The 144,179-nt window shown below is 46.0% G+C and overlaps 2 protein-coding genes and 1 long non-coding RNA gene across 8 annotated transcripts; all 3 read left to right on the forward strand.

Moving 5' to 3' along the window:
• Nucleotides 1-2,182: 2,182 nt before the first annotated feature.
• On the forward strand, nucleotides 2,183-31,785 carry LOC137429733 (rho guanine nucleotide exchange factor 3). 2 transcript variants are annotated; one of them, XM_078779816.1, is made up of 12 exons: nucleotides 2,349-2,504; nucleotides 10,942-11,163; nucleotides 20,908-21,053; nucleotides 23,635-23,802; nucleotides 24,111-24,173; nucleotides 24,271-24,367; nucleotides 24,510-24,586; nucleotides 24,720-24,977; nucleotides 25,292-25,462; nucleotides 27,165-27,336; nucleotides 28,807-29,090; nucleotides 31,293-31,785. In XM_078779816.1, exons 2-12 carry the CDS (start codon nucleotides 11,148-11,150, stop codon nucleotides 31,461-31,463), a joined length of 1,623 nt encoding a protein of 540 aa, XP_078635942.1. In that variant the 5' UTR covers nucleotides 2,349-2,504; nucleotides 10,942-11,147; the 3' UTR covers nucleotides 31,464-31,785. The 2 variants fall into 2 exon arrangements, with proteins under 2 accessions (XP_067976033.1, XP_078635942.1); XM_068119932.2 differs by lacking the exon at nucleotides 10,942-11,163 and having other exon boundaries at nucleotides 2,183-2,504; nucleotides 20,964-21,053.
• A 10,573-nt stretch (nucleotides 31,786-42,358) lies between these two features.
• On the forward strand, nucleotides 42,359-95,249 carry LOC137429734 (AP-2 complex subunit beta). Of its 5 annotated transcripts, XM_068119935.2 has the most exons (12): nucleotides 42,359-42,538; nucleotides 44,055-44,376; nucleotides 45,008-45,138; nucleotides 45,888-46,035; nucleotides 50,564-50,863; nucleotides 51,006-51,205; nucleotides 51,365-51,448; nucleotides 53,711-53,814; nucleotides 56,000-56,207; nucleotides 75,099-75,395; nucleotides 92,802-94,156; nucleotides 94,269-94,479. In XM_068119935.2, exons 2-12 carry the CDS (start codon nucleotides 44,057-44,059, stop codon nucleotides 94,344-94,346), a joined length of 3,225 nt encoding a protein of 1,074 aa, XP_067976036.2. In that variant the 5' UTR covers nucleotides 42,359-42,538; nucleotides 44,055-44,056; the 3' UTR covers nucleotides 94,347-94,479. The 5 variants fall into 5 exon arrangements, with proteins under 5 accessions (XP_067976036.2, XP_067976034.2, XP_067976035.2 ...); XM_068119933.2 differs by having other exon boundaries at nucleotides 92,802-95,249; XM_068119934.2 differs by having other exon boundaries at nucleotides 45,925-46,035; nucleotides 92,802-95,249.
• Nucleotides 95,250-97,043: 1,794 nt separating this feature from the next.
• LOC144892599 (uncharacterized) lies at nucleotides 97,044-103,005 on the forward strand. The gene is made up of 2 exons (XR_013623794.1): nucleotides 97,044-100,119; nucleotides 100,181-103,005. It is a non-coding gene; the product is annotated as an uncharacterized LOC144892599 (long non-coding RNA).
• The last annotated feature ends 41,174 nt before the right edge of the window (nucleotides 103,006-144,179 follow it).

Here is a 144,179-nt window from a genome sequence, read left to right on the forward strand (position 1 = left end):
GCACCTGAGCTGGTGCACCTGATTCAAATTTTAGGTATTTGAAGTAGTGATAAATGTAGGGGTGTACTTACTTTTTCCACATGCGAAATTTGCATTTATGTTTATTTAAATTATACAATGGACTACAAAATGTGAATGTTTCATGATATTTGTTATATTATATTACCTTTATCTATCAATATTGTTGAAATGAAGATCAAATAGCTGTATGTTGAAATATGTTGAAAAACTCAAAACTTTACGTGGGGTGTACTTACTTTTTCACGTGACTGTACATAAAATAATGAAAGGCCTTATTGCCACGGATGCCGATAACAAGAAAACGCGCCGGTTACTAACTAATGTTCCTAAAATGGAGCACTCCCGCACCAGACGTATAACACACAAGAGGGGAATATAAATGGAAAGGAATGGTGTGGGATTATCGTGCACTTAGCTCAACTGGTGCCTTGGCAGTGATCGTCCAGCCCCGAGCGCGCACTCCGGACGTGGCTCCGGTGTTGGCGGGAAGAAGGCCTCAACGCACCCTTGTTCAATAGGCCTCGATAAGCCCTCCCGCGTGAAGCGAACGAGCGGGCATTTAACCCGCTTCCTCAGCCGTGCAATGTCCTCATGAATTCGGCACGGAACTGCGATGCACCCAACGTCCGTATCAGAAGGGAGAGAGGGGCGTGAGGGCAAGAGGTCGGAGTAGAGGAATCACGATGACAGTAGCGAACGAGGCCCAGGCACGAAGGGATGCAAAAACGAGAGGGGCAATATGCCGGCCAGCCATCGTTTTTGCGTCCTGTGTCCTGACGTCATCGGTCCTCACTTCCAATGCCCACAGGCCACGCAACCCAGGTTCAGCTCTCTCCCAATCAGTGAGTCGCCCGCCTTCGTGACGCAATCCGCCTCTCTCCACCAATCCCCGCAGGCCAACCGCCACAGCCTTAGCTCTCCACCAATGTCCGCGTCGTTCTCCCTCATGCCATCAGTCGGTGGCCAATCAGCGCGTCGCTTCTCCCTCTACCAATCGGCGGCCTTCGTCCTGCCTCGTGTCTTCCTATTGGTCAACTCCCGCCCATTGGGGTCCTCCTGGGCGTGGCTCTCGGCCTGCCTGTGCTATGTGTGTCTGCCAAGTCGGGGTTGTTAGCCCAAGTGCGTCATCTGGGTTCCGGTTAGTTTTCTTGTGAGGGGGGGGGGGGGGGGGGATTTAATTAGTATATGTGGTGCTTTTAATGGTGGGATTCCTCACTAGTGTTCAGGTGCAATGCTATAAGGGACAAAGGATAGATCACAGAGTTTCACAGAGTTTCACAGATCACAGAGATCACAGAGAGCACAACAGGGGAATTAACGTAATCCCTACTCTAGTTAACATGCCCCATTCCTCGTAATCGGGACAAATATACACTTAATCCGACATTCGGGCTAAACAGGTCCCTGACTTATGTACATCGAAATGGTTCTTTCTACCCCTGATCATTGGAACATCTACCTATACAGATCTACCTGAATCTATATATTACTACCCAAAATTCATAATAGTATGTATGTGTGTGTATGTACATGTATGTATGTACATGTATGTATATTAAGGCCTCCCTTGACTGGTGTTGATGGTAATTGGCATACTCGCCACGCTTGCCATGTGCGAGGTAGCTCGAGGGTTTGGGGCAGGAATCTGACCATGGTTGTCATTCTAAACTGAGTGTTGTACTTCTAAACTATCCTTCCAGTCCATAGAATGTCATAAACGTCCTTTCAAACCTTCCTCTCCCACACCTTTGCCCAGTGAAACCTTTTTCAACGGCACATGTGCTTATCTTGAAAAGATTCTGATCGATTGAAAAATTCTGATCCTTTACTGTCGACTTTCTACGAATAATATAACAGGAAAAAGTTATCATTAACCCAAAATGCTTCAAAGAAAAACTTGCAGTAAAGGGAAACTTGTTTGGTCAAACTCCTATTTTGGTGTTTTTTTGAAGACATTGCACTTCTAATGACTGTGAATCACATGTGTAAGTTCTGTAAGAAGTAGTTTTCGAGAGCATAAGCCAATCCCACAGCTCTTTATTTATTTATATATATATATATATATATATATATATATATATATATATATATATATATATATATATATATATATATATATATATATATATATATATATATATATACACATATATATATATATATATTTAAAGTTAAGCACAGGCTACTTGATTCTATCCTTTGCCAATGGTCCAGTTGGTGGTAAAATTATCCTTTGTCCCTTGAAGCCCCTGCGGCTCTTTCACCGTTTGTTCCCTGAACAATACTCTTAGGCAGCGGAACTGGGGTGGAGCTTGGATTGAAGCAGCACAGGAGGCGGAATTTGAGCTACGTGGTGTCGGAGTGACCTACTGGCAAGAATGGTAGCCAAAGACTGCCAGGGCCTTCAGCGGGCGAAGAGAGCCATAGAGGAGCTGCAGGGAGAGCCCGTGAGTGCGCCGCCCGTGTCCATCGTGGAGTGCGAGGTAAGATGATGTATTTACCTGCACGGTGCTTGTACCTTGATATTGATGGCATTTGGATACGTTTTTATGAAAGACAATGTATATACCTGCTGCCTAAATCTGGAGATGTGCTTACTGTTACTTGAATATATCCTGAATGTACCTTGACGTATGTACCCTATATCTATAAAACTTATGTACTTATGTACCTGCATTATGTACTTACAAAACGTATGTACTTACACTTACTGTTCTAGGACCTGCTGCCTAAATCTGGAAATGTCCCAAGTGTTACTTGAATATATCCTGAAAGTACCTTGACTTATGTGCCCTATACCTCTAAAACTTATGTACTTACATTATGTACTTACAAAACGTATGTACTTACACTTACTGTTCTAGGACCTGGTGCCTAAATCTGGAGATGTCCTTACTGTTACTTGAATATATCCTGAAAGTACCTTGACTTATGTACCCGACACCTATAAAACTTATGTACTTACATTATGTACTTACAAAACGTATGTACTTACACTTACTGTTCTAGGACCTGGTGCCTAAATCTGGAGATGTCCTTACTGTTACTTGAATATATCCTGAAAGTACCTTGACTTATGTACCCGACACCTATAAAACTTATGTACTTACTTTATGTACTTACAAAACTTATGTACTTACACTTACTGTTCTAGGACCTGCTGCCTAAATCTGGAGATGTCCTTACTGTTACCTGAAGATATCCTGAAAGTACCTTAACTTATGTTCCCTATACTTTGAAAGTACCCTATACCTATAAAATAGCCCAAATAGCCCAATAGCCCAAATAGCTTCTAAAAACTTGATAAGTTAATTAACTTGATGTTAGCTTATTCAATTTGAGGATCGTGGTGATACCTTTGGGCTGCCCTTTACACCCCATGGAATGGTATGTTCGAGTTGGTTTGTGGACCTCACTTTGTGCGTATTTAGAGTTCACTGGAAAATGGTGAAAGAAAGCAGAAGTACTCACACGAGTGGGTAATAATCGCGAGGGAACAGCTTAGCACTGGTTCCGTTTCGCTGCGGTCTCTGTGCAGCTTTGCTTGATGACTTTATCTCCGAGTGTTGCAGACGTCTCTACCGGGAAAACTTACGAAACTCATCAGGGGAGGCGCGACACGCATGGTGAACGAGGTCAATATGGCGATGCTGATGGTTCGAGTCAAATTGTGAACTGGGAAGGAAATACTGCAACCCATCCACCTTGCTTATGGACAATACAAGTTTTCGTAACCTTGCTTATTAGCCTCCTGTGAAATGGGTGTGTGTGCGTGCGTCCGTCCACTTTAATATAGTGCCGCATTGTTTTTTGTTTGTGTTCTGGGGGTAGGGGAGGTTTTTTTTTGTAAACAAAGTCGAGGCTCATGGAAGAGGTAGTCAGTAACAAAACGAGGTACAGTAAAAAGAGAGGGAGGAGACACGGCAACAACAGGGTTGAGGGACAAATCAGACGGACACTTGGACAAATTTGGGGTTAGTGGAGTCGTGGACCAAATGGATACAGAAACAAACTATCAGGAAGGAAAAACTGCAAAGTTTAAGGGTCAACTAGGCAAATACTCTGGCGAGACTCAGCATTGTTATAAAGTTTTAACATTCAGTAAACGACACATGCACATTGCACACGTCAAAAGACTCCATAGAGTCCAGATTTTTGTGTGAAAATAAACGCCTTCCAGAGTGGCATACTCGCCACCTCCCAGAGTGGCATACTCGCCGCCTTCCAGAGTGGCACACTCGCCGCCTTCCAGAGTGGCACACTCTCCGCCTTCCAGAGCGGCATACTCGCCACCTTCCAGAGTGGCACACTCGCCGCCTTCCAGAGTGGCATACTCGCCGCCTTCCAGAGTGGCACACTCGCCGCCTTCCAGAGTGGTATACTTGCCGCCTTCCAGAGTGGCACACTCGCCGCCTTCCAGAGTGGCATACTCGCCGCCTTCCAGAGTGGCATACTCGCCGCCTTCCAGAGTGGCATACTCGCCGCCTTCCACAGTGGCATACACGCTGCCTTCCACAGTGGCATACTCGCCGCCTTCCAGAGTGGCACACTCGCTGCCTTCCAGAGTGGCATATCGCCGCCTTCCAGAGTGGCACACTCGCCGCCTTCCAGAGTGGCATACTCGCCACCTTCCAGAGTGGCACACTCGCCGCCTTCCAGAGTGGCATACTCGCCGCCTTCCAGAGTGGCACACTCGCCGCCTTCCAGAGTGGCACACTCGCCGCCTTCCAGAGTGGCACATTCGCCGCCTTCCAGGGTGGCACACTCGCCGCCTTCCAGAGTGGCATACCCGCCGCCTTCCAGAGTGGCACACTCGCCACCTTCCAGAGTGGCATACTCGCCGCTTTCCAGAGTGGCACACTCGCCGCCTTCCAGAGTGGCATACTCGCCGCCTTCCAGAGTGGCCCACTCGCCGCCTTCCAGAGTGGCATACTCGCCGCTTTCCAGAGTGGCATATTCGCCGCTTTCCAGAGTGGCATACTCGCCGCCTTCCAGAGTGGCACACTCGCCGCCTTCCACAGTGGCATACTCGCCGCCTTCCACAGTGGCATACTCGCCGCCTTCCAGAGTGGCACACTCGCCGCCTTCCAGAGTGGCACACTCGCCGCCTTCCAGAGTGGCACACTCGCCGCCTTCCAGAGCGGCACACTCGCCGCCTTCCAGAGCGGCATACTCGCCGCCTTCCAGAGTGACACACTCGCCGCCTTCCAGAGTGGCACACTCGCCGCCTTCCAGAGTGGCATACTCGCCGCTTTCCAGAGTGGCATACTCGCCGCTTTCCAGAGTGGCACACTCGCCGCCTTCCAGAGTGGCACACTCGCCGCCTTCCAGAGTGGCACACTCGCCGCCTTCCAGAGTGGCACACTCATCACCTTCCAGAGTGGCATACTCGCCGCCTTCCAGAGTGGCACACTCGCCGCCTTCCACAGTGGCATACTCGCCGCCTTCCTTAGTGGCATACTCGCCACCTTCCAGAGTGGCATACTTGCCACCTTCCAGAGTGGCATACTCTCTGCCTTCCAGAGTGGCATACTCTCCGCCTTCCAGAGTGGCATACTCGCCGCCTAACAGAGTGGCACACTCTCCGCCTTCCAGAGTGGCATACTCTCTGCCTTCCAGAGTGGCATACTTGCCACCTTCCAGAGTGGCACACTCGCCGCCTTCCAGAGTGGCATACTCGCCGCCTTCCAGAGTGGCATACTCGCCACCTTCCAGAATGGCATACTCGCCGCCTTCCAGAGTGGCATATTCTCTGCCTTCCAGAGTGGCATACGATCCACCTTCCAGAGTGGCGCACTCACCGCCTTCCAGAGTGGCACACTCACCGCCTTCCAGAGTGGCATACTCGCCACCTTCCAGAGTGACATACTCCCCACCTTCCAGAGTGGCACACTCGCTGCCTTCCAGAGTGGCATACTCGACACCTTCCAGAGTGACATACTCGCCGCCTTCCAGAGTGGCACACTCGCGGCCTTCCAGAGTGACACACTCGCCGCCTTCCAGAGTGGCATACTCTCCGCCTTCCAGAGTGGCATACTCTCCGCCTTCCAGAGTGGCATACTCTCCGCCTTCCAGAGTGGCATACTCTCCGCCTTCCAGAGTGGCATACTCGCCGCCTTCCAGAGTGGCACACTCGCGGCCTTCCAGAGTGACACACTCACCGCCTTCCAGAGTGGCACACTCTCCGCCTTCCAGAGTGGCATACTCTCCGCCTTCCAGAGTGGCATACTCTCCGCCTTCCAGAGTGGCATACTCGCCGCCTTCCAGAGTGGCACACTCGCCGCCTTCCAGAGTGGCACACTCGCCGCCTTCCAGAGTGGCACACTCGCCGCCTTCCAGAGTGGCACACTCGCCGCCTTCCAGAGTGGCACACTCGCCGCCTTCCAGAGTGGCACACTCGCCGCCTTCCAGAGTGGCACACTCATCACCTTCCAGAGTGGCATACTCGCTGCCTTCCAGAGTGGCACACTCGCCACCTTCCACAGTGGCATACTCGCCGCCTTCCTTAGTGGCATACTCGCCACCTTCCAGAGTGGCATACTTGCCACCTTCCAGAGTGGCATACTCTCTGCCTTCCAGAGTGGCATACTCTCCGCCTTCCAGAGTGGCATACTCGCCGCCTTCCAGAGTGGCATACGCGCCGCCTTCCAGAGTGGCACACGCGCCGCCTTCCAGAGTGGCACACTCGCCGCCTTCCAGGGTGGCATACTCGCCACCTTCCAGAGTGGCACACTCTCCGCCTTCCAGAGTGGCATACTCTCCTCCTTCCAGAGTGGCATACTCTCCACCTTCCAGAGTGGCATACTCGCTGCCTTCCAGAGTGGCATACTCTCCGCCTTCCAGAGTGGCATACTCTCCGCCTTCCAGAGTGGCATACTCTCCGCCTTCCAGAGTGGCATACTCTCCGCCTTCCAGAGTGGCATACTCTCCGCCTTCCAGAGTGGCACACTCTCCGCCTTCCAGAGTGGCATACTCTCCGCCTTCCAGAGTGGCACACTCTCCGCCTTCCAGAGTGGCATACTCTCCGCCTTCCAGAGTGGCATACTTGCCACCTTCCAGAGTGGCATACCCTCCGCCTTCCAGAGTGGCATACCCTCCGCCTTCTAGAGTGGCATACCCTCCGCCTTCCAGAGTGGCATACCCTCCGCCTTCCAGAGTGGCATACTCGCCGCCTTCCAGAGTGGCACACGCGCCGCCTTCCAGAGTGGCACACGCGCCGCCTTCCAGAGTGGCACACTCGCCGCCTTCCAGGGTGGCATACTCGCCACCTTCCAGAGTGGCACACTCTCCGCCTTCCAGAGTGGCATACTCTCCTCCTTCCAGAGTGGCATACTCTCCACCTTCCAGAGTGGCATACTCGCTGCCTTCCAGAGTGGCATACTCTCCGCCTTCCAGAGTGGCATACTCGCCGCCTTCCAGAGTGGCACACGCGCCGCCTTCCAGAGTGGCACACGCGCCGCCTTCCAGAGTGGCACACTCGCCGCCTTCCAGGGTGGCATACTCGCCACCTTCCAGAGTGGCACACTCTCCGCCTTCCAGAGTGGCATACTCTCCTCCTTCCAGAGTGGCATACTCTCCACCTTCCAGAGTGGCATACTCGCTGCCTTCCAGAGTGGCATACTCTCCGCCTTCCAGAGTGGCATACTCTCCGCCTTCCAGAGTGGCATACTCTCCGCCTTCCAGAGTGGCATACTCTCCGCCTTCCAGAGTGGCATACTCTCCGCCTTCCAGAGTGGCACACTCTCCGCCTTCCAGAGTGGCATACTCTCCGCCTTCCAGAGTGGCATACTTGCCACCTTCCAGAGTGGCATACCCTCCGCCTTCCAGAGTGGCATACCCTCCGCCTTCTAGAGTGGCATACCCTCCGCCTTCCAGAGTGGCATACCCTCCGCCTTCCAGAGTGGCATACTCTCTGCCTTCCAGAGTGGCATACTCTCTGCCTTCCAGAGTGGCATACGCTCCACCTTCCAGAGTGGCATACCCTCCGCCTTCCAGAGTGGCATACCCTCCGCCTTCCAGAGTGGCATACCCTCCACCTTCCAGAGTGGCATACCCTCCGCCTTCCAGAGTGGCATACCCTCCGCCTTCCAGAGTGGCATACCCTCCGCCTTCCAGAGTGGCATACCCTCCGCCTTCCAGAGTGGCATACCCTCCACCTTCCAGAGTGGCATACTCTCCACCTTCCAGAGTGGCATACTCTCCGCCTTCCAGAGTGGCATACTCTCCACCTTCCAGAGTGGCATACTTCTTCCAGAATATTAATATTGCCTGGAATTCATCCATTCAAAAAACGTGAATACGTTGCCAGGGGAAGTGGCTGGAAGGTTAAGGATAACCACAAAGGATAACATTACTGCATCGTTAACGTCCCCAATTATCCCCATTTTCATGGGGGGTTGGTTGGAAAACGTTTTTGGCACAAGTCTGTCACAAATTGTCCGGCCTGGCCTGGAATTTGCAGTTTGACTAGAATGCCGGTGATAACTCGCCTACTCTTCCCTTTATAAGGGGTGAGCCTGAATGGTACCAATCTTCTGCTCTGCCTTGACCACGATACTCTTCAACTTCTCTATGTCCTCAGCCATCTCTCTCCACTCTGCAACCTCCATCATCTTACTGATAACCCTCCTCACACAATCCTCCCATCCCAACTGCGGTCTACCTCCACCTCATGACTCACTACCTCAACCTAACGGCTCTCTTTGCCATTCTCTCTCCCCCCCATCCGCACCTTATGTGACCAGCCCAGCTCAGCCGGCATTTCACCAATTTCCCCGTCAATCTCATCTGCACACCGATCTCCTCTCTCAGTTCATCCATCCTCCTTCTATCCACCCTCTTCACTCCTGCAATCCCCCTGACCTAGTTGTTCTCACGAACCTCTGTTGTTTTGAATCCTCCTCCGCACCTCTGCCTCTGATGTACCATACCCAGTCACTGTTCCCCCCAGATACTCAAACCGATTTCCTTGCCTGATCTCCTTCCCCTCTAACCTGATATTAATTTATTTTCTCTGCTGTCGAATCCACGTCACACCTCCATCTTCTCCATGCCCATTTTCAGCCCATTTTCAGCCCATATTCCTCAAATACCTGCTTCCACACCCCCAGCATTTCCTGCATCTCCCGCCCACTCTTCACCACAACAGCCACATCATCCACACACAACATCCTCCCCAGAATATCTTTCATGGTTACCTTCCTACTTACCAGCTTCATCACCATAATAAACAGGAATGGGCTGAGAGCAATTTCCTGCCTCAAACCGATGGTTACGCTTCATGAAAGACACCATGGTATATTTAACCTCCATCAAATAATGCTAGCAGATGGGACACCCGGCTTAATGTCCATCCATGGGACGGCATGCTTGTGATGTATCAAATAATGCTAGCAGATGGGATACCCGGCTTGATGTCCATCCATGGGACGGCATGCTTGTGATGTATCAAATAATGCTAGCAGATGGGACACCCGGCTTAATGTCCATCCATGGGACGGTACGCTTGTGATGTATCAAATAATGCTAGCAGATGGGACACCCGGCTTAATGTCCATCCATTGGACGGCATGCTTGTGATGTATCAAATAATGCGAGCAGATGGGACACCCGGCTTAATATGCATCCATGGGACGGCACGCTTGTGATGTATCAAATAATGCTAGCAGATGGGACACCCGGCTTAACGTCCATCCATGGGACGGCACGCTTGTGATGTATCAAATAATGCTAGCAGATGGGACACCCGGCTTAATGTCCATCCATGGGACGGAATGCTTGTGATGTGTCAAATAATGCTAGCAGATGGGACACCCGGCTTAACGTCCATCCATGGGACGGCATGCTTGTGATGTATCAAATAATGCTAGCAGATGGGACACCCGGCTTAATGTCCATCCATAGGACGGTACGCTTGTGATGTATCAAATAATGCTAGCAGATGGGACACCCGGCTTAATGTCCATCCATAGGACGGTACGCTTGTGATGTATCAAATAATGCTAGCAGATGGGACACCCGGCTTAATGTCCATCCATGGGACGGTACGCTTGTGATGTATCAAATAATGCTAGCAGATGGGACACCCGGCTTAATGTCCATCCAGAGGACGGACGGTACGCTTGTGATGCAATGTCCCACCTGCGAGGCACCAATCCGAGGGTCTTACATAATCACCATTCCATATGCAAACAGAGAATTTCGTTCCTGCAAGTTTGGACCTATGAATGTGGTAAATGAGGTCCTAAAGCCAGAATGAATTAGAAGGAGCCATGTTCCTCATTTCTCTGAGCATTGTGTTAATTACCTCCGTCACTGAAGGTGTGGATGAAGGTTATGTTCTCACACCTGTCTGTCTGTCTGTCTGTCTGTCTGTCTGTATGTGAACAGGATATCTCAAAAAGTTGTTAACGGATTTGGACTAAATTTGGTGGAGAGGTTGGGTGTGTGACAAGGACGAAATGATTCGATTTTGGTTCAGGTACGAATCCAGATCTGACCAATCAGTGGGATACAAAACATAACCTGTTCAGCCTGGTGGAGGTTTGCTCTCGAGTTCAGTCTGAGTCGCTTCAACCACCAATGAACGAAGCCTCCTCCATGTGGTTGGGATTTCCATCGGGATTTGGTTCCTGACTCGAATCAACCACAGCACCGTTCAGGCTGCCAATGAAGTGGCTGGAAGGATAAAGATAAGCACAGGAAGAAACGGGCCAATGGAAAATAAATACAGGATACGTCATCAATTTGATTTATAAGATATTTCTAATCCACAATGGGCATTGATAACGTGCATACACATTGAGGTACACATATGCGAGCGCACACGCACGCACACACACACACACACACACAGCATGCATGGCAAGATGGATGCTAAATAAATTAATGACAAAAAGAATGTTTTTTTTTTTTTTTTAGGTGTCCACTAGGATGGTGCGGAGGTAGCGCACTTACCTTTGAGCTGTCTAATCTGGGTTCGATTCCCAACCCGACAACAGACCCTCGGATTGGTGCTCGACAGGCGGGGCTTTGCATCACAAGCGTACCGTCCCCTGGATGGATATTAAGCCGGGTGTCCCATCTGCTAGCATTATTTGATACATCACAAGCGTGCCGTCCCATGGATGGATATTAAGCCAGGTGTCCCATCTGCTAGCATTATTTGATACATCACAAGCGTGCCGTCCCATGGGTGCATATTAAGCCGGGTGTCCCATCTGCTAGCATTATTTGATACATCACAAGCGTGCCGTCCCATGGATGGATATTAAGCCAGGTGTCCCATCTGCTAGCATTATTTGATACATCACAAGCGTGCCGTCCCATGGATGGATATTAAGCCAGGTGTCCCATCTGCTAGCATTATTTGATACATCACAAGCGTGCCGTCCCATGGGTGCATATTAAGCCGGGTGTCCCATCTGCTAGCATTATTTGATACATCACAAGCGTGCCGTCCCATGGGTGCATATTAAGCCGGGTGTCCCATCTGCTAGCATTATTTGATACATCACAAGCGTGCCGTCCCATGGATGAATGTTAAGCCGGGTGTCCCATCTGCTAGCATTATTTGATACATCACAAGCGTGCCGTCCCATGGATGCATATTAAGCCGGGTGTCCCATCTGCGAGTATTATTTGATACATCACAAGTATGCCGTCCCATGGATGCATATTAAGCCGGGTGTCCCATCTGCGAGCATTATTTGATACATCACAAGCGTGTCGTCCCATGGATGGTGATTAAGCCGGGTGTCCCATCTGCTAGCATTATTTGATACATCACAAGCGTGCCGTCCCATGGGTGCATATTAAGCCGGGTGTCCCATCTGCTAGCATTATTTGATACATCACAAGCGTGCCGTCCCATGGATGAATGTTAAGCCGGGTGTCCCATCTGCTAGCATTATTTGATTGACGTTAAATATACCATACGGTATCTTTCATGAGGCGTGAACATCGGTTTGAGACAGGTGAAGGTAGTAACTTTAACACTATTTATGAATAAATGATTACTTATCAACATTACTCAACGTAAAACAAGTAATGTGGTGGTAAACAATGAAGTAAACGCCATTCAGCCCAAACAGTATCTCATCTCGGCACTCCCACTACTAAAAAAAGTACTCTCTAACATGTGTAGCATGTGGTGGTGGTGGTTGGGGTTGGGGTTAACATGGTATCATGTTCATTTGAATTACTGCGTCCAATATTTCCAGGCATGCGTTGTAGTGTAGTAACCCCAAGACATCATCAGTTCTGAAACTCTAGGGCCTTTTCCATTTTGATCCCTTATTTTCCTGGATCCAAGCACTATGGCGACCCTGACTTCGGAAATGTGGAGACACAAGAGGTTTTCATCAGATGCGGTGATGCAACATTGCTCTCTGTGGGAATCGTGGGGCGAGTTCACTCTCAGCTGCTTTTCGCAATATGCCAGGGTGGCGGCACTGCCGTGAGTTTGAAACCGAGGGCATGGGGTGTGCCCTGCGTGACGGACCATTAATTGCTGCACAGATCACTTTGGGAATATCCCTCAACAGGAATGTTGTCATCTTCAGATCTCATCCATGGGGGACGACCACAGCGGTTATACACCAGGAATGGGTTCTTGCGCGGCAGGTAGTCGACCCTTCAGGTGGAGCCACTCAAGATGTATGGAAGGTCTTCAGACGACCCGCCTGCATCCACAGAAATAACGGGATGGCTGACTTGACGGCATTCTCCACAATGCAGTCCCCCCTGCTTGCACGGCGCCAGCTGCCACTTGAAATTGAAAATCAAGACCAAACATCTTCAAATCAAGACCAAACCGCTCAGGTGTGAGACCACCACATAAGGAATCCTGTTGCTCTGGATTTCCAGGTAATGAAAGACAAATTGTCCAAACTATGCAGTGCCTTTATGTAAGAATATGCAAGAATCCTTTTATAGAATAAACTTAATGTTTTTGTCCCTATGACAAGATCTAGACAATATCTAAACAAGATCTAGACAAGATCTAGACAAGATCTAGACACGACCTAGACAAGATCCAGGCAAGATCTAGACAAGATTTAGACAAGATCTAGACAAGATCGAGACAAGATCCAGACAAGATCTAGACAAGATCCAGACAAGATCTAGACAAGATCCAGACAAGATCCAGACAATATATAGACAAGATCCAGACAATCTCTAGACAAGATCCAGACAAGATCTAGACACGATCCAGACAAGATCCAGACAAGATCTAGACAAGATCCAGACAAGATCCAGACAAGATCTAGACAAGATCTAGACAATGACCACGATTTGAGATTCACACCTTCCGGCTCAGCATAAACTACATTACCGATTATGCTTTTATTCTGCATTCAGCATTAAGCCGGCTGTCTTCTGTTCAATGCTGATGTTGAAAATCCTCCGGTAATTTTCAGTTTTGCACACCTACAGCTCAGCATACTCTACCCACAACACATGTTTTATCAGTTTACCCCCATTAGAACCCATCCAGGTATCTGTGCACCGATGTCAAAGTTTCAGCCATAGTTCTGCTAGACAGCTCCTGCATGCGCTGCCTTTGCTTTCCTGTTTGTGTTTGGTCTGCACGTTGTTTTTCAATCGGCCAAGCCGTGAAGCTTGGGCCAACACTCGTACATGAGCCAAGTTTGGGCTGGCAGGAAGGCCGACAGGTACGCGCACTCGTCTCTAAGCCGTCTAGCCTGGGTTCGAATCCCGACCCAGATATAAACTGTCATCCTGGTGTTTCACAAGCTGGGTGCCGTGAATTTTGGGTGAGGGTACTTCAGAATGTGGGCAGGTTTTAAGCTCCCACACGTTGACCTTGACGTCCATTTTGAGGCCACCGAAGGTCGCCATAAAGCATATATGGTATGTGGGGTCAGGTAATGCTGCCTCCGGTCCGCAGGAAAAAGGTAACCACCATGAGGCCAATAACTCCATCGCTTTTCAATGCCCACCACGTCTCAAAACCACCACCGGGATAAGGTCACCCATCCGGGCAGAGCCAGGTATCCCCCTTGCCCCTCCCCCCGGCAGCATGGGTAGCCCCTGTAGTGATATTAATTTATAAAGGTATTATACATCAGGATCTTTAATGTAAAGATTATTTACCTGTTTTTATAGCCACGTGGTGCTGCAAACCGGTAAATCAACAATAAATAATCAGCTGAGCAGCACAATCCACAGGATGTCAGTTCCCACAAGCCATGACGTTCTTATATTGTGAAACTTATTTTCTTCCTCTCATCTCTCCAGTGGCTTTTTTGACCTGTCGAGGTGACTTATGGACCGAAAAGTGCTCAAAGCAGCTCGGCCACCTGATTGGTGTATAATATATTAATCGCCAAATTGTTTATTGTTGGGTTTGACATCATGAGTGCAGTGGGATCGAAATGGGATGCAACCCATGACTGTTAATGAGAGGGATGTTAGAGACTTTTTGAGGCCACCCAAGTGCTTTAACACTTGATTGGTATTTTTTCGTATTCAAACTCGACAAAGGATCAGAGAAGGGTGGAAGGCAACAGTGGGGGCAACAGGACAACACGTGGATGCAACAAGTCTGGGATGAACGACCTGGAGAGGATGGAAGAGTGGGATTGAACAGACTTTTTTTTTAGCTTTCATTAATTTTTTTATTAATTCATTTAATTCTTTTATTAATTTTTAATTAATTAATTACATTTTCTTTTTTTTTTGCTTGATGAACTTTTTAGCTCTTTCACGAGCCTCGATCTTGTATATTAAAAAAAAAAAAAAAAAACCTGGAGAGGATGGAAGAGTGAAATTTAACAGACTTAAGAAAGAATTTCCATAAGGAGGAGGAAGCGAGGATTGGAGATGAGCATGGATTTTGGGAGTTGCACAATGAGGGTCTTGCTCGAATAATGTTCGCGACCTGGATGGACTGGACAGGGACGAGGGACGGAGCAAGACCTGAGCGGAGGCAGTAGGAAAAAAAAAAAAGAGATGTCACCAACCTTCAATTGTGGATGAGAGAGTATAAGGAAGCCTGGTGTTGGCTTACCTGTTAAGTTGGCTGGCTGAAGATCTTGGGGTCTTGAGTTCGAGGAATCGTTGAATTAACACTAGGAGGGTTGACTCAGCCTGTCATCCTTCCAAGGATGGCAAAATGAGTACCAGCTCGCTGGTAATTGGGGCACTGCGTCAACGACACAGCTGCGCTCCCAGAAAACGATGCAACCAGCAGCCGCAGACTGCATATAAGAACCAGCCACCACCCACCATTTACGATAAGATGCTGAAAATAAGGTTCTCGTACAGTGAAACAAAGAAAATTTCAAAGTGGAAAATTACTACATCTGGTTATTACAAAAGTTTTCACTTTACATCCTTCATTGAAAAGTGCACCATTACTCAGGAAATACCACTTTAAGTGAACTTCCCCAAAACGTTTGTGGAGGCAGCCATATCTTGTCTGTGATTGGCTGTGAAACGTATGACGTCACATGTGCGTTTCAGTGATGATGTACAAGACAGACTGTGATGCACAAAGTTAGTGGGAAATCCAATGAAGTTGCACTTTTTCATTTAAGGATATAAAGTGAAAACATTCATGATAATGATTAGTGAATCAGTATTTAAAACGTGACTCATTTCTCTTTAAAACGGGTTGGGAATTAATTAATTGTCACGACGTCCATTAATTAATTAATCAATTGATTGATTAATTGATATGGGGTAATAGGGCAAGCACTTTGCCGCATTTACTGTTACTGTTTTAGGAACGCAGATTACTTGCTCTTGATGCCCAGGGTCGCAGGGTGTTCCAAAAAAACCCGGACAACTTTGGCTCTTAATATTGTTACGGCCCGCGGATAAGATGTTGTGTTTGCCGAGCGGAGGCCCCGCGGTCGAACAGTTTCCCCGATTCACCCGATTCCCGAACGTTGGCCAGATCGCGCCACAGATATTCAATGTGGAAACCTCTAAAACGACCGAATGTAAAGAGGAAGAAGAAGACGTACAGAAGAGTAACGGGATTTATTATTTACACACACAAGCAAAAGGAGCAGTCACGGTTATATACAGGGAACATGGAAAAAGCAGGTGACACAGTGAAAATTACTAGCTTATCTAAACAGGCTTAACTTATACCCTTGACAGAACAAACAGAGATGGACTCACGCGAATGGGGAATGGAGGCAGGAACGATTGGCTGGACCGGGAGGAAGTTTCAGCTCGGACCACAAGCTGGAAGGCTTTGCAGGGCGCACAGCAAACCGGGCCTCGTCAGGCTGGGAGCGAGCAGTGTGACGTCGTGCACTTCTCTCAAGGCTTCCCCACGCTTCTCTCGCGTACTTGTGTTAAAGGCTTCCTTCTCGCTTCTCTTCCCTCCTTGCGCACTTCTCTCTGAAGCTCGTCTCTTTGCAGAACTCATCTCTTCTCATCTCATCTCAGTCAAAGCTCATCTCTTGGACTCATCTCTTTGGGCAGCGTCCCGCGGCGGGTTATATAGGCCCCGCCCCTCAACCTTCGCGAACCTCCTCGATCGCTCTTCCTCCGCCCTCTCAAACCAAACCCCTCGTGCTTGGTTGGTTGTTCGGGGCTGGCTCACTCCTCCCCTCTATGACGAGGTGGAGACACGCCCTTCTTCTCCGAGCCTACCTCGTGGCGAATGGAGTCGCGGAGGGAACAGTTGGCAATTGCGGTTTTTGGGAATGGGAATGAAAGGGGATCTACTCTGATTTCACTTGGTGCAATGGAGTGTCATTTTAATGGAAGACAAGGCCTTACCCTGATACACATAATAAGGAAATAAACTACTGAACAGGGGTATTATAGTGTCCTTCAATGTATGCTTTATGGAATTAACTACCGGAACGCCCTTTGACCTTTATACACACTGGAGCAAGGAGGGCTCAGAATCAAGCAATATTACACAACAATTTACCATACAATACAACACAATAAAAAAAACACAATCCTCATTTCCGCAACAATATATTTAGAATCACAAATGATACAATGATACCTTTTGGTTAATATGATACAGAAACTCATAAAGTGTTGTTCACACCATCGATACACTTCAATTTGAGCTCCATTTGTCACGCGCAGGACATCAAGGCAGTACATGAGTTCTTGCCATCTTGCCATATGTTTGCATCCACCAGTGTACATGCAGCTGTGATCCGAGAACGAAGATCCTGCAGGTTTGCCACTTTGGTGTTGTAGACAACATCTTTGATAAACCCCCATAGAAAAATATCAAGGTTGGTCCATCTCGGCCAATCCAGCGACCTGGAAATTTTTCATTCAGGATGGCTCGAACGACTAAGGCCCAATCTGGGGGAGCGCCATCCTGCTGAAAAATGATATTGGGTTGCAGGTCTTCAATCTGTAGGAAGGCGAATCCGTCCAACATGTTCACGTAAATTGGTGAGGTCACTGTATCCTCTGCAAAGAAAGCAGACCCATCAAGCGGTCATGGAGAAGGCCACACCACGCATTGACCTTTGGTCTGTCGCATATGTGATCAATGACCACGTGGTGGTTTTCAGTGTCCCAGATCTTCACATTGTGCCGGTTGACCTTCCCCGATACATGAAAGCAAGCTTCTTCTGTGAACATGACCTTTTTCAGGTAATCTTGGTCATCCTCTATGCGACTGAGAAATTCCAAGGCAAAGGCCTTGCGTTTGGATCCATCATTTGGTTTGAGTTCCTGCAGAATCTGCATCTTATAAGCATAAAGGTTCAGTCTTTTATATAAAACCTTGTGTACAGTGGAGGTTGGTAGTCCCAGCTCTCTGGATGTGTATCGGATTGATTTTCTGGGACTTAGACCGTGGACCGAGCTCCTGTTTTGTTTACTTTCGTGACCCACCTCGCATATCTACCTGCATTTATAATACTAGGGCGTGCCCGTACTATATATATATCTAAAATTATATCCCCCCCCTCTATTTACATGAAATGGTTTGGTCCATTCGCAAATGGTTTGGTCCATTCGCAAAGCCAAAGCGAACGGCTTGCGAGTACGGTGACAATCCCCCCCCTCTATTTACATGAAATGGTTTGGTCCATTCGCAAAGCCAAAGCGAACGGCTTGCGAGTACGGTGACAATCCCCCCCCTCTATTTACATGAAATGGTTTGGTCCAAAGCGAACGGCTTGCGGAGTTTGGTAAAGAAATCGCCATAGCTCGGTAACTACTTGTCCGATTAATATGAAACCTTGAAAAGGCACATCCTCGGGTCCCCAGCAATATACCTGGCAAGTTTCAAGTATATCGGACCCGTGGTTGTCGAGAAACAGCGGTCACAGACAAACGACACACAGACATACACACAGACATACAGAGATTACTGGAATTATAGATAGATGTTGTGTAAAAATATTACAGAATAAATATCTGAAACTCGTTAAGCACAAAACTTGCACATATTTTCAAAATGTGGAAAAAACACCCAAAATGTTGACGATCTTTTTAATAAATATTGTCCAATCACAGCACATGTAACATAGGCCACGAGTAGCCGTGAGCGCTAATCAGGCAATCGCGTGCTTCGTTTCAGACTGTACATACAGTGCTGGCGCAGCTGTCATGGCGACTTACATGTAGTCAGATGCAGCCATGGAAGGCGAAGATTCTGATGTTAGTTCTTCGGGGTTTTGCTTCATGCATGTCGTCAATACGCACAGCAGAGTGATTCCATTATTTAATAATTTTAAATAAGACAAGTCAGGAGACAACGATGGTTCAAGAGTGATCGGTATTCAATGACAAAGGACGGACTATAACCGAAACAGGCCTGGACAGGCCAGGCCCGGAAATGTCAAAACGAAGGTTACTGACCTTGAAATGAGATAGAAAATAATGTATAATCAGTTATGAGGTTAGTTAGCTACACAATACCGAAAATTCGGTTCGATTCCGACAACTTTGAAACTTTGACCTTTGTGACCTTCAAAGGTCAAAGGTCGAAGATTCTGAAATTTGTTGGAAAACTTGTATTTCATGATGTATGTGATAATATAAGATCATGTACGACATTTCACCCTATCAGGAAGCGAACAATGTAATAAAACCATCAAAAATCGACTTTTCTAAATTTTGTGACCCTGTGACCTTGACCTTGTGGCGAAAATGAAAAATCGAGCTCCGTGGAGCTAGAAACATGACATTGGCCTAACCAAATACCGAAACCCCTGTCAGCTTCCACCAACTCCCTCGGAGAAGATGTAGCTTGAACTCAATTACCCCCTAAAAAGACATCTTTAGCGGGCGTGGCTCCGCCCACAATGGGCGCAATACGCCCACTCTCGGCAGGACACAACTAGATAATGATATCAACCTCCCACCCAAGTTTCATCAAGATCAGATGATCATCGGGTAGTTATGCTGCGGACAGACAGACAGACACACAGACAGACAGACAGACAGACACACACCCATGATGAATATAGTGGTCACTTGATAACTCGTGAACCAATTTAGTAAGATTTTTAATAAGTTAATTTTTTTATAAATGTTATTTTTTATAACATTCCAATTCATTTTTAATAAGAGCTTGGATAACTAGTTTGATAAATTAATTTCAGTTCATGAAGAATTAAAAAAAAAAAAATCACAGTTTGATATTAAAATTAGAATGGCCATCTTCTGGTAAAACATTTTTTAAAATCATTTCCTTGTGTTGTGTGCGTGTGTGTGTATATATACTGTGTGTGTGTGTGTGTGTATATACTGTGTGTGTGTGTGTGTGTGTGTGTGTGTGTGTGTGTGTGTGTGTGTGTGTGTGTGTGTGTGTGTGTGTGTGTGTGTGTGTGTGTGTGTGTAGGACCTCGATCACCCAAACTCCTGGACGGTTTCCCCATCTCTACATAGACTACATACTTTATATTTAGAATTCCCATTCAGTTGTACACAGTTGTACATTCAGTTGTACACTATATAATAATGGACACAAGATGGCGCTATAGATTTTGCTAATTAGCATAACTAATTAATGTGCAACGTTTTGCACTGACGAGTTGTGAATTCTTTCTAAGTGATTTTTTAATCTAAATCTTTGCAAAATTTCAGGTAGATACCAGAGGTGGGTCACGAAAGTCAAAAACTAGACAGATTTTGGAGGCTTGGCCCAATGTCTAACTTTGTTGAAATGATTGATGCACTTTCTTCAATGTCTGCTGCACTTGTGCTTGGTCGACCTGTACTTTTCTGTTTCTGACAATTTCCAGTCTCCTTAAACCCATAGTACCACTCACTGATACTAGTCTGCGATGGCGGATTCCTTCCATATCTTGTACGGAAATTGCGCTGAACATGCATGTCTGATCTTAGCTCAATGGACCATTTGATGCACTGAGCTTTCTCTTGTGGAGTCGCCATTTCCTATTTCATTACCCACCAGACCTGTATCATATGAAACAAAGAGTCTTGTTGTATCATTTGTGGTTATAAATGAATATATTAACAACCAAAGATGTCCAGGTCTTTTTGGAACTCCCTGTATATTATTTAATGAGCCCATACCTGAAGCCATTTACAATATTTTATCAACCGCTCTAGCTAGCTCTAACCGCTCTAGGCTAACCCCCGCTCTAGCAGGGAACATGGCCTTAAAATGCATGTTGTTTGTTGTTGTACTCTCGTCAAAAGTCGATTGCTTTATGAAAGATGCCAGATGGGATTTTAGACCAACACAAACATGGATAATCAGACGAAACAACTGGCTAACCATAATCATATTTGTAATCATGAATGACGAATACCTTTAACTTGCTGTAGAAAAGTGAAAATGGTGATTTTTGGAGGTGGTGGAGGGAAAGGGCCAAATGTGAAAGATGTAAATGGGAAACCACAAAGGTAAATCTTAACACATTGAGATAATGTATCCTAATACCACAGCACGAGACCATGATCCTACCTCGTCTCGGCCTAACTATGTCTACACCTACTCGCAGGAACCATGCAATAAACGAGTCCGCTCTCTGACCAAGACATCCCTAGCCAACCTCATCTCTCCAGTGAAGCATTTAAGCCGATCCTTTCAGGTGGGAGGATGCTGTCTATTATCTCTCCTCAATTTGATGTAAGTCAACCATTCTCAGTCTTCTTACATCTTCAGTGGTGTAATGGCGGAGCATCTGCTATGAGTCTGGGGGGTCGGTGATTCCAACCCGGGTGAAGTCATACCAACAACTTTAAAAAAAAAATGATACGTGCTGACAACCATATGTATAAAAAAGATAGAGCATGGAGAGACAACCATGTTGACAATACTAGCATAGGCTTTGATGGGCCTAATGGCTTGCTCCTGCATTGAAGATCCTTGTAAGGGAACTCGTATATCTTGTCCAGCAAGCTACTGCATTGTCACATGGGTCTTTATGTGAGGAGCACAAACTTGTAAAGTTGTAATTATATTTTTTAGTTGTTTTAGGAAATTAGTCCTCTGCAGCTTTTTCACTGCCTTTCATTACATGAATGGCCTTTTAATTACAGAAAGCAAGATGGAAACAAAAGCAAGAACTAGAAAGCATCTGAAAATGCAAAGCCCGTCCGCATCCGCTTTGTATTCAGATTTATTGACCTTTGACCTTTTGATCTAAAAAAAAAAAGAATCGGCTTCTGGATTTTGATAAGTGAAGCAACCCAGTGACCCAATATGCAAATTCTTAAAATTTCAGGTCAATCGGATGAAAATTGATGATTTTATGTGACTTTGACCTTTGACCTTTTGACCACATTATTAATTTGCGTCCTCTGTCTTATCAAAATAAAACTTTGGTAAATATTTGATGACAATAGCTCAAATGGTAAAAACGTTACGGCCCGGACAGACGCACATACACACAGACAGACAGACACACAGAAGTGATTACAAAACCCCATCTGCAGGGACGGGCTAAAAAAAAAGGAAATAAAACATTTTTGTCTGTTGACCATACATAGGAAAGAATAGGAAAATAAACAAACAAACAAGAAGACGTCATGCGGTACTTGCAAAATCACTTGCAAAATCCACCCCCCACCCCCAAGAAAAAAAATTCCATTGATACAGCGAATTGTCCATTTCATCAAGATTAAAATTGACAATCTTGTTCAAAGCTTGGGTCAACAGGAAGAAAAGTGACGATTTTTCAGATGAAAATTGATGATTTTGGAAGTTTGACCTAGAGTTGACCTTTGACCTTTTACCTCAAAAATAGTCAGATTTCCTATTTAGTGACACAATGTGCAAATGCTGTTCAATTTCCAAGTCAATCAGATGAAAATTGATGGTTTTTCAGATGAAAATTGATGATTTTGGAAGTTTGACCTTCGGTTGACCTTTGAACGTTTGACCTCAAAAATAGTTGGTTTCCCAATTCATTGAGGCAATATGCAAATGCTGTTCAATTTTCAAGTCATTCGGATGAAAATTGACGGTTTTTCAGATGAAAAGTGATGATTTTGGAAGTTTGACCTTGAGTTGACCTTTGACCTTTTAGCCTCAAAAATAGTATGTTTCCCAATTTATTGACTCGATATACAAATACTGTTCAATTTTCAAGTCAATCGGTTGAAAATTGACGGATTTTTAGATGAAAATTGATGATTTTAAAAATTTGACCTTGAGTTGACCTTTGACCTCAAAAATAGTTCATTTCCCAATTTGTGGCGGGCCACGTGAAAAGGGGAAAAGGGGGCTTATGGGTGTTCCTTGGGTAAACTGACTTTTCATCGTTTTCTGACCACCCGTAAGCCCCCCTTTTTACGTGGCACGCCACATTTAGTGACTCAATATACAAATGCTATTCAATTTTCAAGTCAATCGGATTTAAAATGGCGATTTTAGAAATTTGATCTCCAGATGACCTTTGACCTCAAAATCAATAGGCTTCTCAATTGGGACGACCTGTACAACTTGGTGAAGTTTCATGACGATCGGTTTAAAATTGTGACCTGTAGGCCGGTGACAAACAGACAGACAGACAGACAGACAGAACCACAAACGCAACCGACCAATATACTTGAAAAATCTTCGATTTTGCAAGTAAAAAATAGGAAAAGAATTAGGAGAAAACAAATAGGAAAAAAAATTGTGCGGTTGTTTTGGCCTTAGGGAATAGTTCTCTGAAGAGGCCTCATTGACCCACATAAGAGTATAGATATAGGAAGTCGATTATCCACCATTTTTTCTCCTGTGAAAGCCTGGTGTTCATTTAACGGTTAAGGTGGGTACTGGCTTAAGATCTTAGGGTCTTGAGTTTGAGCCCCTGTCGTACCGTTGAATTAACAACAGGTGGATTGACTCAGCCTGTCATCCATCCGATGTTGGCAAAATGAGTACCGTATTTTCTGGTGTATTAACCGCACCCCTAACTTTTAACCTTTTTGCCGATAAAACAGTGCGGTTAATACAACAGAAGATACGTTGCCTGCTTACTGGCAACAAGGGAAACTGCGTCAGCGGTACAGCTGCGCTACCACCAATGATGCAACCAGCAGCCACAGACTACACACAGAATACTAATTTTCCTCGTATTACACGTAGTAATCATTAATTTTCCCCACAGCAATACCCAAATGTGTGCAATGTAAAATTTCTTGAGGACCACAGTTGAATCACAGAATTCTGTATCTCCGCAGCGTGCGTCTCTGGGCAAAGATGAAGGCAAAGGTCCAGGATATGTGCCACGAAGATCGTTGACCAAGACCACTACTGCCTCGAAACGCCGTCACAGCAAGTTGTGGAGCGAGACTTTCGAAGCGGGTGCGAACGAAGTGCGGTCTTCAGGGGAAATCAAACGTCAGGAGGTGAAAAGGACAACTCTGGCTTCATTTCGATTTCCTTAGACTGCCACTCGGTGCTGACTTAGTGTCTGGTAATAAATAACAAGCTCTTCCAATGCCACTTTTGAGGATGCTATTGCTTGGTGATGAGGTTCGTGATTTGAGATTTGTTTTCTGAAACCTAAAAGCTGAATTTGGTTAGGCCACAAGATCCTTAGTGATATGCAGTAGACATGTTCACCTCTTTGTGGGCAACATCATGACAGGAAGTGGAAACTTTCCAAAGTTATGTGGAGGGAAGTGAAACTGCCTTGCCTCCTTTACCTGTGTAGGCTATCTTTGAGCTGTGCCAAGGAGAGGCAGCTCTTGTGGAGGACATGAAGCTTGCCAAGAATGTGAGTACATGCACTCTGTGACTGCTAAAGGGCCTGAGCACCTGTGATGACTAACTTTTCTTACGGAATGACCCGTATCGTGTTTTTATAAACCTAGGTGTACCATGACCCTATGCTCAAGCTGAAAATCTTGACAGAGGCTGAGCTCACCCAGATATTTGGAGCACTGGATTCATTCATACCCCTCCATGAAGGTGAGTCGAGCAGAGGTAAAGAAAAACAGGAAGTTTCCAACAGGAAAGAGTAAGCATAGCGCACACAATACTGCATTAAATACTCACCTTCCCACTCTTTCAAAATGTTTTTTGCATCTTGTCCTGTACATCCTTCATCCAGAGTTGCAGGGACACCTTTCACAGGAAAGAGACCACAAGGGAGCAGTAGAACAGGTTGCACAGATTCTTCTTGACTGGGTCAGTTCAGCTGGATTGCTCCACAGTTCTGATCAGAGATATGTTTTTATCTATATGTTACAAGTGTGTGAGAGACAACAACATACCAATCCTTTTACGGAGTTTTTTTTTTGTAATGTCTTTCTCGGTACAGCTTCCGTGTCTCAATGCGTACACCGGCTACTGCAGCAACCAGGTTTTTGCAAAGGCCCTTCTGGACCACAAAAAGCAAAACCCACGTGTTAGAGACTTCCTGCAGCGGTGTCAGGAATCTCCATTTAGTCGCAAGTTGGATCTTTGGAACTTTCTGGATGTGCCTCGGACCCGTCTGGTCAAGTACCCACTGCTGATTCGAGAGATTCTGCGCCACACACCTCCTGAACACTCAGATCATGCAGGCCTCCTTCAGGCGGTGAGGCTGGTGAGGTGTGACAGGGTGTGACAAAGTTGTGAGACAAAGTTTTGGGTGTGAATGTCTGGACAAGTTGTTGTTAAGCAGTTGATTATGGTCGGATTTGTGAAAACGTTAGGTGGTAAATACATATTTTCCCACACATGCATACGGACACAAATGCGTGCACAGACACAATCTGAATGTTGTTCTAAAGTTGTTCTTGAAGTTGTTCCAAACCTTGAAATGATAAGAGCACACACACTATGTTGCCAATATATGAAACAGGAGAAGGAATGATCATTCAGACTCCAACTGTGTATGTACTTTCCCAGATTGACATCATTGAAGGTATCTTGAATGACATGAATGTAAAGGCAGGCGAGTCAGAATGCCGGTTCTATCTGGGTCAACTGGAATATGTTGACCCAAAGTACCATAGTCATTTCATCAACACATCCCGCATACTCTACTGCCACGGCGAGCTACGGAACCAGCGTGGAACAGTAAGTGCTACCTTAATGAAACGGAAAACCAAATACTACATTGGAGTCATCAGAAGGAACCCGAATAAGCAAAGAGCTAAGATGGAGATATCAGGAGGAACCTGGATAGGATTCGGGTTTCAGCCGCTACTCCACAACCCTCAAACCCATCCAGGCACGAGAACTAACGAGAAATACATGAAAGTGTTTGAATACCTAATATTCAATATATTCTGCTACCTGTTCTAATGCTGAACTTATCTAACAGAGTAAAATCAAATTGGATACTTCGATATCCTAACTTATTTCAGTTAGGCTTTGAAAGTTTTCTCCTTACTAATGAAGAACCCTTCCTTATTGATGGGTTAATTACCCCTGAGTTGGCATATTTTAGCATGGTTTGTAATAGTTTCTTCCACCAGGAACAGTGTTCCACCATACATATACTGTATATATACATGTAGAGAGAATTGGGCTGCAGCCCCCTGGACCCCTGGGATTATAAAAAAATTTAACCGCTTAAAAACTTCCCGTGCACAGCCAGGGTACAGCCACCAAAAATTCACGACCCATTGTGTGCCTGTGTATCGTCATCATTTGGTGCACCTTCATCTTATGAACCACCTTTAGAGGCCATTTTTCCCCGCAGAGCAGGGGTTGGCCTTTTTCGGGCACCGTGGTCCCCTTTTTGAAGCAATGTTTTATGGCCGGATGCCCTTCCTGCCACCAAACCTGTTAGTTGCCTCTTGCGACACACAGGGAATTACCAGTGAACTGGTACTCAATTTGCTGACTTCGGAAGGATGACCCCCCTGTCAACCCCCCTGGTGTTAATTCAGCAATCCACCGAGATTCAAACCCAGGATCCTAGGATCCCAAGCCGGCACCCTAACCGCTAAGCCAACACCAGGTTGCACCTTCATCTTATGGCAATCTGAAAATAAAATAATGGTGACCATGTTCACTGGAAAAGTTGAAATTGTAAATTTGTCATCATTATCAGCATCTTCCGTGATGACGACGAATCACAAGCCTGTTGCTCTCATATCGCAGACAGGTCCATGGCCTGTCTGTTTTTCATTGTCCTCTTCCAATGTAGCCCCCTTTGCTCTCCCAGCTATCCTGTCCTCGAAAGTTCCTCCAGGAAGCGTGCATTCTTCCAGTAACTCCTTCGTGGATATACTCCCAAAATCCAGGCTTGCCACATACCTCTACCCTTTTCTTCCGTGTGTGGTGTGCCTTCTGGAAGCGGTCCAATTGCATTCCTTCCTTCAAGACTTCAAGCTAGCACTACACCACCATCTCATCCCTAATCCCTTCCATGATCTTCTATTCCCACATTCACCCCACCTAACCCTATCTACTTACTTCCAGACTATCCTCTACTTTTGTCTCTCCTCTTTTCCTATTCGTTCATTTTCTTGCTTGATGTGTCCAACTGTGTCCCCACCACTCCAGTATGTTACCTTTTTATCCTCTGTCCCTTCGCTCTTCATGAGCCGATAGTTGTGTACTTTTTATCAACAAAATTGTTTTGCTTTTGTCATCATTCATTTTTATTTTGGTCACGTCAACGACTTACAACTCATCCCTTGCATCTTTGTGACTAGAAACTAAAATAGTCACTCAAGACCTAAGATTCAATCTGATGCTATAGTAAATTGACCCTAACCCTAACCACCCACCCTCACCCTTCCATTTTCATTTTTCCCCTGCAAAACAGAAGATTCATGTATTCCTGTTTGACAAGGGCTTGGTTCTCACACGCCCGGTTCTTCGTGGAGAAAACCAGTGCTTCCAGGTCGACCACTCTCCGATTCCCATAGGCCAGCTCTTCCTGCAGGACTTTGCTGAAAGCAGAGCTTCCCTACGAGGACCCTTTGGGAGTGACCGTGGTGAGGGTTGAGGAGAGTTACGATTGGGTTGTCTCAGTGATTTCCAGGTCAACTTTACATTATATACCCTTATTACCTCCGCCACCCAAGGTATGTTACCGACGGTGTGCGGAGGTTATCTTTTCACCCCTGTTTGTTTGTCTGTATAAGATATCTCAAAAGTTGTGAACAGATTCGGACTAAATTTGGAGGAGAGGTTGGGTGTGTGAGAGGGACGAAATGATTAGATTTTGCTGAAGATCTGGAAACTAGAATTTTAAAGTGATTCTTCACCGATATGAATGAATGAATGAATGATCGTTTTTAAGGCCATTTTCCCGGCTAGAGCGGGGGTTAGCCTTGCGGGCCCCATGACAATCATGGTTCCCTGTTTGAGGCTTTTCATTTTTGGCCGGATGCCCTTCCTGACGCCAACCCTTAGTCGCCTCTTACGATGCGCAGGTTCTTCTTGTATATTCTTTCCCTTTCGTTTCCTCTTTGGGTTTTTGTACATAATTAATAAATCATATTTGTTCTTCCTTTACTTTGGTTTCCTCTTATTCGATCGTCTTCGTCCTTTCTCTCCATTGAGTACCTGTGGCACGATTTGGGAAACCGCTCAGGATCGGGTTTAGTTTTATTGTTAATGGCTCAGGCTTCGGATTGCTAAACCGCTCGGCAATTTCCATCTTGTCCGTGGTCCGAACGGGAGTTATCTCCCTGCTTTGCGGTCGGATTGGCACTCAGGTATTTGGGACTCCATTGACCAATCACCCTGGCCAATCTCGACCGGAAAGGAGCGTTATAATTTCCCTGTCACCTCTTACGGTGGATCTTACGGGAATTATCGCCTCTTACGCACCGATATGTAGCACGATATCTCAAAGATTTGTGGAAGGATTATGACCAAACTTGGTGAATTAGCTGGTTAGGTGACAAGAACAAGCCAATTCAATTTTGGTTCAGTTCCGGATGCAGATCTGGCCTATCAGGAGAATACAAAACGTAAACTGTTCAACCTGGTGGAAGGTATGTGCTCTCCCGAGTGCCATTCTAGTTTCCACTTATATTTTTGTGCTAAGGAGGGTAAGGATGGTACTGCCTTTTAAAAGACATCACTTCCATGTCCATCCCAAGTTGTCAGGAAGAATTTCAGGGTCAATGACGAAGTGTAGATTCTTACCACATGCTGACTCCAATGAGACAAGAAGATTCCTCCCTCAAAAAACTGAGTACTCCACAGAGGAGCTCGGGTTCCAGAAGCTTAGAAATCGAATCGCTAATATTATTTATTTCAGTGAGATTTAGACCCACAGCGTCTGAGAAATTAATCCAGTATCCTCTCCACGAGGCCACCAACATACTGAACAATTACTTTCTATTTTCTATATTTTGTGTTGCTCTCCTGCCAAATGTGGAACACTGAACATCATCTTTCTTTTGAAACTTAACATTGCATTTCAAATGACATCCATCCCCATCTCTGGGCAGGTAAGAACATTTTCCGCGTGGGGTGGCGAGGCACAAAGCGTGCACGCTTGTACAGTCTGCAGTCAGACAGTGCATACAGCAAACAGCGCTGGCTGAGCTGCTTACAAGAAGCCATATCTGCACATCCTGGCACTTCACAGGGCAGTCATCCTCCCATTAAGCCTGTCCCCAATGACGAGGATCTGGAAGAGGGTCTGAGCATAGGTCCACCCAGTGACAGTGAAGATGACAGAGCAAGCACCATGGACTTCACAGAGGAGAGGAATTCTGGAAGTGACTCTGAGGTGAGGAACATAAGGCCTGTTCCACAATTGTTTCACATTTTATACTTTGCAGATATGTACTCATCGGTATTTTGTGAGTCGTCATTTTATGCAGCACTAGCAGGAGTACCCGGCCGGGGGAGGGGGGTTGTGTGGTGGGAGGCAGGAGAGGGAGGGTTGAGGTAGGGAGTGAGGGGAGTGGAAGGGGGAGTGGAAAATATACTACATATACATATTTGGGGGGGGGGGGGTGGCTTTGACAGGCCCCTCCGTTTTAGGGGAGGTGGGTAAGGGAAGGAGGAAAAATTTACTCATGCAAAGCATGCTTTAACCTCAGTGTTGCGCAGGTAAAAAAAAAAAGGAAATTGTAATACCTTCTGCCTCTATGTAAATGTGTAACATGTAGTGCCACCAAATTTACGCCCCTCTCCCAGTCCCCTACACCTCCGCATGATGCCACAGCCACATAGCCTATGTTACCCCCAGACAAAGTTGTATTTGTATTTGTACCCCGAGTAAAGTGTATAAGCGTTTATAGCTGGAGTACCCGGCGTTGTTCAAGCGAAAAAGAAACATTAACAAATTTTAAATGAGGGCAAATATAATGGAAAAGCAATTACATCCAAATCAGAATCCATCATAAATGTCAAATCATCATTTTACCTTTTCGTTGAATATATGCTCGTGAATGTGCCGTTCATCACGTTTCTGAGTTAAGTATCATGACGTTCAGGAAGAGGAAGAAGCCTGACAACCAACTTTGACCGCTTCCGGAATTGTTTTGTTATTCGTGTTTAAATGTCTGGTGATTGTTTTGTATTTATTTATGCGAATGTGTAATTGTATATAACTGTCGTTAATCAAAAAAGGCTTAGGTACAAGTGTAGTGATTAGAGCAAAAAGGCTTAAAGTGATTTTAAAAAACAAATCCAAAAAAACCAACTCTTTTTTTTGGCCTAAAACACTCCCAACTAGTCACTGATGAACCACTGAAAGTTTGACGAAGATCGGTTCAGCCATCTCTGAGAAAAATGGCAACACACTGACAAACGGCTCTCGTATATTGTAGATTCATTTCCAGGTCTGTGTTTGTCTTTTGACAGAAATGCGACGCCTGCTCTCCTGTCACTGTCAGTATAAAATAAAGTGGACATTTAAGAATACATATGCATACTCGTGTAGCGAGGTACCCATGTTACGCATGCGTGGGAGCCCCGAATCTCAAAAAAACAAAATCTTTGGAGAAATTTTATGAAGACTTCCACCCACTTTTGGACACATGCAGGGACCCCAAAAACTGCACAGAAAATTTGGTGGGGCTGGCCCTAAAACTGTGGGAGTAGTGCAGTGTAAAATAAATGTACCTTAACGAGGATGAAGCTGATAGCAATGACGATGGTTTTCCAAACCAGCGAATGTTTCCATATGTGGTAAATGGCGAAACTGCTAATGCCGAACCTGTGACTGAGTTTACATGCGGAGAGAGAGAGAGAGCAGGTACATACAGGTGGAAATCCAAAATCATAATTGTATTGACACATTTATGAAACCTCCCACCCACCCGCATTAGCATGGAGAAAAATGTTCAATTGAATCGAAGTAAAATAATGATTTGAAGATTGTATAAACAAATTCTGGAAGTTTACCGCCGTTGATGCAGTGTATTTTGCACCACTTTGTTTAACACGTTACGTTAGTTCTTCATGTCGTTTTTTGAGTCTTTAAAACAGCAAATTTCCTGTTTGGAATGATTTTCAATTTTGTTTGACTGCCAGACTAAAACAAAGGTATCTCACGCCTCTCCGCATGTGCGATCGCGTCAAATTCAGAGCCAAAGTACTACTAATGTGCAGGTTATTTTTCAATTCATTTTCTGATTTGTGTTCAAAATGTATCATTCAATTTAAATCAAATTGTTCCTCGATCCTAAACTGACGTTTGTCGTCGGATGGACAGACAGAAGTGAACCCATTGATTAACCCCAATTCTCACTTCACGTGCACTGGGTAATAAAACATCAAGCTTATTTTGAACGTGCTAATGTGGTCCAGACTATCGCACCTGCCTAACTAAAAAAAACAAAAACACCTTTAGAGGCCATTTTTCCCCGCAAGCGGGGGTTGGCCTTTTTCGGGGACCGTGGTTGTTGTTGTTTTTCGGTCCCCTTTCGGTCCATGCCTAACTATGATATCTTAATTGCATTTTTCTTTTTCATTTTTGCAGTCGGATATATGCTCGGTCATGGATACAAGCGAGCATCGTCTGAGCTTTATTGCAGAACTGGAAGGGACAGAGACCTCACAGGAGCAACAAGGCCTGCAAGACCATGCAGTGATGGAGGAAAGTTCACCATCTTGCTCGTTTATTGATATAAAAGTATCCCAGTCCAGATAATCTAATCACATATCACATATGTAAATGGGCCACGTGTGCACCCTGTACAACTGCGGATTGTCCTGTATATTCACTTTAACTCAACATCATAATAGCTAGGAACTTGTGGAGGAGCCCGGTTTGTCTTCTTGAAGAACTGAAAAGTATAGAGGAAAGGGAGATTAAAAAGCAATGAGAAAAAAAAGCTTCAATTACAAACTATACAAGGTGTTTATGTTTAGACTATCATCATTTTAAGTTTTGAATAAACTGTACTTGACAAAATTTTAAAATGCCTGTCTTGGTTTCTGTACATTTGACTGGGATTAAATTATGAATTCTGTCTGCTGGTTGTATTGTTCTTGAGGTATGGTTATGCTGCTAATGCCCCTGTGGATATTTGGGCTTGGAATTTAGAATTGGGCCAGGATGCCGCACACAATGGCCTGCTCTTTTCAAAAGATACCAGCGCTAGCAGACAGGATAGCAGGCTTGATGTCCTATCGGAAAGGTGCAACTTACCTGCTTGCCTGCCGAGCAGAAGACCAACAGTTTAATATTGAGGTGCCCCCGAGATGGGGATTGACTCCCAGTTTAACATCCATTTAAGGGACAACACACACATTCTTACAAGATTCAAACCCAGAATAGACAGCTTAGAGGCGAGTGTGCGTACCGGTAGCATCTAGGCCATCTTGCCAGCCCTACCACATTTAGTATGGATGGCCTCCATGGAGCTACTCACAGAAGGTTGAAAATAAGCATCTAGATAATTATGCAGAAGCTTCCACAAAAGTTTCAGCCTATTATGCAACCCTGAAAATTAACCCACAACTTTATAGGGATGAATCACTCTGCCTGTGACCCGAAGACGAGGGGTGATCAAGGGTATATGCACTCTTTGTCATCGGAGGGAAAAGGAGGCGGGAGAAGACAGATACTGACTTGTCTGCGATTTCGGAGCTAAAGGCACAGAGATTAATCTTGATGTCATCCGTTTGAACCGACTCTTGAACCGACTCTTGAACCGACTCTTGAACCGACTCTTGAACCGACTCTTCCGTTTCCGGTCTTGCTGGCGAGGGTTTCGTTTATTCGCAGCTCTACACACTCTCCATCGAAATCGAAGTTAAGTAATTGTTCCCATTTGTATTTTCGTTATAACTGTATTTCTTTTATGGTGTATGTACGTATATTGTCCCGACGAAGATTTTCGTTGCAAATCTTTCATACCTGTATTGAAAATCGTGTTAATTCGTGTCGTGTCTTGAGCTGAGGCCTTGTACAGTGTACACTGTACAACCTTGAGGCTTTGTTTTTCTCTCAGCGGTCCGTCGTTTGTGATCCAATAACTTTCGTTCTCTGTTTTCCCAATCTTTTCACCCCATAGCCTACTTCCTTATGTAAATCTCAACTTAAAAAGAAAAAAGAAAAAAAAAGACTACCTTCTCTGTGCTCATTCGTTTATTCATTCATATTCGTTCGTTCGTTCTTCAACCACGTGTTTCTCCCCCATTTCCCCAGATAGATTGTCAAATTTCAACTCGTTATTTTATCGTCCATGCGATATTGTTTGATTATAGTTAGTTTTGGTTTGAATTTCCTGTAACACGTAATTAATTAATCGTGTTCTGCTCGTGTGTGGCCTTGTAGTTGTACCCCCGTTGGTGTTTTGTTAACTTAAGCGTGTTTTGCTTGGCTCTTAGTTTTTCCCTTCTACCCCGAACATAATACTCTGTCTAACGTTCTAAATCCCCACCCCCCCCCCCCCCAAAAAAACAACCAAAAAAAAAACAACCAAAAAAACAACCAAAAACATTTATTTTCCTTTCTCCACGTGTACTGTTGTCTCATCCTGTATTTTCTGTCCAGGTGTGCTGTTCGCCCCGCCCCCATTATCTCCTTGCCATCCACCGTTTGCCCTGTTCACGTGACTCGTGGTGGTCCCTCTCGGCTCTCTCTCTCCCCCCCCCCCCCCCCCCCGTTGGTATTTTTGTGCATATAAGATTGTTCACGTTTCTGTTTAAATATTATTTAAATATGTTTAACCTTTCCCCTTCTGTGTTTTATTCAGTGGTATATTACAACACGCTGTTTTTCTTCCTATTTAAAAGGCTTTTCTCAATTTCCTCTCCAACTCATTCCACTTCAAAAAAAAGAAATTCAATATCTTATACGTCTCCCTCACTACAAGGTCTAAATTCACATTCATTCCATCCCTCCTCCATCGTTCTGAATCGGATTGCTAACTTGAAAATCACAACAAACCCAATTTGTTATCAATGTTCGTCTTTCATTAATCATCCACTTTCTAAACTCCCCTCTTGCCCCTCCCATCCAAATCCCCCCCCCTTGCACCTACACTCCTAAACTCCCCCCTTGCCCTTCCACTCCTAAACTCCCCCCTTGCCCCATCCCTCCAAATCCCCCCCTTGCCCCTCCCCTCCTGAACTCCCCCCTTGCCCTTCCCCTCCTAAACTCCCCCTTGCCCCTCCCCTCCAAATCCCCCCCTTGCCCCTCCACTCCTGAACTCCCCCCTTGCCCTTCCCCTCCTAAACTCCCCCCTTGCCCCATCCCTCCAAATCCCCCCCTTGCCCCTCCCCTCCTGAACTCCCCCCTTGCCCTTCCCCTCCTAAACTCCCCCCTTGCCCCATCCCTCCAAATCCCCCCCTTGCCCCTCCACTCCTGAACTCCCCCCTTGCCCTTCCCCTCCTAAACTCCCCCCTTGCCCCATCTCTCCAAATCCCCCCCCTTGCCCCTACACTCCTAAACTCCCCCCTTGCCCCTCCACTTCTAAACTTCCCCCTTGCCCCTTCCCTCCAAAACTCCCCCCTTGCCCCTCCCCTCCTAAACTCCCCCCTCACTCCTCCCCTTCAAAACTCCCCCCCAACCCCTCCCATTCAATTCTCCCCCCATACCATTCCTCTCCAATTCTCCCTCCTCCCCCCTCCTCCTCCAAGCTGCCTCCTCCCCACTTCGTCTCCCTTCTATCTCATACCTCCACCCCCCCAAACCTTCTACTTTCCTCTGCCCCCCCCCCCCCGCAAACAACCCCTCACTGTGCCTCATCCCTTCACCATCAAACCTTTCATCCTCCTCATCCTTCCCTTTCTTGGAACTCTTCTGCAATATCTGACACACTATCAACTGCTCTCCCTACCTCCCCCTCTCATCCTTCATCTTACCCTACTCCTCCCCTTCCCTGTCCTGTACCCGATGCTCCCCCTCTCTCTTCATTAACGGTATGGACCTCAAACATCCGGGGCCTTCGCTCAAACCTGACTGATCTCTCCATACAGGTTGCTTCTGACAATCCAGACTTGATCTGCTTAACAGAGACTTTCCTCCTTCAAGATGTCTCTGATTCCTTAATATCTCTTCCTGGTTACTCCCTCCTCCGGTATGATAGACCTGAGCCTCGGCCTGGTGGTGGGGTGGCTATCTTTATCAAAAACTCTCTTCCTCACTCTCCTTGCACTGCCCTCTTTCCTCCTCACCCCCAGGAGTACCTCTGGCTACGGCTTCCTCTCCGCTCCCACCTTTTGTTCATATGTGTTCTGTACCGTCCCCCAAACAGTGATGACTCCATCTACATTTCACTGTCTGACAACATGGACCAACTTCTATCCACTCATCCCAACTCTCTCTTCCTCATATGTGGTGACTTCAACTGTCATCATGCCACCTGGTTGGGTGTGGGTTCCTCTCTCACCAGTCATGGCACCTCAGCAAAGGACTTCTGTGACTCACTGGGATTGACACAATCTGTCAATTTCCCGACACGGATTTCAGCCAATGGAGTATCTTCTCTTCTCGACTTGGTTATGACAAACTTCTCTGCTAATGTCTGCTGCTCTTCTTCTGCTCCAATCGGTTCTTCTGATCATGTGCTTGTCAAAGTGGACATCTCTCTGGCCATTCTCAGAGAGCCTCCTCAGCGTCGACGAGTCTGGCATTTCACTCAGGCCGACTGGGACGGTCTTCAAGCAGCCATCAATCGTCTGGATTGGTCTCCCATCTCCACTGCCTCTGACATCAATTCTTCCTGGGAATTCTTCCAAAGCAAACTGATCTCTCTCATGCACAGATTTATCCCATCTCGCCTTCAGTTGTCTTACCCTTCCTCCCGTCCATGGTACACTGAATCTTATGGTGAGGCAGTTGCCCTGAAACAACTTGCCTTTGCCTCTTGGAAGGCTAATCCAACTGAAGGCAATCTCAGTTCCTTCCACCAAGCTCGGAACAAGTGTGTGTCTACCCTCAGGAGTGCCAGGAAGCACTATCTCTCCTCACTCAAGAATGAACTCTCAAACCTGTCTCCTTCCTCCAAATCCTGGTGGCGTCTGGTCAAATCCGTTTCTGGTGTTTGTTCCCCCTCCATCCCCTCCCTTACCTCAAATGGCCACACAGTTGACATCGCACGTGACAAAGCCGAATGCCTCAACTCTGTGTTTGCCTCAAAATCCTTAGTCCCAAACCCATCTCTCTCTGTTCCCACCTTTCCCAGTCGAACCCAACTGCTCCTGGAATCTGTGTCCTTCTCTCCTGACAAGGTGGAGGAGTTTTTGTCAAACCTCGACTCTGATTCTGCAACTGGACCAGACGGCATCAGCCCACGGGTCCTAAAATCCTGCTCTGCCGCTCTGTCTCACCCTCTCTCTATTCTTTTCACCCTATCTTTTGCTCAAGGTCATCTGCCAGCATCCTGGAAATCAGCTAACATTACCGCTTTACACAAAAAAGGTGCAAAAACAGATCCTTGCAACTACAGACCAATCAGCCTGCTCCCAATTATCAGCAAAGTCATGGAATCCATCATTGCTTCGGATATGAAATCTTTCCTCTTCTCCAATGGCTTGATCTCTGATCATCAATTTGGTTTCAGACCAGGTCACTCTACTCTGGACATGCTGCTTCTGCTGTCTCAACAATGGATAGAGGTCCTCAATGCCAAACAGGAAATCAGAGCTGTCTCCCTTGACATATCACGTGCCTTCGATACAGTCTGGCACCCAGCTCTGCTCACCAAACTCTCCTCCTATGGTATCCATGGAAATCTCCATGCATGGCTTGCGGACTTCCTCTCTGGTCGTAGTCAACGTGTGGCCCTGAATGGATTTCTCTCATCTCCCCTTCCTGTTCAGGCTGGAGTTCCCCAAGGCAGTGTGCTGGGCCCTGTGCTTTTTCTGGTCTTTATCAATGATCTCTCCGACTCTCTGGAAAATCCTCTCTATCTCTTTGCTGATGACTCCACTCTCTGCCGCTCCATTCCTCTTCCCTCAGATCGGCAGTCTGCAGCCTCCTCTCTCTCTCTGAAGACCTGGACAAAATCACAGACTGGTCAAACAAGTGGAACATGTCTTTCAATCCTGACAAATCTCACTCTCTTACTATGTCTCTCCGAAAAGATCGACTGGACAACCCTCCCATCTACTTTCTCAACAATCCTCTCCAAGAAGTTCTGTCGCTCAAGCTTTTGGGTCTCACTATCTGCCATGATCTTTCTTGGGAAAACCACATTTCCAAGCTGGCCTCCAAAGCCAGTCGACGACTGGGCATCCTCCGTCGTGTGAAGTCCTTCCTCGGCACACCTGAGCTCCTCACCACATACAAGGCTTTCATCCGCAGCTCAATGGAATACTGTGCTCCCCTATGGGCTGGTGCTCCTGCCTCACACCTGGCTCGGCTTCACGCTGTTGAATCCAAAGCTTTCAAAATCATTGGAATCTCCCGCGATGAAGCTATCTCCGAGGGCCTTTCACTTACTCACCACAGGCAGGTTGGTGGTCTTTGTGTCTTCTACCGACTCCTCTCTGGCCTTGCTCCCCCAGCTCTCTCTGTGCTCTGTCCCCCAAATATTCCTGCAGGTCGCACAAAATCTGCCAGCAACCCTCTGATGGTTAAACTGCCGAAATCTCGGCTCTCTGCTCACCTTCACTCTTTCATTCCTCTTTTCTCCCGCCTCTGGAACAAACTCCCACACTCCCTTCAATGCCACTCCTCCCTCCAGGTCTTTAAAACAGCTGTTCACCACCATCTCTTATCTTCCCCCATCCAAAACCTTGATGTTTTCTACCCCCACTAATTCATCCCAGATACACTTTTTGAAATTCCAACTTCTTTCCTGGAAGTCTTGGCAGTGTCCATATGTTTTATACCTCTCCCACCCCCCCCCCCCCCTTCCCATGCCTCCCCCCCAAAGCCCTCTCCCTCCCACAGTTCTCTCGATGTCTCCATGTCTCTCGGTCCCTGCTCTCAAATGTTGTGTTTGTGTCCTTCCCCCTCTCTCCCCATCTTGTCTACCGCTCCCGATGTTATTTGTTTTGTGTGTCTGTTTGTCTTTCTGTGTGATTAATGTTCGCTCTTTCACGAGCCTCGATCTTGTATGCAAAAAAAAAAAAAAAAAAAAGCCCTTTGCAATGATGTCATCTTAGAAAGCAGTTATTGATGAAGTCAAACCAAATAGGAGTGAGGAGCTACAGTACTGAATGTGGGGAATCCCAAATTGTCATTCACTGTGGGGTTCATTATTTTAATTTTTTTCCCATACAGGTTCTCGGCTCATGGAACAGCTATGACATAGAACATATCAGGACATGACATAGCAAAGGGAACAGCAGGAAAAGGGGAATGCCAACAACAGAGAAGAGGGAGAAAGTCGACGGAGATGGACATCTTTGAAACAGTTGTTGAAAAAGTAGATGGGAGGGTTTGTGGAACTGCCCTTTCGTAGAGTGAGAGTGAGTGTGGCGATTATCACACTTCATGTCGATAGCGATGTTCACTGTTTATAAACAAACCCACCATATCCGCGCATGCGCAGCAGCCTGGTTGGCAAAAGCGCAGTGTTTTCGTTTTGCACAATGGCGTCGCTCGACACACATGTGATCGTTTCGGAGTATTTTAATAGTCTTGACACTGTTGCAAAATCTCGGTACAAATCGAAGTTGAGTTATAGGAATGGTGAGGATATTCTTCCGGATCCATTTGCATTGAAAGGATGGCAAAACAATCCATCTTGCTGGCCAGATTTGAACTACGGCGACGTGTACACGTACTTGATCGACACACCGGGTATCTATACAAGGGAGTCACTGAAGGCATTCAGGTCACTAGAGGCATACAATTTTTTTTTAAGTGGTCATGTGAAGCCACTGTGGTATCATGCGATCGGGAATGATGTACCATTCTGCTTTATAAAAGGCAAAGTCATACCATCACAGCGTCTCAACAACAAACCACATGAGGCCTGGGTGTGTGTGGGGAAGAAGGAAGAACTGCCACTGCCAGTCTGCCACTATAACCGCCACTTTAAAACTGCTGGCAGTGATGACCGGTTTACTCGCACCCACTTTTGATACAACCCCACTTTTGATACAACCCCACATTTGATACAACCCCACATTTGATACAAACCCACTTTTGATACAACCCCACTTTTTATACAATCCCACTTTTGATACAACCCCACTTTCATTGTACATGCTTTGACACAACCCCCTTGGATACAACCCCGATACACACACACATACACATACACACATTCCCAGACCCCCCCCCCCAACCCCCCACACACACACCCTCCCCCCCACCACACACACACACACACACACACACACACATACCCCCACACCCCCCCACCCCTAACACACACACACACAAATCCCCCCCCCCCCCCACACACACACACATCCACACATGTCAATCCATGCACTGATTGCAGAAAAAGCCATTTAAAAAAGAAAATTAACCTGAAATTGCAGAGACAGAATTATTTATTTTATCTGAGAAGCCAAACGATTCTTCTTCTTCTTTAGTTTCTCACAACTTTGTGTGAAATGCGATCTAGTTTAAAAAAAGTCAGAATTTGACCAAATCTGTTGATCATTCGTTTGTTAATATGCCTCACCTATTGACAAATCTTCAATTGACTGGCACTGCCCTCTCTTGGATTCAATCATACCTCTCTGACAGACGCCAGTTCATCTCCATCAATAACTGCAAATCCCCCACTGCTCCCCTCCCCCAAGGTTCAGTTCTTGGCCCCCTCCTCTTCATCCTTTACCTGTCCCCCCTCGGTCACTTAATCCGCCGTCATGGTCTCCAATTCCACTGCTTCACCGATGACATCCAGCTTTTCATCTCCACCAAGTCCATCTCCACCGCCACCCACTCTATCCTGACAAACTGCATCACTGAAATAAAATCCTGGCTTCAAATCAACTTCCTCAAACTTAACTATGATAAATCTGAAATAATCATCATTGGCCCAAAAACGCTCATAAAATCCACCAATAACTTTGCCCTCAACATCGACGGTATCCCAGTATCCACCTCCCCTCACATCCGGAATCTTGGCATCATCTTTGACCAAACCCTCTCCTTCGACAAATACACTAAACAGATCACAAAGACAGCCTTCTTTCACCTGAAAAACATCGCCCGTCTCCGTCCATCCCTCTCCTCCATGGCTGCAGAAACCCTCATCCACGCCTTCATCACCTCCCGTCTGGACTACTGCAATAGCCTCCTCTATGGTTCACTCTCAATAATCACCAATAAACTCCAATACATTCAGAACTCCGCTGCCCGTCTACTCACCCATTCCGGGACCCGTGACCACATCACCGCCGTCCTTTACAAGCTTCACTGGCTCCCCATCTCCCAGAGAATCCAGTACAAAATCCTCCTCTTGACCTACAAAGCCCTCCATAACCTGGCCCCGTCCTACCTGGCTGACCTCCTCTCCAGACACACTCCCAACCGCAACCTCCGCTCTGCTGGTACCAACCTCCTGACCCCCCCCCCCCCCATCCGGACCAAATTCAGATCCTGGGGGGACAGGGCCTTCTCCATCGCTGCTCCCACCCTCTGGAACTCACTACCTCACACCATCAGAGACTCCTCGCCTCCTCACTCACCACATTCAAAACATCACTCAAGACCCACCTGTTCAACACTGCATTCAACATTTAACCCACAGCATTTAACCACTGACTATCTCTTCTCCTTCTCCTTCCTTTTGCTTTGATTATTTACCTATTGATTTTTGTCTTTTTGCACTTGTTTTTTGTACTCTGTCAAAGCGTCTTTGGGCTCCCTGAAAAGCGCTATATAAAATAAATGCATTATTATTATTATTAATTGGAATTTCATTTGAGGTTGAAATGACCGCGGGAGATCATGTGATAGTGATCACATCCTGGAAGGACAAAATGGTGCGTTTCTTCTTCTTTCGTTGCTCACAACTTTGTGTCGAATGTGATCAAGTTAAAAAAAGTCAGAATTTGACCAAATCTGTTTCATTCGTTTGTTAATATACCTCATCTATTGACAAATCTGCAATTGGAATTTTATTTGAGGTTCAAATGACCGCGAGAGATCGCGTTATCGTGATCACGTCCTGGAAGGCCAAAATAGTGCGTTTCTTCTTCTTTCAACAATAAAGACTTATAGCTTCGAGACCATACTTGGAGAGTGGCTCTGGAATTCTATAGAAACTTATTCCCGAGTTCTTTTCAAGTCTATTTGTGCAATTAACAACACAGCAGATCACAGGCGTTGTCCTTGAAATGGTGTCACGTCAATGATCGTAAAACTTCACCACTTAGAGACGGCCAGCATGGTTGGTGTTTTGCCAACCAAAACAAAGAGCACGGTCACGTGATCGGGTACGTGACGTCACGGTAAACATCGCTATAATCCTCAGAGGTCACGTGATCGGGTACGTGACGTCACGGTAAACATCGCTATAATCCTCAGAGGTCACGAGACTTGTCTTGGTTTCAAAAAGCGTGTCTTTAATTCACGTAAAAACTTAAAAAGAAAAATACAGCCATTCAGTACATGCTGTTAATCATGGCGGCATAACCGATAACGAACTTGCTATATGATTTACACAAAACCTACTACAATACATTTGCATCCACACAATACAATAATTTTACCTAAAGTTACTTCAAGAGGTTCAATAAAAAATTGAGATTCAGCTTACCTCTATCCAAGGGTCGGGTATTAGAGAGAAAACATCGAAAATGGAGCCGATCAATTATTTCGCTCGTCGCGGGCAAATCGGTATGGCGGGAAGAAGGCGGAAGTGCCAGAATGCTAATACAGCGCCCAGCCATCACAGAAACAGAAAGTCACAATAATAATACTTGCTTAAACAACAGTAACAGTGAGTATGTGGGATTTCTGTGGATTGGAAGACATATACCAAGTGTTTGACTAGTTTGTGATTTTGTCATGGTCTGGGGAGAGGGAAGAGGCGAAGAGCTCAGAAGGAAGAGGGATGACACGATAGAGGGTGGAGTCATCAGCAAAGACTGAAGAGATAAAGATGATTTTTCCAGAGGGTCAGTGAGATCATTAATGAAGATTAGGAATAGGAATGGGGCCTAGAACACTGCTTTGGGGTCCTCCAGGCTTGACAGGGAGAGGAGAACAAAGGGTTCCGTTGAAAGCCAAACGTTAGCTATGAGAATAGAGGAAGTCAGTAATCCAAGAGTGGAGATGGCCTTGGATTCCATAGGTTGCTCACCGATGGACGCTATCTTATCTCTCAATGGTGAAGAATCACTTAAAATTCTCGACCACGACATGCATTAACCACTCTCCGAATGAAAGACCCCTGCCGTAAAGTAAAACGGTCCGAGCAGACCTCATCTTATATCTTTTTATTTTTACCCTTAAGCATTCAGTCATTACGTTATCCTTTCAATTCTCCGTGTCCTTGCTCTTCCACGACATATTTTGTGTATAAAAAAAGGTATTTGATGAAAGATTGCGATACCTTTCCAATGACTATATTTACACGCATCATGTCGGCCATGGTAATATAGTTCGTATCAGATACATCAACACGTTCGTCTTGTAAATTATGTTTGAAATCCCTCACACCAGGTTCTCCGCATTCACTCAGCATTTATTTAGCGTTAATACTCAACAGAAGTAATAGTTCGAGAGGTGGAAATGTAATTTTGTCTTAAGGAAAGCAGGAAGTGTCCGAACGTATTTACACTTCCTGGCAGAGGTGACTTGTGTGAATCTTTTCTCCCAATGGTTGTCATTTCCGACTGATGAAAATAGTGCCTCAGGTGGGAATCTCACACTCAATCCTGTCGTACACACCTTTCATGTACGAGAATACAAATATTTCCTAATTACGAGATTCATGTAAATTCGGAAACATTTCGGAACATTTGTGTGAATGTTTAAATGAAAAATACCTTTTATGAGAGTTGGCAGTTGAATGCAGACGGGATAGCCAACTTAATGAGGAAAAATAGTCTGAAACATGCCGTTCTTCATGATGCAGCGTCCTCTGCTGTCACCTCATAAGAACGGCGCTTTTGATTGGTTGGGAGGCCAGAAGTTCACAGTTTTGTTATCCTGTGCTGGCAATGAGGTCGTTGGTGGGTGGATGGGGGAAATGTATTAATTGTGTCGTTGAACTAAACCAGTTTCGGCACAAGTATGCATTACAGCCTTGCTGACACGAAATGAACAACCATTTGACAAAATCACAAACATCTGGTCAAACGCTTGGAATAAGTCTTTCAATCCTGACAAATGCCACACTCTCTTCTGTCCTATCTACGTTCTTAACAATCCTCTTGAGGAATTTAGTCATTCACTCTCCTGGGTCTCACTATCAGCCATGATCTTTCTTGGGCAAACCACATTTCAGAGTTGGCCTCCAAAGCCAGCCGCCTACTGGTCATCCTCCGTCATACAATGTCTTTCATTGGTACACCTGAACTCCTATCCACCTACAAGGTTTTCACCTGCAGCTTGATGGAGTACTGCTCTCCATTCTGGTCTGGCTCCCCAGCCTCACATCTTGGTCAGCTTGATGCTGTGGAAATCAAGGCCTCCAAGATCAATGGAATCTCCCACAATGAAGTCCATGGGCCGATCACTTCACCATCACAGACAGGTCAGTGGTCTCTCTGTCTTCTTCTGCCTCCTTTCTGGTCTTGCACCCTTTGCTCTCTCCGTGCTTCGTCCACCACAGATTTCTGCAGGTCACACGCGGTCCACCATCAACCCCGTCTGGTGAAACTCTTTTTTTCCGCTCACCTGTGGAATAAACTTCCACATCTTTTCAATCTCATTGTTCCCTCCAGGTTTTCAAAGCAGCTGTTCACCACCATCTCAGATCGTCCCAAATCCAAAACCATGATATTTTCTGTACTAGTTAATCCAACCCAGCCCAATCCCTCCTTCTTCCAATTTTCCTTCCTTGGAGTTTTATTTTGTATCCATCTTGTCCACCCCCTGCATCTGCTCCTGCCCCTTTCCTTCCCCACAGCAATTTTTGTCAATGTCTCCCTCTGTCTTGGCCTTCACCTCTGCTGTTGGCGTTCTCTCCTCTACGGTTCCTTTTGCGTCCTGTTACATCTTGATCCGTTCAGTGTTCTCGCTCTTCCACGAGGCTCGACTATGTATGCAGAAAAAAATATCTTGGAATACTTTCAAGTGAATTCCAAAATATTATATTTGTCTCTTGTGTTCGTTTTGTGAAAAGTTATTATGGAAGGAATGTACTTTTACATTTTTGAAAATGAATTTAAAATGTGCATTTACCTATTGATACGTCCCCTTTTTTAGCAATGTTCTCCCCTGGAGGAGATCTGTCCGAGGAATTGCGTCGGAGAATACAGCAGCCAGGAGGCCGGTTGGAGTCTGTCCTAACCAAGATCATTGGCCGAATGGCAACCGGTGTGGACATGGCCTACCTTTTCCCCGAGATGGTCATGGCGGCCGCGACGACGGATATTGTGCAGAAAAAGCTGGTGTACCTGTACATGTGCACATATGCGGCACGCCGGCCGGATCTTGCTCTGCTTGCCGTTAATACCTTATGCAAGGATTGCCAAGACCCCAACCCGTTACTTCGTGGGCTTGCTCTGCGCAGCCTCTGTTCTCTATGGTACTGAATGTTTTATGTTTGTTCTTGAATTTTGAACCATGAATTGGTTCCATCATTTGATCATCATTTGAAAGACAAATGATGAATTGCGAAAGATGATGGGAATATTGCCTGTGATTGATGCTGTGAAGAGGAACAGGTTGAGATGGTTTGGTCATGTATTGAGGAAGGATGAAAGTGACTGGTTGAGAAGAGTGATGGAAGTTAATGTAGAAGGAGTAGAGGACGGGGAAGACCGAGAAAGACTTGGCTAAAGATGGTGGAAGAAGAAATGCGGGCAAGGGGGTTAACAAGGAGAGATGCAGAAAATAGGGCAAAATGGAGAAGATTGTCATGGGGACCGCAAGGCTAACCCCCGCTCTAGCAGGGAACATGGCCTTAAAATGCATGTTGTGTTGTTGTTGTCTTGAATTTTGAACCATGTTCAGGATGTTTGCTAAAAAAATTGGAACTACAATACAGATTCATGTGAGATGTTAGCCAGGTCAAAGGTCAAATCTCCCATACAACTCTTGGCTCTTCCTTAATGTATTTATTTGTCTCCTGTGGTTACCAGCTCAGGTTTGTTAGAAACTGAGAATTGCTTTGAATTGTGGAATTAACTTTGTCCAACTATTGCAAATGCTTCCAGGCAATCGGAACTCATGGAATATGTACAACAACCAATGCTAGCTGGGCTACGAGACTCCGCAGCCTATGTAAGACGCATTGCGGTCCTTGGCTGTGCCAAGATGCACAACCTTCACCCAGAGGCACCGACAGGTACCTTTTCACTTTACTTTGAAGGGACAGGCCCCTAGGATCAGTGGTTCCCAAGGTGTTTTTTTTTTTTTTTTTTTTGGAGAAATGGGGCAGGAGGAAGTTGGTGACCTGTTTTGAACCTCCAAATGAATTTGCAGACCGTCACATACATGACGATCACAGTAACATGATATGATGGTGATATCCTGACATACGACTATCATAGTGACAAAATAACGACACATGCAGGATGAACCACATCCACCATTGTTTGCTGCCGATATGCGGCAAGCCGCAGCACATGACACGCTATTTGGTAGTACGGAAAGACTAATGTTACTTTTTATTTTTTCCCTACGGACCACCCCTGCCGATAACCTCGTGGACCCTTATGGGTCCGTGGATCAGGCATTGGGAACCACTGTCCTAGGTAACCTTTCTACACGATTTTTCAGCCACAATCTGGTGTTAAATGGCAAAATGTTAAAAATAAAGAATGATCTCATTTTAAAATATTGAGGGTTAAAAGAATAGATTACTGCATTAATCACATTAAAATGCAAGAAGTTCATTGCTTAACCTACTTTCCATCAATTTCGACTTGATACAGTTGCTGTAAGATGCCATCATTTAGTGCAATGTGTGCATGGTTGAGAAATGTTATGGCCTTGCAGTTACAGCAAGTGTTGACCTAGACTGGTGCCGTAATATGTGGCTGAAGTGTAACAAAGAAAAGGTGTGCCACGTTTGTTGTGTACAATGTGTTATAGATGCAGCTGTAGTAAATGAACTGTATGCTATGCTGAGGGATAAGGATCCGGTGGTGATGGTGAACTGTTTGCGGTCCTTGGACGAGGTGCTAATAAAGGAAGGAGGAGTCGTCATTAACCGACCTATTGCACACTACCTCATCACGAGGTATGTATGCAGTATTTTTTTTCCTTTGTTAATCCCGAGTCCTCGGACTCAGCCAATTGTGTCCAAAGATCTGAGAATCTGCTAAAGGGCAGCCATTATAGTACAGGAAGTTCTCCTACAATGTTGTTAATAAATAATTATGCATGATATAAATATCAAAAAAGTAACATGTAAACTGTAAAGTCAAGTACTGCTGTACTGTACTGTCCTCACCAACGATAGTCGTGGATGGAGTTTGTGGAGGCGGCGTGTGAGGAAAATGGTGGGCTATTGCGAGGAGGAGGATGGTGCAGCAGAATCCACCTCCTCCAATCCCTCTACTTCCTGATGTTTAGCGGAAATTCACTTCACAATAAAAGAGCGCAAGTTCACCGGGTGGATGCTGAACAAAGACGAAGGTTTAGCGGAAATTCACTTCACGATAAAAGAGTACTGGCTGTAACCAACGACGTTGTATGGAAATGTGGCGAATTTGTTGGAAAGGTAAAGGTGTTCCCCTGTTGGTTAGCAAGGTAGCTAAACGACGTTGTTCGAAACGACATTGTAGGAGAACATACTTTATTAGCATTGCTGTACAATTGAGACAACACATGTTCACAAAAATCACAAAATATGCCTTGTTTTCACCATTAGTTTTTCCTCATTGATAAATGTTGTTCACGATAACTTTATGCTAATGTGATTTCACAACCTTCCCATTCAGTCTAGCATGGCTTTCAATAGACCAGATTTGTGACCTTATCTGGAAGCACATCCTAACCACCTCTCCTCCCTCTGTCCCACCACCAAAACAAAACATTTTATCAGAGAAAACGTTTATGATGCCGAGGATATGCGTTTCATCCACCAGGGGTCATATCGTGTACTATATAATTATCGTAAGCTTGACAGAATTCCATTATTATTTTTACGGCGTAGCCCATAGGGCAAAGCAGTCTAGAACAGTGTTTGTCCATCCGTATGTATTTATATATGTATGTACCCTCAAATGTATACCAATCAGAGCTGAGGATCTGGTCACATGACAGGGTGGTGTGATTACGTCTGATGTCATTACGGCGTACAACAGCTGACTCCACACTCCGCCATTTTGATTCCAATGTCATTCAGGCCGAACATATTGTCGAACCTGTCATATATCACAATCGCCATGCTCTACCTTTACGTTTTTCATTCAGTGTGAAACACTAACAAACCGATTGTTAAAATGATCATCAAATATCGAAAGCATAGATGTTACGGATCTTCCAACGACACAGTATGTATAGGCCCTTAGGCTTCATGCCTTCATGCCTCCACCTTCAGGCCGCTTCGGACAAATTAGCCCAGGTTTATTAATACAGTAGTGTTGTTTTCGTAATCATAATAATAATAGCGTTAACATTAATAATATAGTAAATATAATCATAACACTGCAATCCCTTTGTCGTTATTGCAAAGTTTCTGGATTGAAGCGGTGTATGGTACAATGGTACATGAATCAATGATAAGCGGTGTACGGTACAAATAACACAGAAGTAAGGAATTAGCCTCGGTTTTTTTTTCATAATATAATTTTCAGAACTAGAACGGCACTCGATAGAGAGCATACCTCCGCCTGGTTGGCCATATCACTGAATGGTGAAGAATCACTTAAAAAATTATACTAGCTGGATCCGGATCTTCACCAAAATTGAATCTATTCTTCTTTGTCACACACACAACCTGTCCACCAAGTTCCGTCCAAATGCATCCATAACTTTTTGAGATATCCTGCTATGTATCGTTTTTGGCCCTATCTCCCAATGGTGAAGAATCACTTAAAAAAATTATAGTAGCCGGATCCGGATCTTCACCAAAATCTAATCATTTTGTCCTTGTCACATTCGCTACATCTCTGCCAAATTTCGTCCGAATCCGTCCACAACTTTTTGAGATATTTTGTTCACAGACAAACGGACAGACAGATAGGGGTGGAAACATAACATCCGTCCACCTTTGCTGGTGGAGGTAATAATGATAACGTAACGTTAATATTATAGTAAATCTAATCGTAACACTAATCCCTTCGTGGTGACTGCAAAGTTACTGGAGGTTAAAATATGTCATCTTCTATATATTAAAGTAGTGGCAGTTTTGTGTGCGGCCGTCATGCTACGTCATTGTGTCTATGATGTCATTACGACGGCTGACTCCACCGATCGACATTTTAATTTACTAGTACACCTGCTCACTATGGTAGCGGCAGAAAGAGTCATTCCTCTTTGGGGTATATAGATTACAGTCGATCTATGGTCGGGTCTCAAGAACATTGGGTGTTTGTTCATTTACCAAGTTTCTTGTGGAGAGATCGCCAAGTGGTTCAAGCATTCGAGTAAGCACTCCATTCAAAACCCTTAAGGAACGGCTGGCTTGGCAAGCGCTAGCTAGCTGCTTGGTAAATGAGCACGCCCTGGTCTTCCTCCCTTTCAGTTTTGTGTTAAACAGCAGGAAAAGTGGGTTTCATTGGTGGTTTTCAAAACAAAATCTTAATTGGTGGGTTTCAAAAGTTCTCCACGAAAAACGCTGCTTTAGCGGCAGGAAGGGTCATGTTATTTACCCAACCCTTGTGGGGTACATAGATCACAGTAGATCTTCGCTCAGTTCTGTAAGTAAAACTTACCTCACGGATGTCAGGATTCCTCCAAATTTCTTTGTTTAATGTTATAAACAGCATTAGCGACTGTTTAAAAGCTAATAATATGTGTTTGTGGTTTATAATATTTTACAAGCCCAGCTATGCTGCTGTTAGACTTCCCGTCTTGTTAATAATTACCTCGGATAAGCTGTTTTATTTTTGAGCATTTGTTTAGATTTTTATAGATTTTAAATTTCAGGATTACGTAATTATTACAGCACATAACTACTTCATGGTATTATTACAGTACTGTTTAACCACCCACCAAAAACGTAGCTGCGTATTTATTTTCTCACCTTTAACCCCACACACACATTGTACACCGAATGCTCCTCTCCGGAGCTTGCTTTTATTACTTGCAAAATCGAAGATTTTTCAAGTATATTGGTTGGTCTTGTGCGTTATTCTGTCTGTTTGTCTGTTTATCTGTCTGTCATTCGCCTACAGGTCACACTTTTAAACTGATCTTTACGAAAATTCACCAGATGGTAGAGTTAGTCATAAGGAAGAAGCCTATTGATTTTGAGGTCAAAAGTCAAAGGTCATTTTCAAGCCAAATTTCTAAAATTGTCATTTTTTTATCCGATTAACTTGAAAGTTGAGCAGCATTTGCATACTGAGGCACAACATTGGGAAACCAACTATTTTTGAGGTCAAAGGTCAACTCAAGGTCAAACTTCGAAAATCATTAATTTTCATCTGAAAAAAAATGTAAATTTTTCATCCTATTAACTTGAAAATTAAACAGCAATTGCACAGTTCATCATTGAATTGGGAAAGCAACTATTTTTGAGGTCAAAGGGCCAAAGGTCAGCTCAAGGTCAAACTTGTAATGTCATCAATTTTCATCTGAAAAATAATAAATTTGAATCCGATTGACCTGAGCTTTGATTAAGATCGTCAATTTTAATCATAATGCAATGGACAATATGATGTATCCATGGCAACATTTTTTTGGAGATGGGGAGGGAGTGGATTTTGCAAGTATTGTGCTCCGCATGACGTCTTTCTTGTTTTATGACAAGTAGAGATGTCTTCTTTTGGATGTAGCACATGGCTGTGGGTATCATCATTTGCTGGGGGTGCAGCTGTGCTACTGATGCAGTTCCCCTGCAGGTTAGGGCAGGAAGTTGTAAGTTGTTCAGGGTGACGAGAATAACTCACCTACTATTTGCGAAAGACACCGTGGGATGTTTAACATCCACCAAGTAATGCTGGGAGATGGGATTTCAAGTTTATCGTCCATCTGAGGGACGGCACACACGTTGACGAATCGCCCTACATGTGAAGCACCAGGACGACAGCTGGGCCAGGATTCAAACCCAGGCTGGACAGCTCAGAGGTGAATGCGTGTACTTCAAGGTCATCCTGTCAGCCCCACAGAGATGTAAATACCTGCTTCACTCATTGCATTTTTTTACACATTTAATGGAACGCTTAAAGTTTTTCTTCTCCATATCCCCTTTGTATAAATGCCACCCATTAGCAATGGAAATATTTTTTCGTTGGTCTCTGAATGTTATCTGAAATCTATGTTTATCAATATTTACTGATAAAATCGAATTCTGCCATGCCTACGTTTATACAATTTCATTTTTTATGTAAAAATGTAAGCTGCTTTGGTTTAAACCACCTGCCTGAAGTGCTTGGCCATCAAACTGGAAAGTTATTGGAACTTCGCCAGCTCTACATAGTAAGCCAAATGTGGACCAAATGTTGGCCTGCTAGTGTGTGCTCATTGAAGGGATGGACAAGCAGATGACTTGTTTGAATACGTTCAGCTCCACTCTTCTGGCCTTGTCCATGTATTGCATGGAAATCACAATGTACATGTAAACATATAAGTTTCCATGCCGTCGTGTGTCTCATCAGGCTGCAAGAACTCGATGATTGGGGTCAGACTGAAGTCTTGAAATTCCTACTTCGTTACCATCCTCGTTCTGAGAGTGAAACGTTTGACCTTCTTACTACTATGGATTTCCTCTTCCGGCCTGGTGCACCACTGCCGGTTGCCATCGGAGCCACTTGTCTCTTCCTTCATTACCTCCATCCATTTCCGACGGCACAGAGTGATGTCTTGGAAAGGCTGCGTGCGCCTCTGCTGAATGCTCTGGCTTCTGACAGTAGCGAGATGTGTCTTACCGTGCTCTACTACATCAAGGAGATACTCAGGTTATGTTCACTTAATTTGGTACCAGCCTAAAGAAACATGTATTTTCAGAATTGACGGCTGTTAATGTAACGAGAAAATTGTTACGTGATTTCAGCATTCGGCGATGATGATGCTTCCTTGCCATCTCACTACCGCACACAGGTGCTGCCCTGGATTCTTCTTGGCAGATTACAAGCGCTTTTTTTGCCGGCATGGCGACCCAAGTTATGTAAAGCTTGTTAAGGTAGAGGTTCTGGGGAGGCTGGTGGCGCCGGATAACGCAAGAGATGTGCTCACCGAACTCCGAGCATACTGTACTGACGTATGCCCGCAGGTTGCACGAGCAGCCATCCTGGCAATCGGTACTGTTTTCCTATAAAAATTGTCCATCAGGTTTATCAACTTTTGGTTGTACAATTTGGATGGTTCAATGTCTGTGTAGCATGGACATGCTCAGTTATAACAGACTCAACACCCCCCCACACCTCCATTACCCCTTTTCCCTGGTGATGTATTTGTAGGGCAGATGGCAAGTAGCCACAGGTCTCATTGCCTCACCATGCTTAAGGCTCTGCTTCGCTTGAACCAGGTTCACATCAGCTCTGGTACGTACCCATCTTGTGGTGCCTTACCCTCACTCTATTACTGCTTAGCTCTCATTATTTCGCCATCTGCATGATGCAGGCAAGCTTCTCAAAACTGCTTATTTACAAATGAATGATCTTGTATCATACAAATAGATAAATCATTTTCATGGACTTCCAGCTACATTTCGAGGTCCTGCAGTCTTTGTACCGAAAGTCTGAAATATTAAGTTTTAGCTTTGTCGATAACTGACAATATACTGGCTGTGAGCTTGTTTGTTTACTATCGGTGTGGATAACAACTCAACATTGTAAGCTATAGACATTTATTTGTATAAAATACAGTACTGCTTTTTACCAACTCGTGTGGACCATCGCTACTGGGGCATAGGCTTGTTTTAACTTAGAATCAGACCGTGCGTGACATCATAATATATTATAACAGGTCATTGAAAGGATCAGACCGTGCCTCACCATTCTAAATTCCTTGGAGGAAATATCGTAAGTCGCAAAACCCCTTGTGGAGAGGGAAATTGCTTTGTAAAAACATTAATGTTATGCTATTATCAAAAGTGTTTTTATTACTTTTGTTATTAGAAGCGGCCTTGGAAAAATGCCATGAAAAACACTTTGTAAAAACGCCATGGAAGCAGCAGGAAGGGTCGTGTTATTAACCCTTGTCGGGTATATACGAGTACATTACAGTAGATCTACGCTCAGGTCCGTTCTTCGACGCGATAAGCATAGATTGCCTCACGGATGTCGGGATTCCTCCAAATTTTTTTCAGTTTAGTGTTAAATAGCAATCAAGACTGTTAAAAAAGGTAATCTTATGTTCTTGTGGTTTATAATATTTTTTTACTTCTGGTAAGGGTTTTCTACAAAACACCACGATAAGCTATTTATAAACATTAACATGGCGTTTGTCCAAGGAGGGAACCCCTTGGGGAGAGGAGATATTATTACCTTCGCCACCAAAGGTGGATGGAGGTTATGTTTTCACCCCTCTCTGTCTGTTTGTCTGTCTGTCCGTTTTGTGGACAAGATATCTCAAAAAGTTGTGGATGGATTCGGACGAAATTTGGCAGAGATGTAGTGTATGTGACAAGAACGACATGATTAGATTTTGGTGAAGATCTGGATCCAGATCTGGATACGAGAGTTTTTAAATTGTTTAAGTGATTCATTCACATTTGAGAGATGGGGCCAAAAACGATATACAGTATACGTAGTGTGTTCAAAAAGTATCCGACCTTTATTTTTCGTGCGTAAAAAAAGAAGAAGCTAGGGAGGCGTTGATTGGTGCACGTATGTAGGCGATCCTAATGCACACGCGTGAATTTTTTCCCACCTGCAGAAGCTGTCATTCGACGGCAGACTGCCGATGAGTGAGGACATGTAAGTGAGCGCCGTCGGATTTTCGTTTTTGACAAAATGACGGAAAAACTTGAACAACGCTACTGCATCAAATTTTGTGTTTTTTGGCCTCGGGGATGTTGGATGCTTCCATTGTGATGACTGCAACTTGGTTTCTGGGTCGTACCCATAAACCCAGGACTCATCGCCAGTGATCACTGTGTTGAGGAAGCTGGGATCGCTGTTCACAGTCTCCAGCATGTCCTGTGCGATCTCCAAACGGAGTTGCTTCTGCTCAATCGTTAGCAGCTTTGGTATGAACTTCGCTGAGATTCTCCTGAAGCCCAAATCCTCCTTCATAATGGAATGAACGGTGTTGAATCTTGCGGATCGTTTCCACTTGGGAATCGCCAAGCTTTACACAAAATTTGATGCAGTAGCGTTGTTCAAGTTTTTCCGTCATTTTGTCAAAAACGAAAATCCGACGGCGCTCACTTACATTTCCTCACTCATCGGCAGTCTGCCGTCGAATGACAGCTTCTGCAGGTGGGAAAAAATTCACGCGTGTGCATTAGGATCGCCTACATACGTGCACCAATCAACGCCTCCCTAGGTTCTTTTTTTTTACGCACGAAAAATAAAGGTCGGATACTTTTTGAACACAGTAGTATAGTATTATATTTCAAAAGGTTATGGATGGATCGGGACAATACTTGCATGAGTTGGGTAGGAGACAAGAGCAAGCTGAGTAGATTTCAGTTAAGGTCCGGATGCAGATCCGGCCTATCATTGGTGTATGAAACGTAAATTGTTCAGCTTGGCTGAGGTATGCGCTCTACCGGGTAACATTCTAGTTTTATTTTTGATAATCCGCATTCGCTTTTTGTTTCTCGTTGATACGATCCCTCTTTTGCTCTCATCATTTAGCGGTTTTGCAAGCTTGTCGGGAGATGGTTTCCAAACACCCAGAGTATGCGTCGGATGTCTGCGCGTTGCTGCCAGGCTGTGATGCTGTGATACTGGATACTGAGGTAAACAAGGAAGTATTGTCAGAAGAAAGGGATGAATGGATGAAAAAAAAAAAAAAAAGGTTTTGAGGAATTGAGAGTGAGAATGTTTAAGGGAAGGGATATTATGCTTGGGAGATGAGTGGAGCATATGGAAAGAGTAACAAGGGCTCAGTTCAGTAATTCTACCATTTTCCATACATATTGTTATGAATTTTAGGGTAGAGTGATATATAGATCAGGTAGATCTGTGTAGGTATCATGCTCCAACTGTCGTGAAGAAGAAAAACCATCTCGATGTACATCAGTAGAGGACCTGTCTAGCCCGGATGTCTGATTAAGTTTGTATATTTGTAGTCATACGAGGATGGCCTTGTGTTAATAACGAGAGTAGGGATTATGTTAACTCCCCTTTGAGACCTTGTGATTCGTGAGACCTTGTGAGACCTTGTGATTTATCCATTGTTTATGGCACTACACCATAGACATTAGTTCGGCCCATCAGTACACCAATTGATAAACGATAATAAAGAGTAAAAAACTAACAGGAAGTGCAGGCAGGAAGCGCTCACGCATTGTGCCAACATGGCGATAAAACATTGTTCAGGCTGGCTGAGGCCATGCCCACCTCGAGATGGATTGGTCGAGGGGTTGATGGGGAGATCACACCATTGGGCCAGGTGTCGACCAACGGGATGGGTAGGGTAAGGAGGGACTCGTGATTGGTCAAGGCAGGGGCAAGAAGCTGGCCACTGATTGGTGGACGGAAGGCCGAGGAGGAAGCATAGAGCCTATTGTCAAAGGTACCACCGATGACGCCGGGGGCAAGTAAGAAACGGCACGCTGATTGATGGAGAGGACAGCTGACGTCACGAGATGGCCAATAAAATAATTGGCTGGCCGGCATTTTCCCCTTCTCGTTTTGGATCCCTTTGTGCCTGGACCTCTTCCCTCTGCTTTCTCTTGAATTCCTTTGTCCTCGACCTCTTGCTCCTCTCACCCACCTTTGCCCTCGACCTCTTGCTCCTCTTGCCCACCTCTGCCCTCGACTCTTGCTTCTGGTGCCTGCATGCGAGTGTGTGCTGACGAGATTACGAGTGCTGTGGCGTGAGACGGACCGTGCAGCGAGGCCTGTTTCCGCGCCGGGCGGTTTTCCTGCCAACCTGAGCCGCGTCGGGACTGCGCGATTGGGGCCTGGCGATCCCTGACACACCAGCCGAGTTGAGATACGTCCCCACAATAAAACCACACACGGTTATTTTCAGTTCTATTTCCCTTCGTCCGTGTTATACGTTTGGTGTGGGAGCGCTCCAACTCGGGACCCTATTTAGTAACCGGCGCGTTTTTGTATTATCGGCATCTGTGGTAATAAACCTGTTTCTTTTTGTAAACTTTACAATCCGTTTTCGTGCGAGTTAATTTGAGGGGTGAAGACATCATCAAGGCCGTCCAGGTAAGTCGGTACTCTTCTTCCTCCTCGCGTATCATCCACCATCAATTGGAGTTGAACGCCTTCATTAATGCTCGTTTATATCCGTGGCTTACTCTCGGTCTTAACTGAGAGCAGTCATGTGACAATATGTAGATTGCACCATATATTGAAACCATAGGTCACAACCTTAAAATATCACTATGTAAAGGTCATGTGGGTGTGGATATTTTTTGCATCCGATTGAGTTTCAGCAAACAGCTCCACATCTCAAAGCTTGCTGTCTTTCAGAAGAGAACATCGAAGTGGTTAGCCTGTTTGTATTTATACTATTGACATGGAAAGAGTCCATTGTATATTTAAAAGGCGCAGGCCATTGTGCACCAATTTCCTGGTTAAATTCTCTGCTTACGGTTTCATTTATAATTATGGATGTTGGTGTTGTAATGTGGATATGCTACAGGCATGAACAGTGTGCCAAACAGCCTTTGAATGTCTTGTGTGAGACCCATTTTGAGATTAGAATTTCAAACCCAACACCTTGAAGATAGTAGGGAAGGGAGTGAAGATATGGTGTAAGTTAAGTGGGCAGAGCAACCCTTGTCTGTGTCTGTATTTTGTTGTATCTATCATCAAAACAGAGTGGTTAATATCAGACGAAAGCAAAGTGTGTGTGTGTGTGTGTGTGTGTGTGTGTGTGTGTGTGTGTGTGTGTGTGTGTGTGTGTGTGTGTGTGTGTGTGTGTTTTGTTGGAGCATGCTTATGTGTTCGTTCCAACAGGGTCGACGCGCCATCTTGTGGCTGCTTGGTCATTGTGGCACGCTGATTCCATCTGCACCATATATGCTGGAGAATCTGCTGGAAAGCATAGCACAAGAACGGGACACCCTGTGCAAGATGGATTTTTTGAATGCGGGAGTGCGCCTTTTCCTGAGCCGTCCGCCTGAGAGCCAGGAACTCCTCGGACACCTTCTGCAGCATTCAATCGGTGTGGCTCTTGTCCGTAACCCTGTCCTACTCATACAGTTTTTAAATTAAGAGCAGAGTTTTAATGTGCAAGGTGGATTAAGATTTTCATTACTTCCTGGATTTTGTTCAGCAGGGGAACTGGTTTGTACTGCTTATCCCGACATCGAACTACAGCAATACGCTTCCTTGTGTCATCTGAAGCATACCTGGCAATATTGTCTTGAATGTTCCGAAGATGGCATCCTTCCATTTGTTAAATTTTTGATGTTAAGTTGCTGAGCTCATGTTTGAGTATCAAGTTTGGTTTTATGCCACAGGACTATTTATGATTGATTTATCCTTCAACAGTACAACACATTTGATGTGTTAAATGTCATTTTTATAAAGCAATTCATCTATCTATAATTCCACTAATCTCTGTGTGTATGTGTGTGTGTATGTATGCGACAACGATTTCTCGACAACTACCGGTCCGATATACTTGAAACTTGCCAGGTATATTGCTGGGGACCCGAGGATGTGCCTTTTCAAGGTTTGAAATTAATCGGACAAGTACTTACCGAGCTATGGCGATTTAGCCGTTCGCCGTTCGCTTTGGCGTTGCGAATGGACCAAACCATTCCATGTAAATAGAGGGGGGGGGTTCTGTGGTCGTTGCGAATGGACGAAACCATTTCATGTAAATAGAGGGGGGGGATTGTCACTGTACTCGCAAGCCGTTCGCCGTTCGCTTTGGCGTTGCGAATGGACCAAACCATTTCATGTAAATAGAGGGGGGGGATATAATTTTAGATAGATATATAGTACGGGCATATATATAGTACGGGCATGCCCTAGTAAATTCAATTTTCATAAATTAATAATGTTCATAATAATGTTCATAAATTAAATAAATAATATAATAATAATATATATAATATATAATATATAACATAATATATAATACAGTGGAACCTTGACTTACGAGTTTAATTCGTTCCGTGACCGAGCTCGTAACTCAAATTGCTCGTATCTCAAATCAAATTTCCCCATTGAAATGCATTGAAATGCTATTAATCCGTTCCAGCCCGCCAAAAACCACACCAATTTTTTTTTAAATATACAGTATATATAAAAATATCTCGCGCTTTATATTTCACCTGTATGCAGCATACAAGTTGGCAGGATGGCCTGGACTGGAGGTACGCACACTTGACTCTAAAGTCTAAACTGTCCAGCCTGGGTTTGAATCCCGACCCAGCTATAACCTGTCATGGGTGAATCACAGGCAGGGTGATTCATCAATGGGTGTACCGCTAAACTGGGCGCCCCGTTTGCGTCCCATTAGTTGTTGGATGTTAAGGATCTCACCGTGTTTTCCACAAAGAGAAGGCGAGCTATCGCCGGCATTCTGAACAAGTTGTGGCCTGGCATGCTCTTCTCCTCTGCCGTTATATACGTCCTCCTCGGCACCTCGCTCATGTTTTTCGACGATTGCGTGTTTTATATCCAAGCACAAGTTTTATATAAAACACGACGATTGCGTGTTTTATATCCACAAGTTGTGGCCTGGCATGCTCTTCTCCTCTGCCGTTATATACGTCCTCCTCGACACCTCGCTCATGTTTTTCGACGATTGCGTGTTTTATATCCAAGCACATCATCCTCTTCTTCTTCTCAGCACTGCACTTGCCACTCACTTTCTTAGGCCCCTTGGTTAAAACTAAGAAATTTTCCGAAATAACCAAAATGCGAAAACAAAAATGCAGCGCGATACGACAGAGATACGTACTGTACTTGCACGGCAAGATAACCACGTGACCAGAACCCACCTGGCGGCGTAAACTCGAAATAACCAAAATGCGAAAACAAAAATGCAGCGCTATACGACAGAGATACGTACTGTACTTGCACGGCAAGATAACCACGTGACCAGAACCCACCTGGCGGCGTAAACTCGAAATAACCAAAATGCGAAAACAAAAATGCAGCGCTATACGACAGAGATACGTACTGTACTTGCACGGCAAGATAACCACGTGACCAGAACCCACCTGGCGGCGTAAACTCGAAATAACCAAAATGCGAAAACAAAAATGCAGCGCTATACGACAGAGATACGTACTGTACTTGCACGGCAAGATAACCACGTGACCGGGTGGCGAAAGCTCGTAACTCAGATCTCGGCTCGCATCTCAAAGCAATAAACCGCCCGAGCGACGGCTCGTATCTCGAAAAACTCGTAAGTTGGGGCACTCGTAAGTCAAGGTTCCACTGTATATCTATATTTATTATATATATAAAAGAAAGTTTTTGTTTGTTTATTTGTTTGTTTGTTTGTCTGCACGCGCTAATCTCCTGAACGGTGAAAGATAGGAGGAAACCTCTGAAACAAAAAATGTCAGGACGGGCCCCGGGAAGGTTATAGGCTCAGTGGCGAGGCCGCCTCGGCCGGGCTGGGCCCATTTCGCAATTAAAAGCTGAGCTGAATTACAGTAGTCAATCTTCTACGCCCACGAATAAAAGCTGAATTATAGTAGTAAATTCATTCAAAAAGAACCCGGGCAATGCCGGGTGCTTTCGGCTAGTAATCTTCCATGTATATATTGTCGTGCGAATCCTTCCGGTTAATACCGGGGACCGCGGAAGACCAGAACGGCTCTAACGGAGGCGACGATCAATATGGATTTTACTATCAAACACGGCAAGAGAAGAAGGGAAGAGGAAGAAGCGGGAGCGCATAACTGTGGAAGGCGAACAAACTCAAACAAAACCAGATTTGTGGGGAATGAAAAATAATACAAGGGTTTATTTGCAAAGGTCGGGACAGGGAAACGCGATATTAAATAAAAGTCCTAAATTGGGACGTCCCGACAACTCACTTCAGAAACGAACAAGGGAAGATGAATTAATAAAAGGAAACGTCGTGTACTTGTAAATGTGGGGTGTGGGTGCAGCCTTATCTCGTCTGTCATCTTGTATTGTCTGCCGTCCAAATATGGCTCCGTTCGGCCCTGCTCGCGCGCCACCAGGCCTCGCTCCAAGCTACAATCGATCGCACACCACGAGGTCCCTCGCTCCAAAAGCACCGCTCCAAGCACCATGCAGATGGGGAGCCAACGACCACCAGGGACCTCACAAGACCAAGCAGGGAAGCGCAGAGAGCACAAGACAGCCAGGGAGGGACGTGCTGCGCAAGAGAGTTCAAACTGCAAGCCAGACGTGCTGCGCAAGCAAGAAGAGTCGGATGTGCAAGACTGCAAGAGGGCCAATGTCGTTCGGCGCGCCCCTATATAACCTTGCGGCGGTGACGTCAGCCTTGGCGCGCCACCCAATCAGTGCCCTCCACCGAATCAGAGGCCTGTAGCGTGGTCATAGCTCGTGCTACTCGAGGCCTGCCGGAGGTGTAGCTGGCTGCGGCCCATGCGGCGGTGCCCTGAACTGGCCCCTTGCCTGTTCTCTTCCGAAATCCTTGTCAGGGAAGGGAATTATTTAATGTTGCGCTAAGGGCCTCTCTAAGTGTTTAAATGAGTGCATTGCCATAAGGGACGAAGGTTTGATTACCAGGTTTGACACACAGGGGCTGTTATCTTTAATCCCGAAATACCTAGCACACGAACATCCTGGTATGTTCACAGGTATACATCTTAACCCGACAAACCGGACTAACACACAACTTATTACAAGTAGATTCCCTATCGCGACAGTTGAAGCATGTTACCTATTCAGATCTACCTGGCTCTAGATAATCCTTTACCCTACCGACATAACACAGCCCCCCCCCCCCCCCCCCGGAACCGGAGCACCTGCTAGGTTCACTGCAGGCGCTACCATTCCAGTGTTAACACTTACTGTCTCACACTTAAGTAGCCTATGAAATAAATCAGGAGGGCTGTGGGAAGTGAGTCGGACTTCCTACCTATACTCCTTAACATGCTAATCCCCTTAACAGTCATGCAATCAAATATTTACAATGATCTCATTCGTTGTTCCTGCGGAGGGAGGATACAAACAACACACAAAACTACTTAACCATGAAGCTTAACCTTATTCAAAAATTCAAAACTTCCAAAACTCTAAACATTTATACAACCCCGGTCTACAGACCGCGTCCCCCGGTAAGTGCCACAAGACACAACCTTACCTGCGGGGCCATCCCAATGTACCCTTAAATTTCCGCAGGCCCTGTCCAGATGTTACAGGTGAGTGACATGGCTCGGTGGATTTCGCCCTCATTCATTCAACACAAACCCCTGATCCACGCATACTCATTCCATAGACATCACGCACAAAATCATTACAAGCACGTACTTAATACACCCCCCTGCAGGACCATGGCATTGATGTCGTATACATGTGTGCATTCCTCAACTAGGCAGCGGGGAGGCACCGCACAACTAAGATGGTGGGGGTGCTTCAGGCTGTGGGGCCCGCAGTCCCAAAACAAGTCAACCGACTTACACGTTCATTGCCTCCCCCCCCCACCCCCCCTTTACCTCTTGGCCCCGTGGCAGCCCAACAGCCCTTTCCGCCATTACCCCACCGGTGAGGGTCTCCACACACCAGGCTCCGTTGCCTCCTGGTGCCGCGCAGCTCCACGGGTCGCCGGGGGTCTCCTTTACCCCAGGGCGCCCAACCAGACCCTCCACTGACGAGCTCCAATTTCCAGATACCACTGGCTGCCAGGGGTAATTGCCACAGAGGGGGGGGGGGGGGGGGCGCAGGCATCGCTCCTCAGAGCCTGGTCTGTACCTGCAGACACACACCTTCCCCATCCACAAGATCCCAAAACACATTTCCTCCCCCGCTGCCATTCAATTCTCCAGCACAATTCCGTAGAGGCTGGTACCAAAAATATGTTACAAGAGTTTGTTCCATGGCCTGCCGTTGTGAAATCCCCGTTCACATTTAACCAACACATTTTCATTTCCAACACACAATAATCACTCAACTCTCCATTATCTCCACTCTCACGACCACATAGAAACACATCACCTCTACACATAAACAAACGCCACCCACAAGACTCTGTGTGGCACACATTCCAATCCCCTCACCGGCCATGTCATCACTCTCACCCGCCTCCCAACTCCAAATTACATGTCCCAATTTACATAGCAAGTCCTGAAGCCTGGGACAGTAACCATCAAAGCCTTACCTCCACCTTGATGTACAGGTAACTTCCGGTTGGTCAAGTCCAAAGGTGCCATCCACCCTTCAAAATCCCAAAATGTATCATCGGGCCAATCAAATTTTCAAAATTTTCACTTTTCTCCCCATTATACTGGCAGGCATGTGGGTCCGCATCCAACGGTGATTATCACTGCACAACTACCTGTGGCCACGACAGCTCTGCACCTCTACCGTGCAAGGGTCATCGGGACATTCGGGACAAGGTGAGCAGTCGAAACGCCAACATGGCCCCTGAGTGTCCATAAGGGTGCGACCCACCAGCCATCCTTTGGCCCCCCTGCGAGGAACACAGCTGCACCAGCCCCAGCTGGCCAATGTGGTGAGCACCTGCTGCCAACAACACTACCGCACGCACAACCTCGGCCCTGGCGGGCATGGTCGCAGTGCGTGGCATCCTTACAGCCACGTCCCCCGCACCTCCACATCATCCCCCAGTCCACAGAACTGCAGCCCCCCAGTGCTCACCCACACTTGACCACACCAAGGTCCAGTCGACAGCCATGCTCCACCAGGAGACCCACCCAGAAAACATGGTCCACACACCTCGGACACCCACAGCACCACATTAACCCTCAGACCCCCAACTCCATCTCCATGATCCCACGTCCCAAATATCGGCACAGTTGCCCCCGCAACAAGTTGAAAGCTGTGTCCTGCTACCCTATCAATTTTATCACAGCCTCCAACACTCTGGTCTAGCACACCTGGATCAATAATGGTGTCACTATACAGTGTCCACCATTTCTCTTCACAAAATTGACCCTTAAATTTGCATCTAACCCACAGATTACCCATGCCCAACATTTATTCAGATTTCAATAACCTCACCAAAGAAAGATGCTTTGCCATACACATGCCAGCCAAGCATGGCCCATATGCTCGGCACTTTACACATTCCCAATTCATCAACCCCATGGCTCTCTTCCCAAACCGAGAGTCCATAAATCATAACGGAACATCTGTGGAAGGTCACTCTCACACCATCACGTTCCACAGATGCCCCAATGGTTGTCCAATAGGCTATAACATTCCCTGTCCATTCGGTTCGACCCGCGTCCATAGACCAACACAGCATGGCAGGTCTCCACATGCTGGCTGTCCCAGAGTCTCAGGAGGAGGGTGTCAGGCTGCATGCCCGGGTGGTCACCACATCAGGCCCAAGTTGGCCATCTGCAGTGCCACCACCAAAGCGCGACCCACAACACCTCCCCCTAGTGGTCCTCAATAAATGCCATCCCAGGCTTGAGAAACCACCTCGGACCCCCCTGGAGGTCTTAACCCCCACCAGGGTCCGGTGACCCTGCCAGCCCGAGCCACCAGCTTGGGCTGCACTCCGAAGGACAAGGGACGCCACACTCCACCAGACCCCCCCGTGGGGCCCAGGTCGTACCATGACACCCATGGCTGGACCCCACGTCCAAATCTCGCCAGCACAGCCCCCCAGCTGGCTGGCATCCCCAAATTTTGAAAGGGGCAAATTTTTCCCGAGGCCATCCTCAATGACCTCTCCTGGTCCAAATCCCGCAGCCCGGGGACCAACTCCCTCCAAGGCTGTGCCAAATCAAATTTCCATTTACACATAAATTTACTTTTCCTTTTAAAAAATTTGATCTCCACTGCCAAACCACAGCTGCAGGTAACAATCCCCTCAGGTTGTTCTGCCCCTCCCTGCAGCTGGTCTACATTCCCTACGGGGACCAAATCTTTCGAGGCTCGATCTCCCGATCCTCCAATGTCCAAATCCAGCCCGGAGCCAACACACTCCCCCAACTGGTTCTGTAATGTTGGAGCCTCCTGTTCCCAATTGTTATGCACGGTGAGGGTCCCCTTGGTCACCTCAACCTCCTCCTCGGACCGACTCACCTAAACCCCCTGACTCCTTTGGGCCTGGTCAACCTTGCCCTCCATGGGACTGTCCCAGGTCCCCAACCGCTGAATCGCATCATTCTCATCATCATCCCCCATCATTTGCGGCCTCAACAGGCTTTCCCCAATAAATACCCGGTCCGGCTCCATTACCCGGACCCCCAATAACTCTACCCCCTCTTGCTCTGAACCACCGCCCTGGTGCTGCAAGGATTCAAATCCATCCGCCGGTTGGGGTGTTGTGGCATCCACCTGGTACCGACAAACCTCCAGGCCAGCAGGTGGGAAACATCCTCCATTTACTTCCAAACATTCCAAATTTCCTTTTCCATTCACCTGTGGGCACTCCACGCTCACCTGTGGACACTCCATGTTCACCTGTTGGCATTCCCCATTCACCTGTAAATTTGCAGTCTCCTGTTTCAATTCGCTTGCCATTACAATTCCCTGCTCCTGAGCCTCATGCACATCTGCATGGGCCGCACTCTCTCCCATTCCCAATTTGGCTTCCCCCCTTCCGATTCTATTTCTGCCACCATTGGCTTCTCCTGGGCCCCAATGGCACCATTCGTTCGTCCTTCCTTCAACTCACTCTAGTGGGGAAACTTAGCATAACAATTGTGCATTTTGTGAGGAAAGCACCAAATTTGGCACACTAGTAGACTATCCTATTATGAACAGATTTGGATATTGGGCCATCTCAAATTCAGCCCCTGATGGCTGTGGCAGCCATTTTCCAAAATGACACCTTCAGCTTGTTCTGACGAATTGCATCATCAATTGGCTTGGTCCTTTCCACCAGGCATTCTCTGGTGAAAGCCTGGAACTGCTCTTGGCCAATCTTCTTCACATTCCTGACAGTCTCAACTGCAGCAGGACCTGCAATTTCCTTTGTGTCAAGGACAACCAGATCCATGCTCTCTTCCTCAAAGGGATTGCCAAGCTCTTCTATGACGCTGACAAGGGCGCGGACATCCTTGGCGAAAGAGGTCTGCACACTTGGTGTCTGGTCGTGATGACGTGTGTCCTCTCGCCTCCCCCAGTGTTGATGGCCATCTTGGAACTCTTCTATGGCCCTGGCAACTTCTGGCCCGGCAATCATCCAACGCCGCAGGGCACTTGGGTTGTCAGTAAGGCCGACTGCTCCACCATCTCCTTTGATGCAGGCGTTATTCTGTTCATGCGCCTGGTCGATTGGGATCGAGGAGAACACCTTCTTCGTCTTCTGTACAGTGAAGTTGCCAGCCCTGAATTCTCTGGCTACATCTGGGTGCTTCATTGGGAGTGCAACCATGCCCCTCAGGTGAACAGGGACCCACCTGGCATAGTGTGTGTGGTCTAAGGCATGGAACCATGGGACCAGTTCCGTCAGGGCATCAAGGTACATCGTGAATGAAGCCTGCCGCAGAGAACGCACGTAGACCAGTACCAACATCTCTAGTTCCAGCACAGTTGCCCAGTACTGAAAGTTGGGAATGTCTTCTCCTCTGTGGTGACACCAGTCTTCGAACTCAGGCAGGTCTTCTGCATCATCAGCATATGTCATACAGTGGCGTTCATACGCACGGTGTTGCAGGATGTGCAGTGCCACTGCAGTGATTTGCTGAGCTCTTCTTGTGCGGGTGACGTGGGCCCGGAGCCAACACACTCCCCCAACTGGTTCTGTAATTTTGGAGCCTCCTGTTCCCAATTGTTATGCACGGTGAGGGTCCCCTCGGTCACCTCAACCTCCTCCTCGGACCGACTCACCTAAACCCCCTGACTCCTTTGGGCCTGGTCAACCTTGTCCTCCATGGGACTGTCCCAGGTCTTTGTTCAGGTCTTTGGTCTTTGCAGGGGAAGGAGTCGGCCGTCCCTGGCATTGCAATCTCAGCTTGCAAATCTGCAAAATCTGCAAATCTTGCAAAAATCAAATCTCTGAATCTGAGATGGCCCAATATCCAGATCCTTTCATAATATGATAGTCTACTAGTGTGCCAAATTTGGTGCTTTCCTCACAAAATGCACAACCGTTATGCTATATTTAGCTTAGCTGCCGGACTACTCGTACATTCATCAATTTTATTTCCCATTCGCTCATAATGGGCATCCAATTTGTTAATCATTCCGACAATTTGATTTTCCAATCGATCACTCATTCCCTTCATTTCTTCCCTAAATTAATTCCCCTGGGACTCCATTTTGTTATTCATCCCTCAATTTTTCCTTCCAACCGCTCACTCGTTTGCTCACTGTGCCCCCTGTGAGCCCTCAATTCCCTAAGCAATTGATCCAAAATCTGGTCGGTTATCGGGGCCGTCCAAACGGCGGGGGAAGTTCCACCACTACGCTGAATTCCCCCATCTACATCCGACTCACTCCCTATGCTTCCCATATCTTCCATTCTCCTTTCCTCCATACTGCTTACCTCCTCCATCCGTGGAGAGGAGGTCGCTTTCCTGCGCGGCTTCTACCAACCATAATAAAATTTAAATTTTTATTCACGCGCTGTTCGCGGCCCGTAAGCCCAATCGACTATGCAAATTGATCGCCTCCGACTAAAAAAAATTTTGTTTCCAGATTCTCCACTCCTTGACACCAAATTTATTTCCAGGGTTCTATCCCACTCCTCGACAACAGTTGTCGTGCTAATCCCTCCGGTTAATACCAGGGACCGCGGAAGACCAGAACGGCTCTAACGGAGGCGACGATCAATACGGATTTTACGATCAAACGCGGGAAGAGAAGAAGATAAGAGGAAGAAGCGGGAGCGCGTAACTGTGGAAGGCGAACGAACTCAAACAAAACCAGATTTGTGGGGAATGAAAAATAATACAAGGGTTTATTTGCAAAGGTCGGGACAGGGAAACGCGATATTAAATAAAAGTCTTAAATTGGGACGTCCCCACAACTGACTTCAGGAACGAACAAGGGAAGATGAATTAATAAAAGGAAATGTCGTGTACTTGTAAATGTGGGGTGTGGGTGCAGCCTTATCTCGTCTGTCGTCTTGTATTGTCTGCCGTCCAAACACGGCTCCGTTCGGCCCCACTAGCGGCCACCATGCCTTGCTCCAAGCTCCAATCGATCACACCACGAGGTCCCTCGCTCCGAAAGCACCGCTCCAAGCACCATGCAGATGGCGAGCCAACGGCCACCAGGGACCTCCCAAGACCAAGCAGGGAAGTGCAGAGAGCACAAGACAGCCAGGGAGGGACGTGCTGCACAATAGAGTTCGAACTGCAAGCCAGCCATGCTGCGCAAGCAAGAAGAGTCGGATGTGCAAGACTGCAAGAGGGCCAATGTCGTTCGGCGCACCCCTATATAACCTTGCGGCGGTGACGTCAGCTTTGGCACGCCACCCAATCAGTGCCCTCCACCGAATCACAGGCCTGTAGCGTGGTCATGGCTCGTGCTACTCGAGGGCTGCCGGAGGTGTAGCTGGCTGCGGCCCATGCGGCAGTGCCCTGAACTGGCCCCTTGCCTGTTCTCTTCCGAAGTCCTTGTCAGGGAAGGGAATTATTTAATGTTGCGCTAAGGGCCTGTCTAAGTGTTTAAATGAGTGCATTGCCATAAGGGACAAAGGTTTGACTACCAGGTTTGACACACAGGGGCTGTTATCTTTAATCCCGAAATACCGAGCACACGAACATCCTGGTATGTTCACAGGTATACATCTTAACCCGACAAACCAGACTAACACACAACTTATTACAAGTAGATTCCCTATCGCGACAGTCGAAGCATGTTACCTATTCAGATCTACCTGGCTCTAGATATTCCTTTACCCTACCGACATAACAATATTAAAAGAAAGTTTTTGTTTGCTTGTTTGTTTGTTTGTTTGTCTGCGCAAGCTAATCTCCTGAACGTTGAAAGATAGGAGGAAACCTCCAATACAAAAAATGTCGGGACGGGCCCCGGGAAGGTTTTCGGTGATGTGGCGAGACCGGTCGAGGCCCACTTCGGCCGGGCCTTGCCCATTTCGCAATTAAAAGCTGAGCTGAATTATAGTAGTCAATCTTCTATGGCCGCGAGTAAAAGCTGAATTATAGTCGTAAATTCATTCAAAAAGAACCTGGGCAACGACGGGTGCTTTCGGCTAGTATATATGTATATATAATATATAATATATAATATATAATATATAATATTTATATATATATAAAAGAAAGTTTTTGTTTGTTTGTTTGTTTGTTTATTTGTTTGTCTGCACGCGCTAATCTCCTGAACGGTGAAAGATAGGAGGAAACCTCCAAAACAAAAAATGTCCGGACGGGCCCCGGGAAGGTTATAGGCGAGGTGGCGAGGCCGGTCGAGGCTGCTTCGGCTGGGCTGGGTCCATTTCGAAATTAAAAGCTGAGCTGAATTATTGCAATCAATCTTCTACGGCCGCGAGTAAAAGCTGAATTATAGTAGTAAATTCATTCAAAAAGAACCCGGGCAACGCCGGGTGCTTTCGGCTAGTATATAACAAAGAAAGAGAGGCAAAGGAAGGATGTGGCGGTGGTATTGCTGGATTTGGAAAATGCATATGGGTCAGTGCTGCATGCCTTGATCAGGTATGCCATGGATTTCTTTTGGGTGCCACGGAGATTTAGGGATTTTTTGATGGCATATTATGATCAGTTTTGGGTGCGGTTTGCGACACAGTCCTATGTAACGGAGTGGCAGAAGTTGGAAGTGGGGATCCCGATGCGATGTACCCTCTCCCCTATTTTGTTTGTGCTGGTTATGGAGTTGTTGATACGTGCGGTGAGTGGACATGGGAAAGAAGTGGAGCTAGCCCCTGGTCAGAGTTTGCCAGCGATGTTTGTATTCATGGATGACCTGACAGTTGTCCAACAGTCCGCTGATGCAGCAGTAGAGGTACTGGGACGACTGGAAAGGTTGATGCGGTGGGCAAGAATGGGATTTAAAGCAAGAAAGTCGAGGAGTGTGGTGGTGAGACGAGGAGTGGTGGATAACATGCACAGGTTTGAGCTGGGAGGGGAGGTGGTTCCATCATTGGTAGAGGCCCCTGTGAAGAGTTTGGGAAGATGGTATACAGTGGAGTTGAATGATGTGGGAAGAGTGGAGGATGTCAGAAACAAGCTTTTGATAAAGTTTGAAGAGGATTGATGGATGTGGTTTGCCAGGTAAGTTGAAGGTATGGTGTTTGAAGTTTGGATTGATGCCATGAGTATTGTGGCCATAGATGATGTATGATATTGCGATTGGGCATGTAGAGAGGATGGAGGTTGTGGTGAGCGGGTTTGTGAGGAGGTGGTTGGGAGTGCCACGCTGTTTGACGACCATTGCCTTTTATGGTCAGGGTGGAAAACTCCAGTTTCCCTTGACATCATTAACCGAGGAGTTTAAGGTGGTGAGGGTGCGGGAGTTCATGATGTTGCGAGATTCAAGTGATGCAGTGGTAAAGAATGCTCTCCCAGAGAAGAAGGGAAGTCGGAAGTGGAATGCAAGAGCAGAGGTGGACGAGATGGAGGAGCGGTTGCAACAGGAGGCGGTCATGGGGATGGTACAGCACGGTATGCATGGCTTGGGGTGGATGAAGCATGAGCGATGGGGAAAGGCATGTGTGAAAGAGAGGAGGAAGATGGTTGAGAGGGAGGTGAGAAGAAAGGAAGAGGAGGGGAGATATGTGAAAGCAGTCAGACAGGCACAGCAAGGTGCTTGGACTAGGTGGGAAGCTGTGCGGGTGAGGATATTGTTATGGATTCGTCACTTCCGTTGTTGTGGTTTTCATCCACTGTAAACATTTTTGATTCCATGTATTATTATTATTGTTGTTTGAGGGAAATAGCAATTATTATTGTCAAAAGGTAAAAAGGTTAATGTTTTAAATGAAACAGGAACCGGACGGCGACGAAGAGGAAGAGGAGAAAAAAGAAAGCGGAGCGAGTGGAGTCGGACAAGAAGCATAGTTGCTTTGTGGTCTGGAGTGAACATTAGCGAGCAAGAGTCATGAGTGAACTTTGGGTTTCCCAGGAAAGGGATTCCTGCGACAGAGTTGTTATCGCTGTGACAGATTAACCTGCGTGTCAGGTTTGGCGATTGATTCCGAAGAGAATCATCGAAGGACTGTTACGTCTCGAGAACGGGGCGTCGGCCATTTCGACTCGCGCGTTCTGCGCGTCGAGCAAGGTTTCTTTGCTTCGTCAGCCGTTTTCACCGCTTTCAGACGTATCTGGTGTGTGTGTGTGTGTGTGCAACGTGGCTTTTGAAGATTAATTTGCGGTTCGCCGACTGTGAGCCGTGGAACGTCCATACCCGAGGGTGTGATTTCCCCGTCGCCTAGAGGGCGCCTTTGGATTTCCCAGTCGCCTTGAGGGCGCCTTTGCACAGCTTTGGCAGCAGGACTGTAACTGCCAACCCAATGGGATTCTGGTCTCGATTGGACATCGTTCTGACAATCGCTGGAGCGGATCGACTTTGGCTTGAAGCCGCAAACAACTTTGGCTTGAAGCCGGGAATTAGAGACATTGGGAATCTTCTTCTTTTCGCTCACTTGGAGCACAGTGAGTTATTTTGTACGAACCTGATGGTACCATCATAGGAAATATATATTGGTTGTACAATTGATTACTATTGTTGTTGTACTGTTATTCTTGTGTGATCTTAATACAATACTGGTTTGTTTGTAACAATTGGTGTGGCTTCACCATTGATCTTTGACATACAGAATAACACATTTTTTCTGCCGTGACTCCTCTCGGGGCTCGGAGGTACACCGTGACCAGGGGGTTGGGGAGGAGCACGTAACAATATTGAAGTGGCAAGAGATTTGGAGGATGGAGCCAATATTGTTGAATTTCCTGTTGCGGTCAACATATGGTGTGCTTCCTTCACCAATAAACTTGAGATTGTGGGGGTTGTTGCAGGATGAGAGATGTTATTTGTGTGGAGGTTTGGGAACGGTGCAGCATGCACTGAGTGCATGCTCAGTAGCATTGGCAGCAGGACAATACAGGTGGCGACATGATCAGGTGCTGGCGGTGGTGGTGCAGATGGTGCAACAAGAGGTGCTGAGGTCGAGAGAGAGAAGAGTGGAGAAGGAGACTGATGGGGGAGAGGTGTTGTTTGTCAAAGAGGGCCAAGTGGTAAGAGGTGGAAAGAGGAGGAGGTGGAAAGCAAGAGGGCTGTCAGATGCTTGTGATTGGCAGGTGGTGGCAGACCTAAAGCCACAATTGGTATTCCCAGAGGAGATCTGTGTGACAAGGTTGCGGCCTGACATTGTCATCTAGTCAGGCACAACAAGACAGGTCATCTTAGGGGAATTGTCTGTACCTTGGGAAGAGAACATGGAGGAGGTGCACGAGAGGAAGAGAGGAAAGTACAGTGAGCTGGAGGCAGAGTGCCGGGAGAATGGTTGGCGAGTTTCTTGTCAGCCATTTGAGGTGGGGTGTGGATGGTTTGTTGGCAATTCCTTTTCTGCATTTCTTGCTCGGCTTGGAGTGTGTGGGACAGAAAGAAGAAGGAGGATGTGTGATAAAGTTGCCCAGGTTGCATTGAAAGGCTCACTTTGGATGTGGAGGAAGTTTATGGAGGCACGTCGAACGGTGTAGGTTGAGGTTACGGGGAATAGAAATGGAGATGTATGAATGGTGTGTGTGTGTGTGTGTGTGTGTGTGTGTGTGTGTGTGTGTGTGTGTGTGTGTTTGTGTGTGTGTTGCGTGTTGCAGGAGTGTGTGTGTGTGTGTGTGTTGCAGGAGTGTGTGTGTGTGTGTGTGTGTGTGTGTGTGTGTGTGTGTGTGTGTGTGTGTGTGTGTGTGTGTGTGTGTGTATGTGTTGCAGGAGTGGGTCATGAGTGGGTGTGGTTTTGCATGAATGGTTTTGCATAAATTGTTTTTTGCACGAGTTGTGCATGTTGGTAAGGGTAGGTGGTTGGTTGGTTGTGTGTGTTGTTTTTTTTTACTATTATTATTTCTTATTTTGTGTATGTGAGTGAGTGAGTGGGTGAGGGTGTGTTTTTGCATGAATGAATTTTTGCATGAGTGTGTGTGTTTTTGTATGTTGAGTGGTGTATGTTGCAAGGGTAGGTGGTTGGTTGGTTGGTTGGTGGGTGTGTGTGTGTGTGTGTGTGTGTGTGTATATGAATGATCTGGTGTGTTTTGTTGAGTGGTGAAGGGTATAAAGGTGGGTGTTTTGAGTGTTCCACCATGTTTACTTGTTTGGTGCTGTGGATTCGAGAAGTGGAGGCGTATTTGTTGTTGTAGTCTGCGTTCGCACTGGCTGGGGGTGGGGGTATGTACGCATCCAGGTGTAGTTGCTGCTCGTGGAGGTGTATGTGCCCATGCTGGCCCACCTTAGCTGACCGTATCAAGGTTAAAGGGCCGAAACGGGATGATGCTTAGGACCTTGACTGAGGACCCGGTCAGTTGTCATACCCTTCCTCCCGTCCATGGTACACGGAATCTTGTGGTGAGGCTGTTGCCCAGAAACAACTTGCTTTCGTCTCATGGAAAGCAAATCCAAAGGAAGGAAATCTCATTTCCTTTCACAAAGCCCGAAACAAGTGTGTGTCCACCCTCTGGAGAGCCAGGAAACAATATCTCTCTGTTCTCAAGACCGAACTCTCTTATCTGTCTCCCTCTTCCAAATCCTGGTGGCATCTGGTCAAATCTGTTTCTGGTGTTTGTTCCCCCTCCACCCCTTCCCTCACCTCAAACAGCTACACGGCTGACTCCGCACGTGAAAAAGCTGAATGCCTCAACTCTGTGTTTGCCTCTAAATCTTGTGACCCAAACCCATCCCTCTCTGTACCCAACGTACCCAGTCGTACCCAGCTGCTCCTGGACTCTGTGTCCTTTCTTCTTGACAAGGTGGAAAAGTTTCTGTCAACCCTCGACTCTGATTCTGCAACTGGACCTGACGGCATCAGCCCACGGGTCCTAAAATCCTGTTCTTCCGCTCTTTCACTCCCTCTCTCTGTTCTCTTCACCCTCTCTTTTGCTCAAGGTCATCTGCCATCTGCTTGGAAATCAGCCAACATCACCGCTTTGCACAAAAAGGTGCAAAAACAGATCCTAGCAACTACAGACCAATCAGCCTTCTCCCAATTATCAGCAAAGTCATGGAATCCATCATTGCTTTGGATATGAAATCATTCCTCTTCTCCAATGGCTTGATCTCTGATCATCAATTTGGTTTCAGACCTGGTCACTCTACTCTGGACATGCTGCTTCTGCTTTCTCAACAATGGATGGAGGTCCTCAATGCCAAACAGGAAATTAGAGCTGTCTCCCTTGACATATCAAAAGGGTTGGGTTGGCGACAAAAAGGGTTTGCGGCAGGAAGGGCATCCGGCCGTAAAACATTGCTTCAAAAAGGGGACCAAAAAAAACAACAACAACCACGGTCCCTGAAAAAGGCCAACCCCCGCTTTGCGGGGGAAAATGGCCTCTGAAGGTGATTTTTCCCTTGACATATCACGTGCCTTCGATACGGTCTGGCACCCCGCTCTGCTCACCAAACTCTCCTCCTTTGGTATCCATGGAAATCTCCACGCATGGCTGGCGGACTTCCTCTCTAGTCATAGTCAACGTGTGGCCCTGAATGGGTTTCTCTCATCTCCTCTTCCTGTTCAGGCTGGAGTTCCCCAAGGCAGTGTTCTGGGCCCTGTGCTTTTTCTGGTCTTCATCAATGATCTCTCTGACTCTCTTGAAAATCCTCTCCATCTCTTTGCTGATGACTCTACTCTCTGTCACTCCATTCCTCATCCCTCAGATCGGCAGTCTGCAGCCTCCTCACTCTCTGCAGACCTGGACGAAATCACAGACTGGGCAAACAAGTGGAACATGTCTTTCAATCCTGACAAATCTCACACTCTTACAATGTCTCTCCGAAAAGACCAACTGGACAACCCTCCCATCCACTTTCTGAATAATCCTCTCCAAGAAGTTCTGTCACTCAAGCTTTTGGGTCTCACTATCTGCCATGATCTTTCCTGGGAAAACCACATTTCAAATCTGGCCTCCAAAGCCAGTCGCCGACTGGGCATCCTCCGTCGTGCGAAGTCCTTCCTTGGCACACCTGAGCTCCTCACCACATACAAGGCTTTCATCCACAGCTCAATGGAATACTGCTCTCCCCTCTGGGCTGGTGCTCCTGCCTCACACCTAGCTCGTCTTCACGCTGTTGAAACCAAAGCGTTCAGAATCATTGGAATCTCCTGCGATGAAGCTAACTCCAAGGGCCTTTCACTCACTCACCGCAGGCAGGTTGGTGGTCTTTCCGTCTTCTACCGACTCCTCTCTATCCTTGCCCCCCAGCTCTCTCTGGGCTCTGTCCCCCAAATATTCCTACAGGTCGCACAAGATCTGCCTGCAACCCTCTTATGGTTAAACTGCCAAAATCAAGACTCTCTGCTCACCTTCACTCCTTCATTCCTCTTTTCTCCTGCCTCTGGAACAACCTCCCTCACTCTCTTCAATCCCACTCCACCCTCCAGGTCTTTAAAACAGCTGTTCACCACCAGCTCTTATCTTTCCCCATCCAAAACCTTTATCTTTTCTACCCCCGCTAATTTCACCCCAAATGCACTTTTTTGAAATACCAAGTTCTGTCCTGGAAGTCCTTGGTGTCCTTGTGTTTTATACTTCTCCCACCCCCCCCCCCCTGCCCACGCCTCCTCCCCCCAAGCCCTCTCCCTCCCACACATCTCCCTGCTCTCAAATGTTGTGTTTGTGTGCTTCCCCTCCTCTCCCCATCTTGTCTTCCGCTCCCTCTTTTTATATATTTTGTTTGTCTGTTTGATTTGTTTGTGAAATAAATGTTAGCTCTTTCACGAGCCTCGATTCTGTATACAAAAAAAGAAAAAAAAAGAAAGTGCGGCACACTTGTGACCAGGTGTGTTTTGAACTTATATATGTAATATATAATGATAAATTCATAATAATGTTCATAAATTAAATTTTTATGGCAGGTCAATTATTATTCTCCTACCAGTCATCCACCCTTTTTGATTGTTTTTTCTAAAGGATGTTGTGAATAATTTACGATCTCTGAGTGAATGTGACTATATAGGACAGTGTGAACCTTGACAGTGGAACAGTGTGAACTACAGTAAATACAAAGAAGGGATATATAATGTAGATAGATAATGCAAAGACAGGTGTTCTCCCTCCCTCCTTCCTTCTTTCCTCCCTTCCTGGCGTGCTGTCCAAGATGTTATTATTACCCCGCACACGCAAAACGAAAAGCACAGTTGAGCAATCGGTTCACTTTTTCCTTCTTTTTTTTTGTATACAGAATCGAGGCTCGTGTAAGAGTTAATACATTGAACATGAAAACATGCACATACGCACTGAGGAGTGAGTTGATGTTTTCCCCTCTGCCTGTCTAGCAGTCAAGCAAAATTGAAAATCATTCCAAACAGGAAACTTTTATAACTTACTGTTTTGTTATAAAACTTTTAACTTTATAACTATATAACCCAAGGAACTTTATAACTTAAATAAGTAAGGAATCTTACTGTTTATGAGGACACCACAAAAGACACATTGAACAGGCACAAATAACTAATGTAACATGTCAAATAAGGTGGTGTAAAAGACGCTGCATCAGTGACGGTAAACTTCTGAACTTTTTTTTTCTACGACCTTTGCAATTGTTATTTTATTTAAAATGAATTATATGCTTGAACACTGCAGACCACAAATCGCATTTTTGGAACTTTCAAAACACCTTCCGTTTAACAGTACTGTACTTGCAAAAAATATTACGGCTTTTTATGGCATCACAACCAATCAAATTTGATGCTCGCAGACTCCGTCCATGTCCTTGTTTCTCAAGACTGCGTGGGGTAAGGTGTTCTATGAACCCTCTAGTTTGCAACGTTTTCATCTCTGCCTGTCAATGCTACCTCCAATATGTATCTTCATTGTTTCCGTAGAGGAAGAGGAAGACATGCTGGTGCGTGATCGTGCTTTACTCTACCTTCGGCTGCTGCAGGCTGGTCCGGAATGCACTCGTCACGTTGTCTGTGGCTCTGACTCTGACTCTGAGTCCCAACCCTTAAGCCATTCAAAGTTGGACGTGCTTTCCCGAGGAACTTTGTCTGAATGTTTGCTTCCGGCATTTGGCTCGTTTTGCCTGCTGTCCGAGGAGGATGCGTGGCTCTGCAGTTTTGCTGCAGATGAGCAGACCAGTGACAGTATGAAGTCCGATGAAATTGGTGATGCAGCTCCAGGTGAGGAATAAGTTGTAGAAATTGGTGCTTTTTTTTTTCTTCCCAAAGGCAAGATAATTATTTTAAAAATTCTTGAATGCTCAAAAGGCTAAATTGTACTGTATGCTGAATGTTTGAATGTTAACACTGGAGGTTATTTTTACTGAAGCTGTTTTTGCTCGTTTTCTGTGACTAAGACCACAGTATGTACCGTAACCAGAACGACACTTAGTAGAGCGCATACCGAAGCCAGGCTGAACAGTTTACATTTTGTATCCCACTCATAGGCCACATCTGGATCCGTACCTTAAAGATCCACAAAATTGTGTTTGATGTGATTATATTGATTTTAAAGCAATACATAAAGTGAACGTGGTTTTTAATTCTAATAATTTTTTGAGGTGTTACAGTTAAAAAACAAACCTGTCGGGTACAGCCCCTAAAAATAGATGGTCATGACGTCATCTGTGAGACGTAATCAAAGGCAAGGTTGTCTCACAACACAATGTATAATGGCCGCACAACTCGCTTCAGACTCGACAGAAAGTGAATTTGACAATATTATTCTGATGAAGAATACTCTGATAGTCAAAATCATTATGAACTAGAACTGCACTCAGTAGAGAGCATACCTCCACCAGGTGAACAGTTTACGTTTTGTATCCCAGAGTAGACCAGAAAATCACAATACAGAATCGCATTTAATCAAAATCATCCGTCCACAACTTTTTTGACATATCCTGCTATGTATCGTTTTTGGCCCTATTTCCCAATAGTGAAGAATCACTTTTAAAATTATACGAGACGGATCCGGATCTTCACCAAAATCTAATCGATTCTTCCTTGTCAAACACACAACCTGTCCACCAAGTTTCGTCCAAATCCGTCCATAACTTTTTGAGATATCCTGTTATATATAATTTTTGGCCCCACCTCTCCATGGTGAAGAATAGCTGAAAATATTTTTTAAAAATCCAGTATCCGGATCCAAATCCGGATCTTCACCAACATAGAATTGATTCATTCTTGTCACACATCCAACCTGTCCACCAAGTTTCGTACGAATCCGTCCATAACCTTTTGAGATATCATTCTCACAGACAAACAGTGGTGTACACATAACCTCCATCCACATAGCTTGTTTATGCTATCTTATTATAATAGAGCGAACGTATATAGTTATGTCGTGATGTCATTATATTATGTATGTTTGTTTGCATGTGACGAAAACGTCTTCTTCTTCTTCAAATAAAATTAACACCCTCTTAATTACGTTTAGACTGCTGAGATCCCTCAGACCTTTGACAACCTTTTAATTCCCCCAAGACCCTTAAGACCACCAAGACCCCTGAAGACCCAAAATACCCTTAAAGACCGAAAAGACCCCGGAGACCCAAAACACCCCGGATACCCAAAACACCCCGGATACCCAAAACACCCCGAAGACCGAAAACACCCTGAAGACCCAAAACACCCCAAAGACCCAAAAGACCCCGAAGACCAAAAACACCCTGAAGACCCAAAACACCCTGAAGACCAAAAAGACCCCAAAGACCCAAAATACCCCAAAGACCCAAAACACCCTGAAGACCCAAAAGACCCTTAAGGGCCCAGAGGATCCAAAAGACCCTGAAGACCCAAATGGCCCTGAAGACCCAAAACACCATGAAGACCCAAAAGACACTGAAATGGTCAAATACTCCTATCCCTCTGAAACGACGTGTGGTGAAGCGTGCCGCGTCACGCTAGTAATATCAACTATCAAAGACGAGATCGGTGCTAAATTATTAATGAAACCATGAGTCCTTATTTTCTTCAGCAAAGTTCTCCAAGTTTATGACATGTTGGTGAAATTACTGATCTAATAGACATTACCCGATGAAATATGTCCCTTGAGCAGTGCAGGCCTATCGAGGACGCAACTGTTAACGCCGTGATATATTGCTTATGAAAAGACTTTGACCAATGCACAAGGCATGTTGTAACAGTGGTTGTACCGGGTTCAACACTCGAATCGGATTGAATAAGAAACTTGTGTTTAATCAACTGGCCATAGTGGATCTAAATAGATGCTGGGCATTTTGTGGGTGTTCGCTGGTCTGATTTTTCACGCATCCCAAAAGGGCGTGCACAAATCAATGGCATTCATCGAATGGATTTTCCGGCTGCACTGCAAGATTTGAGCACTGTCGATGGAAAGTGACAAAACGAAACTGACCGAGAGGTCACAAAAGCACTGCAGTGTTTCAGGTTAAAATGATAGTGGAATGATGAGATGGTGAAATTAAAGAGGAGATGTGGTTTAGCTCGAAGTGATAAAAGCTCAAAGCGAAACGAATGCATTTCTCGGTGCACATTGCACAAGCTTTCAATATATATTTGGGAGTGGGCACTGCCATGTATTTTCAATGGAAAAGCTCCCATTGGATCAAGTTTTTGTAACGTGTTGACCAATGCAGGTGACATTCTATCAGAGAACTGGAAGCAACTTGACCCAGCATACTGCTGCTGAAGATATCCGAGCATCAGGTTGGCCATCCTGGTCCCAGTCTGCACTCACTATAAGGCCTGTCTCAGGGCAAGGACACAATAATTGTATGAATAGAGGAGAACACGATTCAAACGTATAATGTAAGTAATCAGGCTGTGATGCCAACCAGGTCGCTCATTTCATCATCCGTGACGAACTTTTAATCTTCATTTTAATCATCTATTCAGCCGTCCATGAAAAACCACCCACCTGCTGAAAGTTCACGTTCCGCAGACAATTATCCACACCTGCTCTTTCAAACCGGACATTGCCCTAAGTGGCCTTTCTCTTTGTACGAAAGATGCGTGAGACAAATTGGCAATTTGAGATTGTTCGCAGTTTTAACGATTTCCCTTGTTAATGTGTAGGTGCTTGATTTTTGTGTAAAAGATGTTTTAAAGGTGTCTGTCCTTGGTGTCTACTGAATATATATTTTAAATTTGTTCAATATGGATCACCTCTGCCACCGATGGGAAACAACATATATTTATGATGATATAATCGGTGCCTTCATGATGAGGTCATAATTAGACAAGTCGAATGCATGATCCGATCAGTTTCATATTTCTTGAGCATGATCAACACAAAAATTGTATATGAGAATTAAATTGATGACGTCATTGGTCACGTGGTTCGGCAGCCACATTGGATTGAACATAAATCTACGTCGTCAATAAACCACACAAACACAGCAGCTAATAAACACCCCACACAAAATACACCACGCAAACACGTCCTGGCGAGGATCTGCATTCTCTGATTGGTCTTGTTACATCCTGCAATTGAACTCTCAGTTTTTGTCACCCGTCGCACCGCGGAGCGAAAGTCCGTCCGTGCGTGCGTACGTGCGTGCGTGCGTAAGCGAAGGACCGAATTCTAATTTGGTGTGTGGGTGCAACCCACGTCAAAATCCAAGATGGCCGCCACCATGTATGTCTGACGCCATGTATGTCTGAACCTTGTGAGCGGAATACCTTGAAAAATAAGCAAAGTACCAACTTCTAATCTGGTGTGTGGGTGTATCGAGGCATAAGGAAAAACGCTATTGAAAATTGGGTCGCCACGTCAAAATCCAAGATTGCCGCCACCATATATATGTCTGAACCTTGTGAGCGGAATATCTTGAAAAATAAACGAACTACCAACTTGTAATCTGGTGTGTGGGTGTATCTAGGCATAAGGAAGAACGCTATTGAAAATTGGGTCGCCACGTCAAAATCCAAGATGGCCGCCGCCATGTATGTCTGAACCTTGTGAGCAGAATATCTTGAAAAATAAACGAACTACCAATTTCTAATCTGGTGTGTGGGTGTATCTACGCATAAGGAAGAACGGTATTGAAAATTGGGTCGCCACGTCAAAATCCAAGATTGCCGCCGCCATGTATGTCTGAACCTTGTGAGCGGAATATCTTGAAAAATAAACGAACTACCAACTTGTAATCTGGTGTGTGGGTGTATCTAGGCATAAGGAAGAACGCTATTGAAAATTGGGTCGCCACGTCAAAATCCAAGATTGCCGCCACCATATATATGTCTGAACCTTGTGAGCGGAATATCTTGAAAAATAAACGAACTACCAACTTGTAATCTGGTGTGTGGGTGTATCTAGGCATAAGGAAGAACGCTATTGAAAATTGGGTCGCCACGTCAAAATCCAAGATGGCCGCCGCCATGCATGTCTGAACCTTGTGAGCAGAATATCTTGAAAAATAAACGAACTACCAACTTCTAATCTGGTGAGTGGGTGTATCTAGGCATAAGGAAGAACCCTATTGAAAATTGGGTCGCCACATCAAAATTCAAGATGGCCGCCACCATATATATATGTCTGAACCTTGTGAGCGGAATTTCCTGAAAAATAAACGAACTGCCAACTTCTAATCTGGTGTGTGGGTGTATCTACGCATAAGGAAGAACGGTATTGAAAATTGGGTCGCCCCGTCAAAATCCAAGATGGCCGCCGCCATGCATGTCTGAACCTTGTGAGCGGAATATCTTGAAAAATAAACGAACTGCCAACTTCTTATCTGGTGTGTGGGTGTATCTTGGCATAAGGAAGAACGGTATTGAAAATTGGGTCGCCACGTCAAAATCCAAGATGGCCGCCGCCATGCATGTCTGAACCTTGTGAGCGGAATATCTTGAAAAATAAAGGAACTACTAACTTCTAATCTGGTGTGTGGGTGTATCTACGCATAAGGGAGAACACTATTGAAAATTGGGTCGCCACGTCAAAATCCAAGATTGCCGCCACCATATATATGTCTGAACCTTGTGAGCGGAATATCTTGAAAAATAAACGAACTACCAACTTCTAATCTGGTGAGTGGGTGTATCTAGGCATAAGGAAGAACCCTATTGAAAATTGGGTCGCCACATCAAAATCCAAGATGGCCACCTTGCATTTTCCACTTTGTCAACTCGCATCACTCCACCGACGGGGGACCTAGGTGTAACGCTTGTCCTTTTTCTTTTGGACACTGTTGTTTCACGAAGGCACTTCCTTTTAATTTCTCTTTCTGTACATATCAAAGCTTCAATCTTTCCTTCTTAAAATAAATTGCTCGTTTTTTTTGTTGCGTGCTAGCATTTTCATAAAAACAACCAAATATCTGAACAATTTAATGACGTTAAATAGGTGAATAAATATTTGTATCAGCAAGTGAATGATCATGAAATATACATGTTAATCATCCGAGTGAATGCTCAGTTTGGTGCATTTTAAAATGACAGATAGACTTTGAGTTGGACAAGGTTTTATGACTTGATGGGAATCCCAAGCATTATTCGAGTGTTTGGAAAGTGGAGTACGGGTTTACTCCAGTAAAAAATGCAAGTTAATTATTTCTTTATCAGGAAGTCCGTAGGGCCTCCTACGTCGGGGTGGTATGGACACTCCATATGTTTAATACAACACAAATCATCAAAAAAATCGACCAATATATAAACTTATCTATGTATAACGTTGGTAAGTTTATTATTGATTTATCAACGTATAATCTACCAGTCGTCTGCAGAGGATTTCACATCTAACAACATTCATTAAACTCTTGAACAGCATTGCAGAGTTACAAAACTGACTGACCCATAACAGCCCATTTGTAATTGTCCTTGTCTTTCTTTTGTTCAGACAGCCAAACTCAAAATTAGTATAATCTCAGTACTTGGATTAAACACAAATTTACTGTATTATACAGTGGGAAGGTCCATGACTATTCATTCTTCATACCTTGAAAGGATTTGACAAAGTAGGCATACATACCTATGCACAGAGCTTCCGCTGGGTATGTGGGTGGCCCCCTGCAAACCTCATGTGGGGGGCCCCCTGCAAACCTCATGTGGGGGGCCCTTTCTATTGGAGGGCTAATAAGTAATAATATGGTGACATCTTCAGGCGAAGAATCGATTTATACCTTGGTTCGGGAGGGGTTAGTGAAGTATTAGAATGACCAGCTCTGTCTGTCTCTGTCTCTGCATGTATCTGTCTTTCCACACCATCATGGGTAATGTATTGTCATATCTCATATCTTGGCTATGCCTGTACCAATTGTAACCAAACTCGATAGTACAGTAGCGTGGGTCAAGCAGAGTGTGATATGTGGCCAACAATGAACTAAGTCCAATGTCAATCGCTGTTCATTATTGCCAGGATAGCTTATGTGGGCCTAATGCTGAGTATGTTAAGAATGAAGATAACGCTGACTCACATCCGAAAGGCAGTTCCTCAAGATTGAGGAAATGACGTAAAATCGAGTAAATGATTCACAGTAAATTTCATTCGATTTACTTTGAGGTCGTTTGAAAGCTTTTTAACAATTAATAAAAACTTTTTTTTTTTTTAACGAAAAAGTATGTAGGGATGTTACTCTGAAAAAGTATGGAAACAAGAAGAAATCAAAACTGCGAGCAGTGATGCCCCGGGGACCAAGACGCCCCATTCTGATTGGACAAGTGTGCAACAACGTCCTTGACAACGGTAGCCCGGACCCAATTATGCAAAGTTTGAACTGAATTGATCCAAAAAATGAAGGAGGTGCATTTTAGAAGTTTTTCATGAGAACCAATATGGCCGCAATGCCACATGACCCATGACGTCATCCATAGTATATACATCAAGTCCAGTGGCATATTATAAGTGGTCCAAGTTTCAACTCAATTGATCAAAAAATTAAGGTGGAGATGCATTTTAAAGGTTTTCATGGAATCCAATTTAGCCGCCTGGTCGCGTGACCTATGACATCATCAATTTTGATCAATTTTGTTTTCTTTTTCATTGCCAGACCATGTGACCGATCAAAAAAAGTTTCGTATTCAAGTTCATATTGATACGTAGATGCCACAAAAAATGTTTTGTGTTAATCGGATAGATTTTTTTTTTCACCTCAATGTAGCTGCCAAACCGCTTCAGTTGATCATAACATGACAAGATTCAAATCGATGGCATTTGCGGTTTCGGAGTGGAACATTTTTAACGTTTTCGCTTTAATCCAAGCTAGTTGCCATGGTGATTGCAAAATCAAAATTCGGGAAAAAGATGGCATCAATTCCCATTGGCCCCAACGTTCTGGGAAAGTTTCAACTTGATCGTTGATCAGAGCAACAGTGCCGATGCTGCAGCTCCCACAAAATTTGGCGGAAAGAATAATAATAATTAGTCCAATAACAAAAGGAGACCAAGTCGCTTATAGACTTGGTCCCCAAATGATCGATTATACTTGGAAAAAAAAATCAGTCTTTTTAAATATGAAGATACAGGTTTGTGTTTTAAAAGTCCGTCTATATTTCTGAATTGAATGAAGATGTTTAATGTGTGGTAACAGGAACCATTTAAGATTTTAGAATAAAGCGTGGTGGACACGGAAGGAGCACATCAACAAAAACAACAACAACAACAACAACAGTTCTGCCATGAAAGGTCCGGTTTTCGTGTTTTTCACTGTATTTTTCATCCTCATTGAGATGTACAGATAGATATGCCATGTGGTTGTGAAGTGCAACATGAAGTCTTTGATTAAACCCCTCAGTGAAGCGAATGGGAGCCGGTAGATATGCAGGATAGTGTTATTGGAAACATCTATGTTGCACAACTGGACTTTCAAGATGCTTTAGCTGATGTGGGAGGCCCCTCTTTGTGGGTGGGCCCCAGCGGCTGCTGGCTCCGTCGGTGTCTAACGGAGGCTTTGCCTATGCATAGGAAAATGAAGGGCCAAGAGAGGTGGCCGGGACAACGCCCGTCATTCAGCCTCATGGTGGCGGGCCCGTCGCGACACAATTGGCCGAGGGCCTTATCACACCTCCTTCGGGTGTGGTTATTGTGGTTAATGGTGGAAATATTACTTGTAGCCTGACAACAAAAAAACATTTTCACGTCTTTCAACTGTTCAGTCTTCACATCCTTTGTGTTCCTCTCTTCATGTCCAATTGGCAGTTTTAACGACAGGATTTCATAGTGCAATCAAAATAAAATTCTCCAGCATGGAAATACATTTTTTTCAAGTACAGAAAGAAGTAATAAATATCATTTTTAAAGATGTAAAATAAAGTGGAGATGGTGTGCCAAAAATAAGATATAAACAAGGTAGTGATGGTCACAATAAATGATCATGTGAAACCATCCTTGGCATCTTTCTTTGAATAACGATTGTTGCTTGCAAATGACTGTACATCTCTCTCGATTTGGTGTGTGTGTGTGTGTGTGTGTGTGTGTGTGTGTGTGTGTGTGTGTGTGTGTGTGTGTGTGTGTGTGTGTGTGTTAGTGTTAGTGTTAGTGTTAGTGTTATAGTTATAGTTATATCTCCAATGCGGGTTTCAGAAGGTGGAACAGAGTCCTCGCCCCAATTATCACTGGTACAATTTTGGCGTTCATCAGCTTCCAGGATCTTTTTACCTTATTTTTGAGGTCTTGGTATTTGGTCATGTTCTTGATTTCTGTGTTGGTTCGGCTAAAATCGTTGAGTACTGACACCTCAACTAGCAATGCCTTCTTTTATTTTTTGTACCCCAGTACTACAGTCGTGGCCGAAAATATTGGCACCCCACCACTTTTTTCAAATAATGCACCATTTCATCAAAAAATTGTTGAAATTAACAAATCTTTTGGTATCCACATATGTATTTCTTTGGTTTGCAGTGGAACAAAACAAAAAAAGCTGAAAAAAATTACTAAATCTCAGCTTATTCCACACACAAATCCTAAAATGGCCCGGACAATATTATTGGCACCTTTTAGAAGTTGTTAGAAATAATTAGATTTCAAGCCTTATTTCAAGCCTCATTCAAGCATTATTGGCACCAAGCAGATTTCAAGTAGGTGATTCTCCCTTACTTTGGCATTGAAGTCACAATTAATTGAATTCATTGAACTCTCATTGGTGAGTTGCAGGTGACTGCAATATAAAAATCACTCATTCAACCAGTTTGAATAGAGAAAAGGAGTGATTCAGCTGTTTTGTGTCACTGTGTGTACCGCAATGAGCATGGGGAAAATAAAGAAAACCAGAGAATTGTCTGAGGAGGTCAGACAGAAGATTGTAGCCAAGCATGGACAATCTCAAGGCGACAAGTCTATCTCCAGAGATCTTGATGTTCCTGTGTCCACTGCATGCAATGTTATCAGGAAGTTTAAGGCCCATGACACTGTAGCCAACCTCCCTGGACATGGCCGCAAGAGAAAACCTGATCGAAGATTGCAGCAAAGGATTGTTCGAATGGTGGAGAAAGCACCTCAATCAACTGCCAAACAGATTCAAGCTGACCTTCAGACACAAGGTACGACAGTTTCAACTCGCACCATCCGTTGCCAACTCGATGAAAGGGGGTTCTATGGTTGGAGACCCAGGAGGACCCCACTGCTGAGAAAGCCCGACTGGAGTGTGCCAAAACACACCTGAAAAAGCCAAAATCCTCTGGCAGGATGTCCTGTGGACAGATGAGACCAAATTAGAGCTTTTTCTAAGCACATCATCTCTATGTTTACGGAAAAAACAAAATGAAGCCTTCAAAGAAAAGAACATCTTCCCTACAGTTAAACATGGAGGAGGTTCAGCAATGTTTTCGGGTTGCTGTGCTGCCTCTGGCAATGGGTGCCTTGACTGTGTGCATGGCATCATAAAATCAGGAGATTACCAAGGCATTTTGGAGCACAATGTTCAAACCAGTGTCAAAAAGCTGGGTCTCCATCGAAGGTCATGGGTCTTGCAGCAGGACAATGACCCCAAACACACTTCAAAAAGCACCCAGGAATGGTTCAAGACAAAACACTGGACTGTTCTGAAGTTGCCAGCAATGAGTCCAGATCAAAATCCCATTGAACACCTGTGGGGAGATCTGAAAACAGCAGTTGGGAGAAGGCACTCTTCAAATCTGGGAGAACTTGAGCAGTTTGCACAAGAAGAGTGGGCCAAACTGCCAGTAGAGAGGTGTAGGAAGCTTATTCATGGCTATAGGAAGCGCTTGACTGCAGTTATTTTGTTCAAAGGCTGTGCTACCAAATATTAAGTCGAGGTTGTCAATAATTTCGTCAATGCCATTTCGTTTTATGTTCTGATTTAAAAGGATATATTAAGTTCTGAATCAAAAACAAAGGTTATGTAATATTAACAGTTAAATATAGAATTGTGGAGACGAAATACTTTGTCAATTTCAACCTATTTTTAGAGAAAATTGTGAGTTATTTGAAAAACGTGCAAGGGTGCCAATATTTTTGGCCATGACTGTATATCCGGTCACAATGCTTTGTTTTCCATGTTCATGCTCGATGGGATAATCTGGTCATATGTGAGCATTAGCTGACTTCCTTGTTTTTAGTATTTCTTTTGGTTCATGTTTCTATTCAGAAATTTCTGGAACTGGGATATCGGGACTTTTGCAGATGTGCCAGTGAATTGCAATACCTTGTTGTGCCTTTATGTGTACAGCTGCTCTGGCATGAGTTTTTTTTACATCCCAATAGGAGGTGGCTCATACTTTCTGTTTCTACCTTGCAAAATCTGCACATGTCTGATTGACTCAGTAATGCCCATTTCTTAAAGCCATTGTTTGTTGTAGTGTCCTTGGTGTTCGGTATTTATTATGATTCATTCTCCATCCCAGTTGGGCTGACCTCCTATTAGATATTCCAAGGAGCCTTCTTTGTCTATGCCCAATCTGTCCAACTCTTTTTTTTTCTTTTTTTTGTACCTCTCTGCTCTTTTATTGTTTCCCAGTTGTCGGTGTATATCTGTTGATATTGTGACAGACCTTGCTGCTCTCTGAAACGTCCATAAAAAGACTACAGGTGCTGTCTGGAACACTCACCTGTGGCTGTATCTTAGCGGCCAGTGTCGGTTTACTGCACTTGTGAGATGACTGAAGCAGATAAGGAACCATGCCGGCGGCTGCACAATGGATGTTAATTGGCTGAGCAAACCAGCGTTGCATGCCACACCCTATGGTCTCTCATTGGCAAATCAACCCTGGGTCAATGGCCCTCAGAGGCATGCTATGTCGTGATCAAAGCAGGACAGGATAGGTCAAGACAGTTTCAAGCTCATATTGGCAATGGCAGGCAAACAAGTGTTTACAGGCAAGTATTTGCAACACGTATAACATTCCCATTACCTCCAAGCGACATAACCGCCCTCAGAATTCCGATAACAACTATTCAACACCTCTACACAAAAACGATCGACACACCTAAAGAAATGAGAGGGAGTGCGGGAAGAGGGGTGAGAAGAGGTGGAGGTGAAAAAGGAGTTGGAGTTGGGGTTGGAGTTGGTGTTGCGGCCCCGCCAAAACTGAGGTGCCACCCGATTGTCTGGCCTGATGGTTCTTGGATTCACCTCATCATGCTCCCTCCTCCACTCCACTTGCGCTCCCTCAGAGCACCCGATGGTACGGGTGACTGCATGCGAAGGTGTTCAGTTGGCGCTCCTGGGCTTCAAGTGGCCGATGGTACAGATGGCTGCATGCAATGGCATGCGGCAGTTCATGACGGGAGAATGGCTGGCGACCAGGTGAGTTGAGGCGAGTTAAGGAGCCGCGATATGGCCTGGCAATGAGGCGAGGCAACCATGTTGAAACGAGTATTGTGGGGCTCTTTATTTCTTTCTCTTTCTATCGTTTTCACTTCGCTTCACTTCACTTCACTTCCACTCGTTCGTTTTTGCTTCGCTTCACCTTATTCCATTTGCTTTGGTCCGCTTCACCTCACCTGCTCCATGCTATGAATCGCTTTGTATATTTTATTGTTGTTGGGAGCCGTTGGTGAGGTATGTGGATGGACAAAAGGACTACTGAGGCACTCGGAAACATGGTGGTGGGATGATGAAGTTGGAAAGAAGATTGACAAGAAGAGGAAGAAGTTCAAGGAGTGGCAGAAGGCGAAGGGTACGGGGGCAGAAAAGGCAGAGCATGAAAGTTATAAGGCAGCCAAGAAGGCTGCAAAGAAAGAGGTAGCAAAGGCGCAGGAGGCATGTAGGAAAATGTTCGGAGAACGCATGTATTTGGAAGAGGGTCAGAGAGCGGTATTCAGGATTGCAAATCAGATAGCGAAAGAGAGGTGTGATGTGATGGGGGTGAGTTGTTTGTAGGCTGAAGTGGGACAAATCGTTGTGGACCCAGATGGAATTAAAGGAAGATGGAAGAGACATATGGAAATGCTGTTGAATACAACAACAACAACAACATGCATTTTAAGGCCATGTTCCCTGCTAGAGCGGGGGTTAGCCTTGCGGTCCCCATGACAATCTTCTCCATTTTGCCCTATTTTCTGCATCTTCTGTTGAATGCAGAGAATGAATGGGATGGCAACATAGAGAGTAACCCAGTTTTAGGACCGGCAGAGAAGATGACTGAGAAGGAAGTTGAGGAAGCGATAAAAGCAATGGCGAGTAGAAAGCGGGAGGGCCGACGGGAGTTGTGGGAGATATGTTGAAGGCAGCAGGAAGTTAGGGTGTGAAGAGAATGACAGAGATCTGTAATCTGGTGGTGAAAGAAGGCTGCATTCCAGTGGATTGGGAACCGAGTACCCTCGTCCCTCTATACAAGGGGAAAGGTGACCCTCTGGACTGTGGCTCGTATCGAGCGATAAAGTTATTGGAGCATGGAATGAAGGTATTAGAAAGGGTGTTGTAGAGGAGGATAAGGAAAAAAGTGAAGATCGACGAAATGCAGTTTGGATTTATGCCAGGAAGAGGAACGACAGACCAGCTTTTTATTGGAAGGCAGTTGCAGGAGAAGTACATGGAGAAGAGGAAGAAGTTGTTTCTTGGGTTTGTTGATCTGGAGAAAGCATTCGATAGGGTTCCATGCGAAGAAGTGACATGGGCATTGAGGAAGTTAGGAGTGGAGGGATGGTTGATCAGAGTAGTGATGGCAATGTACGAGAGAGCGCGCACAGCTGTAAGGACGAAGGACGGGAACAGTGGTGAGTTTGAGGTGAAGGTGGGAGTGCATCAGGGGTCAGTACTAAGTCCACTACTATTTGTAGCTGTGATGGAGGTGCTGGCTCGGAATGTAAAGGAGGGTTTACCGTCAGAGTTGTTGTATGCAGATGATCTGGAGTTGATTGCGGAAAGTATGGATGGACTGAAGGAGAAGATGATCAAGTGGAAGGAATGTATGGAGACAAAAGGTCTGAAGGTGAATATCGGAAAAACGAAGGTGATGGCAAGTTGTAAAGCATGTGGTGAGGTGGAAAGAACTGTGAAGTGGCCGTGTGCTGTGTGCAGGAAGGGTGTCGGAGTGAACTTCATTCAATGTACAATGTGCGCAGAGTGGGTTCATCAAAAATGTAGTGGTCTGAGAGGGTCATTAACCAGTGTGGCAGCTACATTCAAGTGTAAGGTGTGCACAGAGGGAGCTGCAGATGGAGGAAATGTTGAGTTGGATCTTGGAGATAGCATGAAGCTGGAAGGTGTTAAAACATTTTGCTACCAAGGAGACATGTTGAATGGAGAAGGTGGATCAGACTCGGCAACGGTTTTTAGAGTGAGATGTGCATGGAAGAAGTTTCGGGAACTGAGTGGCATGCTGATGAGGAGGGGAGTGTCGTTGAAGCTGAAGGGAAAGGTGTATACTGCATGTTTGAGAAGTGTTATGATTTATGGGAGCGAGACATGGGTAATGAACGTAGAGCAGCAACAAAGCGTAAATGCGAAGGTTTGGTGGATGTGTGGAGTATCGTTGAGAGAGAGAAAGACAAATGATTAATTATTGCGAAAGATGATGGGAATAGAGCCTGTGATGGATGCTGTGAAGAGAAACAGGTTGAGATGGTTTGGTCATGTGTTGAGGAAGGATGAAAGTGACTAGTTGAGAAGAGTGATGGAAATGAATGTAGAAGGAAGTAGAGGATGGGGAATACCGAGAAAGACTAAGCTAAAGGTGGTGGAAGAGGAAATGCGGGCAAGGGGGTTAACAAGGGGTGATGCAGAAAATATGGCAAAATGGAGAAGATTGTCATTGGGCCCGCAAGGCTAACCCCCGCTCTTGCAGGGAAAATGGCCTTAAAATGCCTGTTGTATTGTGCTGTTGTGTGTAAAGTTGTTCTGATAGTTTTTTGCATCCCAAGAGCAAGTGACTCGTACTTTCTGTTTCTGTCTTGCAGAATCTACACTTGTCCATCTGGCTCAGTCTCGCCATCTTTTTTAATCCATTGGTCTAGTGTCCTTGATCTTGGGCAGTTATTACGATTCGTTCGCCGTCCCAGTTGAGCTGACATTATCTTAGCCATTCCAATGAGCCTTCTTTGTCTATCCCTACTCTGTCCAATAATTTTTTGTATTTTCCTGCTCTTTTGTCATTCTCCCAGTTGTTGGTGTGTATTTCTTGATATTTCTTTTTATATATTTGTTTTTTCTTTTTTGCAATTGTTGGGGCTGTATTTGTTGCTGTTTCGTTTTCCTGTGGTGCATCTTCTATTCACACCTGCTTTTGGAAATTATTTGCAAGGTGAGTTAGGGATACTTTTTCAGGTTTGTTGTGTTCATGTTTGTTTACAAATTGCATCTGATACTCTGTTGAACATTTCACATACTCAGATAGTGCTACTCTCGTCACTTTGTGCACCTGGTTGAGTTCCATCAGGCCGCTCGCTCCCTCTTGTCTCGGCAGGTACATTCTCGGGATGCACTGGTTTTTGTAAAACATTTTGTGGATGGTAAGGAGTTTTCTTGTTTTGAAGTCTAACTTGTTGATTTCTGATTGGGGCCAGTTTATTATTCCACTGCTATATTGGAACACTGGTACTGCAAGCTGGTTTATGGCTTTGATTTTGTTTCTTGGGGGGAGGTATGTTTTCAGGATCAGCTGCATTCTACGTAGGTAATCTTTGGTGATTGTTTTTGTTTTTTGACATATTTGGTGGTCCTCTTCTACTTCGAGGTATTTGTATGATGCTTCATTTTCGAACTGCTGTGTTGTTGTTCCAAGGTCAATTTTTATGTTGTCTGTTTTTATTGGTTTACCTTGTACAAATGTGCACTTGGCGCACTTGTCTAGTCCAAATTCCATTTGAATGTCCTCGGAAAACTGTTTTACTCGTTTTAATTGTTCTGTCAATTTTTTGTCATTTGGCGAGAAGAGCTTCAAATCATCCATGTATAGGAGATATGTCACCTTTCCTATTTCTTTGGATGTTCTTCTATTAGCTGTTAGGGTGTATCCGTATTCCTGTTCATTGATTAGGTTACTTAGTGGGTCCAGAGCCAGACAAAACAGAAGGGGGGAAAGACTGTCTCCCTGGACGTTCCCACACCGTATCTTCACATCTTGTATTTCGATTTTTCTTCTGAGTTTTTTTTTTTTTTTTTTTTTGTATACATAATCGAGGCTCGTGAAAGAGCTAACATTTATCACACAAACAAATCAAACAGACAAACAAACAAACTATATAAAAAGGGGAGCGGAAGACAAGATGGGGAGAGAAGGGGAAGCACATAAACACAACATTTGTGAGGGACATCGGGAATGTGTGGGGGGAGAGGGCTTGGGGGGAAGCGGCATGGGAAGGGGGGTTGGGGGGGTGGGGAGAAGTATAAACACAAGGACACCAAGGACTTCCAGGAAAGAAGTTGGTATTTCAAAAGAGAGGATTTGGGGTGAAATTAGCGGGGGTAGAAAAGATCAAGGTTTTGGATGGGGGAAGATAAGAGATGGTGGTGAACAGCTGATTTAAAGACCTGGAGGGAGGAGTGGGATTGAAGGGAGTGGGGGAGTTTGTTCCAGAGGCAGGAGAAAAGAGGAATGAAAGAGTGAAGGTGAGCAGAGAGTCTTGATTTTGGCAGTTTAACCATAAGAGGGTTGCAGGCAGATCTTGTGCGACCTTTAGGAATATTTGCGGGACAGAGCCCAGAGAGAGCTGGAGGAGCAAGGCCAGAGAGGAGTCGGTAGAAGACACAAAGACCACCAACCTGCCTGTGGTGAGTAAGTGAAAGGCCCTCGGAGATAGCTTCATCATGGGAGATTCCAATGATTCTGAACGCTTTGGTTTCAACAGCGTGAAGACGAGCTAGGTGTGAGGCAGGAGCACCAGCCCAGAGGGGAGAGCAGTATTCCATTGAGCTGCGGATGAAAGCCTTGTATGTGGTGAGGAGCTCAGGTGTGCCAAGGAAGGACTTCACACGACGGAGGATGCCCAGTCGGCGACTGGCTTTGGAGGCCAGATTTGAAATGTGGTTTTCCCAGGAAAGATCATGGCAGATAGTGAGACCCAAAAGTTTGAGTGACAGAACTTCTTTGAGAGGATTATTCAGAAAGTGGATGGGAGGGTTGTCGAGTCGGTCTTTTCGGAGAGACATCGTAAGAGTGTGAGATTTGTGAGGATTGAAAGACATGTTCCACTTGTTTGCCCAGTCAGTGATTTTGTCCAGGTCTGCAGAGAGTGAGGAGGCTGCAGACTGCCGATCTGAGGGATGAGGAATGGAGCGGCAGAGAGTGGAGTCATCAGCAAAGAGATAGAGAGGATTTTCAAGAGAGTCGGAGAGATCATTGATGAAGACCAGAAAAAGCACAGGGCCCAGAACACTGCCTTGGGGAACTCCAGCCTGAACAGGAAGAGGAGATGAGAGAAACCCATTCAGGGCCACACGTTGACCGACTAGAGAGGAGGTCCGCCAGCCATGTGTGGAGATTTCCCTGGATACCAAAGGAGGAGAGTTTGGTGAGCAGAGCAGGGTGCCAGACCGTATAAATGTAATATATATAATGTAATATATATAATATAAATGTAAGTGCTGTAATATCAATGTGGTGTTCCAGAACTCCATTGCTTTCTCAATCAGTTTGATTATTTGGGAATTGATTTTGTATGCTTGCATGCATTTTATCATCCACGAATGTGGGACACTGTCAAAAGCTTTCTTATAGTCTATCCAGTCGGTGGACAATTTAGTTCTTCGCATTTTGCAATTTTCAAGTATGGCCTTGTTCAGTAGTATGTGGTCAATTGTTCCTTAACAACCTCTCTTTCATCCCTTTTGTTCTGCCTCTAAACCTCTTTGCTGTGTTGGTTGATGGTACATCATTTCTGTGATGATGTGATGATGTTTCTGTGATCTAAACCATCGTGTGTGTGTGTGTGTGTGTGTGTGTGTGTGTGTGTGTGTGCGTGTAACGATTTAATATTTCACTGAGATGCATGGATGGTTTCACTTCACAATTTGGTGACCATCCCTACCTAGTTTACTTCCTTTTTGCCATCCAATCCTTACATCCTTTAATGCAATTTTTTTAACAAATGATTACTTGTAACTATTGCTGTGAGTCAAACAATAGTATTATGTTGTGTTTCTGCTTACTATTCTTTATCATTTAGGTCCTCAGGCAAAAATAACATTTAATTTTTCAGCACATTATATCATGTTTTGGATAATAATCTTGCAACCAGTTTAATGTTCACTGATGTATTGTATTCAGAGCGGAGCACCATTGAACGAGATGCACCAAGCATGGTTCCATCATCTGCAACTCCACCATCACAATCTGCAACTCCTCCAGAATCACTGACTCGACCATCACAATCGGCAACTCCACCATCACAATCTGCAACTCCACCATCACAATCTGCAACTCCACCATCACAATCTGCAACTCCACCATCACAATCTGCAACTCCACCATCACAATCTGCAACTCCACCATCACAATCTGCAACTCCACCATCACAATCTGCAACTCCACCATCACAATCTGCAACTCCACCATCACAATCTGCAACTCCTCCTCCAGAATCACTGGCTCCACAATCACAATCTGCAACTCCTCCATCACAATCAGCAACTCCTCCATCACAATCTGCAACTCCACCATCACAAGCTGCCACTCCACCATCACAAGCTGCAACTCCACCATCACAAGCTGCAACTCCACCATCACAAGCTGCAACTCCACCATCACAAGCTGCAACTCAACCATCACAATCTGCATCTCTACCATCACAATCTGCAACTCCACCATCACAATCTGCAACTCCTCCAGCATCACTGGCTCCACAATCACAATCTGCAACTCCTCCAGAAGCACTGGCTCCACAATCACAATCTGCAACTCCTCCATCACAATCTGCAACTCCTCCTCCAGAATCACGAGCGCCACCATCACAATTTGCAACTCCCCCTCCAGCATCACTGGCTCCACAATCACAATCTGCAACTCCTCCAGAAGCACTGGCTCCACAATCACAATCTGCAACTCCTCCATCCCAATCTGCAACTCCTCCTCCAGAATCACTGGTTCCACCATCACATTCGGCAACTCCACCATCACAATCTGCAACTCCACCATCACAACCTGCAACTCCACCATCACAATCTGCAACTCCACCATCACAATCTGCAACTCCTCCAGAACCTCTGGCTCTACCATCACAATCTGCAACTCCTCCAGAATCACTGGCTCCACCATCACAATCTGCAACTCCTCCTCCAGAATCACTGGCTCCACCATCACAATCTGCAACTCCTCCTCCAGAATCACTGGCTCCACCATCACAATCTGTAACTCCTCCTCCAGAATCACTAGCGCCACCATCACAATCTGCAACTCCCCCTCCAGAATCACTGGCTCCACCATCACAATCTGCAGCTCCACCATCACAATCTGCAACTGTACCATCGCAATCTGCAGCTCCACCATCACCGTCTCCAGCTCCACCTCTGGAGTCACTGGTTCCACCCTTACAGTCTGCAGCACCTCCTCCGGAGTCATTGGTTCCACCTTCATATTCTCCAGCTACAACAACATTGGAGTTATGCCATACGGCACTTACACCGGTACAGTTTGAAGCATGTTGGAAGGCATGGTCTCCCACTATAACTGTCTTTCTTCACTGGAATGACTATCAAGCCTTTAACAACACAGACTCCTCAATCTTGGCGTTTTCAGATGAAGCGAACGAGCAGACTGGCTGGATCGCTGCTGGAGCGCAGCTGCTGCAGCCGGCTCTACATGCTGTTGGGGTGACTGTCATAGCTGTGAGCCGACAAGAGGTCCACCCATGGAAGGCTTACGTTTGTGCTCGTGAACAAAGAGGCACCCTGATGTTGGCTAATCTGCAACTAGATCAAGAACCTCTAGTGCTTGCAGTAACGGTGAAAGAAGCATCAGGTGACGAGGCTTTATGCGAAGCCTTTGCGCAGTTGCTGGGAAGTGTTCTTCGCTCGCTCTGCACTCTGCCTGTGTTGGGATCGAAATGGATGGAAAATGGCACTACCGATGTATTATCTGTACCTGTACCGAGCAATGACACCATACAAGGCACCACTGAGCTTGGAGTTTAATATTGACGCGTTTCATACTTTGTACTTCATTGTCAGCATGTACATTGCAAGTATAATCTGTATCAACAAATGGAACAGGCCTTTCAGTTTCCTTGAGAACTCTCACAGGGCCAATGAAACCATACAGATTGCTCCATCAGCAGGTGTACATTCTTTGCACATGCATCAGATATTATTAAGTTATTATTCTTCAAAGTAATAGTGAATGAGTCTTTAATGAAAACCTGAAAATGCAATTGAAGATCTTTGCCTTGAGAGAATTTATGAGCATTTATTAATTTATTTATTTAATTATAATTAGTATCACGCTCCCATAACTTGGATGCAAACTTTAATGAACTCTTTCACTTCCCCTTTTTCCTCCAATATGAATCAAACCCCAAAATTTTGGAATTGTTGGCCAGTGGACAGTGTGAGGACAACTTGGTATTTATAGATCACTCACAGACACACACTGACTCACTGATTAAAAATGAGCAAGAATGTTGAAATGCGACATACATGCCACTTGAAGGCACCATTCCAGAAAACAATCACGAAACTGTCCTTAAACAATAATATCAATAAACAAAAGTCTGGCAGTGTAGCCTCGGTCTTGACGGAGAGTGCTGGAGCTCAATGACTGCGGGCCAGTGGTGTTTTAGGGGCGAAGTTTGGATTGCACATAAATAGAGCTCCAACTGCTCACTCATTCTTTACTCATTTGTTGCAGATCTCCCGAAGCCCGTTCCCGTTACAAAGGGGGTATTAAACCCCTTTTTTCCCCTGGGTCTTCGTGTCCACGAGGCCGAATCGCCACTTCCGGAGCAAGCGTGAAAAAGGGTATCGGGTCAAAGCCACACGTACCTTTAACCCATGCTGCCACGAAAGCGGGGACCGAACCTCGCACAAGCCACGCTTAATCGAGTATGCCCGAGCGGTATGCGTATCACGTGACTCGTGCCGTTACTCTTATGGAACCCGATTCGAGCGGTTCTAGTCGTACCATGCGAGGCCAATCAATGGAAGGGATGGGAACGGTCAAATAAGAGGAATAACACAATTTATTTACAATGTACAATAATCAGGATGAATGAAAGGGGACACAGAGCAGAAGCTTAACCAATTTAACTTATCCCCAGACACAGGGCCCACTCACGCACACGGGGAGAAGAAGAGAAGAAGTTCGAGCGCCAAACGCGCTTTGCCGTCGGTCGCTCCGGGGCAGCTCGCCCGGTGTGGCCCTCTGGCGGTCATGGCACGTATGCAGGAGAAGGCAGGCAGGAGGAAATCGCGCGTATGTAGCCCGGAACGGTCGTCTTCTCGAGCACGATTAATACAGCGCAGAGAGCAGGGCACGGGGCATGGGGCAAGTTCGTGTACAATCTCGATAACCGGCAATGCAATTGACTCGTTCTCTTGCGCGTTCTCACTCTCTGACTCAATCAATGCCTCGACCCGAACTCCAACTCACTCTCACAGGGGCTCCGACTCAACTGAACTGGGGTGGGGGGCTCGGAGCAGGGTTTTATTACTCTGCCCCGGCCTTACTCGAATGTTCCAAGCCCCACCTCTCATCACCGTGGTTAGCCACTCCCCTCGAGCTCTGAATGGCGGCTCTCGCTTACCGGCCACTCCCTCCTTCAGCGCCTCCCTTCGGCCTCGCCAGACTTGTTCAGGCCTGCCACGTGGTATGCTGGCGCCAAAAGACCACCCTACTCACGGGCCTGCTCAACGGAAAATTAACACAGGAAAGGACAACGCTTACATTCACTAAGAAATAACTGAACTATCGTGAGGCTACATGTTGTGGTGCGACTACCTACGAGGGGGATTATCCTTTATTCCAAAACCATAACACTACACCCCTCCCTCACCAGACTCGTCCCGAGTCGAACCCACCAATTGAATGACCGGTAGAGCCTGACATGCAAAATTGATATTACGTTTAAATGTGACACATAGGTGTGGTTCCCCCTACCATTTATTCTGACCCATGTGTGCGACAGTTTTAGCACTAGATATGTCCCTCCTATTGCATTGAGAAGCTTTTTTTTTTTACTTTTTTTTTTTTTTTTTGTAGACAAGATCGAGGCTCGTGAAAGAGCTAACATTAATCACACAAAAAGTCAAACCGACACATAAAACACAAAAAATAAGGGGAGCGGTAGACAAGATGGGGAGAGAGGGGGAAGGACACAAACACAACATTTGAGAGCAGGGACATCGGGAGAAATGTGGGAGGGGGAGGTCTTGGGGGGAGGTGGGAGAGGTATAAAACATATGAACACTGCAAGGACTTTCAGGAAAGAAGTTGGAATTTCCAAAAAAAAAAAGAAGAAGTTTATCTGGGGTGAATTAGCGGGGGTAGAAAAGATCAAGGTTTTGGATGGGGGAAGATAAGAGATGGTGGTGAACAGCTGTTTTAAAGAGCTGGAGGGAGGAGTGGGATTGAAGGGAGTGGGGGAGTTTGTTCCACAGGCGGGAGAAAAGGGGAATGAAAGAGTGAAGGTGAGCAGAGAGCCTAGATTTTGGCAGTTTAACCATAAGAGGGTTGCAGGCAGATCTTGTGCGACCTGAAGGAATATTGGGGGGACAGAGCACAGAGAGAGCTGGGGGAGCAAGGCCGGAGAGGAGTCGGTAGAAGACAGAAAGACCACCAACCGGCCTGCGGTGAGTGAGTGAAAGGCCCTCGGAGTTAACTTCATCGCAGGAGATTCCAATGATTCCTAAAGCTTTGGTTTCAGCAGCCTGAAGCCGAGCTAGGTGTGAGGCAGGAGCACCAGCCCAGAGGTGGGAACAGTATTCCATTGAGCTGCGGATGAAAGCCTTGTATGTGGTGAGGAGCTCAGGTGTGCCAAGGAAGGACTTCACACGACGGAGGATGCCCAGTCGGCGACTGGCTTTGGAGGCCAGCTTGGAAATGTGGTTTTCCCAAGAAAGATCATGGCAGACAGTGAGACCCAAAAGCTTGAGCGACAGAACTTCTTGGAGAGGATTGTTGAGAAAGTAGATGGGAGGGTTTTCCAGTCGGTCCTTTCGGAGAGACATTGTAAGAGTGTGAGATTTGTCAGGATTGAAAGACATGTTCCACTTGTTTGACCAGTCTGTGATTTTGTCCAGGTCTGCAGAGAGTGAGGAGGCTGCAGACTGCCGATCTGAGGGATGAGGAATGGAGCGGCAGATAGTGGAGTCATCAGCAAAGAGATAGAGAGGATTTTCCAGAGAGTCGGAGAGATCATTGATGAAGACCAGAAATAGCACAGGGCCCAGAACACTACCTTGGGGAACTCCAGCCAGAACAGGAAGGGGAGATGAGAGAAATCCATTCAGGGCCACACGTTGCCTATGACCAGAGAGGAAGTCCGCAAGCCATGAGTGGAGATTTCCATGGATACCATAGGAGGAGAGTTTGTTGAGCAGAGCTGGGTGCCAAACCGTATCGAATGCACGTGATATGTCAAGTGAGACAGCTCTGATTTGCTGTTTGGCATTGAGGACCTCCATCCATTGTTGAGACAGCAGAAGCAACATGTCCAGAGTAGAATGACCTGGTCTGAATCCAAATTGATGATCAGAGATCAAGCCATTGGAGAAGAGGAAGGATTTGATATCCGAAGCAATGATGGAATCCATGACTTTGCTGATAATTGGAAGCAGGCTGATTGGTCTGTAGTTGCAAGGATCTGTTTTTGCACCTTTTTTGTGTGAAGCGGTAACGTTTGCTGATTTCCAAGATTGTGGGAGATGACCTTGAGCAAAAGAGAGGGTGAAAAGAACAGAGAGAGGGTGAGATAGAGCGGCAGAGCAGGATTTTAGGACCCGTGGGCTGATGCCGTCTGGTCCAGTTGCAGAATCAGAGTCGAGGTTTGAGAAAAACTTCTCCACCTTGTCAAGAGAGAAGGACACAGAGTCCAGGAGCAGTTGGGTTTGACTGGGTAAGGTGGGTACAGAAAGAGATGGATTTTGGACACAAGATGTTGAGGCAAACACAGAGTTGAGGCATTCGGCTTTGTCACGTGCGCTGTCAACTGTGCAGCCATTTGAGGTAAGGCTGGGGGATGGAGGGGAACAAACACCAGAAATGGATTTGACCAGATGCCACCAGGATTTGGAGGAAGGAGACATGTTTGAGAGTTCAATCTTGAGTGTGGAGAGATAGTGCTTCCTGGCACTCCTGAGGGTAGACACACTTGTTTTGAGCTTGGTGGAAGGAACTGAGATTGCCTTCAGTTGGATTTGCCTTCCAAGAGGCAAAGGCAAGTTGTTTCAGGGCAAGTGCCTCACCACAAGATTCAGTGTACCATGGACGGGAGGAAGGGTAAGACAACTGAAGACGAGATGGGATAAATCTGTGCATGAGAGAGAGCAGTTTGCTTTGGAAGAATTCCCAGGAAGAATTGATGTCAGAGGCAGTAGAAATGGGAGACCAGTCCAGGTGATTGATGGCTGCTTGCAGCCCGTGCCAGTCGGCCTGAGTGAAATGCCAGACTCGTCGGCGCTGAGGAGGCTCTTTGAGAATGGTCAGAGAGATGTCCACTTCAACAAGCACATGATCAGAAGAACCGATTGGAGCAGAAGAAGAGCAGCAGACATTTGCAGGGATGTTAGTCATAACCACGTTCAGAAGAGAAGATGCTCCATTGACTGAGATCCGGGTCGGGAAATTGACAGATTGTGTCAGTCCCAATGAGTCGCAGAAGTCCTTTGCTGATGTGCCATGGCTGGTGAGAGATGAACCCACACCCAGCCAGCTGGCATGATGACAGTTGAAGTCGCCACATATGAGGAAGAGAGAGTTTGGATGAGTTGATCGAAGTTGGTCCATGTTGTCCGACAGCGAAATGTAAATGGAGTCATCACTGTTTGGAGGATGGTACAGAAGCTATCTAACAGTTTCACACCCACAACTACCCGAGTATTTCCGGAATTTTCAAACTAAACACATAGCCGGTGGGCAGCATTCTTATATTTACAAGCACGTAACTTAACTTTATTTACAATGCTATGACCCAGGACCTGTTCTTTTTGGAAGAGAATATTGAAGGGGAGAGAAAACACAACAAAACACACTCATAAATGGCACTTGCTGCTTGCATCTTGCTTCTTGCTTCTTCCGTGTGCGTCTATTAAACTGGCTGGCCCCCTGACTGGCATACAGGCCATTTGAAGCATCAGGGCCATCTAAACTTGCAGAACTTCTTTATCCCTAGCACACAATAATAAAGAAAATGCTTTTATTTGCTTTCCATTGGCCAGCAGGGCCGTTCTCACGTGGTCCAACTGCGTGGCATCAATGCCACTCAAACAAGTGGTCCGAAGTGCAAGATGATTTTGCAGCAAGATGCTGCACAGCAGAGGTGCAAGGCCACAAGGCTTGTGGTCCATGTGTGTGACAAGGGTGCAGCAAGGTGGTTTATGGCAGCAAAGTGCTGCACAGGTTGGCTGCACAGGTGCAACAAGGACATGGCAGCAAGGTGCTGCACAGTTCGGCTGCACAGGTGGAACAAAGGTGCAGCAAAAGGACATGGCAGCAAGGTGCTGCACAGTTCGGCTGCCCAGGTGGAACAAGGACAGGGCAGCAATGTGCAGAAGGGATGCTGCACAGGTCGATGGTGCTGCACAGTTCGGCCTCCATAATGGTCCTGGGGCGGGGGGAGAGACGAGGCACAACAAGCAAGCGGAAAAGATGCAATGGCACACAGAAAAACAAGGTGGTGCGGCGCAAGGGACGCGGAAGAGCGAGCAGAGCAAACTCGTCCCTAGCCGTCCGTACCCCCCACCGTTGGCTACACTACCCTACCCTCCCCCCCCCCCCCTTGTATTTACAATCCGTTACTACGTCTTGTCTCCCATATCCCCCTCTAATTCCGAATTCGTCTCCCAATCCCTCCCAAGAAGGAAGGTATGGAACAAACACAAGGTCACTTTTTCGTCGTGATGCGTCTCACGTCCCAAACAGCCTACAGAGCCTCGGAGTGGAGCTCGTCCTCCTCGGTGAATGACTATGGATGGTGCGAAGGGATTTCTCATCCTAACTACTCTAATAGCATTTACTCATCTAAACTACCCAGGGTCGTACCCTGCCAAGCGGCCTCTTTAAACTATGTGGTTATCCTTCATTCCAAAACCGTAACAATATCAATAAACAAAAGTCTGGCAGTGTAGCCTTGGTCTTGACGGAGAGTGCTGGAGCTCAAGGACTGCGGGCCAGTGGTGTTTTAGGGGCGAAGTTTGGATTGCACATAAATAGAGCTCCAACTGCTCACTCATTCTTTACTTTATTGACTTTATGTATCTGAATACAGAATGCAAGGATAATGCAATAGTAAACTAGAACTGCACTCGGTGGAGAGAATACCTCCGCCAAGCTGAACAATTTACGTTTTTTATCCTACTGATAGGCCGGACCAGCACCCGAACCTGAACCAATGTCTAATCGGCATGTTCTTGCCGCCGAACCACCTCATCCACCTAGTTTGGTCATAACTCGTCTGCAACGTTTTGAGATATCGTGCTACATATTGTCGCGCGACCATCTTTGATTAATATCAGGCGGTCACGGATGCCGATCGCGAAGGCCTTAGCCCCCAAGGCGAAAACTCAATGGCGGATTCCAAAAACCAACAGCTACACCAAAGTGCGCGGGATGGATCGGAAAGGGCGAGACCCCTGCAACCTTACCTGTTCTTGGGGCGTCTCCAATGCTGCTGCAAATTAAATAAATCACACGGAAAACTGCGTTCAGGAATATATACAAAAAAAATAATACAAGGGTTTATTGCCAATAAAGACAGGGACAGGAAAATACGTGCCGGTAATGAAATGTCCTAAATCGGGATGTCCCCACACACAGATATCAGAAACAGACGAGGGAATATGAATACAAAAGAGAATGTCTCGTCGTGTAAAGTGAACGCGCAACTCGGTCTTATCTGTCCGTCATCTTCAATCTCCGTTTCCCACACGTGGCTCCTTTCGTCCAGCGGCACGCCTCGCTCCAAGCTCCAAAGCACCGAGCACCAAGCACCGAGCACCACGAGGCCGACCCTCGCGCACGGTCGACAAGCCAACTTGGATCTCACCGGGACTGCCAACTCAAACCGTGAACTGCGAACCGAGCTGGTCAACTGCTCGCAACTGCCAGGGCCGGGATCTCTGTCCGAACCGCTTGCCAACTGCTCTGGCTGGGAAAACGTCCGTGCTCCTCAACTCGGGCAACTCTCTCACTCACTGCCAAGTCTCTCTCCATCTTTCCAACTCGCTTCTCCTTCCAGACCAACTCGACCAACTCGACCAACTCTCGTGCTCTCCCACTCAAACCAACTCTCTCGAACCAACTGCGTCTCAAGACTCACTGCTGTCAATGGCGTTCGGCGCTCGCTAATATCTGCTGGCCGGTGACGTCAGCCTTGGCACGCTGCCAACCAATCAGTCCCTTCCATCGATCCTCCCAGCTTCGCTCAGGCCCACGCCCACCGCGCCTCCCAACCTCGCTCCCTACTCCGTGGTCATAGTGCGTGGCAGTCGAGGTGGATAGGCCCGTCGGAGGTGCAACTGGCGGTGGCGCCCATCGGCGGTGTCCCGGCCTGGTTTCCTTTTGCCGGTTCTCTTCCAGAGTCTCGTCAGGGAAGGGAATCACTTAGTGTTGCGCTGAGGACTTGTCGGAATGTCTATGTTGGTCTGCAGTGCCAAAAGGGACAAAGGTTTGGCTAACCAGGTGAGGACACACAGGGGCGCTGCTCTTTAATCCCTAACTCTACTTAACACACGAACCTCCTGGTAGGTTCACAAGTATACTCATTACCCGACAAAACGCGTACACATGAAACTTATTACAAGGTCAGATTCCTTACCGTGACAGACGAAGCACGTTACCTATTCAGATCTATCTGCTCTACATATCACTACCCCACCAGACATAACAATATCGTTTTTGGCCATATCTCCCAATGGCGAAGAATTACTTTAAAGTTATTGGATCCAGATCTTCACCATCATCTAAACATTTTGTCCATGTCACACACCCAACCTGTCCACCAAACTTTGGCCGAATTTGTCCATAACTTTTTGAGATATTCTGTTCACAGAAAAACGATCAATCAAACAAACAAGGGTGAGAACATCTCCGGTGGTGGAGGTAATAATAATCTTAAGTGTAATTGTTAGGCCATGAGTGTTTTGATTTTTAAAGAAATCATTTGAGGACATTCTCCAGTTAATTAAAAGTCACAATTATCAGGTAATTTTGAATATACTGGAACTACAGATTTAATTTGTATTTACATCGAGCATGTTATGTTGGTGGTTCATGGTCACAGTTAGTGTTTCCTGATGTTTGTTCCAATAAACAGTGAAACAATGCTGTTTGTTAAAGGCGGTGTTTAAAGTCACACTCGTGTAATTAACTCGGAGCTGTTTTGGTTCTGTTTTCAATTCAAGGGAAATATTCCGTTGCCGGTGCCAGCAGTGGGAGGTGAATTTTCGAGCACGTGTTCCAATACAAATGTTGGGCCAGCTGCCCCATGCGCACATTGAGGATCAGATGCCATCTTTCATTATATGTCTCCCTGTTTAAGGTGCTAAATTCAGTGTGATGTTGTGGTGACAGCCTGGAGTGAAGATCGATACCTTCGCAGTCTTAAAATTCTCGTAGACATGATTGGGGGAAATGGACCTCCCTCGGATCTTGATAATCAATGGACAAATGATCTTGCACTCATTTTTTTCCCGACCTTTCCAACAGGGGCTCAAACTCAAGACCCTAAGATTTGAAGCCAGCCACTTTTACCAATAAGCGAACACCAGGCTTAGGCAATGTTGCTGTAACTACAGGATCAGGCTGCCATCTGTTTGTTTGCCAATTATATGTTTGTACAGCAGTTCGCCCAGGGCACCTGGGCTCTAACCTGACCCACCTGCTGCGATCTTCAAAGGTAAAATGTTGCTCGCATCAGGCACTGCTGGGACACCAGGACAGCGTGTTGGGGTTGAGAGGTACAGCTGTAGTAAAGACTCAGAACTTGTGGTTTCAATATTCTAAGTTTGTCAAAATGGACAGTTTTTCGTGGTTGAAGAAGGGAATATACCTTTTGGAAACTTAAAAGTAATTTGGAAAAAGGTGTACAGCTCTGCTATAAGATGTCTATTTCACTACTTTATATTCATCCATAAATTCTTCAATACTTCACTTAATAGATTTAATCAGCTTTTAGCCATCATTGATCAGAAAACCTTTAAAGTTGCGCGTTCCTTTTTGAGATCTACAAAGGGTGCAGGCAGGAATGGTAGGAATTTTACCATCTTTGGAGATCAGGAAAGTTGTTGGCTGGGAGAAGGCTGAATCCACAGAAGGCGATTCATTTCCGAGGAATGTATTCTTGAACATTACCCAGGCATCATCTGGAGAGGGGTTTACTTAAATAATTTTTTTGAGGTTAAATGACATTCTGTACTTCCAAAGGATTAATTGGCATTATTATTACTAGGGCATGCCCGTACTATATATATGCCCGTACTATATATCTATCTAAAATTATATCCCCCCCCTCTATTTACATGAAATGGTTTGGTCCATTCGCAACGCCAAAGCGAACGGCGAACGGCTTGCGAGTACAGTGACAATCCCCCCCCTCTATTTACATGAATGGTTTGGTCCATTCGCAACGACCACAGAACCCCCCCCTCTATTTACATGAAATGGTTCGGTCCAAAGCGAACGGCTTCCGGAGTTTGGTAAAGAAATCGCCATCGCGTACACAAACGCGCAGGAAAGCGAATGAATCGCAAATTCGTTTTTATTAGTTTTAAAACATCGTTTAACGCCAACATAGCGCCAACATAGTTTGCAAACGTGAAATAAATGAATACGCTCTCAAATGTGCCATCCGAGGCAGAGTGTGTCCGCCACGTTCGGCACACGCGCTAGTTCGCTGCTCTCTGATTGGTTGAATCGTTTTTTGGACATCGCTCGGTAAGTAATTGTCCGATTAATATGAAACCTTGAAAAGGCACATCCTCGGGTCCCCAGCAATATACCTGGCAAGTTTCAAGTATATCGGACCCGTGGTTGTCGAGAAACAGCGGTCACAGACAAACAAACACACAGACAGACACACACACACACAGAGATTACTGGAATTATAGATAGATTATTATTATTATTATTATTGTTCCATGATTGCTGGGAGTACATACATCTGTGCCGTTGATGCAGTGCCCCTTTGTTGCCAGTAATCTGGTACTCATATTTTTCTGACCTCGGAAGGATGACAGGCTGAGTCCACCCACCTGGTGTTGTTTAACGGCATAACAGGGGCTCAAACTGAAGACCCTAAGATCTTAAGCCAATAACAGGCTTATTATTGGTATGACATTCCTGAAACTGATCTCCATATTGTTCACAATAAGCAATAGATTCTGCATCTAAGCCTGAAATGTCATTGGATGTATTGTTATTGTTGGGATTTTTACCTGGGTTTGTTAGGATCAGGTAATCAAATGGGTGGTTGTAAAGTTTTCATTTTGTTGTGGTAATGCCGAAAAAGGAAGAAAAAAAAAAAGCGAAGCATTTAGATCGAAAGGCGAGAGATTTTTATGATTACGAAGTTAAAACAGAACATGTGGATGAGATGTGGAAGGAAATTCCAGGTTACTGGTGAAAAAGAACCAGAAAACAAGTGTTTTCAGGTGATTCGAGAGAAAATAAAACAACAAAGGAGGATGACGATGTCTGTGATTTTTGTCAATCCTCATCCCTGGAGCAATGGCAGTGAAAGGTTAAATTTTGGGGCAGATTGCACAAACAGCTTATTTGGTAGATTGATCCCATTTAATGTCAGATATTGATTATTATTAATAAAAATCGGACTACGGGATCTAAAGCTCACCTGGATCAGGACTAATGAGCAACAGTCAACGACGTAATAAAATATCCAAATTTTGTTCATGCACGAAGAATCTCGTCACGTGATTACTTGAATGGAAACCCCCTCGATGCTGATTACAGCGATACCTGTTTATAAAGGTCATGTTTTGACTGGTTACAGCCTGTCAAGTTTGTGTAGGTTATGCGTCGTGTTTTTATAGGTTACGGGTCATGTTTTTACAGGTTACGGGTCATGTTTTTGCAGGTTACGGGTCATGTTTTTGCAGGTTACGGGTCATGTTTTTACAGGTTACGGGTCATGTTTTTACAGGTTGCGGGTCATGTTTTTACAGGTTACGGGTCATGTTTTAACAGGTTACGGGTCATGTTTTTACAGGTTACGGGTCATGTTTTAACAGGTTACAGGTCATGTTTTTACAGGTTACAGGTCATGTTTTTACAGGTTACGGGTCATGTTTTTGCAGGTTACGGGTCATGTTTTTACAGGTTACGGGTCATGTTTTTACAGGTTACGGGTCATGTTTTAACAGGTTACGGGTCATGTTTTTACAGGTTACGGGTCATGTTTTTACAGGTTACGGGCCATGTTTTTACAGGTTACGGGCCATGTTTTTACAGGTTACGGGCCATGTTTTTACAGGTTACGGGCCATGTTTTTACAGGTTACGGGCCATGTTTTTACAGGTTACGGGCCATGTTTTTACAGGTTACGGGCCATGTTTTTACAGGTTACGGGTCATGTTTTTACAGGTTACGGGTCATGTTTTTACAGGTTACGGGTCATGTTTTTACAGGTTACGGGTCATGTTTTTACAGGTTACGGGTCATGTTTTTACAGGTTACGGGTCATGTTTTTACAGGTTACGGGTCATGTTTTTACAGGTTACGGGTCATGTTTTTACAGGTTACGGGCCATGTTTTTACAGGTTACGGGTCATGTTTTTACAGGTTACGGGTCATGTTTTTGCAGGTTACGGGTCATGTTTTTACAGGTTACGGGTCATGTTTTTACAGGTTACGGTTTATGTTTTTGCAGGTTACTGGTCATGTTTTTACAGGTTACGGGCCATGTTTTTACAGGTTACGGGTCATGTTTTTGCAGGTTACGGGCCATGTTTTTACAGGTTACGGGTCATGTTTTTGCAGGTTACGGGCCATGTTTTTGCAGGTTACGGGTCATGTTTTTACAGGTTACGGGTCATGTTTTTACAGGTTACGGGCCATGTTTTTACAGGTTACGGGTCATGTTTTTACAGGTTATGGATCATGTTTTTACAGGTTACTGGCAATGTTTTTACAGGTTACTGGCCATGTTTTTACAGGTTACGGATCATGTTTTTACAGGTTACTGGCAATGTTTTTACAGGTTACGGGTCATGTTTTTACAGGTTACGGGTCATGTTTTTACAGGTTACTGGCAATGTTTTTACAGGTTACGGGTCATGTTTTTACAGGTTACGGGTCATGTTTTTGCAGGTTACTGGTCATGTTTTTACAGGTTACGGGCCATGTTTTTACACGTTACGGGTGATGTTTTTTTTTTAGGTTATGGGTCATGTTTTTAATTGGATACAAGTCATGTTTGTAGCTGATGGCATGCAACGCGTCTGTAGGTTAAGGCAGGGATTTTAGAGTTTTAGGCCTGATTTCAAGCCATGAATGAGCGCAGATTATGATGCGGTGAATACACCTATGGTATCCGATATGAAGTTTGTGGCCAAGTTTCATCAAAATCGTGTATGATTTTCAAGTGATGATGACTGAAGTGTTTACGGACTCACTCACCCACTGGCTTACTTACGGATACTGCTCAATCGCATAAACTGAGCGGACTAAATCTAGGTGAGTTAAAAATCATTAAAAATGTGAACAAATCGGCGCTCGGTGGTTTAACCAATAAATGCCATGTGAACAGATTGGAGACCCGAGAAGAGGACTCCGTTGTTGAATCCGATAATACAACTTTATGTTCTGAATTATTTCCTTGTTTCATATATTCGAAGCTATGAATATTTAATAGAAGCACCTGTTGCTCCAACCCCTCATCACATTTTAAATCCCAAAAATTCACGTATTGTTGATACATTTGTTTGTTTCTGCATGGTTTATAAACGACGTAATTATATGTCAACGTTGCAACACGGCAGCTAACTTTAGTACGATTCGTTCGTTATTGTATCCAGCGATGTTCGTAACCTACTGGAGCCTCCAACAGTGCGAAGTGCACTCACGCATGCGGTAATGAGCTTGGACTGCCAGCTGGTGGCGCTGACGCGGCCCGTACAATCGGGCGTGGTGACGTACAAGGGCTCGTCGAATGGAGACGCTGCAGGGGCGGGGCGAACTCGAGGACGTTACGGTGCGGATGGCATCACGTGGCGGCTCCTCGAATGGAGACGCTGGAGGGGCGGGGCGAACTCGAGGACGTTACGGTGCGGATGGCATCACGTGCAACATCTCGGCCAATCATTATCCCCAGCTTCTTCCATCAATGCCCCAACAATGATCTCTTCCTGTACATCCCTTAATTCATGTCTCCATAAATATATTCTTCCACTTTTCCATTTTATCCTCTTTTTTCCCCCCCTTTCCCCTCCCCGTTACTGTCTCCCTCCACTCTACCCCGCACCCCTCCCTTCGCAGCGCTGTCACTGCGCCCGTACCTCGCCCATCCTTGTGTGGCTTTCTCCGTCCTCGCAGGTTATCGAGCCCCGGGCTGGTTCCGCTGTCCTTGATTAGAATATTTCGTCACCTTTAGATGATAATCATTAAAAAAAAATTTAATTCTCATTCTCGCCGGTTTAAAGAGGAACCCAAACGGGTTTTCTCCGTTTCGCTTTCGTAATTCTATCGCTGTTGATGTTCGTCTCGCAGCAGGAACATCATATTCCTTCCTCATAACGGAACATCTGCCGTGGACAGCCCCGATGAACAATCCCCAGGTCCATGGACACGCGAGGTGTAAATGTCGGTACGTTCGTCTTCATCAATGTCTTTCGCTGAATGTAAATGTTACTCACCTACTCTATATCCTCCCGGAGCGGGCAGTGCGGGGCGGGGCGTACCTGGGCCGATCGGGTCCATGCAGGCAGGATGATACTTGGATGTACCATTTACCTGGAAATCCACTTCACTACACTTATTCATGTGTGATTCCTATTTGCCATATGATAATATTAATTAATTAATAAATTGTTTCGTTGATTTTTCATGTCGATATTATATAATTTGAATTTTTATTTGATTTGATCCTTTATGGTTTTACTCATTATGCTCTACCATAAAGGTATAAAAATGCAAGTCCGCAAAGTCCTGAGTGCCACACGGATGCCATCCTATTTTGGAGGTGATGTGTCGTGTCATCTTGGATCAGTGTGCTCTTTTCGTTTAGTTTCTTATTCTTTACTGCAAACCTTCCTAACTGGTGATCAGCAGGGCAGAGACAATGTGTTCGTGTGGCAAATGGCACTTGTTCTTAACAGGTCATGCAGCAAGTGCCCTGATTGGACTCGATCTGTGCTCTGCTGCCTTGTCAACTTAGGGGGTTAGATTTCTGTGTATATAGATATACACTACATGGCCAAAGGTATGTGGACACCCTAACATCAAACCCGTATGTACTCGGCGAACATCTCATTCCAAAATCATAGCCATTAATATGGAGTTGGTCCCACCCTTCCCGCCCCTCCCCCCCCCCCCCCCCCTTTGCCGCTATAACAGCCTCCACTCTTCTGGGAAGGCTCGCCACGAGATGTTGGAACATTGCTGTGGGGATTTGCTTCCATTCAGCCACAAGAGCATTAGTGATGTCGGGCACTGATGTTGGGCAATTATGCCTGGCTCGCAGTCAGCGTTCAATTCATCCCAAAGGTGTTCAATGGGGTTGAGGTCAGGTCTCCGTGCAGGCCAGTCAAGTTCTTCCACACCGATCTCGACAAACCATTTCTGTATGGACCTCACTTTCTGCACGGGGGCATTATCATGCTGAAACAGGAAATGGCCTTCCCCAAACTATTGCCACAAAGTTTGAAGCACACGATCATCTAGAATGTCATTGTATGCTGCAGCGTTAAGATTTCCCTTCACTGGAACGAAGGGGCCTAGCCCAAACCATGAAAAACAGCCCCAGACCATTATTCCTCCTCCACCAAAATTTACAGTTGGCACTATGCATTCGGGTAGGTAGCGTTCTCCTGGCATCCATCAAAACCAGATTTCTCCGTCGGACTGCCTGATGGTGAAGCGTGATTCATCACTCCAGAGAACATGATTCCACTGCTCCAGAGTCCAATGGCAGCGAGCATTACAGCACTCCATCCGACGCCTGGCATTGCGCATGGTGATCTTAGCCTTGTGTGTGGCTGCTCGGCCATGGAAACCCATTTCATGGAGCTTTCGACAAACAGTTGTTGTGCTGACGTTGCTTCCAGGGGCAGTTTGGAACTCGATAGTGAGTGCTGCAACTGAGGACAGACGATTTTTACACGCTTTTTCACGTACAAAGGAAGGTCCATTTCCCCCAATCATGTCTCTACGAGAATTTTAAGACTGTGACGGTATCGACCTTCACTCCAGGCTGTCACCGCAACATCACACTGAATTTAGCACCTTAAACAGGGAGACAGACAATGAAAGATGGCATCTGATCCTCAATGTGCGCATGGCGCAGCTGGCCCAACATTTGTATTGGAACACGTGCTCGAAAATTCACCTCCCACTGCTGGCACCGGCAACGGAATATTTCCCTTGAATTGAAAGCAGAACCAAAACAGCTCCGAGTTAATTACACGAGTGCTTCAGCACTCGGTGGTCCCGATCTGTGAGCTTGTATGTCCCACCATTCGTGGCTGAGCTGTTGTTGCTCCGAGACGTTTCCACTTCACAACAACAGCACTTACAGTTGACCGGGGCAGCTCTAGCAGGGCAGAAATTTGACAAACTGACTTGTTGGAAAGGTGGCATCCGATGATGGTGCCACGTTGAAAGTCACTGAGCTCTTCAGTACGGCCTATGCCACTGCCAATGTTTGTCTATGGAGATTGCATGGATGCATGCTTGATTATATATACCTGTCAGTAATGGGTGTGGCTGAAACAGCAGAATCCACGAATTAGAAGGGGTGTCCGCATACTTTTGGCCATGTAGTAGATATATATATATATATATGTACATATATATATACATATACACACAGTTCATTCAGAAAGTATTCAGACCCTCTCACTTTTTTCACATTTTGTTACGTTGCAGCCTTGTGCTGAAATCGTTTATATTCATTTTTTCCCTCATCAATCTACACTCAATACCCCATAATGACAAAGAGAAAACAGCATTTTAGAAAGTTTTGCAAATTTATTGAAAAGAAGAAACTGAAATATCACATTGACATAAGTATTCATACCCTTTCCTATGACACTTGAAATTTAGCTCAGGTGCCTCCCATTTCTCTTGATCATCTTTGAGATGTTTCTACACTTTGATTGGAGTCCACCTGTGGTAAATTCAATTGATTGACTTGATTTGGAAAGGCACACACCTGTCTATATAAGGTCTCACAGCTGACAATGCATATCAGAGCAAAAACCAAGCCGAGGTCGAAGGAACTGCCTGCAGAGCTCAGAGACAGGATTGTGTCAAGGCACAAATCTGGGGAAATGAATGAATGAATGAATGAATGAATGAATGATTGATCGTTTTAAGGCCATTTTCCCCGCGAGAGCGGGGGTTAGCCTTGCGGGGCCCCATGACAATCATGGTTCCCTGTTTGAGGCAATGTTTTTATGGCCGGATGCCCTTCCTGACGCCAACCCCTAGTCGCTTCTTACGATGTGCAGGGATACAGTGTACCTATTCTAAACCGGGGTACACACCGGGATCATTCATCCCAGCAAGCTGGTACTCAATTTGCCGACCTCGGAAGGATGACAGGCTGAGTCAACCCTCTTGGCGTTAATTCATCAAACGACCGGGATTCTAACCCAGTATCCTCGGATCCCAAGCCGGCACCCTAACCGCTGAGCCAACACCAGGGCTTCTGGAAGTTTCTCCCATCAACACACAAGATCTCTGGAGCTCAGCCAGAGTGACCATCGGGTTCTTGGTCACCTCTCTTACCAAGGCCCTTCCTCCAGGGGAAGCCCACAAAAAAAATCTCTGCTGCATTGAAGGTTCCCAAGAGCACAGTGGCCTCCATAATTCTTAAATGGAAGAAGTTTGGAACGACCAGGACTCTTCCTAGAGCTGGCCGCCCGGCCAAATTGAGCAATCGGGAGAGAAGGGCCTTGGTAAGAGAGGTGACCAAGAACCCGATGGTCACTCTGGCTGAGCTTCAGAGATCTTGTGTGTAGATGGGAGAAACTTCCAGAAGGACAACCATCACTGCAACACTCCACCGATCTGGGCTTTATGGCAGGGTAGCCAGACGGAAGCCTCTCTTCAGTGAAAGACACATGAAAGCCCGCTTGGAGTTTGCAAAAAAAGCACCTGAAGGACTCTCAGACTGTGAGAAACAAGATTCTGTGGTCTGATGAAACCAAGATTGAACTGTTTGGATTCCGTATATATATCGACCATTTAAACACATTCAGCCACAATAACTCCATTCAATGTACAATTTGTCGGAGTTGGAGTGAACTCCATGCAATGTACAATGTGCGCTGATCAAAAATGTAGTGGTCTGAGAGGGTCATTAACCAGTGTGGCAGCAACATTCAAGTGTAAGGTGTGCACAGAGGGAGCTGCAGATGGAGGAAATGTTGAGATGGATCTTGGAGACGGCGTAAAGCTGGAAGGTGTGAAAACATTTTGCTACCTAGGTGACATGCTGATGGCATGTCTCCATGCAGATTCACTTTTGTGAAATTCCAACTTCTGTCCTGGGAGTCCTGGCAATGTCATTGTGTTTTATACGTCTTCCACCCCCCCACACCCCCTTCCCGTGCCTCCTCCCCCCAAGCCCTCTCCCTCCCACAGATCTCCCGATGTCCCTGCTCTCAAATGTTGTACTTGTGTGCTTCCCTCTCTCTCCCCATCTTGTCTTCCGCTCCCTTTATCTTATGTTTTATGTGTTAGTTTGTCTTTTTTGATTAATGTTAGCTCTTACACGAGCCTCGACCTTGTATACAAAAAAAAAAAAAAAAAAAAAAAATGGAGAAGGTGGATCAGACTCGGTGACAGGTTGCTGGACTGAGATGTGCATGGAAGAAGTTTCGGGAACTGAGTGGCATGCTGACGAGGAGGGGAGTGTCGTTGAAGCTGAAGGGAAAGGTGTATGCTGCATGTTTGAGAAGTGTTATGATTTGTGGGAGTGAGACATGGGTAATGAACGTAGAGCAGCAACGAAGGCTGGAAAGGGTGGAAATGCGAATGGTTCGGTGGATGTGCGGTGTATCGTTGAGAGAGAGGAAGACAAATGATGAATTGCGAAAGATGATGGGAATGGAGCCTGTGATGGATGCTGTGAAGAGAAACGGGTTGAGATGGTTTGGTCATGTGTTGAGGAAGGATGAAAGTGACTGGTTGAGAAGAGTGATGGAAATGAATGTAGAAGGAAGTCGAGGACGGGGAAGACCGAGAAAGACTTTGCTAAAGATGGTGGAAGAAGAAATGCGGGCAAGGGGGTTAACAAGGAGAGATGCAGAAAATAGGGCAAAATGGAGAAGATTGTCATGGCGACCGCAAGGCTAACCCCCGCTCTTGCAGGGAAAATGGCCTTAAAATGCCTGTTTGTTTGTTGTATAAAACACAGAGTGTGTGTTTGTGTGTGTGTGTCCCTCATAAGGGTAGGTTTTAAAGGCTTTGAGTAGTGCTTTCGGAGGGATTTGAGTGGGGGGTTTGGAGGGGGGTGGGGGGGGTGGGTTTAAATGGGCAATATTTGAACACGACTGTGTGTCCACCGGTTAAAAGACCTAAAAGACTCTGAGGACGCAAAAGACCCCAAGGACCCAGAAGACCCAATGGACCCCAAACACCCAAAATACCCAAAGACCCAAAATACCCTGTAGACTGTTAAAGATACAAAAGACCATGAAGAGCCAGAAGTCCCCAAGGCCTCTGAAGACTCAAAATACCCTGAAGACCCAAAATACCCCTTCGACCCAGAAGACCCCATTGACTCTCAAGACCCAAAAGTCCCCAACAGACCCAAAAGACAGTAAAGTCCTTGAAGACCCAATGGACCCCAAACACCCAAAATACCCCAAAGACCCGGAACACCCAAATGACCCTGAAGACCGTTAAAGACCCCAAAGGCCCAACAGACCCCAAAGACTCTTAAATACCCAAAAATACCAAAAAAACAACAAAAGACACTGAATACCTCAAATTCCCCAAAGACCCATAAAGACCCCGAAGACCCAAAAGACTGTAAAGACCCCAAGACCCTTAAAGACCCAAAATACCCCAAAGACCGTTAAATATCCAGAAGACCATACATATCCAAAAGACCTCAAAGACCACAGGACCTTCAAAGACCTAAAAGACCACAAAGGCCCAGAAGACACAAAATAACCCAAAGACCCTGAAGATCCAAAGACCCAGAAGACCCTTAAATACCTCAAGGACCCAAAACATCCCAAAGACCCTGAAAGACCCAGAAGACTGAAAAGACCCCAAAGACTCAAAAACCCAAAAGACCCAGAAGACCCAAAATACCACAAACACTCAAAATCCATCAAAGATCGAAAAGACCATTAAGACCCCAGAAACAGACACACAAAACATAAAATAAAGGGAGCGGGAGACAAGATGGGGAGAGAGAGGGAGGCACACAAGTACAACAGCAAGAGAACAGGGGCAACGGAAGATCTGTGGGAGGAAGAGGGCTTGGGGGGAGGAGGCGTGGTGGGTGGGGGGGGGGGGGGGGTGGGAGAGGTATAAAACACATGCACACTGCTTGAACTTCCAGGAAAGAAAGAAGTCAGTATTTCAAAAAAAGTGGATCTGGGGTGAATTAACGGGGGTAGAAGAGATCAAGGTTTTGGATGGGGTATGGGATAAGAGATGGTGGTGAACAGCTGTTTTAAAGACCTGGAGGGTGGAGTGGGATTGAAGAGAGTCAGGAGTTTGTTCCAGAGGCAGGAGTAAAGAGGAATGAAGGAGTGAAGGTGAGCAGAGAGTCTTGATTTTGGCAGTTTAACCATAAGTGTTGCTGGCAGAGCTTGTGTGACCTGTAGGAATATTAGGGGGACAGAGCACAGAGAGAGCTGGGGGAGCAAGGCCGGAGAGGATTCAGTAGAAGACAGAAAGACCACCAACCTGCCTGCGGTGAGTGAGTGAAAGGCCCTCGGATTTAGTTTCATCGCGGGAGATTCCAATGATTCTGAAAGCTTTGGTTTCAACAGCGTGAAGCCGAGCTAGGTGTGAGGCAGGAGCACCGGCCCAGAGGGGAGAACAGTATTCCATTGAGCTGCGGATGAAAGCCTTGTTTGTGGTGAGCAGCTCAGTTGTGCCAAGGAAGAAATTTGCACGACGGAGGATGCCCAGTCCGCGGCTGGCTTTGGAGGCCCGCTTGGAAATGTGGTTTCCCCAGGAAATATCATGGCAGATAGTGAGACCCAAAAGTTTGAGTGACAGAACTTCTTGAAGAGGATTGTTGAGAAAGTAGATGGGAGGGTTGTCCAGTTGGTCTTTTCGGTGAGACATAGTAAGAGTGAGAGATTTGTCAGGATTGAAAGACATGTCCCACTTGTTTGACCAGTCTGTGATTTTTTTCCAGGTCTGCAGAGAGTGAGTAGGCTGCAGACTGCCGATCTGAGGGATGAGGAATGGTGCGGCAGAGAGTGGAGTCATCAGCAAAGAGGTATAGAGGATTTTCAAGAGAGTCACAGAGATCATTGATGAAGACCAGAAAAAGCACAGGGCCCAGAACACTGCCTTGGGGAACTCCAGCCTGAACAGGAAGGGGGAGATGAGAGAAACCCATTCAGGGCCACACGTTGACTACGACCAGAGAGGAAGTCCGCAAGCCATGCGTGGAGATTTCCATGGATACCATCGGAGGAGAGTTTGGTGAGCAGAGCGGGGTGCCAGACCGTATCGAATTGCACGTGATATGTCAAGGGAGACGGCTCTAATTTCCTGTTTGGCATTGAGGACCTCCATCCATTGTCGAGACAGCAGAAGCAGCATGTCCAGAGTAGAGTGACCTGGTCTGAAACCAAATTGATGATCAAGCCATTGGAGAAGAGGAAAGATTTGATATCCGAAGCAATGATGGATTCCATGACTTTGCTGATAATTGGGAGAAGGCTCATTGGTCTGTAGTTGCAAGGATGTTTTTGCACCTTTTTGGGGTAAAGTCTTTTTTTTTTCGGGTGTCGTTAAATCACAAGACCACGGCGGCCATTCAACCGGACCACGACGGCCAATCCATTTGTCTGTAAAGTTCAAATCAAGGGCTTGGTGTACATTGGCAGCAAGCATAATGAGCAGGCGCACTATCATACAATCATTGAGTGGAAATACATGCTGCTTGAACATTAGAAGGTAATTTGCAGCATTCACATTTTCTTCTAAAAATATTGGTCCAACAATGCCTCCAGAAGAAATGCTTCCTAGACGGACAGTCGGACACACCAGCTTCCTAATGGACGTTGTGCCCAACAGTAAATCGTGGGTTGTCTACTGCCCATATCATGCTGTTGTGACAATTCACAGAACCAGATAAAGTAAACTTGGATCATCTGACCAAAAGATCCTGTTCTGCAAATCATTGTCCATATCCATTAGCATTAACCCAAGCAATGTCTCACATGCCTTAACGCGCCTGTCAAAATCATCCTCAGATAGTTGGTGAATTAATCTGGGTATGTATGGTTTCGCATTAAGGTCTTTAAGTATTCTTAGAATCGATGATCGGCTTATGTTGGTGACGTTTGATAAACGACGTGTTGATAATGGTGTGTTACTGTCGAGTTGTTGTTGAATGACCGCTCTGCTTTCCTCAGTTCGAACAGTACGAGGCTTACCTGGTGACTGTTTTGGAAGAATGCTGCCAGTTTCATCAAACTGCTTGTTTATTCTGCCGAGGTTCTTCTGTCAATTGCGTCAGCGCCACATTCTTTGACAAGTTGTCTGTGAACTTCAGTCGAATTTTCAGAAACAGAATACAAGCGTACAGCACAAATTTTCTGTCTCACGATATCCTCCTTCGTATTAGGGCGTCTAATTTGCAATGAACTGAACTAATGCAAAGACAAACTCGTACAACACAGTGAGCGAAGCTCACCCCGATCCATATCATGTGATGCACCTCACCCTTTTGGGTATCACGTGATGCACCTCACCCAGATCCATATCACGTGATGCACCTCACCCTGTTGGGTATCACGTGATGCACCTCACCCCGATCCATATCACGTGATGCACCTCACCCTGTTGCGTATCACATGATGCCTGTGCATGTTGAAGCGGTCACATCCATTTATGAGTAATCATGTTTTGTTTTGCACTAAAGAATAATAATAAACTTAGTTGTTTGTTGCAGGTATCGTTCTTCAAAATGTGCCCAGGGTTTCTGGACCACCCTGTATGTATATATTGACAAGATCCTTTATAAATTTGATGCACTCTGCTTTACTAGTAAGAGGCAGGTGGGAGTGAGGGGAAAGGGAGGAGGAACGGGATCATGATCATGATCATATTTGTTTGTTATTTGAGCCTCTATATGTTTATTAATCATGTTTATTATTATTGTCTGGTGAAGTAACCTCATCCACGGTATATACGAAAGAGGTTTTAACATCTTATTTAATCAATAATTCCCACAAACGCATTTTAATACATTTCCTAGTTAAGCACTCTGCTCTGTTATTTGAAACGCATAATGCACTTTCGGCTTGATTTCAACTTTAAATAATTACATTGTTTGCTCTGGCATTGTGGTATTGAATTGCGGAGACAATGCTTTAATGCACACTGTACTTGGTAACTGGGAATGTTGGGCCCGTGACCCCATGGCACATACAGGAGGGTGGCGTTGGGGTGGTCAAACTCTCGAGTGTATTTCAGTACGTAATTAATGGAATGCAATTATTCGTAATTAATGCATAATTGTAATTTAATGCGTAAATTAATGCGGAATGCATAATTAATGGAATGCCCCTTACAATTATTCGACTTGTTTGCTTTGTTTATTATACGTATGATGTGATTATCGTTTTTAATTGTTATCTCTGCAACTACTCTTATTTTACTTTTTACTTTGCTTCTTTTTTGTATACATGATCGTGACTCATAGAAGATGGAGAGCAAAATGGAAAGGGGAAACATCAACAGCATGGTAGAAGTGAGAATGAGATCAAGGGGAGAGGGAGAAGGACACATAGGGGTGAACAAGCTGCACACAAGCTGAATGAAATACAGGAAGAAGAAGAGGAAGGGGAAAGCAGGGATTTAACAGAAAAGGAACAAACCAACAACTGTTATGGATTCGTCACTTCCGTTGTTGTGGTTTTCATCCACTGTAAACATTTTTGATTCCACGTACTATTATTGTTGTCGTTTAAGGGAGATAGAGATTACTATTTTCAAAAGGTAAAAAAGTTAATGTTTTAAATGAAACCGGAACCGGACGATGACGAAGAGGAAGAGGAGGAGGAGAAGGCGGAGCAAGTGAGTCGGACAAGAAGTCGAGCTGCTTCGAGGTCTGGAGCGAACGATTGGCGAACGAGGGTCACGAGTGAACTTTGGGTTTCCTGGGAAAGGGATTCCTGCGACAGAGTTGTTATCGCTGTGACAGATAAACGTGCATGACAGGTTTTGCGGTCGATTCCGAAGAGAATCGTTGGAGTGCCGTTACGCCCCGAGAACGGGCCGTCGGCCATTTTGACTCACGCGCTTTGCGCATCGCTCAAGGTTTCTCACTTCGCTTCAACCATTTTCACCGCATTCAGACGTTAATCTGGTGTGCGTGTGTCACGTGGCTTTTGAGTGGGAAATCTGCGGTTCGTCGATTTGGAGCCGTGGAACGTCCATACCTGAGGGTGTGATTTCCCAGTAGCGTTGAGGGCACCTTTGCGCAGCTTTAGCAGCGGGACTGTGACTGTCATCCGAACGGGATTCTGGTCTCGATTGGACATCGTTCTGACGATCGCTGGAGCGGATCGACTTTGGCTTGATGCTGGAATAGAGACATTGGGGACGGTTCTTCTTTTCGCTCACTTGGAGAACAGTGAGTTATATTGTACGAACCTGATGGTACCATCATAGGAAATATACATTGGTTGTACATATTATTACTATTGTTGTTGTACTGTTATTCTTGTGTGATCTTAATACAATATTTGTTTGTTGGTAACAATTGGTGTGGCTTCACCATTGATCTTTGACATACAGAATAACACATCTTTCTGCCGTGACTCCTCTCGGGCTCGGAGGTACACCGTGACTGTGACCGGGGTTTGGGGAGGAGCATGTAACAGAAATTGGGGGCTCGTCTTTGCTGACAAAATCCCCAAATCTCGTCCGGGATTAAATTCCCTAACATCCTTGTCCGGGATAGACTTCCCTAACACTCATCTGGGATAGAATTCCCTAACATTCCCAAAATTCCCAAATTTGGGATTTTTCTAACATTCCCAAATTTTTCAAAAAAAAAATTTTTACATTTTTTGTGTGAAGGTTAACAGGTGTTAACTGATAGTCACCATGGTGTTTGACGCAGAAAAGTTTGCGGCGTCCCCTAATGAGGCACAGTTCCAAGCGTTAAAAAGATCGGAACTCTTGATATTGGCCAAATATTTTAACTTGGAGGTCCGAGTTAATATGAAGAAAGCAGAGATGCAGACATTGGTGGTAGAATCTCTGGTGGGACAAGGGACATGGAAAGAGGTAGCCTTGGATTGGTTACCCGAGGAAAAAGAAAATGTGGAGCTCCGGAAAATGGAGATGCAACTGCAGAGCCAGGAAAGGTTAAAAGCAGAGGAAAGGAGAGCTGAAAAAGAACTCGAGGAGAGAAGAGCAGAGGAAACGAGAGCTGAAAAGGAACTCGAGGAAAGAAGAGCAGAACAGGAACGAGAACTTGAGGAGAGAAGAGCAGAGGAAAGGAGAGCTGAAGAAGAAAGAAGAGCAGAGGAAAGAGCAGAGGAAAGGAGAGCCGAAAGGGAGTTAAAGGAACGTGACATGGAGTATCAGAAGGAACTTAAACTCAAGGAGCTGGAATTAATGGGAGAATGGAGAGAAGTTGTATCCATGCCGGCTAGTTCGACAATTAGTCAGAACACTTGGGATGTTGGTAGGCATGTGTGGCTGGTTCCACCCTTCAATCAAAAGGATGTAGCCAAGTTTTTTTTACACTTTGTGAAAGTGGCTCAAATGCTAAAATGGCCTGTGGGGTCCTGGACTATGTTAGTGCAAAGTGTTCTGGTGGGTAAAGCTCAAGATATCTATTCGGCTTTACCGATTGACCAATGTGCAGATTATGAGATAGTGAAGAAAACCATTCTCAAAGCCTATGAATTGGTCCCTGAAGCTTACTGGCAAAAATTCAGGAATGCCAGGAAGAGGGAGAGTGAGACCCATGTGGAGTTTGCCAGAATGAAGGAAACCATGTTTGATCGGTGGTGTGACTCGAAGGGGATTGGGAAAGACTTCAACCTGTTGCGACAATTGATCTTGGTGGAGGAATTCAAACAGTGTGTCCATGCGGACATTAAAGTACATCTGGATGAAAAGAAATTACCAGAGTTGTATGAGGCAGCAACCGTGGCAGATGACTATGCCTTGACACACAGGATGGGGTTCCACAAACCTAACTTCCCGCCTCGAGTTAGCCAGGGCGGTAATGTTAAATCAGGTGCAGAGAACAAATATTCATGGACGCGGCCGAGAGATGACTATGGGGACAAATCTGATACCGCAACTTGTAGGGATCAGAAGACTACAGTTCCAAGACAGACTTATCTTCTGGGGGGCCCGAGGCAGACCTCGAGTTTTTCCTCCGGGCCTACTTGCGCTTTTTGCAAGAAACCTGGGCATTTGATGTCCCAATGTTACGCCCTGAAAAGGAAAAATCAGGAGCGGAGTCAGACTAGGACAACTCCGAATGGATTGACAAATGCGAGAAATCGTCCTTGGAGGACAGTGCCTTGTGAAGGTTCCCATGCCAAAGTTACGGCATCACAGAACAACCTTGTACAAGAGGGTTTCAAACCTTTTATTTCAGAGGGGTTTGTGTCACTGGATGGAGACTTAACGAACCAGAGACCTGTTCGGGTATTGAGGCACACAAGAGCACATCAATCTTTGATGCTTGGGGGCATTTTGCCTTTGTCAGAGAAGACGGCAACTGGTGTTAGTGTTCTTTTGCAGGGGGTTGGTGGCTGTGTTAAAGCTCCACTTCATGTCATCCATTTGAAGTCTGATTTGGTGTCAGGACCGGTCACCGTAGGTTTACAAGCCACTCTTCCTGTGGAGGGAATCTCTTTTGTTATCGGGAATGATTTGGCCGGTGGTCAAGTTTCTGGTAATCCGATGTTTGTTGAAAAGCCTAGTATGGAAAATAACACCACACAGTTAGAGCAGGAGATTCCGGGTATCTTTCCATCCTGTGCCGCGACTCGTGCTATGGGTAGGAAGCGCTCTGAAGAGAAGGAGAAGGTACGGATGTCACGCTTTGCACAGGCACTTCTTGTCGAGTACCCTGAAACTAAGTGTCAGCACACACAAGTCATGGATGGAGGCAATGTTGGCAAGCTCTTTGTAGGTGGACTGAACTTTGACACAAGTGAAGATGTTCTGGACTCTATCTTTGGCAAATATGGACCACTCTTGGAAGTGCTGCTGATAAAAGACAGGGAGACGCAAAAGTCGAGAGGGTTTGGCTTTGTCACGATTGAAAACGCAAAGGACGCCAAAGAGGCAGAAAAGTATTGGAATGGCAAGGATTTGGATGGTCGGACCATAACAGTAGAGAAGGCAGGCCATGGGCGTCGAGTGGGCTGCAGAGGAGGAACACGTGGAGGTAGTTTCAGGTTTGGCTATTGCTCCCGGGGTGGGGGTAGTAGTTTTGGTGGCGGCCGCAGTCGTGATTACTACGGAGGCTCCCAGCAGCAGCAGTGTAGTTTTGGCAACTCTCGACGGGATGACTATTACGGTGGTAGCCGAGATGGGGACCACTACTCACGTGACTACAGCACCCGACTCGACAACCGTGATTATGATTTTTATGATCAAGAGAAGAGTTGGAAGCACTGAGTGCTCAGGAGCAGCCAAGCCAAGATTCCTACACGGATTAACCCGTGAACTCCACGTTCCTAAATGCGTCCATGCAGTGAATCCTTCCAGGTCTCACCACCCAACCACCATGAAACCTGGCTCTCAGCTCGGCCTCCTTCAAAAAGTGCTATAGATTTGCTTTGCTTTGGATTTTTGATCACAACTCCTTGACATTCATTCAAAAAAATGAAAATAAAAACCAAAGTTTGATGAGATGGAGTTTGGCTTTGCAGGAATTCAACTTGGAAATTGAGCATGTAAAGGGCAGGGACAATGTCGTTGCCGATGCTTTATCCAGAGTGAACTAAATTTGGAAATCCCTGTCGGTGGTTTGGAAGTTTTGTTGCTTTCTTTTGCAGAATATTAATTATTGTTGCTCACGGGAACTGATAATGTGGGTGTGAGTTTTACTTTTGTTTGTTAAACGAGTTTGTGCCTGCAAAGAAAGTTTTCACTATGTTCAAACTTTCTTTCTTGAGGAGGGGAGGTGTTACGGATTCGTCACTTCCGTTGCTGTGGTTTTCATCCACTGTAAACATTTTTGATTCCATGTACTATTATTGTTGTCGTTTAAGGGAGATAGAGATTACTATTTTCAAAAGGTAAAAAAGTTAATGTTTTAAATGAAACCGGAACCGGACGACGACGAAGAGGAAGAGGAGGAGGAGGAGAAGGCGGAGCGAGTGAGTCGGACAAGAAGCCGAGCTGCTTCGAGGTCTGGAGCGAACGATTGGCGAACGAGGGTCACGAGTGAACTATGGGTTTCCTGAGAAAGGGATTCCTGCGACAGAGTTATTATCGCTGTGACAGATAAACCTGCGTGACAGGTTTTGCGGTCGATTCCGAAGAGAATCGTTGGAGTGCCGTTACGCCACGAGAACGAGCCATCGGCCATTTTGACTCGCGCGCTTTGCGCATCCCTCAAGGTTTCTCACTTCGCTTCAACCATTTTCACCGCATTCAGACGTTAATCTGGTGTGCGTGTGTCACGTGGCTTTTGAGTGGGAAATCTGCGGTTCGCCGATTTGGAGCTGTGGAACGTCCATACCCGAGGGTGTGATTTCCCAGTCGCCTTGAGGGCACCTTTGCGCAGCTTTAGCAGCGGGACTGTGACTGTCATCCGAACGGGTTTCTAGTCTCGATTGGACATCGTTCTGACGATCGCTGGAGCGGTTGGACTTTGGCTTGATGCCGGAATAGAGACATTGGGGAATGTTCTTCTTTTCGCTCACTTGGAGCACAGCGAGTTATATTGTATGAACCTGATGGTACCATCATAGGAAATATATATTGGTTGTACAATTGATTACTATTGTTGTACTGTTATTCTTGTGTGATCTTAATACAATATTTGTTTGTTGGTAACAATTGGTGTGGCTTCACCATTGATCTTTGACATACAGAATAACACATCTTTCTGTCATGACTCCTCTCGGGGCTCGGAGGTACACCGTGACCGGGGTTTGGGGAGGAGCACGTAACACAACTAACAAACGAAAATAGGTGACAGAGAGGAGGGAAATAACAATAAACTGTAAAAGGGGGAATTTTGGGGAATGGGGTCATTTGGGGCAGAAGAGGTCATGAGTATGGATGGGGTGAAGCAGTGATGAACCTGAGGTATAAAACCTGAGGCAGTGATGAACAGATGTCTTGAAACCCTGGAAGGAAAAATAGGACCAAACTGAATGTGGAAGTTGGTTCCACAGGTAAGAGAAAAGTGGAACTAATGAGTGGAGTTGAGCGATGAGTGTGGATATTGGGAGCTTAACAAGAACAGGGTTACTGGCAGACCTTGTGTGCCCCACAAAAACCTGGGAAGGACATATCCGTGAAAGGGCAGAGGGTGGAAGACTAAAAAAGAGACGGTATAATTTAGAGGCCACCAGTGTGCCTGCAATGCGAAAGTAACAGGCCGAGACACGCTGCTTCGTTCTCGGGAGATCCCAATGATTTTGATGGCCTTGCTTTCCATGGCGTCAAGAAGGGCAAGATGCGACGCAGGGGCGCCAGCCCAAAGTGGAGAGCAGTTCTCCATCAAGCTGCAAATGAAGGCCTTGTGGGTTGTCAAAAGTTCAGATTGGCCAAGGAAAGACCTTGCATGCCGAAGATTTCCCAATTTTGTTTTTTTTATTTTAATTGATAACACTTTCATTAAATTTGTGTTTTTAAATTATTTTCCTTATTGATGTATTAATTTGTTGAAATCGTCATTTAATTGAAATGATTTGGTTGTGTAGCTGAGATTTTGGTTGTGTAGCTGGGGGATACATGAGGGATATTATTAGTGTCCACTCATGTAGTTTTAGTCAAATGTCATTTGACCTTTGCTAGCTTGTGCTGGTTTATTCAAACATACATGTCAAGTGTATGTTTATACCTCTCCCACCCCCCCCCCCTTCACATGCCACCCCCCCTTCACATGCCTCCCCCCCTTCACATGCCTCCCCCCAAAGCCCTCTCCCTCCCACAGATCTCTCGATGTCTCCATGTCTCTCGGTCCCTGCTCTCAAATGTTGTGTTTGTGTCCTTCCCCCTCTCTCCCCATCTTGTCTACCGCTCCCGATGTTATTTGTTTTATGTGTCTGTTTGTCTTTCTGTGTGATTAATGTTCGCTCTTTCACGAGCCTCGATCTTGTATACAAAAAAAAAAAAAAAAAAAAAAAAAAAAAGTGGAGATGACCGACATTTTATATGAAGAGGTCATATCTGCTTGACAAGCTTTATCTGGCATTGGCTGAATCAAACAGTTAAAATTGCTCATTTAGTCTCCAAAACTGGTGTCGACATACACATTTACTAAACTAAATACATATATTGTTACGTTAGTGGAGGTAAACAATGAAATACACCTTAGTTGAGATAGAATTGTGTAGATTAGAATGCTCTGAGTGGCGCGTCGAGGAATCTCGATGTATCTAAGTAGACCGTCTATCCGGATCAGAGCGTTTGCATGTCGCCATAAAGGGCGTGGCTTTGTGTTAAGTAATTCTAGGGCTTAAAGATTAATTCCCCAGTGTGTAATTTGCCTCTGTGATCTTCCCTCAATCTTTATTACAATTAAAAAGCCTGCCAAACAACAACTATAACAAATGACTCCATTCGCTCACAATGCCGCCAGGGCTAACCAACACCCAGCACATTTGTCGAATGTGCCAGTCAAGCCCCACCTCACGGCCTTCGACCTCATGCGAACATTCGGAGAGAGATTAGGCTCCGCCCCTCCCACCCCTCCAACGACTCGTAATAGAGAGGCCACACCCTGGTCTTCATGATTGAGTCGTGCTCGATGATCAGACGTCATCGTGGAACATTCGAGAGCTGAAAGGAAAAAGCCGCATCTCGCCATATTTGTTTCTCGGTCTTCTGGTCCTGGTTTCGTGGTGGATGGTTGCTCCTCTCGTGCGCACTCGTGCAGAGACCCTTTGGAGCATTGTTGAGTTTTTTCAATGTCGGAGGAGGGGGTGTTGTTGACTGTGGTGCTTTTCGGGGGAGCAGAGAGCCGCGTCTCACTTGGCGGTGGATGCGAGGACGGGCCGGTTGACCCGTCTTGGCGTTTTCTGCACCATTTGTTGTTGCGCTTCCCACGTGGTGGTTTGGATGCGACGAACCCCAAGCCCCCTCGTTGAGACAGAACTAAGTGCCGGTCGGCAGAAACATCATTTATTTTTATTTAATATTCCCCCTTGTTTGTATATGAGTCTGAATGGAGATGTCTCAATTTAGGAAATAGTTTTTACCTCAACATTTTTATTGTCCTTGCATTTATTTTCATTAATAATAATAATAATAATAATTCATTTATTTTGTATAGCGCTTTTCCAGAAGCCCAAAGGCGCTTTGACAGAGTGGAAAACATAATGCATAACAATACATGAAAACAACAATTGCAAAAAGACAAGAATCAATAGGGAAATATTTAAAGCAAAAGGAGGGAGAAGGAGAAGAGATAGTCAGGGGTTAAATGCTGTGGGTTGAATGTTGAATGCAGTGTTGAACAGGTGGGTCTTTAGTGATGTTTTGAATGTGGTGAGTGAGGAGGAGTCTCTGATGGTGTGAGGTAGTGAGTTCCAGAGGGTGGGAGCAGCGATGGAGAAGGCCCTGTCCCCCCAGGATCTGAATTTGGTCCGGATGGAGGGGGTCAGGAGGTTGGTACCAGCAGAGCGGAGGTTGCGGTTGGGAGTGTGTCTGGAGAGGAGGTCAGCCAGGTAGGATGGGGCCAGGTTATGGAGGGCTTTGTATGTCAAGAGGAGGATTTTGTACTGGATTCTCTGGGGGATGGGGAGCCAGTGAAGCTTGTAAAGGACGGGGGTGATGTGGTCACGGGTCCGGGAATGGGTGAGTAGACGGGCAGCGGAGTTCTGAATGTATTGGAGTTTATTGGTGATTTTTGAGGGTGAACCATAGAGGAGGCTATTGCAGTAGTCCTCATCATTAAATTATCATTTGTCTAATTTTACTTTACTTGTACATACCACACAATTATTTTCAGTTATCCTTTTCCTTCATCTGTATTCTAAGTCTGGTGAGGGAGTGCTCCATTTAGGAACTTAGTTTTACCGTCGTGCTTTTCTTTGTCCCGGCATGTCGTTTTAATAAACCTGTTTATTTTTGTACATTTTAAATCCGGTCTTTGTTTGAGTTTATTTTCCGCAGGTTTTTAGACTGTGGCGGGACCACAGGTAAGCTCTTCAGCTTCCTCTTCTTCTTTCTTCCTCCCACGCATATATAGTAAAATCCGCATTTGATCGTCGCCTCCGAGTTAAAGCTTGCTCTTGGCCATCTGCGACTCTCCTGGTGTTAACTGTGAGGGAATCACACGACCGTATTGTTCATTTGATGCAAGTGACATTTTCATTGTACTTTCTTTAATAGTGTTATTATTGTGTATGTGAGAGTTCTTAATACAATTACTTGTTTTGTTCTACAATTACATTGGTGTGGTTTTACCATGGTTATTAGAAAATGCAAAATAACAAATCTTTCTCCCGTGTTCCCGCTCCAGACTCTGAGGTGCACCGTAACCGGGGTTTGCGGAGGTAATACGTAACACAAGGAAGCAAACGAGAACCTCTTGTAAGCTCTTGTAAAACCAACAGGTTTACGTTCCTAACAACAAAATCGATAGGGGAAGATTCACTCGATGGTGGAATTCTAAAACGGGTAGTGTGGGAAGGAAATGGGGAATCCAACGAACGAATAGATGAATGATTATTTACAAGTGAATAAAAATAACTCTAAAGGCGCCACACACCTGATTCAATCACAGACGAGGGAGGGGAAGAATACAGACAACCGGTGAGGCCTTATCTCTGCAGTGGAGACATCAAAGTCGGTCCATGGCAAGGGAGGCGAAACATGTGACGAGCAGGCGGGCAAGACAACGAACAGGAACAGGGCTAAGGCAGGAACATAAGCAGGACTATGGTAAAAGGCAGGACCACGGTAAAAAGGCACATTCCTCCTCTAGAACATACACCAACTGCCTTTTTTTTTTTTTCCTCGAAGCGGGAAGCCTAACTCTGCCCCTTCGGAGGCATTCATAACTCTGCCCCTCGGGGAGCGTTCCTGGCTCCACCTCCTCTCTCCTTTCACAATGTGCGTCACTCTCCCTCTCAACAGACCTGTCATTCCTCTTAACATCACCTGGGGGATTACAAGGGGCTAGACATATGATTGTCTTAATCTTAATCCCTAACTATTTATTACAATGCACCACCCTCTGCATTGTGCACATTTAAACAGACAATTCTTCAGCTGATGAGTCACTGCTTAATTCATAGAGATTGGTTAACTACTCAAACACGGACCATGCAACAATATCGTTGTAGTCTGGAACTGTATATCCTGGGAATTAATATCCAGTGGGTAGCCTGGCATAAGGCTAAATTTGGATGACACTTGCACCACCCTTGCAGAGTGTGGTGGACTGATCTGCACATGTCCAAACATGAGCCAAACAAAGGGATTTCCATAACTAATCTATTTCCCTCCAGAGTTTTTGAATTAAATGGACTAGCAACGGTACCTGCCCTATGGGTGGGGCTTCAATTGGGAGGACCAAATGAAAAGGCAAAATATCAGAAATTGAAGGCTTTTAATTTTAATTTTAAAAGATTCATATAAACATCCGTTAAATCATATCACTCGCAAATCATCAAAATCTAAACAGTATTTGTAGAATTTCAATAAAAGCCACATCACTGTTCATATCGGTAAATATTATTCCATCGTGTTTGGAAAAACTGGAAAATTGCAAGATTGTAAAAATTTGAAAATTGGGAAAACACTATAGCCTATTTTACTCCAGGGGGTCCCAGGATTACTCACCCAAAATTTCGTTGCGATCGGTTCAGCCGTTTTTGCGGTATCTGGGAACAGACGGACAGACATTTGGTGAATTATAGTAGGATGGTAGAAACACAAGGTGCACATTTATTTCAGGAATAATTAACAATTTCACAATGAAAAAGCCAGACAGCACAAAATCTATAGGACACAATTAACACACACACACACACACACACACACACACACACACACACACACACACACACACACACACACTGGAGGTGGATACTTCTGGTAGGTCCACTTTACATCTCCTGAAACCCACCCATGTGTGGAGGTAGCAGCTAACAACAGCAACTTGCTCGCACACATACACACATATACTTTATATGTGCGTATATATATATATATATATATATATATATATATATATATATATATATATGTAGCGGTTCCCGCTGAATGTACACAATCGCCTTGCACCTGCCAGGGCGCGATCGCCATGCCGGGCTCGTCCGGACGGGCCCAGACGTGCCTCTCCTGGGCATGCCCGGACTCGCTGTTCCCGGGCACGCCCGAACTTCCCGGGCACGCCCGGTCTCGTCTTTCCCGGGCATGCCCGCTCTCGCCTTTCCAGGGCTCGCCCAGAGCGCCCAGGCACGCCCAGCCTCGACTTGCCAGGCCGCGTCCAGGACGCCCGGGCATGTCCAGACTCGCCTTTCCAGGGCTCGCCCAGAGCGTCCGGGCATGCCCGCTCTCGCCTTTCCAGGGCTCGCCCAGAGCGCTCGGGCACGCCCAGCCTCGACTTGCCAGGCCGCGTCCAGGACGCCCGGGCATGTCCAGACTCGCCTTTCCAGGACTCGCCCTTGACATCCGGGCATGCCCAGTCTCGGTTTTCCCAGGCAAACGCCCCGGCATAAATGTGTATATATATTGCTGCCCAATAAACGGGCTTGTCAGAATACCTGAGCTGTTTTGTTTCAATAAAGCAACTCGTACGAATTCCGTCTTTGGTCGCGTCAATTCTTTCGACTCGCGTTGGAGCGTAGCTCCTTCACTGGTGACCTACCGACATGGACACGGCAGTGACTCTTAAACTGCCTACCTTCTGGGAGGCTCACGCGGCTGTTTGGTTCGCCCAGGCGGACTCCCAGTTCGCCCTGCGAGGCATCACCGCGGACGACACCCGCTTCCACCACGTCGTGGCAGCGCTCGGTTCCGCCACCGCGGCCCGCGCCCTGAGCCTCCTCGAGCACCCGCCGGCTGCTGACAAGTATGACGCGCTGAAGACGCTCCTCCTCGACGCTTTCGCCCTCTCACCGGCGGCACGCGCACGGCGCCTGCTCGACCTGCCCGAGCTCGGCGACACGCGCCCGTCCGAGCGCATGGACTATATGCTCTCGTTGCTCGGTGAGCACTCTCCGGATTTTCTGTTCCGCGAGCTGTTCCTTCGCCAGCTGCCTCACCCGGTACGCCTCGCCCTGGCTGGCACGTCGATCACCAATCCCCGCGCCCTCGCCAGGGAAGCCGATAAGATCTCCTCGGCGGGCCAACACATCGGCACGGCTACCTGGAGCCTGCCGCCGTCCGAGGCGACACCCACGACGCCCGAGCGCCCTGCGCGGTTGGAGGCCGAACTGCCGGTGCAACTGGCGGCCGCCACGCTGCGCCGACCGCTTCCGACACGACGGCCGGGGCCTCCACCTGACCAGGCGTGGTGTTATTACCACGCCAGGTTCGGACACAAGGCTCGGACATGCCGACACCCGTGCACTTTCCGCAAGTCGGGAAACGGCCGGGCCGGCGTTCATTCCCAGCCATGAGCGCCGGCCACTCGGGCAACTTGCTTTTTATTCGGGACAAAGCGTCCGGGCGGCGTTTCCTTTGTGACACCGGCGCCCAACTGAGCGTCATACCCGCCTCCGAGCAGGACAGGCGGGACGCCGTTTGCGGCCCCTCTTTGGTCGCTGCTAATGGCTTGGCTATACGCACTTTCGGCCCGCGCGACGTCACCCTCTGCTTCGGCAGCCAGCGCTTTCAGTGGACCTTTGTGACCGCCTGCGTTCCCATGGCTTTGCTGGGCGCCGACTTCCTCTGCGCGCACGGGCTGCTGGTCGACGTCAAATGACGTCGCCTTGTCAACGCCGAGACCTTCAGCTCCCTGGCGTGCACGATGAGCAGCTCCGCGCCGACCGAACTGGCGTGCGCCCTCCCGACGGCGAACGAGTTCGCTCGCCTGCTCGCGGAATTCCCGGCCCTCACGCGGCCGACGTTTTCGGCCGTCGCAGTGCGGCATGGGATCGAGCACCACATACCCACTACGGGCCCGCCGGTCTACGCCAGGGCCCGCCGCCTCGACCCGGCCAAGCTCGCCGTGGCAAAGGCCGAGTTCGACGCGTTGGAGCACCTCGGCATCGTGCGGCGCTCCAATAGCGCGTGGGCCTCACCACTGCACATCGTGCCAAAGCCGGGGGGCGGATGGCGCCCGTGTGGCGACTACCGCCGCCTCAACGACGCTACCACCCCCGACAGGTACCCGATCCCGCACATCCAGGACTTTTCCGCCCGTTTGGCGGGACGGGTCATATTTTCCAAAATTGACCTGATACGGGGATACAACCAGGTACCTGTCCGGGCGGCCGATGTCCCGAAGACGGCCGTCATCACGCCGTTCGGCCTGTTCGAATTTTTGAGGATGCCGTTTGGCCTCAAGAACGCGGCCCAGGCGTTCCAGCGTTTAATGGACGGCGTGCTGCGCAACCTGCCATTTCTTTTCGTCTATCTGGACGACATCCTCGTCGCCAGCACGTCCCGCGCCGAGCACCTCCTCCACCTCCGAACACTGTTCAGTCGCCTCAGCGAGCACGGCTTAATTGTCAACCCAGCCAAATGCCACTTCGGCACGACGACCGTTGACTTTTTGGGCCACCGCATCACCAAGACCGGGGCCGTGCCGCTGCCGACCAAGGTCGAGGCCATCACCACGTTCCCGCGTCCCCGTTCCATCAAGGCCCTACAAGAGTTCCTCGGCATGGTGAATTTTTATCACCGATTCGTGCCCCGCGCTGCTCAGCTCATGCGGCCCCTTTACGAGGCCCTCCGGGGCAAGCCGGCCAAGCATGACATCGTTTGGTCCGCGGTCATGGACGCGGCCTTCACGAGTGCAAAACGGGCCCTCGCCGACGTAACGCTGCTGGCTCACCCGGTGCTCAACGCGCCCATCACCCTCACTACGGACGCCTCCAACTACGCGGTGGGCGCCGTCCATGAACAATGGGTGAACGGGGTTTGGCAGCCACTCGCATTTTTCAGCCGGCAACTCCGGCCGAACGAGTTAAAATACAGCACGTTCGACCGCGAGCTGCTCGGTCTATTCCTGGCCGTTCGCCATTTCCGACACCTCCTGGAGGGCCGCCCGTTCACGGCTTTCGTCGACCACAAGCCGTTGGTCTACGCAATGGCCAAAGTCACGGAGCCGTTGTCGGCCCGCCAGCAGTGCCACCTCTCCGCCGTGTCGGAATTCACCACGGACATCCGGCACGTCGCCGGCAAAGACAATGCCGTGGCCGACTGTCTTTCTCGGGCCAGCGCGAACGCGGTCCACCTCGGCGTGGACTTCGCGCTCATGGCGGCCGACCAGACCACCGACACCTCGGTGCAGGCCCTCCGGGCGGCGGACACGGGCCTCCGCGAGGCCGACATCCCCTTCGCGGGCACCGTCCTGCTCTGCGACGTCTCCCAGGGCCAGCCTCGCCCCATCGTGCCCGTTTCCTGGCAGCGCCGCATCTTCGCCTCCATCCACGGCCTTTCTCACCCGGGCCGGAAAGCTTCTCAGAAGCTGGTGTCGGCGCGTTTCGTCTGGCACGGCCTTCGACGGAACATCCGCGTCTGGGCCAACGCCTGCGCGGCTTGCCAACGGGCCAAGGTCCACCGCCACACCCAGGCCCCGCTAGCACCTTTCACCGTGCCTGCACGGCGTTTCGACCACGTCCACGTGGACCTGGTGGGTCCCCTGCCCCCATCGCGGGGGTTCAACCACCTGCTCACCATGGTGGACAGGACCACCAGGTGGCCGGAGGCAGTGCCCCTCACCTCCACCACCACCGCCGACGTGGCGCAGGCGTTCATCGCCACCTGGGTCGCGCGCTTCGGCGCACCGGCGGACATCTCGTCCGACCGCGGCCCACAGTTCACGTCCGAACTTTGGGGCGCGGTCGCCCGCTCGTTGGGGGTCATGCTGCACCGCACCACGGCCTACCACCCCCAAGCCAACGGGTTGTGCGAGCGGTTTCACCGCTCCATGAAGGCCGCACTCATGGCCGGCCTTCAGGACGACGGTTGGACCGACTGGCTGCCGTGGGTCCTTTTGGGCCTCCGCATGGCCCCCAAGGAGGACCTCAGGGCGTCCGCCGCCGAGCTCGTCTATGGCCAGCCGCTCCACGTCCCGGGCGAGTTCGTGCCCGACGCTACCAGTCCCTGGTCCGCCGCACACCAGCGCTCGGACCTCCAGGAGGCCGCCCGACGATTTGCCCCCGTGCCAACGTCCCGCCACGGTGGCCCCCAGTCCTACGTCCCCCCGGCGCTTCGCACAGCGGAGTACGTCTTTGTGCGTCATGACGCGCACCGGGGGCCACTTCGGCCGCCGTACGACGGGCCCTTCCGGGTCCTGCGATGGGGCGACAAGTCCTTTGTCGTCGACGTCGGCAGCCGGTCGGACCGGATCTCTGTGGACCGCCTCAAACCGGCGCACGTGGACGTCGACCGACCACCACGGTTGGCCCTTCCTCCGCGGCGAGGCCGCCCCCCATCCACAGTTCCACCCGCTCGACCACCCACCACCAGATCGGACCCCCCCCCCCCCCCACGACCCTCCAGGGGTCGCTTCGGCCGGGTCATCCGGACCCCCCTTAAATTGACCCTGCCGGTGCAGGTCGATTCTGGAGGGGCGTGTGTAGCGGTTCCCGCTGAATGTACACAATCGCCTTGCACCTGCCAGGACGCGGCCAGGGCGCGATCGCCATGCCGGGCTCGTCCGGACGGGCCCAGACGCGCCTCTCCTGGGCATGCCCGGACTCGCTGTTCCCGGGCACGCCCGAACTTCCCGGGCACGCCCGGTCTCGTCTTTCCCGGGCATGCCCGCTCTCGCCTTTCCAGGGCTCGCCCAGAGCGCCCGGGCACGCCCAGCCTCGACTTGCCAGGCCGCGTCCAGGACGCCCGTGCATGTCCAGACTCGCCTTTCCAGGGCTCGCCCAGAGCGTTCGGGCATGCCCGCTCTCGCCTTTCCAGGGCTCGCCCAGAGCGCTCGGGCACGCCCAGCCTCGACTTGCCAGGCCGCGTCCAGGACGCCCGGGCATGTCCAGACTCGCCTTTCCAGGACTCGCCCTTGACACCCGGGCATGCCCGGTCTCGGTTTTCCCGGGCAAACGCCCCGGCATAAATGTGTATATATATTGCTGCCCGATAAACGGGCTTGTCAGAATACCTGAGCTGTTTTGTTTCAATAAAGCAACTCGGACCAATTCCGTCTTTCTTTGGTCGCGTCAATTCTTTCGACTCGCGTTGGAGCGCAGCTCCTTCATATATATATATATATGCATATATATCCTAAGCCGGCACCCTAGCCGCTAGCCCAACACCAGTAGACTGCCAGGTGTTCCAATTTTTCATTTCATTTCGTGACCTGAAAATCGGGTGGGCATCAAATTGGGATAATATAGAAAAAATTAAGAAATAATGTTCATGACTTTTCACAAGTCAGATTCTGGTACGTTAGTCTGTAATATAATGTTGAAATGTATAATTTTATTTCCAAAATCTCCGTTTAGCCTCGAACGCATTTCGATGTATTGACCAATGAGGATCGCGCTTATTCGCGCTACGAACGATGTCTGGGCTTCCGGCTGCGAGTAAACAAAATGGCGGCCTCCAGTAGCAGCGACGGTGACGAGGGTGGGAGCGAGAAACGCTGTTATATGTGCATTTCTCCGGCCAAAAGATCAAGTTTAATACATTTTAGTGTTATAACATGGCCGCGATATTTGCAATTTGTTCTTACGTGGCAGAATTTAGAAGGTGATCAAGCTGAAATTGCGAGAAATTTCGTGAAGAACCACGCTGACGAATTCGGCGAACGTGGCAACAGTATGGTAACAATACCTGCTATAGCTATACCGCATGATGCAGCGTTTCATCAAGTGTGTTATTCACGATTTACCGATAAACAACGAGTGAGCAGGGTGCAAAGCAGCATGAAAAAGAGAGAAGAAAATGCAGCCAATACTGGTAGGTTGAATAACTTGAATAATAAATCATGACAATGCTTCAAAACTTAGTTTGATTTTTTTTTTGTGAGGTATATGTAAAATGATTTTGTGTGTAGTCGAACGATTTTGAATTGAAGGAACTGTCCAATATTTATGCAAGGAGGTAGGGCCGAGGTGAAACAAATACATTTTTTAAAGGAAGTCTGAGGAAGGGGGGGGGGGGGGGGAGGGAATCTAGTCGGGCTAACCATGACTTGAGGTCTAGACATTTTAAACTCACATAATTTTAATTGTTTTCTTTTATGTGTATTTATTGCAGCTTCAACATGCAATGACATCAACGTCAACATTGACAAGGTGCATAAAGGCCCACAACCAGTCAAGAAACGTGCTCTACGCTCCAGCTTAGGCAAGCCCAAATGTTCAGCCAGATCCCAATATGTGTTGCCTAATATATGCATCCTTTGTCAGAAAGAGAGAACAATCAATACAGGCAAAAGGGGCCGAAGAAAAGAGCCTCTAACAAGGTGCTCAACAATTGAGGCACCAAGACTGCAGCAAGCTGCTAAAGACAACAACAATACAAACCTGCTGCTTCAAATTCAAGACCGCGATTGTGTTGCGATAGAGGTAAAATACCATGGTCGCTGCTACAAGGAGTATACCCGGTATTTAGGCAAGCTAGCAACAACACCTAATGCAGAGCAACAAGGAGACTCCAACTACTCAGAAGCATACACATTATTTTGTGCAACAGTCAAGGATCTTATAATAGACAACAAGGAAATCTACAGACTGAAACGACTTAATGACATGTTCATGAAACAAATCAAAGCAACACACAGAATAGAATCAAACTACAAAAGTGGCTTTCTCAAGACAAGACTGATGAAAACATTTCCACAACTATGCTTTCTAACCCCGTATATGCGCTGCCAAGGACACCTTGTGTATGTTAATGACATCTCCACTGAAGTGCTGGTTGAAGAAAAGAAAGTGTTGCAAGAAACCATGCATGGTTCAGGTGATGACACAACAGAGACAGAACAAACATCCGACTCTGAACCAACCCCACCAAAGCAACCTGGGTATACTGAGAATAACCTTAGAGAACACGACTTCACTGCGCTACAATTGAGAAATGCAATAGATGAGATCAAGCCAAATATGCCATGGCCCCCAACCTCTGAGCACCTGACAACAAATGCCGCAGAAGCAATTGTACCTGCCTGTCTCTATAACTTTATTGCATGGATGGTGGGAGTGTCAGACGAACCTGATTCTGATGAGTTTGTAAAGATAGAATCTACAATACATAGAAGAATTCTCACAATTGCACAGGACATCATATACCTCCAATCAAAGGGAAGGAAACAGATGCCCAAACATTTGTCACTTGCAATGACAGTACGTCATCTCTCAGGTTCAGCCCAATTAATCAGCCTACTGAACGGGGTTGGTTACTGCGTCTCAAACTCTGTCATCTTAAATCATGACACTGCACTGGCTAACCAAGAACTACATCGTGGAGAGGATGCTCTTCCATCAATCATTCAGGCGGGCAAGCATGTCACACTCGTATGGGACAATAATGACTTCGGGGAGGAGACATTGTCTGGGCGTGGAACAACGCACAATACCAATGGGATTATAATACAGCGACCAAGTCAATCCCATGAAGTAGTACAACCAGCACCAGTCACTACAGTTAAGAGGACGCGGGAGAGATCGATGCAGCCACCTGCAGTGAACCTTGCCACATATTATGGAGGGAAAAACGAAGGACCCGCTCCATTCGCAACCAGCGTTCCATTGGATCGAGCAACGTACTTCCCATTACTCCAGCACCCTAAGACGATAGACCTAGCATACCACATCACCAAGTACAACATTGACGGGACTCTGCCATCTTGGACAGGATTCAACCAACTACTGTCTTGTGTTGAAGTTCCACCAAAGAGCGTGATAGGGTATCTCCCTGTCATTGATGCCACTCCGACTGAAATGAATACAGTACTAACAATACTGCAGAGAAGTGTTCAGATCGCCGACAAGTTACAGTTGGAAACAGTCGTCATTGTCGTTGACCAAGCCATCTATTGCAAGGCACAGCTCATTAGATGGAAGAATGCACAGTTCATGAAGAGACTGGTAATTCGACTTGGGGCATTCCACACTGCAATGTCCTTTCTTGGCTGTATTGGAAAGAGATTTCGAGATGGTGGTCTCCAAGACATCCTGGTTGAGTCAGAGATTGTTGCAGTGGGGTCTGTGAATGGAGTGTTCAGTGGCAAGCATTACAACAGGGCAGTTCGAGCCCATAAGCTGATGTCAGACGCGATGCAGCAGATGCTCCTGGATGCATATTTTGAATCTATTCCAGAACATGAAGCGGGTAGAGTGAAGGAACTTTTGTCAAACTTAGCTGAAGCTTTCCCACATCCAAACTACCATGTCATTCTCAACAGTGACAAGTTCAAAGACTTCAAAACCTCCTTTGACAAATTCTTAGAAGCAAGTGACACCAAACCAACATTTCGCTTCTGGAGTTCATACATTGAGACGGTGGAGCTTCTCTAGCCCATCTCGAGTTTATCATGACGTCAATGCGCACTGGTTCGCTTGTACGCCGCGTAATTGTCTTTGATGGGTTAAAATATCACCCCTTACACACTTATTGGACCTATTAACAGTTTCAAAATAGCATTGGTAAACCACAATGGATCGTAGTAGCAACACCGATCACAAATATTGTACAAAAATTTAAAATTATGCAGGTTTTAAGGTCCAAAAACATGACTTTCTGATAAATGCATCAACAGCATGTTATTTTACCAAGTCGTTAAAACAACATTTTTACTACTTTTGGGGGTCTGAATTAATAAATATTGCTGCCAAGACCAATGTGAACATGACATCATATAGTTTGTGTTGTTTTTTTACTGTGTAAATGGGTATTTCAAATGTAACATACAATTGGTGTGTACTGGTGTTTTGGGGCAGCGGTTCTCGGTAACGTACCACGATATCGCTTGTGAAAAAAAAACAAGATGTTTTGGAGGTCATAAGGCTTCATCCCACACCCTTCTTGCCAAATCCCTAGGTTCAGGTCATGAAATCAAAAAAAAAATAGATATCCACCCTATGGCCCTGTGTCTACAGGGATATATATGTATGTATGTATGTATATATATATATATATATATATATATATATATATATATATATATATATATATATATATATATATATATATATATATATATATATATATATGTGTATATATGTGTGTATATATATATATATATATATATATATGTATATATGTGTATATATATATATATATATATATATATATATATGTGTATATATATATATATATATATATATATGTGTATATATATATATATATATATATATATATATATATATATATATATATATATATATATATATATATATACATATTTGTTATTACAAATACATACGCACACATGAAGGTGGATACTCAGACCTGGGAGGACTCTGTTCTGCCTTCTGGAACCCGCATATGGAGATAACAACCAACGACACAGACACGTGCACACATACTACCGAGCGAGATTATTCAAGGCTGGCAGTTCATCCCAGAATGACAAAAGAAGTGCTTTTTCTTGTGTGCTCGGGTTGGCTAATGTCACAAAAGCAGCTTGGGAGCATGGCGTAGCTCTAAGTGTATGTGCTACCAGAGATAGAGATTGAACAGCCGCCATGCCCCCACTTTTATGAACTCGCTCCCCCTACCTCTCCTCCACCCCCAAAGGTGTTCACGGCAGCACCCGGTGGTTTCTTGTCAATGGCCTTCTCGCTCGGGCATAGAAACAGTCAAGACCAATCAATGGCACATATCCCCACCAAATCAGTGCCGTACAGCCAAGCAGCATGGGCCTCAGGCCTGTTCTGCCTCAGTTCTTCCAATCAGAAGTGGTTATGATGCAAGGCCTGCCCTTCGCTGGTAGTGGTGGCCAGTGGTGTGCCATCTTGCTCACTGCTACCCATAGGCACCCATGCTGGAGGCTCCTCTCATCCCACCCCACCACGCCCTCCCACTCAACCGTAAAATTGTGGGAGAGTCTTCTTCTTCCTTTCTGCGGTTGAGTTCGGTTGGATGTACTGCAGTGCACAGCATGAACTGTAGGCAGGCCATGCCAATGTCTGGGATGCCCAGAGAAAGGACTTTTCTTTCACCTGGCTCTAGTGTGGGAGGGTAAGGGGGTGTACACAGGATGAGAACATTTACCCTAGCTAGGCTAAGATGCCTCAGCCCATTGACCCTACTGGGACCCATTGGACAAAACTACCCCTATCACAAATGCGTGGTTCAAAATTCCTATTACTAGGCAAAATACATATGTTGCTGAGACCTTAAATTCCCACTATTGACTCATCCCCCCTCCCATGAACAAAATAATGTATATATAAATGTTTTCCTTCCTCTGAACTTCCTGAACTGTTTTTTCTAATCATCGGTCTTTATTGATATGCCTCATTAGATAATCTTTGGACACAACTTTGTAGACCTGCCGTTCGGAGAGATTCTGTGCTAATAGTCAGGTTCACTATGTTTTTTTCGTTCAAATTTTTTGGAGATTAGCAAAACTATACATTTTTGGAATATTCAGAGCATGAGGAATCCAAAAATTAATGCTTACATTTGCGTAGACACCTTTGCGAAAATGACACTCAGGACAGTGATGAAGATCTGTAAAAGCATATTCCTGAACGGTATAGACCTAGTAGATCCTGTGTATAGGACTTATAGTTCAATCTGATACTAACAACGCTGCTTTCTTGCTTTATAAACCCAACCTATAACTTCAAAGGACTTGCAATATCATGTATTATGTAATAGTTGTAATACAGTTATATCACAAATATATAGACAATGGTTTTTAATTACCTTTGTTTGTTGCTTTTCTATAATCCTGAGCACTATTTTGAGGCCTTTATTGGATTCCTTGACCCAGAAAACATAGGATTAGCATATTTAATTAAGTTTCTAGGTTGACTAGAAGCCGAGATAGCGCAAAATATGTATTTTATGGCGGCCATTTTGAAAATCCAAAATCTGTGTCTGTGCAAATGCCAACATTGATTTTCGGATTCTCCATGCTCTGATGATTCCAAGAATGTACAGGTTTGCTAATCTCCCAAAATTTTGAACGAAATTATATTTGTTAACATAGTGAACCTGACTATAAAGGGGTCAAAACCTCAATGATGGATGGTGCCCAGAAGATGTTTCAGATGGTTGCTGAATCAGGCATTCAATAAGCTGAAGGATTTTTTGTATGTCTTTCTTGCCATCCTTGTTTTGATTATTTTATGAATACTAAAATTTATTTTTCCTTTGCCCTGTTCTACCCAGCTCACAGAAAAGGCAATGTCTGAAACAAGAATGATTTTGTGACTGGAGTGGCCATCTTGAGGTGGGACCATGTTTGGTGGGACCCGTCCTGCCGCTGTGCCAGAACGTCTGATGCAGAGTCCAGCTCGCTCGCCACGTCTGCCTCGCTCTCCGCGTTTAGGACATCGGCGCAGCAACAGTGGTGGAGACAGCTCAGGGACCGGGCACACTCTTTCAATGGAAAATATCCAGTCACTGAATGCTGCATATGCCACTTCTGGGCCCACCTACTTTAGTGACTTTGATAGTGGCCTGCAAGCAACAGCACTGCCTGGGAAAGGTGTGCTGACTTTGGGACGTGCACCTGGAGGTGGTTCCCGTTTGGTATACCCTGTTGGTGGCGGCTCCAGGGTTACCACCATGGGCAGTAGTCCGAACATTCCTGCTGCGAGTTCTGGAATGGATGCTTCACTTTATCAAGTTACTGAGTTGGGCCGGAGAGACAATCAACTGGAATTTCAAACACAGATTAAGGAGATGGTGCGTGAGAATGAGCTCCTGAGGAAGGAATTGGAGGTGAAGGACAGCAAGCTGGGATCCTCGATGAACAGCATCCGTACGTTCTGGAGTCCTGAGCTCAAAAAAGAGCGTGCCCTTCGCAAGGACGAGGTGTCTCGCATTGCTGTGCTGCGCGAACAGCTGCGCGTCACCCATGACGACTCCCAGGTATGAGTGACGTACCATCGCCAAGCGCAGGTGATGCAAGTCTCTTGTGCTTTGTTATTCTATGAAACTGCAGGTGCTTGCTAACTTCTCTGCCCCTGAATCCTTCATGTAACATCACATCCATAACTTTTTATTTTCATGTTTTCCAATTCTTTACGTTTCTTTGATGTCATATTCCACTTTGATTCTCGTCCTTGTCCTGTTGAATTACTCTATATCTTTGTCTCCGAAATACTACTACTACTACTACTACTACTACTACTACTACTACTACTACTACTACTACTACTACTACTACTACTACGACTACTACTACTGTTACTCACCCTCATTGCTTTGGTCTTCCTTTAGCGTCTTTGCCTTCTTTTTATTTATTTTATTTTTAGGTCATCTCATCTCGATTCTCGAAGAGATGAACTTATAAAATGGGTCGTGATGTCCAGATGTCTAACCGTCAGTTAACTTTTTGCTATCTTTCCTACTCCTCTCTTTATCTCAAGACTGATTGTGCTGAAACTTGACCACATGAATACAAGAGAGGAGCACGCACAATCACTCAGGCTTCGATTTTTTCCATTTTGGATCATGGGGGCTCCCAGGAGGGGGGTTCACCCCTAAACTTGGGACCCCTACTCGTCCCTTATTTACCATCCGATTGCACTGAAACCTGATACAGGCCTTCTACTCGATGGCCTGCACAAACACTCAGGCTTTGATTGTTTGTTTTTTTTCCAATCATGGGATTTTCAGTTTAAAAATTAATGCAGATATGACAATGAATTGAAAACTCATCTTTTAAAAAGTGTTTATAATACTCTTGAGAGCAGGAACCAAAGCTATGAGGAGGAGGTGATTGAAAGTGATTTCATTCTATCAAAAATTGGGCATCATGGAGTCATGATGTTTGTAGCACTGCTGTGCTACCTTTCCACCAGCTTTCCTTGTAGCTCCAGGAAAGAGTTGTACAGCCAAGTACAGTGCAGACAAGATCGGTGGTTGATAAAAGTGCTGGAGGCTGAGAGGAGATCAGACTAGCAACGAGATCTTCGATTTTGGTTTTAAACGAATTTGAAGTGGGCGTTGGAGTGGTGAAAGCTATTTGTGGGTTTTCCGCAACTCCCTGACCATCCCGCAGTGTTCTTGACATCACTCTGCGGGCAGTTTTATTTTGCATTAATAAAAAAAACCGGTTAGACTGTGATGTTGGAGACTGGGTTTATGCGGAGCTCGCTGTGCTGAATCTTGATGAATTATGCATTAATTGGTGAGGCCTTCCTCTGCACGGGTGTAATGCCTTTTGTTTGATGCTTGTTTCGGATTTTTACTTTTCAATATCACACATCCAACTCACATATTACACGACAATGTATATTCGACAAATCCATTGTCTGAACCTTTGTGATCCTATCTGCTTTGCGTAATCAAGTGTTGTAAGTGGAACTTCTGGTAGGATGGAGATGCAGATGGGACTCTTGGTTAGTTTTTAGTCAAATAAAGTGCATCTTTGTCAACATTTAACGTCAGCCAAATGTTTAGTGGCCATCTTTTTATTACATGCATAAATGTGGTGGAGGTTTTCCTTTTTTATGTTTTGGCTCTCCCCACCCCCCTTTACTCTTATCCCAACCTCCACAACTTATTTCCCTTGTATGCCAAGATCCCTTCCCCACTTTTGTTCTTTCTTCTATGTTCCTCCCTTCCTTTCCTCCATTTTAATCTCCTTAATTTGGAGCACCATTCCATTGCTTAATTATATATATATATATATATATATATATATATATATATATATATATATATATATATATATATATATATATATATATATATATATATATATATGTGTGTATATGTATACATACAGTCACGTGAAAAAGTAAGTGCACCCCATGTAAAGTTTTGACTTTTTCAAAATATTTCAACATACAGCTATTTGATCTTAATTTCAACAATATTGATAGATAAAGGTGATATAATATAACAAATATCATGAAACATTTACATTTTGCAGTCAATTGTATAATTTAAATAAACATAAATGCAAATTTCGCATGTGGAAAAAGTAAGTACACCCCTCCATTTATCACTACTTCAAATACCTAAAATTAGAATCAGGTGCACAATCTCAGGTGCAAATGATTAGAACATCGTTAGAGAGGATCTTGGAGGAACCTGTCTCATTTAAACCTCAAACATTTAGTTTGGTTTGCTCTTTGTTGTTGAAGTGTGCGGCGTCACCATGCCAAGATCAAAAGAGCTCTCTGAGGCCTTCAGAAAGAAGGTTATAGATCCCTACGAGTCTGGGAAGGGATTTAAAAAGATCTCCAAACAATTTGAAATCGATCATTCGACTGTCCGGAAGATCATCTACAAGTGGAGAAGATTCCAAACAACTGCCAACTTGTTCAGGCCAGGCCGCCCCAGCAAGTTCAGCCCGAGAGCAGACCGCAAGATTCTGAAAGAAGTCTCTAAGAACCCCAGAATGTCATCACGGGACCTACAGGTAGCTCTTGCCACTGTTGATGTCAAAGTGCACGAGTCTACCATTAGAAAGGGGCTGCACAAATTTGATCTACATGGGAGGTGTGCTCGGAGGAAACCTTTGTAGTGGGGCGGCTTAGCCCACATATTCAAAAGAATTGTGCATTTTGTGATACAAGCACCAAATTTGGCACAAATGTACATTAATATGTTGCGAACATTTTCAGATATTGGGCCACTTGAAATTCCGTAATTTTTTTTTTCAAATTTCGTAATTTCAAATTTTTCGGGTGACACCGTCACAATTTCGGTCTTCGAGGCCGGCCGATAGGCAAAGTGTGACCGGAAGGGACGAGGTTCTCCTGACCACGTGGCCCTCGATCTGGGAAGCGAGAGGCGTTCCATTAGTGGACGCGCCCCTCACGCCCGACTTTTGGGCGGCCCCGGCAGGCCGTTTGTTTTGACGTTCCGTGACAGGCCCCGCACCCCCACCTCCGGGCCGACCGGAAGCTTGTGCTGAGTACATCATACCTGAACAACTCAGTGAGGCAGAACACAGCAGTGCACACCAGGGTGACCCCTTCAGTGCATAAACCAATTAACCTGTCCACTGCAGGGCATATAGAAATGAAGTTATTTTCTGCATATAATAATAATATAAGTTCAGTTCTATATAACAATTTGTGTTATCACCACTACCACTACAACTACCACTACTACAAGCTTTGTCTGGAATTTTGTGGACTAACAGACAAACAGACATACAGACAAGCTGGGATCAAAACATTACCTCCTTCCACCATTGAGTGTAGAGGTAAACATCATGGAAATTATATCATGCCCTAGATTTAATTCATGCTTACCCGTGTATTTGCTTCACTGGTTCACAAGGTCTTTTGCATACATGTAATTCAGACTCTCGTCTTCATTGCTGACCACACAATGTTCGCAACATATTAATGTACATTTGTGCCAAATTTGGTGCTTGTATCACAAAATGCACAATTCTTTTGAATATTTGGGCTAAGCCGCCCCACTATATCGGCCGGCCTCGAAGACCGAAATTGTGACGGTGTCACCCGAAAAATTTGAAATTACGAAATTTGAAAAAATTTGAAAAAAAAAATTACGGAATTTCAAGTGGCCCAATATCTGAAAATGTTCGCAACATATTAATGTACATTTGTGCCAAATTTGGTGCTTGTATCACAAAATGCACAACAGGTTTGCTATGCTGCTACACTATTGGAGGAGGAAAGAACATCAGGGCAAGACTAAAGTTTGCCA

The sequence above is a fragment of the Myxine glutinosa genome, chromosome 6 (assembly GCF_964187855.1).
Source record: "Myxine glutinosa chromosome 6, kmMyxGlut1.1, whole genome shotgun sequence".
NCBI lineage: Eukaryota > Metazoa > Chordata > Myxini > Myxiniformes > Myxinidae > Myxine > Myxine glutinosa.

Excerpts from the sequence above, each read along its gene's own strand:
- LOC137429733 (XM_068119932.2), top strand. The coding sequence starts at position 2,400 with ATGGTAGCCAAAGACTGCCAGGGCCTTCAGCGGGCGAAGAGAGCCATA. Across the intron at positions 24,368-24,509 it reads ATTCATACCCCTCCATGAAG|AGTTGCAGGGACACCTTTCA; the intron begins GTGAGTCGAGCA and ends TCCTTCATCCAG. Across the intron at positions 24,978-25,291 it reads ATGCAGGCCTCCTTCAGGCG|ATTGACATCATTGAAGGTAT; the intron begins GTGAGGCTGGTG and ends GTACTTTCCCAG.
- LOC137429734 (XM_068119933.2), top strand. The coding sequence starts at position 44,057 with ATGTTCTCCCCTGGAGGAGATCTGTCCGAGGAATTGCGTCGGAGAATA. Across the intron at positions 56,208-75,098 it reads CCTTCTGCAGCATTCAATCG|AGGAAGAGGAAGACATGCTG; the intron begins GTGTGGCTCTTG and ends TTGTTTCCGTAG. Across the intron at positions 75,396-92,801 it reads AATTGGTGATGCAGCTCCAG|AGCGGAGCACCATTGAACGA; the intron begins GTGAGGAATAAG and ends TATTGTATTCAG.